The sequence below is a fragment of the Amblyraja radiata genome, chromosome 7 (genome assembly GCF_010909765.2).
Source record: "Amblyraja radiata isolate CabotCenter1 chromosome 7, sAmbRad1.1.pri, whole genome shotgun sequence".
Taxonomy (NCBI): Eukaryota; Metazoa; Chordata; class Chondrichthyes; order Rajiformes; family Rajidae; genus Amblyraja; species Amblyraja radiata.
The window spans coordinates 53,244,432-53,366,327 of NC_045962.1; the positions used below are offsets into that span (position 1 = coordinate 53,244,432).

Sequence of the window (121,896 nt, forward strand, 5' to 3'; positions counted from 1 at the left end):
TAAGCGAATGGATGGGCTTGTGATTTGTGACGAATGAAGACAAAAGTGTGGCAAAACTTTAAAAAAAAACATCATAACACATCCTGCCCGCAAACAAAGAGAGATATTCAGCATCATAAAAATTGAGGGAGTAGAGGATCCTTTTAAAAAAAGCCACAACAATAGCATCAGGATACCATCATTAATTGCAATAGCTAATTCTGGACTGTCACACAAAGTGAGTCAATGAGTCAGCATATGTTGGCAATTAGGAACTGAGTGAGTGCTACCAACTGCAGAACGACCTTTAAACCATTGGCCCTTCTATGAGCTGCTTTGCACCTCAGTCGCCAGTTTGTCTTGGGCCCACATTTCTTTGGAAATCAAAACCGACGAAAACAAGTGATGCAATGGGCCAGATCGTTGGCACTCATTGTGCAGCTGCAACTTCAGTATAAGACTTCAGATGGAGCTTTCTGATTCTGTTTTTCAGCAGGAGTCTGGAGTGTGGTACAGAAATGGGACCAGACTCAGCAACCTGCGATGCTGTGGTACAGTCATAGTGATGAAACTGGTGATTAGAGCTCTATTCTGACATAGCTCATAGAATAGAGCATTCTGAATCCTATCACATAAACAGCCCAGAGTTGCCAATTCTGTAGAGATTCCCGGTGGAGGGAAGACTTTCAGTGAACTAATGGTTCAAAGTTGGAGATTATATCTTCCTACCAGGTCTGTGCATTGTTCCATCAAAACCCAGGCTGCCCTGCGATAAATGAAGATAACTGAGTGAAGGGGTAACATTAGTAATAATTCAGTTCAGTCTGCTCAAGATTGGAGGGATAGTTGCTCATCACTAAGGTAGATGTTCACTTGAAACATCTCCAACCAGTGGACAGTGGATTAGCCGCTTAATCACGATCATAGCAAAGTCAATCTTCCAGAAATTTCAAAGGGTGCTTAACATGAAATGTTAACTCTATTTCTCTATGTTTCCCTGAGACACAGTGGAGGCCATTCACACAATTGTGACTATCCCAGCTCTCAGAGCTATCCCATCAATTCCACGCTTTCACTTATTTCTCAGCACATGACCATAAACTCCATCTCATTCTCTCACCACCCGACAAACATAGGAGCAATTTATCGACCAAATTAACTCACTGACTTGCAAGTCTTTGGGATGTGGGTGGAAACCCATGCGATTACATGCAAACTCCACACAAACAGCATCCAAGGACAGAATCAAACCCTGGTCTGTGAAGCAGCTGCCCAACCTAGACTACTCACACTTTCCCCAGCAATCCATGAACATCTTTTTAATTTTTTCACAAGAGCGGCATGGTGGCACAGGTGTAGAGTTGCTGCCTAATAGCGCCAGAGATCCAGGTTCGATCCTGACTTTGACCACGCTGACTACACTGTCCATATGGAGTTTGTACGTTCTCCCTGTGACCGCGTGAGTTTTCGCCGAGTGCTCCGGTTTCCTCCCACACTCCAAAGACATACAGGTTTGTAGTTTAATTGGCTTTGGTAAAATTGTAAAATTGTCCCTTGTGCGTAGGATAGTGCTAGTGTACGGGGACCCCTAACCGGTGCGGACTCGGTGGGCCGTAGGGCCTATTTCCACACTGTATCTCTAAACTACACTAAACTACACAAAAATACACAAAACTAAACTAAACTAAACTAAGCTGTGGGCAGCTTGGACAGGGGCTATTCTTATTGCTCGAATGGAGTTGGCTGCTGAGCCCCATGGAGGGCAATATTCTCTTTCCCAAGGGACATTGTGCTTTAATGACAATCATTAGCTGTGTGAACACCATTACTGATTGCATTTTACTTTCAAATTTCACATTTATTTAATTGAGTTAATGGAAACACAGCATACTGAGGGCCTTCCCTCCAGCGGGAGGGAAACAAAACCCCTGGCCCACCAAGTCTGTGCCAATGATCAACAAGCCTTAAAGTTACATTGAATTTACACTGGACACATGCTAGGATTTGAACTTGTGGCACTGTAGTTTAGGTCTCCAGATTAATAATCCAGTAGTGTATATTGCTAAACACCATGTTCAAGAAACTGGCCTTTAAAAACATTGTGTGGTTTCCCCCACAGAGCACACATGTGGGCTTTCCATAGTGTTGAATTACTGGACAGTTACTTTAGTTGTCATTGTTTAATGTCTAAGATACTCTATTGTTATTAGTCATAAAGTCACACACAGAAACAGGCCCTTAAACCAACCAAGCCCATGCCGACTATCAACCACCCATCTACATGAATCCTCTTCCATTCTCCCCGCATTCTACAACTCCCCTCATCTCCCCACTCACTTACAGTGTTCAACCCTGCACTTCTTTGGAATGCGGGAGGAAACTGAAGTACTCGGGAGGAACCCACGAGGTCACAGGAAGAAGGTGCAAACTCCACAATGACAGTGCTAGAGGTCAGGATTGAATCTGGCTCTCTGGCGCTATGAGGCAATGACTGTAACCATCTCATAGCATTAGAGACCCAGCTCTAACCAATGCATTATCATGCTGTTCTTTGTTGCATGGAGCTTTACGCTACATTGTATACCAGATGATATTCCGCGGTGATATTCAAAGTGGACCATGGAGTGGACTATGTTTTCTATGTTTCTATGTTTCTATGGAACTGCCCGATACCTTGGTCAACAACCTCTTCCTTTCCTCAGAACCACTAAATGAATGAATGAATGAATGAATGAATGAATGAATGAATGAATAAGTTTATTGGCCACGTACGTACACATACAAGGAATTTGCCTTGGTGCTCCACTCGCCAAAACCAGACTGACATCCCCACTGATGTCTCAAGATCTCGCTGCACATTGTCTAATGTGCAACAAAGACTGAAGAATGGAGTGATACCACATTTGTGCAATTTTCTTTCAGGCATTGGGTCAACTCTGTACTTTACATAGTTGGAACCAGCAGTCGCCTTTTTTAAATAAAGAAAAACATAACTACGCAGTCAAAGCATCAAATAATCAAAGCTTCTCTCTGAGCGCCCATCATTAGGAGTATGGAAACACTCAGATGTTTGTGGTAAGTTATTATAAAGGGGACTGGAAGCCTCTCCCCTCCCTCGACAGCCGGCCCCCACCCCACTCCCCACACGTTCTTTTTAATCCATCCCTGCCTTTTGATGCTAATGCACCGTGGGGAAAATCTGCCCAGCCGGCCCTCCAGGATAAATAACCCACGCAGAATTTCTTTTCATGGCCAAATGAAACTTGTGGAATTTGCAGTACATTTGATTATTGATATTTCATTCAGGCTTCCCCTGTCATTACTCTCCAGATGTGCAATTATATTACTCCCACTAACTGCCAAATTTTCATAATGCCATATTACCCCCCTGAGGGGCAATGAAGGAACATTTCTGCACTCACCCACTTAACACAGTTCCCATGGGCTTTTAAGATTGTGGCCATAGTTTTTTTTTGTTATTCCATATAAATAGAAGGTAGTAATGAATATGCAAATAAATGCGCATGGGTTCAGAAGCTAATTCAATTTCAGAAGTTGACATAATCTTACCTGGTTCAGTACAGATGGTAAATTGTTTAGTTTCCTGTGCAGCCATGGCTGTTTCTATTGCAAATGTCACCACTGGAGCCCAGAGGTGGACCAGGTCAAAAGGAATGGTCAGGGTAGAAAACAGACTTACAGCAAAGAAACAATCCACGTGCTTGGAGATGGAGAATCAGTAGTGGAGGCAAGTCAATTGGCCATGCCAGTTCACAGAGCAATCCCCATTCCCAACTAATTTTCCCTGTAACCTATTTCCCCCATATTCCTGTCAACTCCACCGCTGACCAACACACAAGGGGCAATTCACAGCGGCCTCCTGCGCCGCATGTCTTTGGGTTGTGGGGAAAAACTGGGGCACCCGGGAGAAACAAAGCAGTCATAGGGCAAACTCTACACAGGCAGCATCAGATGTTGGGATCAAACTCATGTCACTGGCATTGTGAGGTAGTGGGTTTACCAACCGTGCCACAATGCCATAAATCATCAAATTGTTTGACAGCCAACCCGCCGTATCTTAAAATGTAATCTCTATGGTCATATAAGAAAGGCAACAGATCATTTATGCATACTTTGAACAATCCATGAGATCTTTAATGCTCCACATTATCCAACGATTCACCCGAAAGACTTTCAGAATACAGTGTTGCGATGTGAAAATCCTATGGGTCTATGTAAAGATCAAGGTATCAAAGAGAATTATGGTAATTGCACACTTATGAGTATAAAAGTGTCTGAATGGATTACTCAGAAAAGTAGATTTGGGCACCGGAGGGCTGTATACTGCAGTGGACAATTAGGATTGGCATTCTGGATAAGATGTGATCAAGTCAGTCTGACCTTCCTGCAACCAAACTGTTCATTGATCCACCACAGCATGGACCACATGCAGAGTGACACTTTCCTTGCTATAAACTCTACTTATCTGGAACTATTGCTTTAAAAGGACATCCATAACACGAGTGCCCAAAAAGAGCAAGGCCTCAATGACTATGGGAGAGTAGCACAAACATCCATGGTGATGAAATGCTTTTACAGGTTGGTTATAAACCAAGCATGAGGCCACGTGCAAAGCTGGTGTGATAGCGCTTCATATTCCGCTTGGATAGCTTACAATCCAATGGTATGAATATTGAATTATCCAATTTTAAGTAAACTCACGCCCATTTCTTCCCTCCATCTACATTCCTTCCTCTGGCGTTACAATTCGCAAACCTTCAGTCTTTTTGTCGCACACCTGATTTTTTCATCTGTCCAGCCATCGGCCTATCAACCCCCTACACCCCCTTGCCTGTGTTCACCTGTTATCTACCATGCTTTGTATTGGCCCACCTCTCTGCCAGCTTTCTTCCCCCAACCCACAAAATCAGTTTGAAGAAGGGTGCTGAGCTGACATATGACCTATCAATGCTCTCCAGAGATGCTGCCTGACACCAGCATATAGTATATGTTCTTGGTTATAAAGCATATCGACTTCTGCCTCAGAAAGGATCTAGACCCACTCCAAATCGACTACCGCTGACCTACAACAGATCAATAGGGGATGTGATCTCACTGGCTCTCCAGTCTGCACTGGGCCTACTGGAAAATAAGTACACATCTGTCAGGCTGTTTGTACGGCTGGTGTTCAGCACCATCATCTCCTCAGAACTTTTCATCAAAATCAGAAAGCTGTGTCTCTGTTTGTTGTTTTGCAATTGGATCCTCTTGGCTGACCTTAATCCGTACATACTAACAGCAACATTTCCTCCGAGATAACCCTCAATACGGGTGCAGCTCAAGCCTATGTGCTCAGTCCCCTGCTCCACTCTCTCTATACCCATGATTGTGTAGCCAGATACAGCTCCAATGCCATCTTTAAATACGATGCTATCATCATGTTGAATGAATAATGGGTAACAATGAGTCAGACTGTAGGAGGGAAGTTAATAATCTGATTGAATAGTGTCAGAACAATAATCTTGTTCTGAACATTAGGAAGACTAATGCCCCTGTCCCACTTAGGAAACCTGAACGGAAACCTCTGGAGACTTTGCGCCCCACCCAAGGTTTCCGTGCGTTTCCCGGAGGTTTTTGTCAGTCTCCCTACCTGTTTCCACTACCTGCAACCTCCGGCAACCACCTGCAACCTCCGGGAGGTCTATCCTGGACTCAACACATTGACGCAATCACAAATAAACTTCATCAACACTTTTACTTCCTGAAAAGATTGAGGAGATTTGATTCATCAAAGAATACTTTATTGAGCTTCTATAGCTGCACGGTAGAAACAAAAGGACTGGTTGCTCCACAGCCTGGTTCAATAATTCGAATACCCAGAAATGCAGGAGGCTGCAGAATGGGGTAGACATTGCCTGGTCCTTCACTGGTACCGACCTCCCCACCATGGAATGGATCTACAAAAGGTGCTGCCCCAAATGATTAGTTAATATTCTCGACCCTTGTTATGCTATTATATCGCTACTACCATCAGGAAAAAGTATCGGAGCCTGAAAATCATTACCTTCAGTTTCAAGAACCTCTTCACAATTTCTTACCAAAGGCATCAGTCCCTTGAACACGACACACTAACCACTACCTCAGCAACTATGATCTACTATAGACTTTGTTTTGGTTATGTAATATGGAATGTAATAGTTCCCTTGGCAGTACATGTGATAATTAAACACTCTCGTCTCTTGACTATTGATGAGGTTAATTACAGGTCAGATGCAGATATTGGGTAAAACTTGGCTCGGACAAAACTCTGAACATTAATAGCCCATTATCTGTTATTTGCACTTTATCAGTTTATTTATTCATGTGTGTATATATTTATATAATGATATATGGACACACTGATCTGTTTTGTAGTCAATGCCTACTATGCTCTGTTGTGCTGAAGCAAAGCAAGAATTTCATTGTCCTATCAGGGACACATGACAATAAACTCACTTGAACACTTGAACACTTGAATCATAATTTTGGGTAAATGCTTGGAAGTGATATTCTTGTGCCTCAATCCTATTTCCCTCCTTTCTATCCATTTACATCCTCTCAATCAGCTAACTGAAACACCATTGAGACCAGCAAACATGTGAATGTCAGATAGGGTTATGCACACAAGCTGATCGAGAGTGATAGCCTCATACAGCACAGAAACAGGCCCTTCAGCCCACCATGTCCATGCCCACCTCCAGTTTAAATTCCACTTGGAATATTTTGGAGGACCAAGAAACCAAGAACCAAGAACCATTGTATTTACCTACACTAATCCCATTAAAAAACCCTTGGTTTGTGGCCTTCTCTGCCCTGGAGATTCAAGTGCTTGTGTCGATGTTATCTGTATCTGCCACCACTTTAGGCAGCATATACCCAACTCAAGTCACTCTTTGTGTGAAAAAAAAATATTCCTTAGATCGCCTCTAACCCTACTGTCACTCACCTGAAACCAATGCCCTCTTGTTTATGATACCCCCATAAGGGGAAAATCTACCACCTCTCTCATAATTATATACACTTCTATCAGGTCACCCATGAGAAACAAGCCCAGTCGATCCAGTCTCTCTCCATTACTGGTCTTCAAATCCAGGTAACATCTTAGTGTATCTTCTCTGCAGCGAGTCGGTCATGTTAACATCTCCCTCTCTGGTGAGTTATCCCTGGTATTGTAGATATTGAGATCAGTTTCATATGTAAAAGAAAGCTGCGAAATTTCTCAATATCAAGCAGATGGCAGAGAGAAATGATTAAAATATTTTATTCTCATTTGCCACTGATTCTTTTTTAATAAACCTGTAATATTCCATAATGCTCCACTTTATATAAAATAGCCCACTTGCTCGGTTTACAACTTCCTTTGTTCTTTGCTTTGACTTTGAAAGCTGCAATGTCCAGCTGAGCCTTCTCGCTGTGAAAGCAATAATCATTCAGGGGACTTCCTGCCTTAAGGGAGCAAGCAATGCCAAAACAGCCATCTGCAGGTAGATCATTATTTCCCCAAATGATGCCAGCTAAAAGGCAAATAGTTTTTCGATTACACAGATCAACAAGAAATAACACTTGATGTGTTTCTTTGGATGGATACTTATAGAACATTTTAAAATCTTTACGTGTGTACAAACATCAATAAAAGGTTTGTATTAATTTAGTCATGGCTGACAGTGGTGCAGTTACTGTTTCACAGAGCCAGAGAGCTGGGTTCAATCTTCAGTTTACACATTATCCCTGTGACTGAGTGGGTTTCCTTCAGGTGCTCCAGTTTACTCCCACAGCCCAAAGTCCTGCGGATGGGCAGGTTGCTCTCTACTGTCAGCATGCTCTCTACTGTGCACCTGTAGAAGTTCGAGAGAGTCCTTCTTGACAAACCAACTCTCCTTAATCTCCTCAAGAAGTAGAGGCGCTGATGTGCTTTCTTTATAATTGCATCAGTGTTCTGGGACCAGGAGAGATCTTCGGAAATATGCATGCCCAGGAATTTGAAGTTCTTGTCCCTTTCCACCATCGACCCATTGATATAAACGGGACTGTGGGCCCCCATCCTACCCCTTCCAAAGTCCACAATCAGTTCCTTGATTTTGCTGGTGTTGAGAGCCAGGTTATTGTGCTGGCACCATTTGGTCAATCGGTCGTTCTCACTTCTATACTTTGACTCGTCCCCATCAGTGATACGTCGCACAACAGTGGTGTCATCGGCGAACTTGATGATGGAGTTCACACTATGTCCGGCTACGCAGTCATGAGTATAGAGTGAGTACAGCAGGGCGCTGAGCATGCAGCCTTGAGGTGCTCCTGTGCTGATTGTTATCGAGGATTACACATTTCCACCAATACGGACAGACTGTGGTCTGTGTATGAGGAAGTCCAGGATCCAATTGCAGAGGGATGCACAGAGACCCAGATCTGAGAGCTTGGTAACCAGCTTGGAGGGGATGATGGATATGTCCTATGATTGTTGAGTGTGGTTCAGAGGGAGCATGAAGGTGGTGATGTTCCCATTTGCTGTTCCCATTCCCATTTGTTCTCCAGCTATAGAGACTGTCAGCTTGGAAGGTGTTGTTGAAGCAGTCTTGGTGAGTAAATGCAGTGCAGTTTGTAAATGGAACACCACACAGCCAATATGTATTAGTGGATCGGAAGATGAATAGCTGGTGATTAATTGGTTGCCATTCAAACAGGCTGCCTTCCCCTGCATATTACTTGAGAGTTTATGCTGTACTGCTCCAGGTAAGGGAACAGTGTTCCTTACTACTCCTGACATGTGGTCTCCATGTGCAGAAAGGTGATTCAAGGTTGGGTATATGCTGCCTGAAGAGGTGGTGGAGGCAGGTACTCTCACGGCATTTTAGCATCTATACCAGCACTTGAATCTCCTAGGCAGAGAGGGCCATGAACCAAATGCCTTTACAGTAAATGGGATTAGCGTTGGTAAACAGAACGGTTGGTTTGGACATGGTGGACTGAAGGGCCTGTTTCTATGCTGTCTAACACAATGAATCTGGATTCAAAGAATGTGAATGCCTCACTGAAGAATACCAGGCAGGATCTGCTTCTGAAGTCACGTTGTATAATGGTCCACAAATTTCTGGTCAAAGGCGATCTCCCAAATGTCAATGGTGGGTGATTTGATGAAGATAATTATGTTTAAAGTTACTGTGAAGTGCTTGCATTTTCTCTCCATTTTGTGTTACTTGCCTGCACTGAATATTGCCTAGCTATTAAAACTGGAGAGCGCTCAGGATACTGAACAGATCAGTTAGCATTTATGATGAGACACAGCTAATATTTCAGGCTGATGACCTTTTGATTGTCTATTAGTGCTGTAGGAGGAGTCCTAGATACTGGCTTAATATACTAGGTTGTGATCTGCCGTTTTGTGGGACAACTCTCCGAATTTAGATGTATTGTTGGATGTTAGTGCAGAGGATGTTGGGATCAGATGGCCAGGCATGCCACAGGAATGGCCAACTCCATGGTTAAAGTGATCCCTCTACTTCTAGTTTTCTCTCCCAACCTGGCACACTGCGTGGGTTACTGAGCCATTTCAGATGCTGGTTAAGTGGCAATCAAGGGACTGGAGTCAAATGAAGGGTAGACAAGGGTGCAAGATAATTTTTCTTAGTGGAATAGTGGCTTTATTGATGGCTAGTTCACTAGGTTTTATATTTCACTATGTAATGGTTTGAATGTTAAAATTTCCATCAACGGTGGCAGGGTTTCAGCTCATGCCTCTGTATTCTTTCTGTGTGCCTTTATATTTAATAATCTATTACCACGGCCAGACCTCTGTCCCATCTCCCTCATCCCATCAATGCCAGCAGATCTCTGGGACTCAGCTGATAGTGGGGAGAGGAGCACACCAAACGAGACAGCCATCAGACAGGAGGTTGTAGCGGTGCAGGGAGGGTGAAATATTAATTGCCAATGAATTACCAATGAATTTTTGGGCGCCTGTTTGTATGGGCAGGAGACAGGCCATTCCAAGAGTCGCCGTGAGTGGCATCCATCAGAATTGAGAATGGTGCTTTTTCACGATCCTTCTCAGTCAGCCACCTTGGGGTACAAACATTCACAATCACAAATATTCTTTAGCATTCAGCGATGGTTTATTTGGGGTTTTATTGATCAGCTGAATCTATGCAACATCCTACAGATCCTGCTTCACCAGCACCACCTGCTGGGAATCCAAGAGCAGTTATTTAATATAAAATAAAACAATAATTTTGCTCTGTGTAGCCTCTACAATCTTATCCACTCATACCTTACACTGGTGTAAGTTGCTCAAGATCTACCCACTCAAATAAAGCTCCAAGAACCATTATTAAGAATATTAATTATTATTATAATAAAATGACTTCATTATTGTCCCCTTTAGCAAACAAAATGTCAACGTTTAATATCGTGATAACTTCAGGAACAGGATGAGCCATTTAATGCCTCCGACCAATCATGTCATGCCATTAACTCATGTGTTTCAACCCCATTCAATTGTGTTGGTCTGTGGTCTTTGGTCACTTTTCAAAGCAAAATTTAATGCCTGAGTCTTGCTTGGTTTAGCTGAGCCAGATTCCACAACCTTTGGTGTTCCTGACTGCTCTTACAAGATACATGTAGGGGGCGCTGCACTGGCAGCAGCCTGTCGGCAGCGTGTCCGTCTTTTTTCAACTTTTTTTATTTTTTTAGTATGTTTAAAAGTGTGTTTTTAATGTTTCTTTGTGTGTTATGTGTGGGGGGTGGTGTGGGGGGGTAAGGGGGAAACCGTTTCGGCCGCCTCTTCCATGGAGAGGCGACTTTTTCAGGTCGCCTCCCCCGTGGCCTAACAGCATGGATCGGCGCCGACTTTCCCGGAGACGCGCCCGGAGCTTCAGCGGCGGGCGCAGCGTGGACTCTCGGCGCGGAGCGGGTGAGACCTCGCTGGGGCTCGCTGGAGGGGAGCGCTCCGTTACGCTGGCCCGCGGCAGCCGGCAGCCTGAAGCCGTGGTATGCAGAACTCCAGCTGGTGCGGCGTCTACAGCCCGGGATCTCACGTTGGGGACCCGGGGGGAAGAAGAAGCTTTCACTGCCGGCCCGCGGCCGTCTTCTACCGCGGGTGCGGCATGGACTTATCATCTCCCCTGGAGGGGAGCTTCGACCGCCGGCCCTGCAGACTGCGGTGCTTCCGGCTGCGGCACGGCAGGTACTTTAAAACTTTGACCGCCGGCCTGCGGCCTACACCAGCCTGAAGCCGCGGTCTCTGGTTGGGAAGAGCCGATCCTGGACTCACCTTGACTTTGACTTTGTCCCTTACCATCTGGACGCCCTCAGCAACGGCTGTGGAGGGTGGTGGTCCCGACCACGGGGGAAAATGGAGGAGGACTGGCCAAGCTCTGTGCCTTCCACCACAGTGATGAATGCTGTGGTGGGTGTTTGTGTAAAATTTTTATTGTGGTTGTGTTCTTTATTATTGTACCGCTGCTGGCAACCCAAATACCACCGACCTTGGTTGTGTGGCAATTAAATTATTTCTATTCTATTCTATTCTACATTTATTTGTCACATGTACAGTGAAATGTGTGGTCACCATACAGCCATACAAATAAAAAAGTACACAACACACTATAGACTCCAACAAAAAACATCCCCACACAGCAGAATCAAAGTTTCCCATTGTGAGGGAAGGCACCAAAGTCAGTTCTCTTCCTCTGATGTTCTTGATGTTCACCAGTGGTCGGGGCCTCCCGAGCCCTCCGCAGTTGCCGTTACGGGCGACCCGCTGCTCAGGCCCGCTCGCCGGGATGATGGAACTCCGACGTCAGAACGGGAGGACAACCTCAGCGGCTTGGACCTCCGAATCGGCCACTTCCTACCGGAGTCCGCGGCTCCCGAAGTCCACAGGCCGCGCCGGGCGGAGATTCACGCTGCCCTCGGCAAAGGGATCCCAGGACTCCGCGATGTTGATGTCAGCGCCGCCCGCGCTGGGAGCTCTATGAACCACAGCTCCGCGATGTTGATGCTGCAGGCTCAACGCTCCGGAGCTTCAAACGGTGTTCCAGGTAGGCATCGCCCCGCTCGGCGGTGAATCCAGCGCTGCGCCGCCACTGCTGAAACTCTGGTCCGGTCCCCGGACCCCGGCATGAAAGGCCGCGCCAATCCAGTTAGTGGGCCACGAGGATGGGGGGCGAGGACGCGACTCGGAGAATAGTCGCATCCTCGCCAGGAAGTGACTGGGAAACGGTTTCCCCCTTACCCTACCCCCCTCCCCCACATAGAAAAACTAAAGACACCTCCTATAGTAAAATTTAAAAAAGATAGAACAATCGGACAGACTGTAGGCAGAGGCTGCCAACAATATAATACAGTACAATACAATACAATTTATTTGTCACTTGAACCTCATAGAGGCTCAAATGAAATGTTGTTTCTACAGTCATACACACAAGAAAAAAAGACCCAAGAAACAACACAATTTACACAGACATCCATCACAGCGCATCTCCTCCTCGCTGTGATGGAAGGCAAAAAAACTTATCTCTCCCCTGCATTTCCCATTCCCCTCCCGATGTCAGAGTCAAAGTCAAAGCCCCCGGCGGGCGATGGCAATTGTCTCGCGGCCATTAACGCCGCGCCGGGTGATGCAAGGCCGCGCTACAGGTCTTGTTGTTGGAGCCCCCGGCGGGCGCTAGCAAAGTCCCGCAGCCATTCCAAGCCGCGCCGGGCAGCGATGTCAGGCCCCGCTCCAGGTACTCCTCGACCCCACGACTCGGGCGGGAGAAGTCGCCGTTGCGGAAGCCCCGAAAAGCGGTCTCCCAGCAGGGACCCGCGGGCTCCCGATATCACAGTCCACCGGATCCGCGGCCGGAGCCTCCGAATCCCTGGGGGCCGGGCCACAGCAGCTCGCCACCACAGCTCCTCCCGCTCCGAACTCGGCCAGCTCCATGATGGTAAGTAGTCCGCAGCTCTGTGACTGGAGCCCCAGGTCGCTCCTGCCGGAGGCCGCTCCACATTGTAGCCCCAACGACAACGGAGACCCGACAGGGAAAAGGTCGCGTTCTCCGTGCAGGGGAAACATTTTAAAAGCACACACACACACACACACACACACACACACACACACACACACACACACACACACACACACACACACACACACCCACCCCCACCCCCACCCCCACCCCCACACCCACACCCACACCCACCCACACCCACACACACACACACACACACACACACCCACACCCACACCCACACCCACACACACACACACACACACACACACACACACACACACACACACACACACACACACACACACACACACACACACCCCCCCTGGGGTATTGCTGGGTAATAAAATGGGGCACAGTGAGCGTGAATGCGACTGTCTTTTTCCCAGTGTTGGGGAATGGAGAACTGGAGGCCATAGATTTAAGATGAGAGGGAAAAGGTTTAATAAGAACCCGAGAGGCAACATTTTAACGCAGAGGGTGTAACAAGCTGCCAGAGGATGCACAAGCAACAGGAAATGCTGGAATCTTGAGAAAATCATGAAGTGCTGGAGGAACTCGCTGGGTCAGGCAGTATCTGTGGAGGGAATGGAAAGATGGTGCTTTGGGTTGGGACCTTTCTTCAGACTCAAGGTCCATTCTCTACATAGATGCTGCCTGACTCTGTATTCATCCAAAACTTTGTGTTTTGCTCAAGCTGGCAGAAGGGGCATCTGGAGAAGGGTCCTGACCTGGAATGTGACTATCCATTACCATAAGACATAAGGAGCAGAATTAGGCCATTTGGCCCATTGCATCTACTTTAGTTTATTTTAGAGATACAGCACGGAATCAGGCCCTTCAGCCCACCGATTCCGCACCGACCAGCGATTTCCGCACATTAACACTATCTACACACACTAGGGACAATTTTACACACAGCAAGCCAATTAACCTACATACCTGTACGTCTTTGGAGCGTGGGAGGAAACCGAAGGTCTCAGAGAAATCCCATGAGGTCATGCGGAGAATGTACAAATACCGTACAAACTCCGTACAGACAGCACCCGTAGCCGGGATTGAACCCAGGTCTCCGGCGTTGCAAGCGCTGTAAGGCAGCAACTCTACCACTGGCTGATCTATTTTTTCCTCTCCCCATAATCTTTGACATCCCTCCTCAGACACTGTCTGAGTTTCTCCAACATGGCGTTTAGCTCAAGATTCCAGTTTCTCGTGACCGTGAGAGAAAGTGGTTGAGGCAGGTACAATAACAACATTTTAAAATCGTTTCGACAGGTACATGGATAGGAAAGGTTTAAGGGAAAATGGGTTAAATGTGAGCAAATGTGACTAGTTTAGATGAGTATCTTGGCTGGCATGGATGAGTTTCTATGCCTTATGACTCTATTGCCAGATTCTCAAGAAGGAATAGAGAACACAAACATACCAATAATACATCCCATCATTTTACCTTCTTGAGTTTAAGAAGGGAAGTAGAGATAATCCAGGGAATATGCCAATGAGCCTCATGTTAGTGGTGGTAAACTATTGCAGAGAATTCTTTGGGTTAGGATTTACTCCCATTTGAAAAAAGGATGGGCTAATTAGGAACAGTCAGCATTGCTGTGTATGTAGCAGGTCCAATCTTACTAACGATTGAGTTTTTTGAGGCGGCGATCAATGAGGGTAGGATGGTAGATATTGTCTATGTGGAATTTTAGTAAGTCTCCCATGGAAGGTTGATCCAGAAATTAAGATGCACATGGTTCATGGTAACTTAGTCCAATGGATTCCGAACTGGCTTACTCATAGGTTGTGTTGGAAGAGCATTATTCTGGCCAAAGGTCTGTGAACAAAAGAGTTTTTTAGGGATCTATGCTGCGACCTCTGTTGCATGTAATTTATATAGAAGGTAGACACAAAATGCTGGAGTAACAGCGATACAGGCAGCATCTCTGGAGAGAAGGAATGGTGACGTTTTGGGTCGAGACCCTTCTTCACAGCATGTGATTTATATAAATGACTTGGACGTTAAAGTAGATAGGCTACAAGGTAAGTTTGCAAATGACACTAAGATTGTTGGAGTTATTGACAGTGAGGAAGTCTGTAAAGGTATACAGCGGGATATAGATCAGCCACAGAAATGGGGAGAGAAATAGCTTTTGGAGTTTAATCTGAGCTAAATAAAACTAAAAGAAAAGATGTATAACACAGCAAAGAGTAGCTGGAAGCCAGAGGATTGGGAAACTTTCATAGGACAACAGAAGGAAACAAAACAGGCAATACGGGCTGAAAAGATGAAGTACGAAGGGAACCTGGCCAGGAATATAAAGAAGTACAGTAAAAGCTTCTTTAGATATGTTAAGGGAAAAAGAGTAGCAAAGTCAAATGTGGGTCCCTTGAAGGCAGACACGTATGAAATTATTATGGGCAACAAGGAAATGGCAGAAGAGTTGAATAGGTACTTCAGATCTGTCTTCACTCAGGAAGACACAAACAATCTCCCAGATATACTGGAGGACAGAGGATCTAAGGGGGTAGAGGAACTGAAATATCTTTTCATTATGCGAGAAGTAGTATTGGGTAGGCTAATGGGACTGAAGAATTATAAATCCCCTGGGCCTGATGGTCTGCATCCCAGGGTACTTAGGGAGGTGGCTCTAGAAATAGATGACGCATTGGTGATCATTTTCCAATGTTGGGGCAGATTATTATCTCAATGGGGTTAGGTTAGGTAAGGGGGAGGGGCTGCGAGACCTGGGCATCCTTGTACACCGGTCACTGAAAGTTGGCTTACAGGTACAGCAGGCAGTGAAGAAAGCTAATGGAATGTTGACCTTCATAACAAGAGGATTTCAGTATAGGAGTAAAGAGGTTCTTCTGCAGTTGTACAGGGCTCTGCTGAGACCACATCTGGAGTATTGTGTACAGTTTTGGTCTCCTAATTTGAGGAAGGACATCCTTGTGATTGAGGCAGTGCAGCGTAGGTTCACGAGATTGATCCCTGGGATGGCGGGACTGTCATATGAGGAAAGATTGAAAAGACTAGGCTTGTATTCACTGGAGTTTAGAAGGATGAGGGGGTATATTATAGAAACATATACAATTATAAAAGGACTGAACAAGCTAGATGCAGGAAAAATGTTCCCAATGTTGGTTGAGTCCAGAACCAGGGGCCACAGTCTTAGAATAAAGGGGAGGTCATTTAACACTGAGGTGAGAAAAATAAATTTCACCCAGAGAGTCGTGAATTTATGGAATTCCCTGCCACATAGGGCAGTGGAGGCCAAGTCACTGGATGGATTTAAGAGAGTTAGATAGAGCTCTATGGGCTAGTGGAGTCAAGGGATATGGGGAGAAGGCAGGCATGGGTTATTGATAGGGGACGATCAGTCATGATCACAATGAATGGCGGTGCTGGCTCGAAGGGCCGAATGGCCTCCTGCTGCACCTATTTTCTATGATTCTATGATACGTTGGTGAAACTGTTCATTCTCACCATCGCCATCCTGTCGCTGAAAACAGATTCATGCATTTCACGTTTCAACTTCTTAAGTCAACACTTAACTTCTAGGACTTGCTGACATTGAGAGTAATTGTTTTTCTGGCACCATTCATGCACATCTTCAACATCCCTCATGTACTCTAACTCATTGTTATTCGTCCAATAAAGGTGGGTTTGTCATCACATTTAAAGATGGCCCTATAGTTGTGTCTGGCTACAAAGTCAGTGTTATATAAGGCAGGGGACAGAGCACATAGCCTTGAGGTGCTCCTCTGTTGATGGTTATTGAGAAGGAAGTGTTATTGCCAATTCATACTGATTGTGGTCTTTTGATTAGGAAGTCAGGGATCCAATTACACAGCATCAACCCAGTTTTATAAGTTTGATCTTATGTTTGGAGGGGACGATGGTGCTGAATCTCAAGCTGTAGTCAATGAAGAACAGCCGCACATACGTGTTCTTATTATCCAATTGGTTCAGTGACGAATGGAGTGCCAGCAAGATCGCATTCTCTGTTGATCTGTTGTGGTAGTAGGTGAATTGTAGCGTGTCCAGATCATTCCTAAGGCAGCAGTTAATATGAGTCATAACTAACCTCTTAAAACATTTCATCACCACAGATGTTAGTGCCAGTCGGTAGTCATTGAAGCATGTCACCCTACTTCTCTGCGGCACCAATATACCAATGTCTTCATAAAGCAGGTGAGTACTTCAGACCTTGGTAATTAAAGATTGAACATGTGTGCAAAAACAAGGTTTTCAAGGTTTTAAGAACATGGGCAGGTACTTTGTGAGTGCGGATGCTTCCTGAGGGTTCACCGATATGAAGGATCATCTGATATTGGCCTCGATGGCTGAGATTAGTGTTGCCAGGGGCTTTGGGGCTCAAGAGGATAAATCAATGTTCACGGTAAAAAGTTGGATTTTAAAGGTATAGGGTCATTGAGAAATACAGAATGGAAACAGGTCCTTTGGACTACTTTGACCGTGGCAACCATCAGCCACCCATTTACAAACATCCCAAACTAATATTATTTTTTATTCTCCACACATTTCCATCAACAATCCCACCAATTCCACCACACCTAGATGGTGGCCAATTAACCTACCACCTTGGTTGGGAAATGGGAGGAAACCAGAGATCATGGGGCAAACCCACATGGTTGGAGATAGAATATGCAAACTCCACATAGATAGTACGACAGGTCGGGATTGAATCCGGGTCTCCGGAACTACGAGGTAGTGGCTGTAGTAGCTGCACCACTGTGCCGGCCAACCTAACCTGAAGGAAGGGAGCATTCAGCCAAGTCACTTGATAAAGTCACAGCAGTCAGCGAGTTCACTCATATATTTCCGAGCTGGAGTTATTTGCAGCAGTGAAGAAAACATTGCACCTAAACTAGAATTCAATGCTGATCCAAGTGCAGACATTTGTATTTGGTGCAGGTACTGAGAAAATCAAATAAGCAGGGGCTGCATTAAGGATGTATTCTCTCATCAGCATGAAATGGCACTGACCTTGCCAGCTATAAATAAATCTAGAATTATGTCGGGGAAGATGACTTGTCTTCCAATAAATAATAATTACTTCCTGCAACACAACACAGCAGTAGATGCTCAGGGTTTGCCACCTTGCTTACTATAGCTGTTCAAAGCTATGTTAAGCAACTTCTCACCATCGGCAGGTCCAATTGTTTTATGATTATGTTGGCTGCAATTAATGTGTGTTCTCTTTGCAATGCTGAAAAAATTAACTTAAATTCTTATCGTGCTTTTCATGACCAAGGGACATCCAAAAGTATGAAATTAAAAAGATTGAATAAACATTTAAAGCAGACGTGACTACATTCACTGTGGCATTAAGATTTTTGATCCTCTTCTCTTCAGTGGTAACACTTAAATAAATATGGAGGCATGTGAGACCTCATATGGCAGAATCTGGAACAAAAAGCAAACTGCAGATCTGTGAAGGGAAGGAACTGCCCTGATGCATGGTCTCAACCCAAAAGTTGATACTTCTTCCATCCCAGATACTGCTTGATCCATTTAGTTCCTCCTGATTTTTCAGTGTCCAATTCTTTTTTTTTGAGGCAATATGCAGATAGTCATATGAATCAGCTGTTCACAAAGACCCTACCCTCACAGATAAATACCTTTCCACCTGTCTCTGATGTATAAAGAGTGGCCAGTTGGTAGAGTTTGTGGTATCACTGGAACTGTACTAGAGGATGATCTAATGTTCTGAGAGCAGAGGTTAAAAGTGGGAACTTTACTGAGACATCCCAATCCCACCTGTTACAGTGCCTCATTTTGTTAAGCGGAATGCAACTTGGCAGTTGAACCCAGTGGCCTGCTTAGTGCTGCCAAGTTTCACACAAGTATGTAATTATCGTGCCATCTTCCAGTGACTCTTTGGGTGTGGTACAGCAGTTACTCACCAAACACTGAAACACAACAGGGCTTTGTTCCAGAATATTTTCACAGCTCTTCCCAATCACAAAGGCAGCCGTCGCATTCAAGGTCAATTTAGTTATTAATAATTCCTGCCCTCTTTCCTATCAAATCATTCTTGAATTCCTCTGCTCTAAGAATAACATTTTCTTCTCTAGTCTCTCCACATGACTTGAGTAATCCGTCCCCAATCATGTTTCCCGTTGGAGACTCGAGAGATTGCAGATGCTAGAATCTTGAGCAGAACAAACTGTTGGAGGAACTCACTGGGTCAGGCAGCACCTGTGGAGGGAATGGATGGGCGACAATTCTGTTTGGGTAAAAAAAAGGCAAAGTGTTGGAGTACAGTGGGTCAGACAGAATCTCTAGAGAAATGGATAGGTCACCTTTTGGTTCAGACTCGTAACTCCCAGCACTTTGATTTTTACTTCATACTGAGATCACTACTGCTGTCAACTCATTCTGTGTTTACTGATTTTAGATACGATGCTGCACTGAGGTGCAGCCACATGAACTCCCCATTATTGGATGTCACCCAAATGACTGCAAATTTATCTTCCAACTTCAGATTTTCAATAGTCAAGTCAAGTTTATTCGTCACAATCACATACACATACGAGATGTGCAGTGAAATGAAAAATGGCAATGCTCGCGGACTTTGTGCAAAAAGACAAACAAACAACCAAACAAACTACAAACAGAATGGGACAAACAGCAATTTTTTAAAAAGCAGTAGAGTGGTACAGTAAAAGTTAGTCCCTGGTGAGATAGGAGTTTACAGTCCTAATGGCCTCTGGGAAGAAACTCCTTCTCAACCTCTCCGTTCTCACAGCATGGCAACGGATGCGTTTGCCTGACCGTAGCAGCTGGAACAGTCCGTTGCAGGGGTGGAAGAGGTCTCCCATGATTTTATTGGCTCTGGAGTTGTACCTCCTGATGTATAGTTCCTGCAGGGGGGCGAGTGAAGCTCCCATGGTGCGTTCGGCCGAACGCACTAATCTCTGCAGAGCCTCTGCAGAGAACAATATCTACTGTTGCTGTTAACTCCTGGACCTGCCTTGAAGGACTTCCATTCTTCATTCTGACAGCATTTCCATGTCTCCCACTTACCTTCCCTGCTACGATAAAACTGATAATCTGACACTCTCAAGGATAGTTCCTGCAGGGGGGCGAGTGAAGTTCCCATAGTGCGTTCGGCCGAACGCACTAATCTCTGCAGAGCCTCTGCAGAGAACAATATCTACTGTTGCTGTTAACTCCTGGACTTCTGCCTTGAAGGACTTCCATTCTTCATTCTGACAGCATTTCCATGACTCCCACTTACCTTCCCTGCTACGATAAAACTGATAATCTGACACTCTCAAGGCTCAGTGATGCTGGGTTAGTGGATTTCCCAGAATATTGGTTGTTACCCCTATTAGTACCCCAACATATTTTAATTCACTTTTCAGATTATATTTCTCAGTGAAACCAATATGTTTTAAGGGAACACAGGAACTGGGGGTGTCAGTCATCAGAAGGGAGTACAACGAACATCACCTGGTGAGCCAGATGCTGAACCATCTGGATTTCCAAATAGTCAGTGAATTATCACAGTTCCACTGTATTTGCTTTCCTTTTTATGCTTGAGCATCTACAATGCCTCACTTCCATAGCTGCAGCCTGAGTAATTGGCTCCAATTCCCACCCAACATTCACCTTTCCAATCTTCTTATCATCTGACATTCATCCTGATAGTTATCAGAAGGCCCCAGACACAGCATGGAAACAACCACTTCAGCACACTTCGACACTGGTTTTATATTAAATGAATGTTTATTCTTGCCACATTCTCATCAACCCTTAGAAGGCATGGATGAATGGAGCCAAAGGGCTTGTTTTCCTGCTGTATAATTATATGATTCTATGACTCTCCCCAGATTCTACCATTCACTTACACTCACTGAGGAATTTAGCAGCCAATTAACCTACCAACATGTGTGTCTTTAGAATGTGGATAGAACCGGAGCATCCGAAGGAAACCCATATGGTCACTGGGAGAACGTGCAAACTCCACATAGACAGCACCCGAGGTCAGGAATGAACCCAGGTCCCAGGAGCTGTGAGGCAATGAAGCCTATCCGTTGCACCACTAAACATCCCCAATTCTGCTCCGAAAGTCTCTAGTGTGTCTCCTCATAACTGATCTGTCAACCCCTCCCCCATTCTACCTCTGTTCTGTTTCCTTTCACTGTATTCATCTGTTGACTCTCTCGCCTTTACATCAGGAGCTATGGGTTTGAGGTCAGTCCAGAGATCTGGCGTCCAAAATTCAAAGCTGGCACTCCAATACCGGGACGGGGGTGAAATGCTGTTCCAGCAGAGGTGCTGAGTTTATGATCAAACCACGTTGACTCCTCTACCAATTAGATGCAAAAATATGTCTCAGGGGTGCAAGGGAGTTGTCTACTGGCTGATCTTTATCCTTTAAACAGCGCCACCAAAACAGATCGCTTGATTGTATCGCAATGCTATTTGTAGTTAGGCATGGATTATAGCACTTCATTGGTTTGGTTTGAGAATACTTTAAAAAACAAAGTCTGCTTTTCTTTCAGCATTCCCAACACTATTCCTTACCCCACAGATTGTGCCTGCTGATCTGCTGAGACATCTCACCATTTTATGTTTGTATTTTATATATTTCCACAGCAAACAGTTGCCGTTTGAATGCCTGAACTTTGATTGAGCATGACGGAAAAGCTCATGAAGATCTGTGGAGCAATCTGAATTCAGCTTACAGTTACAGCAATACCATTTCAAATATCTGGCACCAAACCAGTCACTTGGCAATAATAATTGCTCACATTCCCTCTGCACATTAACATGCAGCAGCACATTTCAGAGGACCAGACTCCCCACCCATCCATTTATTTTCACAAGGGTTTTGTTTTAAACAATAGGGAATATTTCAACATGTATCGTGCAGAGAATTGTTTTACTTGCAGTGAGATAAAACTCCTTTATTCACATCTGATATCTTTGGGACTAATACTATTTACACTTGCCAACCAATGAATCCATTCTGGCCTTCCATTCTGGTGATTTACATGACTTCACGCTGTAAAAGGAGAAATTAAAACAGACACCAAAGGGCTGTTCCAATAAAATGCTGTTTTCAGAAATGCAACATGATCATAACTAATAAGAATGCTTGTACAATGCTCAGAGATGCTCAGTCACTTGTTTCTCAAAATAAATAAATCAAAAGCAGCAATCCCTTAATCATCGCAGCACAATTTTAAAACCGTACAAACTTCAGATGATTGTAGGTTATAAACTAAATAATATAAATTAAACTAAAATAAGTAGCACATTGTGTGTTGAAAGTAATGCAATGTTAGTTTTTTTCTTTAACAGCTCAGTGGTCGACACTGTAGATAATTATATATTTTATGTCACATGCTATATTGACTGAAGTCCACTTCAAAACTTCTCGCAAACGTGAGGGTGGATTTTCACAGCAGTCTATTCAGAATCTCGCAATCATCGGGTGGAATTAGGTTTTCGCCTGATGGCATGGCTTCTACTTCAGTGTCGCACCTTCAGGCTACACACAGCATGGGTAAAAGTGGAAGTTTTAATGATAAAGTTGAAGCAAAAAGCTGTGACATTAACAAGCTGTGTGGGAAGCTTTCCTGAACAAGAACCCAAGGTGTTTAGTGGAAAAATATTACACATCTGAAGGACGCGGGAAACTCCTTTCATTCCTCCTTAAAGAATTAATTCCCTCTGGCTGATATTCAAACCAAAGCACTTAATTTGCATCCAGTAGCGAGCTATGGGTCAGGTTTAGCCAACAATTTTAATTGGCAGGCAAAGGGAGGGCTTATGGATAAGCTATAGCAAAACTGCTTCCCTGATTATAAGGTATCCTATAACTAGATTTAGCCCCAATATTGGAACAATGGTAATAGAATTAGAATAAAGCCTACATCATTTACAGCATTCTGTTTGCTTCAACCATGGAAGAACAGAATGGGAGGCAATCTTACTAGGTGCACCATTCCCTCACCTGATTTCAATGAACATGCGACAATTTGCAAGATGTTCCTGGTCCGAGTTGATTTTTCTTTCCAGTGTAGAAACAACATCACTGTGATATCTTCAAACATTCAATGATCTGGTCTGGCAGCATCTCACTAAAGCAAGCGAGCACTTCACCTGAGTGTTTATTGCCTATTAATGCTTGGTGCATTCCCAAGTTGTGCTTCATATGATATGGACTTGTGCGTTTGTCCTCAGGAAGTAGTTTTTTTTAAGTGCAAAGTGCTGACACACTCAGAGGGTCAGGCAGCATCTGCGGAGAGGATGGACAGACAGATTTTTCACATCAGGATTATTCTTCAGACTGATGGAGTATGGACAAGAAAACTGGAAAAGTGGTTAGGCATGAGGAAAAACCTTGCAAGTGATTGGTAGCTACAGACGAGGAAGGGTGAGAGGCAGAGGGGTGGAGTAAGTGACAAAGGCTAGATGCGAAAAGGACAATAGGGTGTAAGATAAGCAAAGAGGAGGAAAAGTGAAATGTAGAACGAGCGAAGATTTAGGCGCTAGGTACAGGGGATGGGGAAAAAAGGGATACAAGGCAAAGGGGGACTATGGAAGGGTAGAAGATGAGTGCAAGGAGGAGGGATAAGTAGCAAGGTGACAAGAGATGGCGAAATGTGTGAGCACCAGGGAGAGAAGGAAAGCGAGGGGTGTGTAGTGAAATTGGAGAATTCAACTTTAATACTGCTGGGTTGTAGGCTACCTAAGTGGAAAATTAGGTGCTGCTCTTCAGTTTTCATGTGGTCTCATTCTGGCAGTAAAAGAGGGCAAAGACAGAAAGTTCAGTCAGGGAATGGGAAGGTAAGTTATAATGGTTAGCAACCGGGAGCTCCAGTGGGCTTTGGCAGACAGAGAACAATTGTTCGGAAAAACTGTCGCCTAGTGTTTGCTTGGCCTCTCCAGTATAGAGGAGGCCTAATAAAAAAACAAGACAAATTGGTGGTGCAATATGTAATGAGTTTCTTAACAGGAATAATGGAACTCTGACTCATCAGAAAGTCGAAGGAGTGCCTGGGGACAGCCCTGACATCAAGTCTTCTACACTACTACGTGAGTGGATGCAGGTTTCTGCACCAAAGGAGCACTATGAAGCAGTCTGAAGAAGGGTTTCGGCCCGAAACGTCGCCTATTTCCTTCGCTCCATAGATGCTGCTGCACCCGCTGAGTTTCCCCAGCAATTTTGTGCACTATGAAGCATCTTGTTTGTACAGCTGATGTTAAGAGATGAGAAACTAGTCCTTTGCCTTATATTATTCATACTGCACAGATAACAATGGGTTAGTTCTGGAACAGACTCCCACTTATGTAAGTGGAGGAAAATATATTGTTACTAAATCTGATTTTATATTAAGGAAACACTGGGGCCTCAGCTTTAGATGAATTGTTGGTGATGCTGGAACAGCAAGTTTGCATTCTGGCTCTGCTGCCTTGTAGGTGACACCGTGACAGCAAAATGTTTGCACGCTTTATTTTTCCCCATCCCAGTGCCACTGATGGGACAGTTCAACAGGAAGTTTGTGCTCTCAGACTGCTCACAATCTTTCGATTATAAACACAATAGAAGTGTACATATGCCTCAAAAATTAGTCATAAACCTAGTGTACAACTTACTGTCACCCAGAGACATACTTTCAAAACTTTGGATATAACTTGAGTAAAAATCAGGGATTGTGACCCACAAATGAAACTACCTAAACAGATACTCACTGAGAATCTTGCCAATCCAAGCCTTGAGAATGAACTTTTCATCTCTACTCTCCTGCCTCCTTCCTGTGACTTAGTTTAACCCAACATTCATTTATTTCGTAGACACAAAAAGCTGGAGAAACTCAGCGGGACAGACAGCGTCCTTGGAGAGAAAGGATGGGTGATGTTTGGGTTTCCTCTGGAATACTGTCCTCCTCTCTTCTATTCCCAAACCATTAATTTCCCGCAGCACCCCTTCTCTCTTGACGTCATGCCAGCTATTAGTTCTCCTTGGATACTAACATAGATACCAAATTTTCCTGGTATGAGAACTATTTTTTAATTGTAAGGCACATGAATCCGAAAAAGACAGCCAGATAGTGATTGAAATACAAGAACCCAAATAGGAGGAGTGCAAAGGGATTTTGAAGGTATACATACATGAAGGTTGTGGCGCAGGTTAATTTTAGCATCAAAGCAAACAATGCTAGTTTCTATTTCTGGAAGGTTTACAGAAAAGGTTATTTTAAACCTGCCTACAACTGACATCTGGTCCAATGTGCAAAGTTCTCCACATCAGATCATAAGGAAGATACAGAAGTGTTTGAAAACATGCAAAAATAATTTAACGGAATGATACCAGACCCGCGGATAACTACTTGGTGAAAAAGTTAAACAGGCTTCTTCCCCATAAAGACCAAGAGGTGGCTTAATTGATGTTGTCAAGGTTATGGAAGGTTTAACAGGGTATATGTAGAGAATATGCTGATCCTTTCAGAAGTGGCCAACAATATAACGGGTCACTGATAATTTTAAGAGGAAATTTGAAGGAAAGAGATTTTCTCAGAGGGTTTGATGCTAGTGGCACAGATGCAGTTACTGCGAGGCTAAACACTGTAGCAACAAATATTGGGGTTATGTTGATAAGGCCAGGGGAAATGTGTGGAAGCAGACTGGTATGGACCACATACTGGAGCACAGGATTGCTGGGCGAATCGGCCACTGCTATTGCAGTGCAATCCATGTAATTCTAGATACTGTACCTTGGTATTTTTCAAAGAACCCACCATGATCCTTATAAACAACGGTTCCAATTGTTATATTCATCTTCTTCGACAATAACATCAGTGAAAAAATTGGAGGCTAGATTTGACAAGTTCCTTGCCATTACTTACCTCTTATCGGATCCTCCCTGGACAATACCAACAGATCACCTCCAAGCTTTCCAAGGACCTTGCAAACCAAATCCTTAGTTATCTTTAAAAACGGTGTGCTGGCTAGGAAGCTCAGCGCAGAGATGACAAAACCTTACTTTAAAACAGCTTTTTTCTCAGCCTTGTAATGCAATCCATCGGGGTTTCTAAAACCACCCTACTAGTCTCATCCCATTAATCATACTGCCATCAGTTTCTATAAGTACTAACACCCTCTCGTGTCAGTTAATTCCTCTCCCCAGGATTTCTCAACCTCTAATTACTACTTTGGCATGTCCACAAAGATTCTCCCATACATCTAGCTATGCACTTTGGAAAGAATTCTGATGGGGTGCATCTCAGTGTGGTGTGCCAACTGCTCTGGACTTAACCACTTGAACTTGCAGAGAGTGGTGAACACAGCCCATTCCATCATAGGCTTGTCACTTCCTTCCATCCAGTCTATATTGGTAACAGACATAGGTGGAAAAGGGGATGAAGTCCTGCAGAGTGAATATAGAGAGTTAGGCAGTAGAGAAAAAGCAGGACCACAACTTGGTGGCCATGGAATTAGTTGGGCCGAAGGGCCTGTTTCCATGCTGTATAGGACTACAGCTTTCAGATGAGGATTGAAACAGAAACTGTAGTGGAAGTGGGGACAGCAGCCTTTGTCCTCCCTGTCACTAACTCAAGAAAATTTCTGCTCTTACAAGACTGAATCTTGGACAATTGGACTAACAATAGAATCAGTGGAGGGACCTAAAGGCATGGGGAAGTGGAATTGGACATCATTAGGGAACGTGTTGAGTTTAGGAATAATAACCCCTACCATATACCGTGAGTGCGCATTTCTCAATAGAAATATATCTCCGATTAGGAAGTACCTTTCACAGGACTACAGAACAATGCTGTTATCAGGTTTCACTCAACTTATGCACTGGTATTACACCCGCTCGACATGTGGAACGTACACTTGAGTCTGTTACATGTCATTACACCTTGTTTCATTGATATCAACAGGACACCAGTGAGTTCAATGTTATGTTTTATTAGATATCTGTCAATTAATAAGGTGCTCAAAATTCTGCACAGACCAACTGCAGACAGGTTTGCATGCTCAACTCAGCGGGACATTGACCATTTCGCATTTGAGCAGAGAGTTCCCTCTCGATACCACTTTCTGTTCCTCTTAAATCAACTTTAATTGTTCTTTTGAAAGCTGTACAGTTACTTTAACCAGATCCACTTATCCCCAACGTCAGCATTGAAACCTTTTTCATACATTCGACCCGGGAGCTGAAACAAAAAACAAAAAGATGCCAAGGTGAGAATGTCTTGTACAGACTGCGGGAAATCCTGTCAGAAATACCTTTACAGTAAAATTCCTGTTAAAAAGAACACAGATAATTGATATTCATTAACCTCTGCACATATCATGCTGTTACAGTTTCAACAGCTTTAAAAAAAATTAAATGAGCTGTGATTTATTCACAATAGATTAAATTATAATCTTGGAAGCCAATTCCCTATTTGACATGCTTGAACCATGGAAACAGAGTAGGAACTAGGGAACAATGATCATGGAGACTTTGCAAGGCAAGAAGAGGAAATTAAATTAAGAAGCTTAATGGGAGTGGAGCAGGATGCTGAAAAGAGCTGTTGAGCTAGCAATTTACCTATGCCTCTTCCAATTTAGTGTTCTGCATGCAACCTTCAGTATGTGGTTTCCTCTAGATTGAAGAAACCAAATGCCGATTGTGTGATCATTTTGACAATCATCCATGCGCATCCGCAAACGTCTATTTTCCAATCACTTTAATTCTCTCTCTTGCCCCTGCCTGCCTTTGGCCTCCTGCACTGGTAGAACAAAATGGTTAACTGATTTTTTTCCAAAGAGGTCACATGCACCTCTGAAATATGTTCCAACATTATTTAATGCTTCACTTGAGGGGACAGGAATTTGCAAACATGCATTAATCCTCTCTGCCCCTTTCTTTTACAACCTTCCATTCATTTCCCAAAGCAAAGACCTCAGCCAAATCGCCTTAAGAGCTGGGCAAAGCAAATACATTTGAGACACTCCAGTCCCAAAAAACAACCATGGCTGAACTTGAAATAGAATTGAATCGGAGTCATCACTTGTCCTTTATAAATCCTCTCTCATCTCCCATGACCCAAAACATCTCACAGCTTTATTAAAAGCAGTTGAGATAAATTCGGTCCCAAAGGAAACAAAACTTCACTTCAAAATGCAAGTAAAAGCAAGGCTTCCGGTGAACAATATTCTGTGGGTTTATTTTTTGCTTCATCTTTATGTTTAATGTCAGTTCTGCATTGCTTTCCACAGACTCATTAACCCTGACACATCCCCTGAGATCACATTTCCTCTTTCCTCTACTGCAACAACTCAGCTTGTGGCAGGACTAAAAATAGCCAGCTTTGAACTGTGCTGCCAAAATGCCTTGAACATGAGAGCTGCGTGGAAGCATTGTGGTTTGCGGCTAGAACAAAAATTGCGCAGTCTCGGTGCTGGACACGGAGACTGGCTCAACTCATTCTTTTTCTTTCCCATGGAAGATTCTTCATTTCATCCATCATGCAATCTGAAGTTTTGACAAAATCTAAAATACACAAAATACTGAAAAGGAAGAAAGATTCTAAGGGGAGTAGGAGGCAACCGTGGCTGACAAGAGAAGTTAGGGATAGAAGAAAACTAAAAGAAAAGATGTATAACACAGCAAAGAGTAGCTGGAAGCCAGAGGATTGGGAAACTTTCATAGGACAACAGAAGGAAACAAAACGGGCATTACGGGCTGAAAAGATGAAGTACGAGGGGAAGCTGGCCAGGAATATAAAGAAGGACAGTAAAAGCTTCTTTAGATATGTTAAGGGAAAAAGAGTACCAAAGTCAAATGTGGGTCCCTTGAAGGCAGACACGGGTGAAATTATTATGGGCAACAAGGAAATGGCAGAAGAGTTGAATAGGTACTTCGGATCTGTCTTCACTAAGGAAGACACAAACAATCTTCCAGATGTACTGGAGAACAGAGGATCTGAGGGGGTAGAGGAACTGAAAGAAATGTTCATTAGGCAAGAAATAGTATTGGGTAGGCTAATGGGACTGAAGGATGATAAATCCCCTGGGCCTGATGGTCTGCATCCCAGGGTCCACAGGGAGGTGGCTCTAGAAATAGTGGACGCATTGGTGATCATTTTCCAATGTTCAATAGATTCAGGATCAGTTCCCGTGGATTGGAGGATATTTAATGTTATCCCACTTTTCAAGAAAGGAGCGAGGGAAAACTGGGAATTACAGACCAGTTAGCCTGACTTCAGTGGTGGGAAAGATGCTGGAGTCAATTATTAAAGAGGTAATAATGGGGCATTTGGATAGCAGTAAAAGGATTAGTCCAAGTCAACATGGATTTATGAAAGGGAAATCATGCTTGACTAATCTTCTGGAATTTTTTGAGAATGTGACAAGTAAAATGGATGAAGGGGTGCCAGTGGATGCAGTGTATCTAGACTTTCAGAAAGCCTTTGATAAGGTCCCGCACGGGAGACTGGTGAGTAAATGTAGAGCACATGGTATTGGGGGTAGGGTGTTAACATGGATAGAAAATTGGTTGGCAGACCGGAAGCAAAGAGCAGGAGTGAATGGGTCCTTTTCAGAATGGCAGGCAGTGGCGAGTGGAGTGCCGCAAGGCTCGGTGTTGGGGCCGCAACTGTTTACCATATATTAATGATTTGGAAGAGGGAATTAGGAGCAACACCAGCAAGTTTGCGGATGACACAAAGCTGGGTGGCAGTGTGAACTGTGAAGAGGATGTTAGGAGGTTGCAGGGTGACCTGGACAGGTTGAGTGAGTGGGCAGATGCGTGGCAGATGCAGTATAATATAGATAAATGTGAGGTTATCCATTTTGGCGGCAAAAACAAGGGGGCAGATTATTATCTCAATGGGGTTAGGTTAGGTAAGGGGGAGGTGCAGCGAGACCTGGGCGTCCTTGTATACCGGTCACTGAAAGTTGGCTTACAGGTACAGCAGGCAGTGAAGAAAGCTAATGGAATGTTGGCCTTCATAACAAGAGGATTTCAGTATAGGAGTAAAGAGGTTCTTCTGCAGTTGTATAGGGCTCTGGTGAGACCACATCTGGAGTATTGTGTACAGTTTTGGTCTCCTAATTTGAGGAAGGACATCCTTGTGATTGAGGCACGCGATTGATCCCTGGGATGGCAGGACTGTCAGATGAGGAAAGATTGAAAAGACTAGGCCTGTATTCACTGAAGTCTAGAAGGATTAGGGGGGATATTATAGAAACATATAAAATTATAAAAGGACTGGACAAGCTTGATGCAGGAAAAATGTTCCCAATGTTGGGCGAGTCCAGAACCAGGGGCCACAGTCTTAGAATAAAGGGGAGGTCATTTAAGACTGAGGTGAGAAAAAAATGTTTTCACCCAGAGAGTTGTGAATTTATGGAATTCCCTGCCACAGAGGGCAGTGGAGGCCAAGTCACTGGTTGGATTTAAGAGATAGTTAGATAGAGCTCTAGGGGCTAGTGGAGTCAAGGGATATGGGGAGAAGGCAGGCACGGGTTATTGATAGGGGCCGATCAGCCATGATCACAATGAATGGCGGTGCTGGCTCGAAGGGCCGAATGGCCGTCCTCCTGCACCTATTTTCTATGTTTCTATGTTACTGAAGTAACTCAGCAGGTCAGGCAGCATCAGGTCGAGACCCTTCTTCAAACTGAGAGTCAGGGGAGAGGGAAACTAGAGGTATGAAAAGGTTCAAAATAAGCCGGCATCGATTATTCCAACATTTTGTGTGTATCTTCAGTGTAAATCAGCATCTGCAGTTCCTTCCTGCATATTTTGACAAAATCTGTTGGGTCACCACTTATAATACTGACCCAATGTATTTATGGCAGTGGAGATTTTTAAATTAATTTTAAATCTGTAATATCCCATTTTTTGGTTTGATAGTTCTATGTGAGGTGCAAGGAACAGGGATCTGGGGTTACATTTTCTGCCTCCAAATACAACTAAGATAGAGAAGAGTCCTTCCACTATCGTTTGGGTGAAAGTCACAGGCTTCTTATCTCCTTAGGGTGGCGGTCTCAGTTTAGTTTGTCAGCAGTCACTGCTTTAAAAGATCACAACTTACTAATAAATAGGCAAACGATCAAAGCGAACTGGGTTGGGAAATGGGACTCACAATAACTGATGTGGTCTGGCTTGAAACTTATTATTTCCAGTAACTAATAATACTTGTACTCTCTTCTGAGAATGGGGACTGCAATTTGAAGAAACAAATAACCTTTCTAAGGCATAGAATTGTCCCTCGGGAGTCTTTAATGTATTCTAAAACTTTGAATTAGATTAGTTTATTAGATTAGAGATACAGTGCAGAAACAGGCCTTCGGCCCCACCAGGTCCGTGCCGACCAGTGATCCCGCATACCTACACACACTAGGGACAACTTTTACATTCACCAAGCCAATTAACCTACAAACCTGTACCTCTTTAATTCTCTGCCATTAAAATCTGCATCAAGCCACAGAGTATGAACCAGACTGCACTCTACTTTCCCAACCTCCCAGAGTTAGCGTTGGTTCATGGCCACTTCTCAGCTGAGAATAATGAAGCAGATACCTTGCACATTCCTGCCACTGTAAATTGTCCCTTATGCCTGGGTGCGTGGTGGTCAGATGGAAAATCAACGGGAATATGGGGAGAATTAGATAGGGTTGGTGCGAATGTGTGCTTGACATTGGTATGGATTCAGTGGGCCGAAGGCTCTGTTTCTGTGCTGAATGTCTATGTCTTGAAGGGTATTAATGAATAGGCTCTCAAACGAGATTATAATTATGAAACCTAAAAATAATGTTCCTAAAAATAATCCAAGTTATGTAATTGAAAAAATAATTAGTGTGGATGAAATTAGGAAAGAAAATCTGACAGAAATATAGAACTTGCACTGCTTTCCCTGGCCCCGTGCCTTTATCTGCAGGATTGACTCTTATTGCAAACAAGGAGAGGATCCTGCAGAAGGAGAATGAGCTCCACCGAGATCCAGTGAACGGATCAAGGGCCATTATGGGTAGAATCTCCATAACAGAAACATTATTAGTGTATAATGATATTCTCTCATTTGCTGAGCTTTATGTACTAGTGGAGATCCTAAATTGCTGACATCTGATGGGCTTCCTGAGTCTTACTATGAAGCCTTTCATCTCCTTAGGGGAATAATTTGGCACCGGTAATCAATTCCAAAAGGAAGGCGTGGAATGACTGAGACAAACATCAGAAAAGTTTGTTTATTTCCACAGTGAGGAAAATACAAAAGTGACACTTAATTGAATGCTTACAAGTTTCATTTACTTACTTCTGGGAAATGTCTAGCGTGGCCTCCGAACTAACAACAGTATTACTGATATGGCATTTATGATAGATGGTGGATTGATAAATGCATTATGCAGTCCTTGTTCATTAAAGCAATGGGCTTGATACAGCCAATGGGAACTGTGAAAAATGCAATTCATGGCACAGAGTTCAGATATCTATCTGATGTTACCTCAATTCCATAATAGATATAGACTCATTATGTGAGAATTGTCGAACAAGTCAAAGGCAGTTTTAATCATGAACAGAGTGAAAATTGGGCGTGTCAGCAACATTAAAGCCCAGACAACGCTCGGACATGGCTGATGCACTGTAGCCTCTGTATTTCTGTTCATGATGTTTTCTGCCGACAGTGGTCATTGACTCCTGAAGAGTGTTTCTGATCTGTGGGACAGGTGTTTGGGGGGGGGGGTCTTTATTATAGAGAGAATTCTGTAATCAGCTGTGGAGTTCTTCCTTGGCCAGCCTGTCCCTTTGTGATTAGTAAGCTCACAGGTGCTCTCTTTATATAACCATATAACAATTACAGCACGGAAACAGGCCATCTCGGCCCTTCTAGTCCGTGCCGAACACGTATTCTCCCCTAGTCCCATCTACCTGCACTCAGACCATTACCCTCCATTCCTTTCCCGTCCATATAACTATCCAACTTATTTTTAAATGATAAAATCGAACCTGCCTCCACCACCTTCACTGGAAGCTCATTCCACACAGCTACCACTCTCTGAGTAAAGAAGTTCCCCCTCATGTTACCCCTAAACTTCTGTCCCTTAATTCTCAAGTCATGTCCTCTTGTTTGAATCTTCCCTACTCTCAGTGGGAAAAGCTTATCCACGTCAACTCTGTCTATCCCTCTCATCATTTTAAAGACCTCTATCAAGTCCCCCCCTTAACCTTCTGCACTCCAAAGAATAAAGACCTAACTTGTTCAACCTTTCTCTGTAACTTAGTTGCTGAAACCCAGGCAACATTCTAGTAAATCTCCTCTGTACTCTCTCTATTTTGTTGACATCCTTCCCATAATTAGGCGACCAAAATTGTACACCATACTCCAGAATTGGCCTCACCAATGCCTTGTACAATTTTAACATTACATCCCAACTTCTATACTCAATGCTCTGATTTATAAAGGCAAGCACACCAAAAGCTTTCTTTACCACCCTATCTACATGAGATTCCACCTTCAGGAAACTGTGCAGTTATTCCTAGATCCCTCTGTTCAACTGCATTCCTCAATTCCCTACCATTTACCATGTAGCATCTCACACTTATCAGCATTAAACTCCATCTGCCATCTTTCAGCCCACTCTTCCAACTGGCATAAATCTCTCTGTAGACTTTGAAAATCTACTTCATTATCCACAACACCACCTATTTGGTAGTATCATCTGCATACTTACTAATCCAATTTACCACACCATCATCCAGATCATTGATGTACATGACAAACAACAGTGGACCCAACACAGATCCCTGTGGCACCCCACTAGTCACTGGCCTCCAACCTGACAAACAGCCATCCACCATTACTCTCTGGCATCTCCCATTCAGCCATTGTTGAATCCATCTTGCTACTCCACCATTAATACCCAACCATTGAACCTTCTTAACCAACCTTCCATGAGGAACCTTGTCAAAGGCCTTACTGAAGTCCATATATACAACATCCACTGCTTTACCCTCATCAATTTCCCGAGTAACCTCTTCATAAAATTCAAGAAGATTAGTCAAACATGACCTTCCAGGCACAAATCCATGTTGACTGTTCCTAATCAGACCCTGTTTATCCAGATGCTTATATATATTATCTCTAAGTATCCTTTCCATTAATTTGCCCACCACTGACGTCAAACTAACAGGTCTATAATTGCTAGGTTTACTCTTAGAACCCTTTTTAAATAATGGAACAACATGCGCAGTACGCCAATCCTCCGGCACTATTCCCGTTTCTAATGACATTTGAAATATTTCTGTCATAGCCCCTGCTATTTCTACACTAACTTCCCTCAATGTCCGAGGGAATATCCTGTCCGGACCTGGAGACTTATCCACTTTTATATTTCTCAAAAGTGTCAGTACTTCCTCTTCTTTGAATCTCATAGTTTCCATAGCTACTCTACTTGTTTCCCCTATCTCACATAATTCAATATCCTTCTCCTTGGTGAATACCGAAGAAAATAAATTGTTCAATATCTCCCCCATCTCTTTTGGCTCTGCAGATAGCTGTCCACTCTGACTCTCTAATGGACCAATTTTATCCCTCGTTATCCTTTTGCAATTAATATAGCTGTAGAAACCCTTTGGATTTACTTTCACCTTACTTGCCAAAGCAACCTCATATCTTCTTTTAGCTTTTCTAATTTCTTTCTTAAGATTCTTTTTACATTCTTTATACTCCCCAAACACCTCATTTACTCCATGCTGCCTATAATTATTGTAGATCTCTCTCTTTTTCCGAACCAAGTGTCCAATTTCCCTTGAAAACCATGGCTCTTTCCAATTTTTACTATTTCCTTTCAACCGAACAGGGACATAAAGATTCTGTACTCTTAAAATTTCACCTTTAAATGTCCTCAATTTATCTTCCACATCTTTCCCATAAAACAAAATGTCCCAATTCACTCCTTTTAAATCCTTTCGCATCTCCTCAAAGTTAGCCTTTCTCCAATCAAAAATCTCAACCCTCAGTCCAGTTCTGACCCTCTCCATAATTATATTGAAATTAATGGTATTGTGATCACTGGACCCGAACTTTCCCAAAGCATACCTCTGCCACCTGACCTGTCTCATTTCCTAACAGGAGGTCCAGCACCGCCCCTTCTCTAGTAGGTACCTCGATGTATTGCTGCAAAAAACTATCCTGCATACATTTTACAAACTCCAAACCATCCAGCCCATTTACAGATTGTGTTTCCCAGTCTATGTGTGGAAAATTGAAATCTCCCACAATCACTACCTCGTGCTTACTACTAATATCTGCGATCTCCTTACATATTTGCTCTTCCAATTCTCGCTCCCCATTTGACGGTCTATAATACACCCCTATAAGTGTTGCTACCCCTTTCCCATTTCTCAGTTCCACCCAAATAGCCTCCCTAGACGAGCCCTCTAATCTATCCTGCCAAAGCACTGCTGTAATATCTTCCCTGACAAGCAATGCAACACCTCCACCTCTTGCCCCTCCAATTCTATCACACCTGAAGCAACGAAATCCTGGAATATTTAGTTTCCAATCACAGCCCTCTTGCAACCATGTTTCACTGATCGCCACAACATCATACTTCCAGGTGTCAATCCAGGCTCTAAGTTCATCCACCTTTCTTACAATGCTCCTAGCATTAAAATATACACATTTAAGAAACCCACCCTCTCTTATTCTGTTTATTGTCTTTTTCTTCTTTCTCCCCTACATTTTGGGTCAGAGTGCTACCCTTCTCTGCCTCCTGCCTCACACACTGACTGCTAGCTTTCCCTATTTTAGTCCCTCCCCCCAACCGTTCTAGTTTAAAGTCTCCCCAGTAGCCTTTGCTCTTTCTTCTTAATGATGTATCAAACAGTTGATTTTGGTAAGTCTAATGTTTGGCTAATGTCTCTAACAGTTTTATTCGTGTTTCTCAGCCTCATAATGGCTTCTTTGACTTTCATTGGCACAACATTGGTCCTCATGTTGATAAACAGCAATAAAAGTTTCCAAAGGTGATGGAAAGACTGGACGAAAGACTAGGTGCTGAGAGCTCTCTTATATCTGCATTAAGAAGGCAATTAAACACACCCAAGCAATTACAAATGCCTGTGAAGCCAGGTGTCCCAAACATTATGGTGCCCTGAAATGGGGGGACTATGTGTGAATACAGCTGTAATTTCTCCATGGTGAACCCAAAATGTATAAAAATGCCCTTTTATAAAATCTGACAATGTGCACTTTAACCACATGTGATTTTTTTCTATTACGAATCTCAAATTGTGGAGTACAGAGGCAAATAAATAAACGATGGGTCTTTGTCCCAAACATTATGGAGGGCACTATACATTGACTGTTAACTTGTCCTCATTCGGTTATTCCATGATTGTGTTTTACTATTTATTTGCACTACTTTGGGTTGCACAACAATCTGGCACCATATAATTAATGTATGTGTACAGAACGTGTTTCATAGGAACACGTAATTTCATTGCACCCTGGTGTTTCTGACAAATCTGAATCACAGACAGCAAAGTTGGAGTTTTTCCATTGACCTTTGCATGTGTGTGGCCCAGAAATGACCAGCAGATTCATGCTTGTTACTGCCAATAAACACCAACTGTTTCATCATTATTACAACCACAGAACTCAGGCCCAACACATGCTGGAGTACAGTGAAAACTGTACAATATCAATGTCAAGAAACTCTGGCAATGAATTCTGTGAACAGATGAACAACTTGTACGAGTAATCTCTCAAATATTGCGAATGGGACCAGCAGCAGTGCTAGTGCTAATAGGAAGCCCAACAACCCCAAACGAACAGGTCCTGTGTCTAGATAGGGGACATGCCCTCCATATACATTTTATAACAGACTTTTTAATAACACAGCTGGTAGAACTGCTGCCTCACACGTCCTAACTATGTGTGGGTTTGTCAGTTAATTGGCCTCTGCAAATTGTCCCTCGTGTGTAGGGAGTTTTTTTGCAAAAGTGGTATAACAGAGAACTAGCATAAAGTGATTGCTGGTCAGCATGGAGCAGGTGTGCCGAAGGGCCTGTTTCCATGCTGTTCCTTTCAATCAATCAACACCATCAACTTGACAGTTAGGATGGAAGAACTTGACACATAGTGCAGCTGTTTGACTGAAAGAGACAATTATGCACTCTCTCTCTCTCTCTCTCTCTCTCTTGATGTTCAAACTTAGACTTAGATTAGACTTAGAACCTTTATTTGTCATTCAGACCTTTTGGTCTGAACGAAATGCCGTTGCCTGCAGCCATACATGTAATAATAAACAACAAAACACACAATAAACACAAATTAACATCCACCACAATGAGTTCACCAGGCACCTCCTCACTGTGATGGAGGTAAAAATCTTAGGGTTACTGTCTCTTCCCTCCTCTTCTCCCTCTGCGCTGAGGCGATACCCCACCGAGCGATGGTAATCAGTCCCGCGGCTCACCGAGCTCCGCGAACGGGCCGGTTCAAGCTCTGCGGCCCGGGGTGGTCGAAGCTTCCACCCGCCAGTCCAGCGGACGCAGCTGTTGCCGCGGGAGCTCCGGAAAACAGGCACCAGCCTGTGACCTGCGAGCTCCCGACGATGTCGTCCACTGGCCCGTGGCCGAGCCCCGGATTCAGGTCGCCGCCGCCAGAACGTCGCCTCAGCCACAAACAGATGGAGCAGCAAGTGGACCTCATGTTAGAGGGGAACAAGTGATTCTGCGGTCACACGTGGCAACCCAGAGTGCGGGGAAGATGTCCCTCTACATTTTTCTTATTTGTCATTGGTCTTGAGAGAGATCTGCATCCTACCCCCGCTGACATCTGATTCAGCAGCGTATTCCGCAGCAACCCAAAAGGTGTCAGATGCAGGGGACATGACATAGCCTGCAGGAGCAACGTCAGCCATGCCCACATTAAACAGTACATCCAGACGTATAAAAGCAGGAATGAAGAACATGGGTTTGTGCCTTGTTTCTTACCTGTTTGTAGGCATGATACAGTTCATCAAACTCATGGGCGCCCACTGTGATCTCTGGAAGGAACCTGGGGATGGCGGTCAGGTCAGCGATTCTCATTTTGTCCTGAACCCTAGTTAAGGAGAAAGACCATTGTTAATCAAGCTTTGTTATTGCTTGGGGCTTAATGGCAGTTGACATAGATGGCAAGGAGGAATCGGTGGGTCAGAAAACATCACAGGAGTTTTGCCAAGATGTCCACTAATTGCCACAACAGCACCTCTGTACAACAGTGGTCTCAGCCCAACGGTGCACGAGTGGAGATTAAGAGTTTGCACACCAGAACCTAAACAGTGCAGCAACAGCATCCCCAAGTGGTTTTCTATGGAGTAGCCAAGAACTCAACATCTTGCAACAGCAGATACCGAGCTATTAGACTTTGTCAATACATTACTTTCATGGGTGGAATCTACTCAATCAAAACCTTTGGCTGAAAACTTCCCTTTCCTCATATTTTGTTGCCAACCTATTTCATCTGTACGTATTTCAGATGAAGCTGTTCCATTGAACCCTGGCCTGAAATAAAAAGAACAATTCACCACCCAAAGGGCTCTTCTCAGCAGAGATCAAGGAAAATGGGCCTGAGCTGGATAAACAATTGTATCTTTCCTGAAATCCAAACACAGTGCAAAACATCAGGCTGTGCTTGGCATCCCCCAATTCCAGTAATTCTGTAATGGACAAGAAAACTAAAAGGGCTTGATAAGTTTTAAGTACATCCCAGATATTATGATCACAATTTTTAAGGGACAATATACTGAACCCAAATTTCTCTCAACTTTTTTAACCTCTGCATTATTTTATTTGTAAGATGATAAAACAAATATACACTCATTTATGTATTTGTAATAGGGTATTTTTTACGTGGAGATTGCTCCAGAAAAACAGTGCGTAATTCAAAAATGCATGAATTAAATATATAAATTGTAAAATTTAAACCGGCATAAATCGGAGAGCATTATTTCAAAACACTATACGGAAATTAGGTTTTGGCACTTTAATTTTGTCATTTAAGAAGCATGTGTGTCAAAAATGCATAAATGAAACATGCGTAAAATGCGAGGTGCATGTACTAGCAACACCTATTGGTAACCTTTATGCAGACTAATAATCCATCATTCACTTTTAGGTTTATTACTATTAACACATGGTGTTAGATTTATTACATTTATTTTTTTCTCCATAACCATTAAGCCAGCTGCATTGCTTTAGTTCAATTTTCGCTGGACACGGTTGGACAAATTAGCTAAACTGCTTCAGTCCTGGATTAGGACTACCAACTGTCAATTGTGACGTCTAACAGAACATGGTTAAAGATATTTATTTTGAAGTTAGTAAAAGCAGCAACTGATGGAGAAAATTACAGTATACCCTCATTATAGCTGACTTGGGAGGAGGCAATGATGTCCGTTATTGCCGATTGTCCAGTGTAACCGAGTCAGGTTTTATCATTGTATGTAGTTGAAACAAAGAACTGCGGATGATGGTTGATACACAAAAGGACAAAAACTGCTGGAGTAACTCAGCGAGTCAGGTAGCATCGCTGGAGAACAAAGGTAGGTGACGTCGGATCCATTCTTCAGACGGATTCAGTCTGCTGAGTTACTCCAGCACTTTGTGGTACTTACTTACTTACTGCCTATTATGCCTCCTGGCATGTAGGGCAGCAACGAAGGTCCTCCACTCAGTAGTGTTGATTCCTTCAGTTGCTTTTTCCATAACATATTTGTTTTACGAGACAGGATTGTTCGCCCCGTGTTCAACCTCCAACCTGGAGGACCAGCGGATCGCTCTTCGTCTCGCCTCTACCCTTCGACCTGTCCAGCATGGGAGACCCTAACAAAGACAAATCTCCCACTGGCATAGCTCCAGAGGTCACTGAGACACACAAGCTCCCCGACCACGACAAGGTTGCAATCCAACGGGGAGGCACTTTGTGGTGTTTCACCTTAAAACTCGGGACCGATGCCGCTAGCCTACACTAGCGAGTTCTTCTCGCCCACCACACGGTCCGCTGGCGTGGCTGTTGGTGCAGCTCACGTTGCAGCCTCTGGCTGGGGGCGTTTTCTTCAGACTGCTGCCAACAACAAGCCGCGCTCGGTCACCGTGGGGCTCCCTCCCCTCTCAGCTGTTGCCGCATCCAAGGTGTAATATGCCGGTGACTCCGGGAAGAAGGCCTAGTTGACAGAGCCACATGAGGAGGAGGAGGAGGCAGCAGTGGTCGAGTGGGGAGCGGACAAAGCGACGGGCCAACAGGACGAAGCAGCGGCAGGTAGTAGGGGGAGTGAGCACCTCGGTGACCTCGTGCGTTCTGTCGGTGTCCTGAAGAAAAAGCTGTCCCCAGGGGCTACACCCCGAGCTGCAACAACAGCCACTTCAACCGGACCTTGCTGTGGGTGAAGAAGGACTCGCTGGTGCACCTTGTGAGTCAGAGGTGGGATTGGAATCCAGGCCGGTAAACTATGATAATTTTGTATTTTAATACAAATGTTCCATTGCATTTCAGGGTGCAAAGTCCTTCGGACTTTTGAGTATTATAACTACATCCAGGCATTACATTCAGGAAAACCCAAACATTTAGCACAGAAAAGAGCATGCCCCAAGTCATGGAATATTGATGTCAATTAGATTGAGCTCACATGACTTTGTGAGGCCAGGTAATTTCAGTATAAGGAAACTATTTCAAATGAACCCCATCAGAGTTATTCTTTCATAATCTAATCGAATAGGTTAGGATTATAACGCATTCTATTACTGTTCTTAATGGAAAAAAAATGCAAGACCATGCAAATATGATCTTGACATTTATTTCATTGTTTCTGCCCCATTAATGCAATTTAGCTAGCTGTAGCTCTCTCATAATTAAATCTATTTCACTACCTTTATTCTTGCTAGCCCTTCTGAGCCTATTTTCTTCCTCCTAATTTGCAACTTCTTTCTCCACCCTTACATCTCATTAAGATGGCCAGGCTGGTCACTCAGTGAGGTCCAAGATCTTCATTACCCTTGTTTCATCAGTTCCACTTCACCATTCCAGTTACCCAAACCTCTCAAAATTTAGAGCTCATTGATTCAGAAAATAAACCAGCTGCTGGGTCTTACGAAACAGCAATCGTCTTCTGAATATGGAGTGCTGTGGTCACCATTTCACAAACGTTCAATGCACCATTTATCTGACCGTTCACCTGCAATTAACAAGCCTTCACTGCCCTCCCTCAGCCAGTGTCATTCAATTTCTCTTGGTCATCACCCTGTTTTTTTCCTCTGTTCCTTCATAGAAACATAGAAAATAGGTGCAGGAGTAGACCATTCAACCCTTCGAGCCTGCACCACCATTCAATATGATCATGGCTGATCATCCAACTCAGTATCCTGTACCTGCCTTCTCTCCATACCCCCTGATCCCTTTAGCCACAAGGGCCACATCTAACTCCCTCTTAAATATAGCCAATGAACTGGCCTCAACTACCTTCTGTGGCAGAGAATTCCACAGATTCACCACTCTCTGTGTGAAAAATGTTCTTCTCATCTCGGTCCTAAAAGATTTCCCCTTTATCCTTAAACTGTGACCCCTTGTTCTGGACTTCCCCAACATCGGGAACAATCTTCCTGCATCTAGCCTGTCCAACCCCTTAAGAATTTTGTACGTTTCTATAAGATCCCCCCTCAATCTTCTAAATTCTAGCGAGTACAAGCCAAGTTCACCTCAATTGCAATTTAAAACACGATTTTTAAATTTCTTAGTTCAGATGAAAGGATATCAACCTGAAAAGGCAATTAGTTTTTTCACCACAGATGCTGCTTTGGAGTAATTCCAGCATTTTCTGAATTTATTTCAGAAACCCAGTATCTTCAAAATCTGTGTAATCTGGTCTCATTATTTGGGTGCAAGTGTTCTCCTGCTCACCTGCCAGAGACAGTATATGGTGTGGAGCCTAAAACAGTTCGCAGTACACCATGTGTGGTCTATCCAGAGCTTTGTCTAAATCGCTAAAACAAACTCTGAATCCTATTGGTTTCTACCCCATCCAAGTTATCTTGGAAATATTAGAAACAGTGCAGGCATTTCTATGGAGTGCAGCTTTGAAACAAAGGAGAATTTAGCACACACTGTTGTTATCCTCCTTAGGTAAAGAGTATATTACATACAGACTGTGGCAGGTACCGTTCAAATGCTGATTTAGTTTATTCGTAGATTTTGGAACATCTCCTGGATCAGTGCCAAATTGTGAATCAATCTAACATAGACCAGCTGGGATGTAACAACCAGCATCAAGCATAACATTCATAAATCGTTTTAAGTCTAACAAGCCTTTGCCTGCCTCTTGGTTTCTGCAGATTCAGCAGAACACAGGATTGGTCATTGGTGTTATTTTAAAACACAATGCATTTTCTTTCATCTTTTGAACCGTTGTTCTGAAAAGAATGAGCAGATATCACAATGTTCAGAAAGTCTGTCTCCCAGTGTTGGTACCTTAACCTAAAACATGAGAAAGAACCAGCCTGAGCAGGACAATCTGCAAGATGTCCCGTTTCACCCACTGGTGCACAAAGGTGATGCTTAATGGCAAGAGTCCAATGCAAGCAGCATTAACCTAGGTAGTCAATGGGAAAGAAATGAGAAGCTTGAAAATTGCAGACGTTTCCAGAACAAGTGACCAGATAGCCCATTGTGTGCACTCCAGACCAATTAAAACCTGTGGAACCAATTTCACCACACAGCTCTGTAGGCTACAACACTTCTGAGCCTTCATTCAGGGAATTCCCAAATTTCTTAAAAGCTTCTGGTTTTGCCAATCCTTCAGGCAATGAGTTCCAAAAGCCTACAAACTATGGGTGAAAATGTTTTCTACTCCAGTCTCGTCTTCCTGAACAGTTTTGTTTATTGTCAGTTTATTGTCATCCAGTCACCAGAAAGACAATATATGATTACAATCGAGCCATTTACAGTGTATCGATATATGATAAGGGAATAACGTTTAGTGCAAGAGAAAGCCAGCAAAGTCCAATCAAGGCTAGTCCGAGAGTCATCAAAGAGGTAGATAGTAGTTCAGCGCTATTCTCTGGTTGTGGTAGGATGATTCATTTGCTTGATAACAGCTGGGAAGAAACTGTCCCTGAATATATAGGTGTGCGTTTTCATACTTCTATACCTTTGCCTGATGGGAGAGGGAAGAAGATGGAGTGGCATGGGTGCGATGTCCTTGATTATGCTGCTGGCCTTGCCGAGGCAGCTTGAGGTATAAATGGAGTCAATAGAAGGGAGGTTGGTTTGTGTGATGATCTGGGCTGCATCCACAATTCGCTGCAATTTCTCACGGTCTTGGATGGAGCTGTTCCCAAACCAAGCAGTGATGCACCCTGACAAAATGCTTTCTATGATGCAGCTATAGAAATTGGTGAGAGTTGTAACTGATCCTCACAACTCTACACCTCGATTTACTGCCTGCACCAGAGGGGGAAGGCTTATCGTATTTATCCTTCAGAACCCTCATCGTTTTATGTGTTTCAATTACATCTTCACTTGGCTTGCTTTGTGCCACCTGAGTCTTGTCATTCTAATCCTGTTCACTAAGTTTTTCCAGCCCTGACAAAGTCCTTGATGAACCCCTTTGTTCTCTCCCTAATGCTTTTACATACTTCGTATCAGGGCACAACCTGAACTTTGGACACTGCTCAGCCTTAGTTTAATTTAGTTTAGAGATATAGTGTGGTAACAGGCCCTTCGGCCCATCGTGCTGACCAACAAACACCTGTACACTAGTCCTACCCTACACACTAGCGACAATTTACAGAATCCAATTAAAGTACAAACCTGCATATCTTTGGATGTGGGAGGAAATCAGAGCACATGGAGAAAACCCATGGGGTCACAGGGAGAATGTACAAACTGCGTACAGATAGCACCCATAGTCAGGATTGAGCCCGAGTCCCTGGCATGTATGGTAGCAACTCTACTGCTGCGCCACTGTGCCTCCCTAAAGTTACATACACCCTGGTTACTCAGGGCCGACATTTGCTCCCATAGTCAGCAGGATGCAAACCTGCGCGGGGAAAACTCAGATTTCTAATTCATCGCCTTAACCATTCGGCCATGACTGCTGTCTTGCTCTCACTCACGTTTTATGCAGATCCAATATAACCTCCCTGCTCTTTCTTACTATATATTGTCCAATAAAGACAAGTATCCGATATGCCAACGTAACTGCCTTATGATCTGCGTACTACTCTGCAACTACCACTGTGGAAGCATATCCTTGCATTGCATTTGAGGTGGGATAATTTTTACCCCCTTACAATCTGATAAATTATCCTTTGCAATATGTGGACAGTTTGGGCTGGAGAGAGCTTCATGTATTTCAACTGTATGAATATTAATTGTGATGAGGCAGGGTGTTCCTTGTCAATGACTCCACAGATGGGATAGTCATTGCTCAGTAGGAAGAATTCACATGGTGATGCCTCACTTGAACTGCAAAGCACATTTGCCCTTTAGAGGGCCTCGTTACACTGCAAAATGCAGCACCGAATCCTTGACAAACATTTGTTATTGTGGATTTCCTGTCTTCTAAGTTGCACATTATGAATTTTATTAGCGTCTGTAGTGTCGTGAAGCATTTGCAAGCCCGAGGGTTTGCAAAGCATCTTGTTGCTGGGCCTTTGACAATAACTTCACTCTGACAGAAAGAGTAACGGCACGCCCCGTAAGTACAGTGAAAAATGGAGCGGAACGGAGAGGACATTGGTTACTGGAATGTGCAAATTCGTGAGACCGGCTGTTGCTGCAGGCCTGCCTTAAACAGGCACAATACAACTAACCATAACTTTCAACGTGCCCAGATGCCTCAGAGAGAGAATTAATAGCAATAAACTATGAGAGCTTGTACACAATAACTGAGGCATGGGTGAGGAGAAGGAGTTTAATACACGGTTTAAAGGTGCAAAGAGAAACAATAGACACTGGAAGGATTTAAGGATTGAACTCTGGTAGCCAGCATTGCAACAGAGAAGGCAAAGTAGAGAAGCCTGGAGTTTCCGACATAACACCATAGTTTCTGACTTGTAACTCCAGGTTTCTCTACTTTGCCATTTCTGCAGTTTCACTGGCTACCAGAGCTGCATCCTTAAACCCTTCGAGTGTCCATATTTTTCCCTTGCACCTGTTAAACCGCATATTAAATCCCTTCTCTTCACCCACGCCTCAGTTATTGTGTACAAGCTCTCATAATTCATTGCTATTAATGCTCTCTGAGGCATCTGGGCAAGTTTGAAGATTATGGTTAGTTGCATTGTGTCTATTTAAAGCAGGCCTGCAGCAACAGCCGGTCTCATGTGTTTGCACATTCCAGTAACTAATGTCCTCTCCGTTCCACTCCAAGGAAATCAATTTTCACTGTGCTTAAGGTGGTGGGGGGGGGGGGGGGTCTCTTTCTATCAGTGAAGTTCCCAGAATCACTGGGAATCTTGTGCATTCTCCTGGTGACGAGGTTATAATGAATGACTATGGATCCATGTGGAGTACAGTGGAACATCAAATCTCAGTAAATAGAATTGGACCAATGTGGAAAAGGTTAAAACCCAGAAAATAACACCAAGGTCCTCCCCAAGATTGACAAATGGGCCAGGGGCAGCAGTCAACTGTTGACAACCTTATTTCCTCTTTCTCACAACTCAGAACAATCTCTTGCTCTACTGGCCATCTCTTATCAGGTACCTCCTTCCCTCAGGGTACCCTGTGGCCCTGTCACTTCCTCAGACAGCAGACATATGTCGTCGCCCACGCCCTCTGTCTCGCTCAACTCGTTCAACAGCTTCTCCTTCAACGCCACTCGCTTATTCCAGAGAAAAGATGTCACAATGGAAACAAGCATGTGCCCAGGCAAATCCCTCACAGCTCACTGGATATGTTGAAAGCTTGAAGCTGTCGTTTTAAGCACCCCTGAAGGCCTACTTGGAAAGACTGTTTATTTTTTCTCCCATGCCCAGAATAAACAGCAATTATATAGAATTTATATTTTGGTTTCAGAATTTTGGGAACGTAACTTCCCGAACTATGCATGCAGACTACTGACAATCCAGTTGGTCTGTGGGTTGTGGTGGCCAATAACTTGACAAGAATGAAAAAGGAGCAGGCAATAATAAACAGCACAATTATAGGTATTACTGGCAACCAGACCATAATAGTGCAAAGTACACAGAGCACTCTAAATCAAGTCCATTGTAGATCGTTGTTGAGGTAGGGTTGTGCAGCGTGGCTCAAGAGCCTGATGGGTGATGGGAAGAAATGACTCGAACCTGGAGGTCATGATTCTCAGGCTTCTGTACCTTCTTCCCAATAGTAGCAAGAAGATGAAAGCATGATCATGGTGATATGCATCCTTTATGATACTGGCTGCCTTTTTTGAGGAGGAGTATTCTATAGATCCCTTCGTTTGAGGGGAGGGGGGGTCCATGATGGACTGGGCAATGTCCACCACTTTCCATAGAATCCATAATTCCTGGGCATTCGAGTAACTGAACTAGGCCGTGATGCAACCAGTCACTATGCTCTCTACTGTACACTCGTAGAGGTATGATGGAGTATTCAGCGACATCCTCAATCTTCTGAGGAAGTAGAGGCATTGATGAGCTTTTTTTGTGATTGCGATAATAAGTTGGAGATGCCCAGAGATAATGTATGCGCAGCTGTTGACTCTCTGCACTGCCGTCCAGTCGATGAAGACAGGTTCATGGATTCTTGGCTTTCTCTTCCTGATGTCAACAATCAGTTCTTTGAGCTTTGTTAACTAAAGAGCAAGATTGTTGTTCTGACACGAGTCAATCAGATTATCAATCGCCCTTGTGCACTTTGACCCGTTACTCACCCAACAATGGTATCATAGCAGTCAGGGTATAGAGAGTAGCGGACTGAGAACACAGCTGTGGGGTGCCCCTGTGCTGATACTCAGAGGAGGAAGTGTCAAAGCTGTCAGAGACAACAATTGTGAACAGTCACTATTACACTTCTCTTCCTCATTTAGAAATCCGATAATGCATCAGGGCCATTGGTAAACATTAAAGTAAGGCACATTAGCACCAGACATCCAGGTTCTATCCTGACTTTGGATGTGATTTGTATGGAGTTGCAGGTTCTCCTCGTGCCCAGGTGGATTTCCTCCAGTGCTATTGTTTCCTCCCAAATCCCAAAGGACACGGAGACATTGGTCTCTGTAAAACTGTTCCTAATGTGTAGGGAGTGGATGAGAAAGCAGGATAACAGCAGAAAGCAGAACTAGTGTGATGGGATGATCACTGATCAGCGTGGACCTGGTGGGTCAATGGACCTGTTTCTATGCTGTATCTCTACATTAAGCTAAACCTGCCCAAATGTCTCTATGCATTCACCCTATCTAATCTCTTCATGATTTTATAAGATCGCTCCATAGCTTCCTGCGCTCCAAGGAATAAAGTCCTAGCATGCCCACATCTCACAGGCTTTCGGATCCAAGTACAGTCTCGTAAATCTTCTCTGTGATCTTTCCAGCTAAATGTCACTACTCCTACAGCAGGATGAGTAAAACGGAACAAAATATTCCAAGATAGATAAAAATGCTGGCGAAACTCAGCGGGTGAGGCAGCATCTATGGAGCGAATTAATAGGTGACGTTTCTGGTCGAGATCCTTCTTCAGACTGATGTAGGGGTGGTGGGGGCAGGAAGAAGAAAGGAAGAGGCGGAGACAGTGGGCGAGCTGGGAAGGGGAGGGGAAAGAGGGAGAAAGCAAGGACTACCTGAAATTGGAGAAGTCAATGTTCATACCGCTGGGGTGTAAACTACCTAAGCGAAATATGAGGTGCTGCTCCTCCAATTTACGGTGGGACTCACTCTGGCCATGGAGGAGGCCCATGACAGAAAGGTCAGATTCGGAATGGGAGGGGGAGTTGAAGTGCTGAGCCACCAGGAGATCAGGTTGGTTATTGCGAACTGAGTGAAGGTGTTGGGCGAAGCGATCGCCAAGCCTCCGCTTGGTCTCACCGATGTAGAGCAGCTGACACCTAGAGCAGCGGATGCAATAGATGAGGTTGGAGGAGGTGCAGGTGAACCTCTGGGAAGACTGCTTAGGTCCTTGGATGGTGTCAAGGGGGGGGGGGATTAAGTGACAAGTGTAGCATTTCCTGCAGTTGCAAGGGAAAGTACCAGGGGAGGGGGTGGTTTGGGTGGGAAGGGACGAATTTACCAGGGAGTTACGGAGGGAGCTGGCTCTGCGGAAAGGTCTCCAACGTCACATATTCCTTTTCTTCATAGATGCCGCCTCACCCGCTGAGTATCTCCAGCATTTTTATTTACCTTCGATTTTTCCAGATCTGCAGTTCCTTCTTAAACAAATATACCAACTGTGACCTTGTACAATTGCAACAATGTCCCAACTGCAACAATGTCCCAACTGCTATACTCAATTCCATGACCGATGAAGACCAGCATGGCAAAACGGCAGCCCACATACCTGTGGCATCACTTGCAGTGAACTATGTACTAGTACTCTAAGATATATAGGATATATAGGTTCTTTATTGTCATTATAACATGTAAATATGTACAACAAAATTAAAAATGCCAACCTGTCAGTGCACCATTCATACATTATCTAAAAGCTAACGATACGTAAAAGAGAAATATCTGAAATTAAAATAAATAACATGAAAAAACCAAGCATAAACACACAACCATACATTCTTCTGTCGATTGCACAATCCCTTTGGTATGTAGCGCACCTGCGCTCATTTGGTGGCTATATTAAGTGTAGTTATTGCTGTGGGATAAAAACTGTTTTTGAGTCTGTTTGTCCTTGTCCTCATTGATCTGTACCGTCTGCCTGACGGCAACAGTTCAAACAGGGAGTGTCCGGGGTGGGAAATGTCCTTTATAATGTTCTGGGATTTCTTGAGACAGTGGGAACTGTGTAGGTCCTCCAAGGTGAGGAGAGGGCAGCCGACAATCTTCTGGGCGTTGTCAATAGCCCTCTGGAGCGCTTTCCTCTTAGCCGCTGTGCAGCTGGTGTACCACATGCATACACAGTATGTTAGGATGCTCTCTATGGAGCACCGATAAAAGGACAGCAGCAGTCTCTGGGTAATGTTGTTCTTCCTGAGCACCCTCAGGAAGTGCAGTCTCTGCTGGACCTTTTTCAGCAGCGCAGAGGTGTTCACGCTCCATGTCAGGTCCTCCTCAATGTGGATTCCCAGGAAGCGGAAATCCGCCACCCTCTCCACACAGTCCCCTCTGATGATTAATGGTGTAATGTCCGTTTTCTTCTTCCTGTAGTCTATTATGAGCTCCTTGGTCTTTGAGGTGTTGAGGAGCAGGTTATTCTCTCCACACCACTGTCAGCTGTTCCACCTCATCCCTGTAGGCGTACTCATCCCCCCAGAGATGAGCCCCACCACCGTGGTGTCATCCGCGAATTTGACAATGGTGTTACTGTGGTGGGCGGGGGTGCAGTCATATGTGTAGATGGTGTAAAGCAGGGGGCTCAGCACGCAGTCTCTGTTCCTCTGTTCTGCAACACTTGCCAGGACCATACCATTCACTGTGAAGGTCTGCCCAGGTTTGATTTCACAAAATGCAACACATGACACTTATCTGGATTAAGCTTCATTTGCCATTCCTCAGCCGATTTGTGGTAGTGACCACAATACGATAAGATTTAACGTAAAATTTGAAAGGGAGAAGGTATTACAGTTGAGCAAAGGGGACTACAGAGGCATGAGGGAGGAGCTGGCAAAGATTAACTGGAAAGGGGCTTTAGTAGGAATGATGGTAGAGCAGCAATGGCAGGAATGTCTGCAGATGATTCAGAAGATGCAGGATCATTTCATTCCATAGAGGAGGAAAGATTCCAGGGGGAGAATAAGACGGCCATGGCTGACAAAGGAGTACAAGGACAACATAAAACCAAAATAGAAGGCATATAACATTGCCAAGATTAGTGGGAAGCCAGAGGATTGGGATGTTTTTAAAGAACTAAAATGTAACTAAAAGGACAATACGGAGAGAAATGACGAAGTACGAATGTAAGCTAGCCAATAATATAAAAGAGGTAAAGGGAAATCAAGAAATGTCAGAGGAATTGAATAACTTTTTTGCATCAGTCTTCACAGTGGAAGACACCGGTAGTGTGCCTTCAATCCTGGAGAGTCAGGGGGTGGAAGTTAGTGGAGTGGCGATTACTAAGGTGAAGGTGCTGGGAAAACTGAAAGGTCTGAGGTTGGATAAGTCATCTGGACTACATTCCAGGGCTCCGAAGGAGGTGGCCTCCAGGGAGAGAATAAGACGACCATGGCTGACAATGGTCTGAAATTGTGGAGGCATCAGTTGTGATAATTATAGAATCACTAGTTAGGAATGGCTCCTGAAGATTGGAAAATTGCGAATATCACCCGCTGCACAAGAAGGGAGCAAAGCAGAAGAGCAGAAACTGTAGGCCGGTTAGCCTGACTTTGGTGGCTGGTAAGATTTTAGAGTCAATTAAAGGATGAGGTTACGCAGTACTTAGAAGTTCACATAAAATAGGCCAAAAGTCAGCATGGTTTTGAGAAGGGAAGATCTTGCCTGACGAATCTGCTGGAGTTCTTTGAGGAAGTTAATAGCAGGACAAACAGAGGGGAGGCTGTAGATATTGTTTACCTAGATTTTCAGGCCTTCGATAAGGTGCCGCACGTCAGGCTGCTAGGGAAGATGAGACCCCATGGTATTAAAGAGAAGATACTAGCATGGATAGCAGGATGTGAGAAGGCAAAGAGGTGCATAAAAGTCACTTTTTCAGGTTGGCTGCCAGTGACTAATGGAGTTTCGCAAGGGTCGTTGCTGGGGCTGCTTCTCTTCACGTTGTATATTAACGATTTGATAAGCGGATTGAAGGCTTTGTGGCCAAGTTTGCAGATGATGCAAACATAGGTGGAGGGGCAGGTAATGTAGAGGAAGCAAGGACTCTGCAGAAGGACTTGGACAGGTTAGGAGAGTGGGCAGAGAAGTGGCAGATGAAATTCAGTATAGCAAAGTGGGGAGTCACGCAGTTTGGTACAGTTTGGCGTAGGTTATTTTCGAAGTGAAGATAGAAACCAGAAATCGGAGGTGCAAAGGGACTTGGAAAGTGCAGGACTCCCAAAAAGTGAATTTGCAAGTCGAATCGGTAGTAAGGAAGGCAAATTCAAGAGGACTGGAATACAAAAAAGGAGAAGCAATGCTGAGGCTCTACAAGGTGCTGGTCAGGCCGCTTTTGGAGTACTGTGCGCAATTGGGACCCCATATCTGAGGAAGGATGCTCTGGCTCTGGAGAGGGTTCAGAGGAGGTTTACAAGAATGGTTCCAGGAATGAGTGGGTTAGCATATGAGCGTTGGCCCCATAGCAGAAGTGTCCATGTCGCGGGGCTGGAAACTGGAAGTAACCTGAGCTAATTCTGCTACCACCCATCATCTATTGCGACAAGTGATGGCTTCCACTGACTGTCGTCGGAAGCTTGCATCCTTTTCAGGACGGACGATAACAGCGAGGTCACCATTTGTAACAAGATGGATACGAAAAGAAGAAGACATGAGCGTTTAACCTCAGAAGGGTTTCGGCCCGAAACGTCGCCTATTTCCTTCGCTCCATAGATGCTGCTGCACCCGCTGAGTTTCCCCAGCAATTTTGTGTACCTTCGATATTCCAGCATCTGCAGTTCCCTTTTGAACACTTTGTCTACTCCACTGCGATATCTCTTCAAGGTATGCCTACTTTGAAGAAGTTCTCCTCCTCTCTCCGGAGACAGTTTCACAACCTCCTCTCTAACTGCACACCTTCTGTGATCCCCCCTGCCCTCGAGAAGGGTTTCGGCCCGAAACGTCGCCTATTTCCTTCGCTCCATAGATGCTGCTGCACCCGCTGAGTTTCCCCAGCAATTTTGTGTACCTTTGAGCGTTTAACAACACTGGGCCTCTACTCGTTGGAGTTTAGAAGTTTGAGGGGGACCTCATTGAAACTTACAAAATAATGAAAGGCATAGAATGGATGTGGAAAGGATGTTTCCACTGGTGTGAGAGTCTAGCACCAGAGGTCATAGCCTCAAAATTAAAGGACGCTCTTTTAGAAAGGAGGTGAGGATGAATTTCTTTAGTCAGAGGGTAGTTAATCGATGGAATTCTTTGCCACAGAGGGCTGTGGAGTCCAAGTCAGTGGATATATTTAAGGCAGTGAAAGACAAATTCTTGATTAGAACGGGTGTCAAGTATTATGGGGAGAAGGCAGGCAATGCAATTAGAAACATAGAAAATAGGTGCAGGAGTAGGCCATTCGGCCCTTCGAGTCTGCACCACTATTCAATATGATCATGGCTGATCATCCAACTCAGTATCCTGTACCTGCCTTCTCTCCATACCCCCTGATCCCTTTAGCCACAAGGGCCACATCTAACTCCCTCTTAAATATAGCCAATGAACTGGCCTCAACTACCTTCTGTGGCAGAGAATTCCAGAGATTCTGTGCCACAGAAGGTGTGAAAAATGTTTTTCTCATCTCGGTCCTAAAAGATGTCCCCCTTATCCTTAAACTGTGACCCCTTGTTCTGGACTTCCCCAACATCGGGAACAATCTTCCTGCATCTAGCCTGTCCAACCCCTTAAGAATTTTGTAAGTTTCTATAAGATCCCCCCTCAATCTTCTAAATTCTAGCGAGTACAAGCCAAGTCTATCCAGTCTTTCTTCATATGAAAGTCCTGACATCCCAGGAATCAGTCTGGTGAACCTTCTCTGTACTCCCTCTATGGCAAGAATGTCTTTTCTCAGATTAGGAGACCAAAACTGTACGCAATACTCCAGGTGCTTGACCCACTGAGTTACTCGAGCATTTTGTGTCTATCATCAATCTATGCTCCAATGTGGCAAGAAAAGTAAAGCAAAGGTTTAATTGCTAAAGCTGACGCTATCCCAGTCCCCACCCCTCACCCCACATCTAGGACATTATATGAGCTAAGCAGCAGGGCCAATGCAACACTGAATACCAAAAGGTTTCTGTGTAAGCACTTGACACAGTTGGCTGCAGGCTTATTAAAAACAGAACTTATTACAAATCAACAGCAGGTGCATCAATATCTGTAATAAGCAAAAGCTGGATTCATGTCTCAGGTGTAAAACCTAGGAGAATCCAGAAAGTATAGTAGAGCTCTCAGATTATCAGATCTTCATCAACATCTTTACACACAGCAGAGTGAACTTTTCAGAGACAATGTTAGAAATATCATTAATAGCAGGTTTTCTGCCCCGATTAAGTGTTACTTCTGTACTCACCGCTGTCTGAGTAAATGGAAGGAAACGTTACTTTGCTCCAGCCACGGACCCTTCTTCCATCTCAATAGCCCGATATCTTCCACAATCTGCAAGTACAGAAGTCGTACTTTGGTTAGATACAGCATATTTTAACCTCATAGAGGTAAAAAGTGAGGTTTGGTTAGAGGAGGGAGCTTCAATTAAAAAGCAATGCCTTAAGGGCCTGTCCCACTTACGTGTCCTTGGCATGCAAAATACGCAACCTCGTGGTCGCGTTGAGCCGCGACGGTCCCGCGAAGGCCGCGCGCAATTTCATGCGTACACACAGCCGTCTGGAGCGCGTGACGTCATTTGAAGATGGACACAAAGCTGGAGTAACTCAGCGAGACCGGCAGCATCTCTGGAGAAGCAATGGGTGACGTTTCGGGTTGAGACTTCCGCCTGAAAAGGGTCTTGACTCAGATTAGGAGACCAAAACTGTACGCAATACTCCAGGTGCTTGACCCACTGAGTTACTCGAGCATTTTGTGTCTATCATCAATCTATGCTCCAATGTGGCAAGAAAAGTAAAGCAAAGGTTTAATTGCTAAAGCTGACGGTCTTGACCCGGAACGTCACCCATTGCTTTTCTCCAGAGATGCTGCCGGTCCCGCTGAGTTACTCCTGCATTTTGTATCCATCTTCAATTTTCTTGGCCCCACTCTGGGAGTAGAAGTGGAGGCGGATCCGGACCGCAATGGCCGTGAGCCCCAGGCCGAGCTCGGCGATCGTTTGCCTACTTCTGCTGCTATTGGAGGTGAGACACTGCGTCGCGCCAGGGTCTTGGGCCTGTCCCACTTTGGCCGTCAGTTACGCACCAGGCCGTTGGCACGCAAAGATTTCGTTTGCTACAAAAATTTCGGAACCCCGCGCGATGTCGCGCACAACTACATACCCCTCCGTGCTTCTCAGTGGGACCGGCCCCGCGCGGCCATACAATGCCCGTGCGCCTCAACACGACCACGAGGTCGCGTAATTTGCGTGCCAAGGACACGTAAGTGGGACAGGCCCTTAAGGCAAAAACACAAAACCCTGCTTCAATACTTCAGCTTGATGCAACAGTAACTTGCAATTATAAAGCAACTTTTAACATTGAACGGCATGCTAGGAAGCTTCACATGAGTATTATCTGGTAAAACCTGACACCAAGCCATATTAAGGAGGTTGGAGACGCAAGCAACTGCAGATTCTGGAATCTTCAGCAAAACGCCAATTGCCAGAGGAACTCAGCAGGTCAAGCAACATCTGTTGAGAGAACGGACTGTGTTTCAGGTCTGAAGAAGGGCCCCAACCCGATACGCTATCTGTCCATTTCCTCCACAGATGCTGGCTGACCTGCTGAGTTCATTCAAGATTTGTACAGCGCAGCTGAGTACGTCGTCCCAGCACGGTGCATCAGCGCTCATACTAGCAAGCTAAACGCCATCCTCAACGACACCATGCGGATCATCACCGGCTGCCTACGTCCTACTCCGACGGATCTTCTGCCGGTGCTCGCAGGTATCGCACCCGCCAAGCTTATCGGAGAATACTTCACCCACAGGCTGGTGTGCAAGGCCCCATCGGACGCCAAACATTCTTTGCACCACCTCGTCCAGGACTCACAGCAACTGGGACCTCAACACCTACCATCTAGTCGTCCCTTCTCCCGTCACACAATGACCCTCTGTGGCTCCGGTTTCAACACACTAGGAGCATGGAGAACCTGCTGGGAACAGACTTCGCGACCTCCTCAATTCACTGTGGCACCGAACACCACAGCCCCACCCGGCTCGGACTTGCCCCGCAAAGAGTGGGTCGCCCTGAACCGGCTCCGTACAGGGGTCGGCCGGTTCATCGCCAACATGCAACGCTGGGGGCTGCGTTCATCAGCAGCCTGCATGTGTGGAGCAGACCAGCAAACAGCGCAGCACGTCATTTTTGACTGCACTGTCCTCCGCCCCCCCTGGTGGAGGGGTAGACCTCACGGCCCTCGACCACAGCACATTGAACTGGCTACAGCGCCTGGAGGGCGTTATATAACCTCTGCTGCCTCAAACACATGAAGATGATTGAGTTTTGTTCATGCTAAGAAGGTAGTTGGCCAAAGATATTTTTAGAAAAGAGAGACAAAGAGATTTAGGCAGGGATTATCAAAGCCCAAGAGTCCAAACAACAAGGCACAACCATGAAATGGTGAAGCGATTTAAAAAAAAGTTCAGTGGTAGTGGTTCACAGGTTCAAAGAGGTTCATGCAGTTAGTAACTTAATTTATCCCTCAATTGACAACACCCAACTGATTTGTTGGCCATTCATCAATACTTTTGTTGTGGTATTTGATGGTGCATAAATTGCATTGTATGCCAGCACTATAAAAATAACCAGTTTGTCATGGAGAACCTTTGAGTGGCTGGATGTTGTAAAATGCATTATAAAAACACAATGCTTTTCAGTCTTGTATCATATTTTCTCAGCTTGTATGCATGCTTCTTTGTGATAATTGCACAAAATAATGGAAAAATAACATAGCAGATAAGTCATATCATTTTCAATGCTGCCGGAGTGTGAGAGAAATGGATCAAGAACAGCTCAGCTTGACTCATTCATGCTCTGCTGCAACTCAGATGGAAACATATGTACATCTAGTAATGCAAAGAATAAGGAGTTCGTAAGTTCATAAGTAATAGGGGCAGAACTAGGCCGTTCGACCCATCGAGTACAATCATGGCTGATCTATCTTTGCCTCTCAACCCCATTCTCCTGCTTTCTCCCCATAACCTTTTGACACCCTTACTAATCAAGAATCTGTTCATCTCTGCCTTAAAAATACCCAATGGCTTGGCCTCCACGGTTGTCTGTGGCAATGAATTCCACAGATTCACTCTGACTAAATAAATTCCTCCTCATCTTTTTAACGGGATGTCCTTTTATTCTCTTTAGTCCTATACTTTCCCACTAGTGGAATGCTCGAAATCTTACCGAGCTAGCCACTTCTTAAAAAAGTCAATTCCTTGATCTGACCTATATTAGAAATGGCACATTCATGGTGGGTGTGCAACTTGCCATTATAAGACTTCTGCAATTGTCCATCAAATAAAAGCAACACACTAAGCAACTAATCCAAAGAGTGCGTTTGGAACCTCGAAGTATACTTGCAAGTTCATTTAACAGCTTTGGTATTAACCCATTCGCCAAAGGAACTCGAGAGCATCCAGCAGCATCTAGGTGCAACAGTGGTTGCCTGATCCACTGACATCCGACATCAGATTGTTTGTTGCTCCAAATTTCAGCCTCTGCAGTCTTGACCATGTTAATTGGGCATTACAAGCGCTGATTCAAACAAACTGTTTATTTTCCACTGAATTAAATTGCTTAGGCTGGCCACACACTGAACAAGTGATGTTCTTCACACTAGCCCTAGTTACAGGTTCATAAAAAAAGGTTTAATATCCAAGTCTAATCACAAGTTATAATGTTCTTAGAGATTGAATGGATTCATCAGTCTTGGGGATATTTTAAAGTCAAACTGGCTTGCTAAACATTTAGACAGGATGCAAGATCACTCTTCTACTGCAGAATTTGGGCAATTCTTACATTGTGTGGTCCAAAGACGGGGTTGAATGGAGGAGAACTAAAGTGCTCACTAACAGCTTGCAGATGATATCGGAGCTGGCTACTACTCCAAACAATGAAGTACAGCATTTGAGATCATGCACTTCATGGCCTGGCTCTGCTTAAAAGTGGATCTGTCAACACTCTGGATTCAGAATGGAAACTATGATATCTGCTCTACGCTTAACACGCAAACCTTCACAGAAAGGTTTCCCAAACGAGCAGTTGACAGCACGAGCATTCAATGGGATGGAAAGAAATTCTATCTTTAAAATGCTGGTGCAGTTTAAACTGAAGCATATTATAGAAAAAGAGTACGATAGACAGTAGAAAACAAGAAATAAAAATACTGTTCTACTTGTATTTCAAACATTTTAATAGGTCACTGGTGTTAGAGTTCTATCAATAGCATGGCACTTTAGGTGTAAACGCAGTGGCGAGCAATAGTGCATATTTCGAGAAATCTACACATGTACTTTATTTTCTGATCTCGATCCTTGTGCAAATCTCTTGAATGATGAAATTAAATTTCCAATTTCAACAATTGTAAAGGTTGAACACAAATGAGCTTGGCCAATGCTGGCAGAGTTTTTAAGATGGGCCTCCAATTCCAAACTGAAACAAAACTGACTGCTTCATTTGCAGGGCTTATTCTTGGCTGACGAGAAACATGACAGCATCACAATGACATAACGGAAGGGCTCGCTGCTGAGGCTGGTATCAAGCTCTGAGCATGAGGGACCTTTACACTGCACCTGGTCTATGCTGAAACAAATAAGCGACTGGATGTCAGTCAGTGCTGACATTTCAACTATGCAATATTAACAACAAAATTTAAATCTAAAATGAAATCCATTTTACAAAACTCACTAGGAAGGATACCATAAATTATTATAGGATTTTTCTCCCTCCAGTTTCAAAATACAAATCCTTACACAACCATACTTGCACAATCCATTTACTACTGCTGAAGTAATGTATCCTTAATTGTTTGCGAAAGAGGTCAAAAAGTGCACAGGGTGGACCATTTCCCTTGTATTGTGATAATAAATTTAATATTCAAACTTTTTTGGTCAGGGCTTTAGCAATGTCAAATTCACTTAAAATTAAAAAACAGGGTTGGAGCGGTTTTTGCTGCTATTTATTCTGGCAGGGGGTGGTTTTAGCATTGTAAAGTATACCACTGAAGTTGTTCCTTGGGTAAATGCCACATCCAGATCAAACAAGCAGAAACGCTATGCTAAGAGCATTTTGTTTTTATGCTAACTAACATAAACCATGACAAAAAGTACAGCTTAATAACTTTGATACAGGAATTTAAAAAATGTCAACATTGAATTTGTTGAAGATTAATAACAAACTTATGAAACTGTCATATTACAGTATACTGAGTCATATTACAGTATACATATTATAGATCCGTATGTGAAGAAGGGTTCCAACCTGAAATGCCGTCTGTCTATTTCCTTATGCAGATGCTGCCTGACCCACTGAGTTCCTCCAACACTTCGTCTTTTGTTCTATTATCATAAGATCATGTGAGAGGAACAGAATTAGGCCATTCGGCCCATCAAGTATACTCCGCCATTCAATCATGGCTGATCTATCTCTCCCTCCGAACCCCATTCTCCTGCCTTCTCCCCATAACCTCTGACACCCATACTAATCAAGAATCTATCTATCTATGCCTTAAAAATATCTACTGATGGCCTCCATAGCTTTCTGTGGGAAAGAATTCCACAGATTCACCACCCTCTGACTAAAGAGATTCCTCCTCATTTCCTTCCTGAAAGAACGTCCTTTAATTCTGAGGCTATGGCCTCTAGTCCTAGACTCTACACTTGTGGAAACCTCCTCTGGACCCTCTCCAGCGCCAGCACATCCTTCCTCAGATATGGTGCCCAAAATTGCTCACAATATTGTAAATGCGGCCTGACCAGCACCTTATAGAGCCTCACCATTACATCCCTGATAAAATCAGCACCATCTATCAATCTTTATCCCCTGTACCCGACTCCCCAGCATCTACTCCACCACCTACCAAGGCCCCTCCTTGCAACATCTCCACTGACCTCCTTACCCCTCCTCCACACTGCTTCCTCTCCCAGTTTGACCTGGTCACCCCTATTGAAATCTCCAAACTCATCAGCTCTTCCAAACCCACTACCTGCTCCCTCGACCCTCTCCCCACTCCCCTGTTGAAGTCCTGCCTCCCCGTTCTCTGCCCCTACCTCACTAATCTCTTCAACTCCTCATTGTCCCAAAGAATTGTCCCCTCCGCTTTCAAAACTGCTGCCGTTACACCAATCTTAAAGAAACCTGGTCTTGATCCCTCCTCTCTCATTAACTACCGCCCAATCTCAAACCTCCCCTTTCTTTCAAAAACCCTGGAGCGTATCGTTGCGTCGCAACTTCATTCCCACCTCCTTGCGTATAACCTACTTGAACCCCTCCAATCTGGCTTTCGCCCCCTCCATAGCACAGAAACTGCTCTCCTCAAAGTCCTCAACGACCTCCTCACCTCTGCTGACACTGGTTCCCTCAACATCCTCATCCTCCTCGACCTGAGCGCAGCCTTCGATACAGTGAACCATAACATCCTGCTCACCAGACTCAAAGACCTCGGCATTGAAGGCTCTGCACTCAGCTGGCTCCGTTCCTACCTTTCCAACAGATCCCACTTCATCTCTCTCCACAACCACACCTCTGCTACAGCCGCAGTCACTCAAGGCGTTCCCCAAGGCTCCGTACTCGGCCCCCTCCTCTTCATCATCTACATCCTCCCCCTTTGTCAGATACTCCGTCACTTCAATCTGGACTTCCACTGTTACGCTGATGACACCCAGACTTACCTTGGCACCAAATCCCCCCACAACCTCCCCCTCTCCCATATCAACTCCTGTTTGTCAGCTATAAAAACCTGGATGCAACATAATTTCCTCAAACTCAACAGCGATAAGACAGAATTCCTCCTCATAGGCTCCAAAGCCACACTCAGCAAAATCAATAACCCCACTCTCACCATCGACGGCACCACTGTCTCCCCATCTCCCCAGGCCCGCAACCTTGGCGTGATCTTTGATTCCACCCTCTCCCTTGAGCCTCACATCCGCCATGTCATTAAAACCTCCTTCTTTCATCTCCGCAACATCGCCAAACTCAGACCCTCTCTCACTCCGCCTGCTGCTGAAAGACTCATCCATGCCTTCATCTCCTCCCGACTGGACTATTGCAACTCACTTCTCCTTGGCATCAGCTCCACCTACATCAACCGACTCCAACTGGTCCAGAACGCAGCCGCCCGACTCATCACCCACACCAAATCCTGGCATCACATCACTCCAGTCCTCAAAAAACTTCACTGGCTTCCCATCTCCCACCGGATCACCTACAAAATCCTGGTCCTCACCTACAAAGCCCTCCACCATCTGGCCCCCCCATATCTCACTGACCTCCTCTCCCCCTACCAACCCTCACGGTCCCTCAGATCCACATCAGCCGGTCTCCTCTCCATCCACAAGTCCAACCTCCGCAGTTTTGGGGACAGAGCCTTCTCCAGGGCAGCTCCCAGGCTCTGGAACTCCCTCCCCCAACTGATCCGCAATTCCGTGTCCCTCACCATCTTCCAGTCCCGCCTCAAGACCCATCTCTTCACCTCTGCCTATCCTTAGCCCCACGTCCCCGTCCCTTTTCATCTGTGCATTAATTGCCTCATACTGTGTTTTGATTTGAATTCTGTCTTTACTTTGTGTACTAGTCATGTCTCTACTATTTATTTCATTCCCCTTACATGTTTTTCCTCTACATGCTCAATTTTGGTAAGGTGTCCTTGAGACTCTTGAAAGGACACTTGAAAATAATAAAATTTATTATTATTATTATTATCCCTGTTTTTGCATACAAGCCCTCTTGAAATAAATGCTAGCATTGCATTTGCTTTCTTTACTACCGATTCGACTTGCAGATTAACGTTTTGGGAATCCTGTACCAGCACTCCCATGTTCTTTTGCTCCTCCGTTTTCTAGATTTTCTCCCTATTTAGAAAATAGTCTATGCCTTTATTCGTACTACCAAAATGTATGACTCCACACATTGCTACACTATATTCCATCTGCCACTTCTCTGCCCACTCTCCCAACCTGTCCAAGTCCTTCTGCAGAGTCGCTGCTTTCTCTACGCAACCTGTCCCTCCATCTATTTTAATATAATCCGCAAACTTAGCCACAAAGCCTTCAATCCCCTCATCCAAATCATTAATATACAACGTGAAGAGTAACAGCCCCAGCACAGAGCCTGCGGAACTCCAGTCACTGGCAGGAACCAGAAAAGGCCTCCTTTATTGCCACTCTTTGCCTTTTGCCAGCAGCCAACCTGCTATCCATTCTTGTATCTGCCCTTTGATACCATGGGCTTTATTTCTTCCTTAGCAGCCTTATCAAAGGCTTTCTGAAAGTCTAGATAAACAACATCTACTGATTCTCCTTTGTCTGTCCTGCTATTTACTTCTTCAAAGAATTCCAGTAAATTTGTCAGGCAAGACCTCCCCTTCACAAAGCCTGACTTTGGCCTATTTTATCATGAACTTCTAAGTACTCCGTAACCTCATCCTTTCTAATGGACTCTGAAGTCAGACTAACCGGTCTATAGATCCCACTATTCTGATTTGCTCCCTTCTTGTGCAGCGGGCTAATATTGGCAATTTTTTAATCACCTGGAACCACTCCTGACTCTAGTGATTCTTGAAACATCACTATCAATGCCTCCACAATCTCTAAAGCACCTCTTTCAGAACAGTGTAATCCATCCGGTCCAAGTGACTTATCCAGCTTCAGCCCTCTCAGCTTCCCAAGCACCTTCTCCCTAGTAATAGCCTCTCCACTAACTTCCACCTGGCTTGGATTTCAGGCACATTGCTGGTGTCTTCCACAGTGAAGACATGCAAAAAAGCTATTCAACTACTCTGCCATTTTTTTCCCCATTTATCACTTTGCCTGGATCATTTTCCAGCAGTTCAACGCACTTTGTGTTTTGCTCAAGATTACAGCATCTGCAATCTCTCATCGCCAAGAGAGATGGAATAAAGCTTTAAAAGGGAAGTATAACAATTCAAATTATTCTTACCTGTTCTTCATGGGGAACCTGGATTGCCTCATACTGCAAAACATTAGACGTCTCACTGCAAAAAAAAGTTCCGACTGTTAGCCTTGGAATATTATGGTGCACGCCATCCAGTGTTTTAAAAATAAGTAATTCATTAATAAAAGATTAGTGGTTTCTGCAGATGAAGCACATCAGACAATAACAGCCATACCCTTAATAACATTTATTACAGTGAGGTGCCACTCCCATGCCCTCCCCTTCAGAAAAATTGATGGATTTTCCAAACTTTTGGATATTACTCTTGTTAAAATACTAACACACTGTTAATTCACTTCTTTTTGGCTATTTCGTGAATTGTACAGTGAACCAGGTGTGCCCAGTAACAGGAGGCACCCTGAGGCGCACACGAACGAGAAAGGGGTCCCCTGCACACCAAGAGATGAGGGCAGGGGGATCCTCCTAACACTCAGGATCAGTTCTCCAGCAACCCACGTGCCAAACCATTAGGAATTCTGAACATGGCATAGTGGATTATTGGTGCCTTGCTGTAGCTGCCAGCTTGTGAAACGCTTTAGCGGCATTCTTTCACACTGGACCCGCCTTTTATTTGCAATTTATTAATGCGAAGTTCCATGAAAACATCTTGATGGCAAACATCCACGAAGAATCAAGTATTAATTATTTGATTGCTGCAGGATAGAAGTGCACCAGAAGAATACCATATGGCAACAAACTCATAACAAGAGGCTAACACAGGATAAAAAGAATATTTGGAAAACTAGTTAAACAAAATACGTATTTCATAAGGAAGCTGCTTTGGCAAGATGTGCAAATAAACATTGCTTAAAAGGCAACTTGTATGCGCAATCATTCAATATGTTAAGAATTACGTATAGGCGGGCCAATTTTTTGACTAAAGGTCAATAGTGGGATTTTATTTAAAACAGGCCTTCAAACAGAAATACAGACTCTCAGCAATGCGTATAGCGAACAGAATGATCACTGTTGCCATTTTTAAAACCCTCGTCATTTTTTCCAGAACAAAAGCCATAGTGTCTGGCCTATTGGGTTTTGTTACAGCAGTAGGTTTCTGTGAAGTATTCCGCTCGTCATTTGGCTTTAATGTCATGAAAACAAACAATCAAATGTTATCTTAATGAGCTTTATGTCTGGAAAGCTCAGCTAGCATATTCATTACACAAAATTTGTAACAATTTAAAATCACCACCCTTCAACACTGGCAAATTAGGAAAATTTTGAAAAAGATTAGAATTCTAAATTAATTCAAGACAAGTTTTGGGTGCAGCTACATTCAGTTGAAAAGACCTGAAACTTAACTGTAGACACAAGGGATTTACAAAAAAGGAATAAAGTGCTTGAGTAACCCAGTGGGTCAGATGGCATTTCAGGTCGGGACCCTTCTTCAGACTGATTGCAGTGGAGGGGGAGGAGAAAGCTAGAAGAGAGGTGGGGGCAGGTAAAAGCCTGGCAAGTGAGGTGAGGGGGTGGAGGGGCTTGATTGTCAGATGGTTTAACAAGGGCAAAAGATGAAATGACAAGGGGCTGTGAGAAAAGGAGATGAGAGAAGAGGCATGAAATGTGATTCCAGACGAAGAGAGATACAGGCTGGGGAGAAGGAAAAGGGGACAAGATTGTGGATTAACTGCTGTGTATCTGTATTGAAAGCTGAGAGTTAAACAACGGTGGGAGAGGGTGCATGGTGGGGGTGGCGTGGAATATAGTTTCCTCTCTTTGTGCAGAAATACCAATCTCTAAACTCAAACTTGCTTACTACAGAATGGGAATACAGCAAATGTGTTTGGTTGGAATACTCAGAAAGACATTAATAAGATATTGTCTAGTGGATCCATGTCTCGTGGATTAAATACAATAGCCAAATGTTGGGTATACAGTAAATAAAACAGGAGGTCGTTACTCAACTTCAAAACAGTGAGAACTGGTGTTCCACAAGAACTATTCAGCACAATTCACATAAATCGTGTGGATTCAAATTTACTTCCAATTCTAGAAGCTTGCGGGGACACCAAATTTTTAGTATTGCAGGGATAGATAGTTAATCCAGAGGTGTGCAACATTAATATATATATTCAAAATAGATTTTAATTCAAAAAGAACTTCAGTGGATCTCTAAGATGGCGCGTGCCTGCGGTGACATTTTGCCAGCTGCAGAACAGAAAATCTTCAAATATAGTATTTCTGAGCTCACCTGTATAAAAGAATCAGCAGAACCCAGTGATGTAAGTAGTGAGTTACTAACGCATTTAAAGGCATTAACGCTACTGTGATCTCCCGGAGGTAGCGACTGTAAGGGAATTCCCGATCGGAGGGGAATCCCCCACCTTGCGGAGGTTCGCAGGTACAGTAAGTACTGTACCTGTAAACACCGGGGTGGCCTTCATGGATTCCGGAATCGAGGCCGTCGGGCAGGATCTCCCAGCAGCAACGGAGCTGGAGGTGCCGACTGTAAGGGAATTCCCGATCGCAGGGGAATCCCCAACCTCGCGGGCAGGACTACAAGTAAGACTGAAGCGCAGGAGACTTAGAAACATAGAAAATAGGTGCAGGAGTAGGCCATGCGGCCCTTCGAGCCTGCACCACCATTCAATATGATCATGGCTGATCATCCAACTCAGTATCCTGTACCTGCCTTCTCTCCATACCCCCTGATCCCTTTAGCCACAAGGGCCGCATCTAACTCCCACTTAAATATAGCCAATGAACTGGCCTCAACTACCTTCTGTGGCAGAGAATTCCACAGATTCACCACTCTCTGTGTGAAAAATGTTTTTCTCATCTAAGTCCTAAAAGACTTCACCCTTATCCTTAAACTGTGACCCCTTGTTCTGGACTTCCCCAACATCTGGAACAATCTTCCTGCATCTAGCCTGTCCAACCCCTTAAGAATTTTGTAAGTTTCTATAAGATCCCCCCTCAATCTTCTAAATTCTAGCGAGTACAAGCCGAGTCTATCCAGTGTTTCTTCATATGAAAGTCCTGACATCCCAGGAATCAGTCTGGTGAACCTTCTCTGTACTCCCTCTATGGCAAGATTGTCTTTCCTCAGATTAGGAGACCAAAACTGTACGCAATACTCTAGGTGTGGTCTCACCAAGACCCTGTACAACTGCAGTAGAACCTCCCTGCTCTTATACTCAAATCCTTTTGTTATGAATGCTAACATACCATTCGCTTTCTTCACTGCCTGCTGCACCTGCATGCCTGCTTTCAATGACTGGTGTACCATGACACCCAGGTCTCGTTGCATCTCCTCTTTTCCTAATCGGCCACCATTCAGATAATAGTCTACTTTCCTGTTTTTGCCACCAAAGTGGATAACCTCACATTTATCCACATTATACTGCATCTGCCATGCATTTGCCCACTCACCCAGCCTATCCAAGTCACCTTGCAGCCTCCTAGCATCCTCCTCACAGCTAATACTGCCCCCCAGCTTCATGTCATCCTCAAACTTGGAGATGTTGCATTCAATTCCCTCGTCCAAATCATTAATATATATTGTAAATAGCTGGGGTCTCAGCACTGAGCCTTGCGGTACCCCACTAGTCACTGCCTGCCATTCTGAAAAGGACCCGTTTACTCCTACTCTTTGCTTCCTGTCTGCCAGCCAGTTCTCTATCCACATCAATACTGAACCCCCAATACCGTGTGCTTTAAGTTTGTATACTAATCTCAGGAACAGGAAGGTTGGCGCTGTAAAATAATGGCTAAAGGCAGTGTACAGTAAGTCCTTTAAAAGAGGGGGGGTGGGGGGGAGATAGGGGGGGAAGAAGGAGTGGAGACAACTTTTACGAAGCCAGAAATACATGGCTGTGATGCTCGAGGGACATTTAACATTACCGGTCGGTTATCCTTAATTCTGAAAACTACTGCTTACCTTTTTTTTCCCCAATGAGCCAATGAAATTCACCGGTCAGCACCGGCTCCAACCTCCGAGAACCTTCGACCTCCTGGCAACCCACTAAGACCTCTTGCCTACCCACCTACGGCTCGAGAATTCTCGCTACTCTCCATGGCGGCTCCATTCTAGTCGCCGATAATTGTCCAACATGTTGAAAAATTCACGGCGACCATAATGAGGCCGCGACTAGTTCCCAGAATGCGGGAATTCCTCACGACCATGAAGGCGATTCCCCGGCAACCACCCGTGAACATGTGGCGACTGCATAGTCTCCTGCAGTCGCGTAAAAAGTCGCCTAAGTGAGACAGGCCCATTAAGCTATGCCATCCAAATCTTGATTCCCCCATTCTGAGAAAAAAGATTTGGTACATTCACCCTATCTACTCCCCTCAGGATTTTACACGCCATTATAAGATCACCCCTCAGCATATGGCCCCAAGAAATAAAGTCTCAGCCTGCCCAAAGTCTCCCTTTAGCTCAGGCCTTTGAGTCCTGGCAATATTCTTGTAAATCTTCTCTGCATTCTTTCCAGTTTAATGTAATCTATCATAGCATATTGACTAATCTGAACACAAAACACAACATTTTGTAAACCTGCAACATAGCATTCCAGCTCTAGGCCTAGTTCCCTGACTGATGGCCACCATGCAAAAAGCCTTCTTCACATACTCCATCTACCCATGATGTCCCTTTAAGGGAACTAAGCATTTTTATCCTTAGATCCCTCTGGGTCTACAACTCTCTCTAGCTTCCTGCCATTCACTCTGAAGATCCTACCCTGTTTTGACTTCCCGAAATGCAACACTTTATACATCCCAATTAAACTTCATTAGTCGATGAAGTTAGCCAGCTGATCAAGATACTGCTGCAATTCCTGATAACCATCTTCAAATAAATTTACAATGGTGATTTACTTGAATAATTTCTAACTGAGTTTACAACTATTAGAGGGGATTAAGTAGGTCAACATAAGTTTCACTGGAAATTATATTATTTAAAAACATTGTTCACAATCTGCAAGAAAATGAAAGATTCGAAAAGGATAAATGAACAAAAAGGTCAGTGCAGGAGTACTGCAAATCCAATGGGCAAGTAAGGAGAAGCAATTCAGGAACTTATTTCCACATGGTGTAGTTGAAGAAGAAGCAATGAATATTAAGGCTGATTCACAAAAACTAATATCATACTTTTATAATAATATATTAAATAGAGAATTACCCTCAACAGAGGCACTAAGAGAAGATTGGGAACAAGAACTAATGAGAAAGATCCCGAAGGATAGATGGGAAAAGTATCTGATGAACACACATAATTGTTCCATTAATGAAAGACATAATTTAATTCAATTTAAATTATTACATAGACTATATTATTCAAAAACGAGGTTGAATAAATTATACCCAAATGTCTCTCCCAGATGCGATAAATGTTTGTTTCAAAATGCTAATATAACACATTCTTTTGTAGGATGTATAAAGTTGAATAAATTTTGGAGCGATATATTTGATATATTTACAAAGCTTTTCAAGTCAAGAATAGAACCTAATATGGAATGGATTATATTTGGAATAATAGTAGAAGATATCAATTTAAATAAGGACCAATAAGTTTTTTTAAATTATAGGTTAATAATTGGAAAGAAATTGATACTTAAATTTTGGAAAAATACAGCTATTCCAACTGTTAAAATGTGGATTAGGAATATGACGGACGTAGCACGCCTTGAAGAAATGAGACTCCGCCTAATAGATAAATATGACCAATTCTTAAGGGGTTGGTCCCCTTTTATCGACTTTTTGGAATCATGTGATGGAGCAGTACCGTAAAGTTTGCTGATTTCAGGTCAGGTCGTGGATAGATCTACACACACTTCACGTTTTTCTATTTTCTACTATCTATTTTTCCTCTTTTTCTCTTCTCCAATTTTTTTTTCTTTTTTCCCCTTCTTCTTGTCTTTCTTATTTTCTTTTCAAAAACATAAAACTAGAGGTTGTACATAGAATGTATAATTACGTTATGACATAGTTGGCACCTAAAATTAGGTCCCACTGTATTGTTTTGTATTGTACTAACTTCTAATAAAATAAACAAAACAAAAAAAAAAACTTCATTAGTCGATGAAGTTATTAGCCAGCTGATCAAGATACTGCTGCAATTCTTGATAACCATCTTCAAATAAATTTACAATGGTGATTTACTTGAATAATTTCTAACTGAGTTTACAACTATTAGAGGGGATTAAGTAGGTCAACATAAGTTTCACTGGAAATTATATTATTTAAAAAAATTGTTCACAATCTGCAAGAAAATGAAAGATTCGAAAAGGATAAATGAACAAAAAGGTCAGTGCAGGAGTACTGCAAATCCAATGGGCAAGTAAGGAGAAACAATTCAGGAACTTATTTCCACATGTTGTAGTTGAAGCTAAAAAGAGTATTTAGCCCAAAGATAAACCGGATCAGAAAAAAACCCAAAGAGGGATGTAATGATGGGATTAGAGAGAGAGAAATGGAGATATTTGGAGCATAAACGTCAGCATGGGCCATTCACTCAGTACATTTGTTTATGCTCTAAATATTTTATGAAGTATTTATAGCATAAACAAATTTACTGAGTGAATGGCCCATGCATGGTTATGTTATAATACCAGAATTAGGAAAACTCACCAAGTCTTTGCAATGAACATCAAAAATCAATACTGAGTTTCAGTACACTTACCGGATCTCTGGAAGGAATGACTTTTTGTACGCATCCTCAATGCTTTGCAGATAAGCTGTGGAAACATTCTGTTCATAGGTCTGGAAAGAAAAAGACAGTTCACTGAGGTATAAATCGAGATTACTCCTACAAGAATAATTTTTTTTGGAGGGGTCATTGAAAAATAAAATCTGTAAGAAATAAATTCCATAACCACAAGTGAATTAAATTTCAGTCTGAAGAAGTGTCTTGACTCGAAACTTCACCCAGCCAGTTTCTCCATACTGCCCAGGGCTGCCAACTCTCACGCTTTGAGCGTGAGACTCACGCATTTCAGCCAATTCTCATGCCCTCACGCTGGACAGAATTCTCACACGGAGCTATAGGATCTTTGCTGCACAGTTTGTCTCTTTGCGCCACATGACAGCGATCTGCACAGATTGGGGAAGCGGCGTCGGTCCCGGGCAGCGGGTGTCAACACTTTTGTGCGCCGTCTGCGAGCGCTGCGTTTCCGGCAGCCGTGGCAACCTCGCTCCCTCGCTCCTGCCCTTCAACTCACACGGCAGCGCCAACGCCGCCAATCTACGCTACACCGTGCCCGCCAGACTCCCCATTGGGCGGCCGGGGAAAGAGAGGGAGGGGAGAAAGAGAGAGAGAAAGAAAAAAAGGGAGGGATGGAGGCAAAGAGAGACAGGGGGAGGGAATGTAGAAAGGGGATGAAGGAAGGGAAGGAGAAAGAGGAAGCGTGAGGAAAAAGAGGGAGGGTGAGGAAAGAGAGAGAGGGGAGGAAAGAGGGAGGGATGGGGGGGAGGAAAGAGGGAGGAGGGAGGAAGGGGAAGAAAAAGGGAGGGAGGGGGAGGATGGAGGGGGGGAAGGAAAGGTGTGTCTGTTTCCCTGTGTGTCTCCTTGTATGTGTGTGTGTGCCTCCCTGTGTGTGTGTGTGTGCGTGTCTCTGTGTGTCTCCCTGTGTGTGTGTGTGTGTCTCCCCATGTGTGTGTGTGTCTCCCCATGTGTGTGTATGTCTCCCTGTGTGTGTGTGTGTGTGTGTGTGTGTGTCCCTGTGTGTGTGTGTGTGTCTCCCGTGTGTGTCTCCCTGTGTGTCTCCCTGTGTGTGTGTGTGTGTGTGTGTGTGTGTGTGTCTGTCTGTCTCTGTGTGTGTCTGTCTGTCTCCCTGTGTATGTGTGTGTCTGTCTCCCTGTGTGTGTGTGTCTGTCTCCCTGTGTGTGTGTGCCTGTGTGCCTGTGTGTGTGTGCGCGCGTGCGTGCGTGCGTGTGTGTCTTCCTTTGTGTATGCGTCTCCCTGTGCGTCTGTTGTCACATCCTGGCCTCAGACAGGGCTGCCAACTCTCACGCTTTGAGCGTGAGAGTCATGCATTTCAGCCAATTCTCACGCTGATTACACAATTCTCACGCTGTCTTCAGTCCCTGCACAGTTGGTCTTTTTGCGCCATATCACAACGATCTGTGCAGTCTGAGGAAGCACGTCAGTTGGCGGCTGTGAGTGACATTGCATCTCTTCTCTTCTCTTCTTTCTTGGTTGGATGTGCTGCCGCCGACAACATGAAGCAGCCGGAGATAAAACTAACCAGGTGAATCGGTTGTAAAACATGGGGAGGGCCACAATGAGGCCAAACATCTAGGACAGGGTTCGGCAACCTACGGCACACGGGCTGAATCCGGCCCGTAACCCGAAAAACCACGTTTTTTTTCAATTTGTTTTCGCAGGGTCGGGGCAGGCGAGCCGACCTGAGAACTGCAGCCAGTCCCTGGGACGCGAGCTGATCTGGGAATGGCAGCCAGTCCCTAGGCACGCAGAATGCCAACTTGATCATTATGGACAAATTGGGCCAGCCATGTACATGTTGAATATCTCTATGAAGATCTGAATGGGCTTAGAATGACCATTTAAGCAAAATTGCCCCCACTTTCCCCATTTTGATTCTTGAGATTAAAATCCCTTTAATTTAACAGCGTTAAAGTACTTATGAGGTCGAGTCAGGAAAGGGAACATGTTATTTCTTTTTAGTTTGCTTTAATTTGTTAGTTGATTGTTTGTTGAGTGCCATCATTTCTGAAATGGTCTTAAAGTAACTTAACTGTTATAAAGCAGTAATAAGTGATTTTTGTCCAAACAATTGGAACTTGCATAACATTTTTGCATTATTAGCAGGACTGCCAACTCTCACGCATTGAGCGTGAGACTCACGCATTTTCACAAAATTCTCATGCTCTCACGCTGATCACAAAATTTCTCACGCTCAAATATCTGCGGGTGCTGAAAGTTCAAAATAAAGCAAAAATTGTTTTAGAGGTGAGTAAAAACCATGAGGGGAATATCAGGTGAATGCATAGTCTTTTTCCCAGGATATGTGATTCAAGTACTAGAGGGGATTGGTTTAAAGCAGGGCTATCAAACTACCGGCCTGTAGGATGATTTTTGGGGGGAAAAAAGTAGTTTCGTTTCTCCTATGCAGATGGTGTGATAGGTGAGACATGACGGCAGTGGTCCCAGCACCAACCCCCCTCCCTCTCCCCCCCTGAGGCACGGCACACACCTCCCACCCTCACCTCCGGCGGCTCTATGTCCGTCGACTGCTCTGTCCACACCCCATGGAGTTTTAACCCCGGCCCGGAGCCAGGAGCGGACCGGGTGATTGGGGGCGTTGGTGCTGCCTCCAGAGCCTACTATGGGAGGGGGAACACCTCCTCCCACACCCACCCCCCCTCGGTCGCTACGCTCCCTCGCAATTTCTCACTCTCAACTCTCACCCAATGTTGGCAGCCCTGCTGCCTGACCCACTGAGTTACTCCCGCACTTTGGATCTATCTTTGAAAAAAATAACTAGTGAGTGGTAAATATTGATCAAGACATCAAAATGCTCCTTTTCAAATGATTTCACAGTATACAGAGCATCTACTATAATTACAAGAACAGGTAACAAACTTTTTCGTAAAATTTACGTCATCTCAAGACTATAGCATCTCAAAACTGGAGTTTTACTAAACTGGAATGTGGACTAAAATTCACATTTCCGTATGTGAATTCGGAAGTCCAAAAGTTAGGAATCAATGTACCACAAGTCTTGTTCACTCATCATTCCCATTTCCACTTTGTCCAGCCAAGACTCAGTTTTTAAATTCCCATTTGTCTATTCAGATGTGTGCAAAGCTTCACCCTAACTTCTGTAAAGTCTGAGAATTTTTTGACAAGACCAGTTTTTAAAGTATTAGACAGGCAGAGGTTGATTGGGAGATGGTGTTCACATGCAAAGGGGCATTTAGCACATTTGTTACATTGGCCTTCATTAATCAGGGTATCGAGTATGTTATATTACAATTGTATCACTTATTGGTGAGGCCACATTTGGAGTGTTATGTTCAGCCTTGGTCACCCTGATACAGGAAGAATGTTATTTTGTTGGAAAAGGTGCAGGGAAGATTTACAAGGATGTTGCCTGAACACAGTAGCGATGTTACAATACACACCTTCAGCGGCGCTGCGGTTCTGCCACTGGCCGTTTGCACGACTTTGGCGCCTTTGAAGGGGGTGGGGGAGGGAATTAAAATGCCATTTTCTCCTGCCTGCGGAGTCGAACTTTCTCAGGCTGTTCAGCTGCTGCAGAAAAATCGTCCGACTTCCGTTCTCGGAAGTTTAAAAAAAAAATTGCGGGACAATTTAATCCCTGGAGTAAAATAAAAAACTACTTCTAACGTCGTCAACGCCTACAACGGGACGGATCTCAAGTAGGGGACAAAACATAAGGTAAGTTGTTTATTTTACATATAAACTTGCTTCTTAGGATGACTTTAATCAAAATTTCATTGGCGAAAATGTAATTTCGGCCCCCTATACGAACCGGCAGTGTTTTTCCTGCCGATATGGGGTCCAAATTCACTGCAACTGCAACGTTCCAATCGATCGCGTTCCACAAAAACCCACTCGCTAGATGATTAAAATGCCCATTAATTTCTGGGAATTAAACATTAAATTCATTCCATTTGGCCTATAAATTCATGACAATGAGATTTAAAAATCATGTTATATTGTGAATTCTTGTGTGAATGTTATTTGGACACCCCGACAAAACCTCTCCACCTCTATTCCATTTCCCGTCATAAATCCAATCTTTGTCAGCAAACATTATTTTATCCTTTAACTCTTTAAAGAGTTTCAAAATTTGTTTGATCGCAATATGAATCTCTCTCAGGAGAGTTTGTGTCAAGGATTACATGTTTTTAAACCACTTGCATATACTCCTGATACCATACAATCTAGCCAAGAACTGACAGCATTATTAATCAATTCGGCACTTTTAAATTTGGATAGCAGTTCCTGCATTGAGGCCAGGATCACATCCAATGGTCTTTGTGAAATATTCAAGTTGCTACCAACAGAACTAAGTCAATGGCACTGAAAGGAATCTTGTTTCCAATGAAGATCAAGCAGCAATCCTGTGTTCTGTTTTACAGCGTGACTATGTGCTTTTGATTGTCTTGCACTTTAATTCTCAATCCCACTCTCACTCCACAGTCAAAGGAGTTTAACCCTCCCCCCCATTACATTCTTTCATTTTATGACAGATATTTGCTTTCTTCCACCCCTTGCCCTTTCCTGCTACCTGCTCTGACTTATTTCACTTTCTTTATTCTGGTGAAGGGTCCTGGACCTGAAACATTAACTGTTTGTCTTTCCACAGATGCTGCCTGAACTGCTGGGTTTTTCCAGAACATTGTTTTCCCTTAAACAAGTAACCTTCTTTCAACACTACTGCCTCCATCAGTTGAATCAACCCTTTCTCCAAGATGTGCTCACTACGAGGACTCAACATTAATTTATGAAACAAAAAAGTTTCAATTTATACATTTTTGGTCAGTTAACTCTGATAATCCCAGCAGAACTATTGCCTTAGTAACTGCATTCCAAACAGCAAACAGAGTCTTAGCCATTTCGCTAAAATAAATACTTTTCATCCTGTAGTAGAAAAACATCATTTTTTCTTCAGGATACTAGGCAGCAAAACCCACACTCAGAGCCTAGTGATTTTAATAATTAAATTAGGCAACTCTTCTGCATGCAACCAGTTTTGGAAGTCTGAAACTCCCCTCCAAATGACAACTGGTGTGAAGTTAGGATATTTTATATCCTAGCCAGGTGGGTTAAGGTACGTAGAGCAACGCAGATGAATCGCTTTGAGAGTCATAGAGATACTACATTGAAAAGGTCCTTCAGCCTACCAGGTTCATGCCAACCCATTTACATGGATCCAATTTTTTAATTCTCCTCACATCCTCATCTACTTCCCCCCTTCCCCACCGCCCAGATTCTATAATTCATCTACTTTGATGATCATAGATCAACAACAGGGCTAATAGCGGAGAGATTCAACTGCTGCCTCACAGCGTCTGAAACCTTGGTTCATTCTTCAGGTTCTGACTGTGTGGAGTTTACACATTCGCCCTGTGATTGCATTGATTTCCGCTATGTGCTCCAGTTTCCTCCAACATCTCAAGGACAGGTGGATTGTTAGTTTCAGTTTAGTTTCTTGTCACGTGTGCCGAGGTAGTGAAAAGCTTTTGTTGCATGCTAACCAGCCAGCAGAAAGACAATACGTGATTACAAGTGATCCATTTAATGTATAGATACATGATAAGAGAATAATGTTTAGTGCAAAGTAAAGCCAACAAAGTCCGACCAAGGATAGTCCGAGGGTCATCAAAGAGGCACTGCTCTCCGGTTGTGGTAGGATGATTCAGTTGCCCGATAAAACAGCTGGGAAGAAACTGTACCTGAATCTAGTGGTGTGCGTTTTCACACTTCAGATTAATTGGCCACTGTAAATTGCCCCTTGTGTGCGGTTGAGAGGGACAATCTGGGCAGAGTTGATGAGAATATGAAGAGATTTAAAAAGGGATTGATGTAGGATTAGGGTGAATTTGCTGACTGATGGTCAGTGCACACTTGATTGGCTAAAGGGCCTACTTTCTATGTGTAGGAAGGAACTGCAGACGCTGGTTTAAACCGAAGATAGACACAAAACCTACCCCTGACTCTCAGTCTGAAGAAGGGTCTCGACCCGAAAGGTCACCCATTCCTTCTCTCCAGATAGCCACAAATAATGCACCATAAGGCGGTGCCTACATTGGTGAAAAAGATTAATGGTGGATGGGAAGGGAGAAGCAAAAACTAATCCATCAGGTGATTCATTTTCTCATTGTTCAATCAGTGGCTAGTGCAAAATGAAAACAAGCTAATTGCAGATTTTTATTTTAAGCTCCCAAGCCTTGTGACAAAACTGTCTTGAAATAAGTAATTAAATGAGGTGGATGTGTCTACTGTACTTCCTCTGTGATACCCTTCCTGAGGAAATTGAACTATTTTGCTCTGTAATACCAATATCCTGCACCTTTCTTAACTGGGAACATTTATAATGTTGGTATCCTGCCCTATTCCTTACTTAGCTCTGCTGATGAAAGAAGGAAGGATAAATAGGAAGCTGCATCCTAATCAAGGTGAAAGCAAGTTCCATTATTGTAAAGGATTCATAATAAATAACTGCTTTACCTAGCAATGTTACAAAATTTTGAGATTTTAAAAATCAAGTCTGTAATTTATCCCATCAGATAAAGCATAAAAATAAGTTTAATTTGACACCTAATTCACTTTCATATCTCAAGTATTTAAAAAGTTATGGCCATTTTCATACTGGGAAATGAGCATCTTGTTCCCTATTGATTTTCTATGGACATAACAAAAAAGCTGTGATCGTGAACAGTCAAAAGCCCATAACTTTCTTAAAAATTAAGAGAACTGAATGAAATTTTCAGTTATCATAGATTGAAGCATTCTGAAACAAATATAAAATAATCTTACTTGGATGACCTGAAATTAAAGCATATAATTAGTTAGTTACCCAATTGTAGCTAATTTCAGACTTCAATTACTAGATCTAAACATCTATCCATTTCTTAATAAATGATTAACATTTTTAAATAGCCTAAATGTCCAAATAATATTCACAAATAATTCACAATAAAACATGATTTTTAAATCTCATTTACATTAATTTATAGGCCAAATGGAAGGAATTTAGTGTTTAATTGCTGTAAATAAATGCCCATTTAAATCAGCTTTCCAGTGGGATCCTGTGGAACGCGCTGGTTTAGAACGTTCACATTGCGGTAGATTTGTGCCTCAAATGCCGAGAAAAATACTGCGCGATATAATGGGCCCAAATTGAGCTACTCGCAATAGTAAACTTTGTATAACGGGATCTTTAGAAGCCCTTTTTAATGTAAAAATATACAACCTAACTTCTGCTATTTGCTTTATGAGACCCAGCGGTTGGTGACGGTCGCGGGTTTAAAGATTGATTTTTAAACTACTATAACTATTATTCAAGGCCTTTAAACCTAATAATAGCTTTTGCGACGGGGTCTTCCAGCGATTTTTCGTTAATAATTAACTAGGCTGAACATTTTCGATTGGAACAGCTTAGAGAAAATCGCGTTTTAAACCCGCCCCCTCTAAACGGCGCCAAAATCGCGCACACCCACAACGGAAGATTTTCAAGGACGCTTCAGGTAGGCTTTGCAACATACCTACCCGTCTGCAAACAGTAGGTATTTTTAAGACACATTAAAAAGAATCATATATCACAAAAACAGGCAGTTCAGTTCACCAACTTCATGCTGACCAAATACCCATTTACCAGCATCTGGTCCATCGCTTGCTCTGTCTCGGTGATTCAGTGCTCGCCCAGAAGCTTCTTAAATGTTGTGGTGCAGCATGGTGCAGCTTACCTGGCTACACCACCCCTCAGTCAGTGCATTCCAGGCGGCAACTGCCCAGAGTTAAAAAAATCCTTCTCAGATTCCCTCTAAACATCTTACTCCTCACCTTAAACCTAGGCCTCAAAAGTAATGTTTTGACTGTGCAGCCAAATTCTGCTCCAAATCCATTTTCAAATTTTTCCCAATTACACCGCTGTGGTGGGCCAGAATTTGAATAATGATGAGACGGAGCACAGGAAGGAGATCGAGTGTTTTCTAACATGGTGGCAAGCCAACAGCTTCTCCTTCAACGTAAGCAAGAGGAGTTAGATATTAACTTTAGGAAACTAGGTCAGTCTGCATCAATGGTGCAAATGTGGAGATGGTTGAGAGCTTCAAGATTCTAAGAGTAAATGCCACCAACATTTACTCCTGGACTAAATACCCTGAGGTTATGCCAAAAAGCACACCAATGCCCTTGACTTCCTCAGAACACTAAGGAAGTTCTCTTTGTATCCAAACATTCTTACCAATTTCTGCAGATGCACATAGAAAGCCTTCTGTTCAGATGCATTGCAACTTGATTTGGTAACAGCTCTGCTCAGAACACACACAAATAGCAGAGAGTTGCGATGTAGCCGGGGCCGCTCACAAACTGGCCTTCCGCCTTCACCCTACACCCCCCCCCCCCCAGCCCCTCTCCCATTGACTGCATCTACATTTCCTAACACCCCAGGAAAGCAGCCAACATAATCTAGGACCATTTACACTACGGTTAATCTCTCTTCTCTCCTCTCACCGAGCAGAAGATATAAAATCTTGAAAGTATTACCAGATTCAGAAACAGCAACTTCCTTGCTGTCGTGTAGGAAAGAACTGCAGATGCTGGTTTAAATCGAAGGTAGACATAAAATGCTGGAGTAACTCAGTGGGACAAGCAGCATCTCTGGAGAAAAGGAATGGGTGACGTTTCAGGTTGAGACCCTTCTTCAGACTCCTTCATTCTGAAGATTCTGAAGAATCAGTCTGAAGAAGGGTCTCAACCCAAAACGTCACCCATTCCTTCTCTCCAGAGATGCTGCTTGTCCCGCTGAGTTACTCCAGCATTTTGCGTCTATCTTCCTTGTTGTTATCAGACACTGAAAGGTCTCCTATTAGGCTAATGGACGAGGTGAAAAAAGAAATCTCTTCCCTCCTGTCCTTTATGGATGACCACTTAATTTGAGGCTATGATTTCTGGTTTAAAACACCCCAGTCAGGGAGGACATTGTTTCTGTATCCACCCTCTCAAATTCCCATCTAAGTCTCTCTGTCTCACTCTTCGCCTTGGGCTTTTATTTGAATGGTTTTTATTGATATTGTTCTTATTACCCTACTTGGTGCATTTTGCTATATTAAAGGCAGATGCTAATTTTATTGAAATTCTTTGAGTGATGTTAACTGTTATTATTTCTGAAGTTTCCCAAGCATACTTCTACCAGCTACAAATGAAGAAAAGCTACAGATTCTGATGCAACAAACAAAACTTTCTGCAAGGCATCACTCCTTTGTCCACAAAGTCTAGCTAAACAAAAATGTATGCTATGCAAGGAAAACCACATTCAAAATCCTATATTCTCCTTGCCAATAATCAGCGACAGACAAAACTGGTTGAAGTATGTGTCACATTTGGATTCACTCTGTTGTGGCTTTGCCGTTTACAGTATATTTCAGCAATAATTTAGATTGCACAAATCAAACTTGCGGTCTATAATTAGCAAAGCATAACACAGCATGGATTTAATTTTACATCCCTGAAAATGAAACAAAAATTCTAAAAGACTCCTGTGATCAAAATAGGGAACTGGGAATGTGAAAGTGCATCAAGTATAATCAAGAAGGCGGACATTGAAGAGGGTGACGGGAAGCAAGGAGGAGAGCATTCCAAAAGGTTAGTGTCAAGACATAGAAGACTTCTTCACTCAACACGGATACCTTCAGAAAAATAAGGCAACAGAAAGAACCATTGGACTGAGTTGATTTTGAATCTAATGCTTTGAAAATGGTAAATAATCAAGAGCATAAAGTGCTGAAAATGCACGATAGGCCTTATAAGCGTTTGAAATACTCCACTTCTTCTATGGTGCCATTGGCAAGCTGTGGGACGTGCAGAAAGAAAAGAAAGTAGGCAGTGCAAGGAGAGCTGGAGTTTACATACGATGGACGTGGAAAGGTGTGAACCAGGGCTTTAGCGGTGATGCAGATGACTCAATGTTAGAGACAAGTGGTAATGTTTCAGAGATCGAAACAAGTGATAAACACGACTTTAAAGATTAACCAGGGCATATGGACGATCCAGAGTGCAGGTTGGTTAGATAACCAAGGAGGCCAAGGATTGTTTTTCCCTACAATCTCCCTACATAGCTGCTCATTACGCTGGCTATATATTTATTATGCAGTCCCAGCATAGTGATCATTTCCTTCTTATTTCTAAGTTCAACCTATATAACCTCACTGGATGATCCCCCAAAAATATTCTCTCTGAACATTGTTACATGCACCATGATCAAAATGGCAACTCATTTCCTCTCTTACCTGCATCTCTATCACACGTAGCATCTATACCCTGGAATATTGAACTGCAGGTCCTACCCTGCTCCCAGCCATGTTTCTACACCTATAATATCCCACCCTCCACACGCTGCACTTTAAAGGTTAAGGGAAAAAAATACAAGTAAAACTGGTTTTCTCCACACCCACACTACCCAACAGCTCGGCTATTTTTACCTCAGACCTTCCACAAGGTTGGATGTTACATTATTGCTGCATATCATTTGTTCATTAAACTGCAAACCAGTTCCAATAAAGGTGGAGTGATGGTGCAATCACTCATCTTTTTAATTCCAATGTTGGGAACATACAGTGCCCTCCATAATGTTTAGGACAAAGACTCATCATCTATTTATTTGCCTCTGTATTTCACAATTTGAGATTTGTAATAGAAAAAAAATCACATGTGGTTAAAGTGCACATTGTCAGATTTTATTAAAGGGTATTTTGGTTTCACCATGTAGAAATTACAGCTGTGTTTATACAGTCTCCCCATTTCAGGGCACCATAATGTTTGGGAACATGACTTCATAGGTGTTTGTAATTGCTCAGGTGTGTTTAATTGCTTCTTAATGCAGGTATAAGAGAGCTCTCAGCACATAGTCTTTCCCCCAGTCTTTCCATCACCTTTGGAAAATTTTATTGCTGTTTATCAACATGAAGACCAAAGTTATGCCAATGAAAGTCAAAGAAGCAATTATGAGATTGAGAAACAAGAATAGAACTGTTAGAGACATCAGCGAAACCTTAGGCTCACCAAAATCAACTGTTTGGAACATGATTAATAAGAAAGAGAGCACTGGTGAGCTTACTAATCGCAAAGGGACTGGCAGGCGAAGGAAGACCTCCCCAGCTGATGACAAAATAATTCTCTCTATAATAAAGAAAAATCACCAAACACCTGTTCGACAGATCAGAAACACTCTTCAGGAGTCACAATGATCACAGAACACTTCATGAACAGAAATGGAGGCTACACTGCAAGTTGCAAACAGTTTGCCAAGAAGTACTTAAAAGAGCAACCACAGTTATGGAAAAAGGTCTTGTGGACAGATGAGATGAAGATTAACATATCAGCATGATGGCAAGAGCAAAGTATGAAGGAGAGAATGAACTGCCCAAGATCCAAAGCAAACCACCTCATCTGTGAAACACAGTGGTGGGGGTGTTATGGCCTGGGCATGTATGGCTGCAAAAGGTACTGGCTCACTTATCTTCAATGATGATACAACTGCTGATGGTAGTAGCATAATGAATTCTGAAGTGTATAGTTCTGGTATAGTTCCACCAAGTTCCGGTGACGCTGCGAGTCGGCTGCCTCTCCTGCAGCGGGTTCGTTGCTTCGAATTTTTTTTATTTTTTTTTAAGTTTGTCCAAAGTATGTTTTAGTGTTTCTCTGTATGTCTTGTGTGGGGGGGGGGAGGTGGTGGGGGGGGGGGGGGGGTGGGAGGGGAGTAGGGGGAAACCGTTTTCAGACAACTACCTCGACGGAGAGGTGACTTCCTTCCTTGTCGCTTCTTCGCCCCCTCCTTGCAGCTGGTTTGGTGCAGCCTTTCCCGGAGTCGGGCCCAGAGCTTCAGCAGCGGCGCAGCTGGACCTTAGCATCGTGACCCCAGAGCTTCAGCGGCGGCACAGCGGGGACTATAACATTGCAGACCCCCTTGCCGGGGGTCGCCAGAGAAGCGCTCCGACCGCTGGCCTGCGGCCTACAACATCTTTGTCCCAAACATTATGGACAAAATGAATAAACATGTAACCAATAATCATATCTGTCGGGCGGACATCTGCCTAGTACAATCTCTACAGTGTTGGTATTGCCTGCTTTCATTTGTTCATTGGATTAGGAATTGTCTCATATATTTCAAATGCTGATCCATACAAACTTTGTACTCAGTTATGTTTCAAAGAAAGATTATTATTTCCAGTTAAACATCTGTAACAACGTTAAGAACAATGTTTTTTGAAAAGTGACCAATAGGCTTGATGAGGACAGGGTGATAAAGGTTATATACATAGATTCTAGCAAATCCTTTGACAAGTTTCCACATGGTGGGCTGGTCCGGGAGGTTAGAGCATGTGGGATCCAAGGTAAGCAAGGCAACTGGATGATAAATTGGCTTGCTGGTAGGATGCAAAGGAGAATAGTGGATGGTTGTTTTTCAGATTAGAGGACTGTGATTCATGATATGCAACAAAATACTAAACATAACTACTTTCAATTACATGACACTGTTGTGTCCCAAACGTTTTGGTGCCTGATGGGGGGGGGGGGGGGGGGGGGGTTATGTATAAACACTGTAATTTCTGTAAAATCAAAATGTATAAAAATGGCCTTTATGAAAATCTAACAATGTGTACTTTGACCACATGTGGTTTTTCTATATAACAAATCACAAATTGTGCAGTACAGCGGCAAATAAATAAATGATGGGTCTTTGTCCCAAACATTATGGAGGACACTGTATATATTGTTGTTCTAATGCTCACATTCCATTTAAGTTACTCTTTGATTTACAACTTCTGATTAAAGCAAACCTGCACTGTATGATGTTTAAGAAGGAACTGCAGATGCTGGAAAATCGACGGTAGACAAAAATGCTGGAGAAACTCAGCGGGTGAGGCAACATCTACGGAGCCAAGGAAATAGGCAAAGTTTGGAGCCAAAATCCTTCTTCAGACTGATGTGAGGGTGGGGTGGGGGGGGGGGGGGGGGTGGAAGAAGAAAGGAAGAGGTGGAACCAGTGGGCTGATGGAGAGCTGAGAAGGGGAGGAGAAAGTAAGGACTACCTGAAATTAGAGAAGTCAATGTTCATACCGCTGGGGCAGTTTGCACCCCACAAGTATCATAAAATGTGTACAGAAAAATGTACCCACATGCTCTAACCTCCCGGACCAGCCCACCTTGTGGAACCTTGTCAATGGATCTGCTAGAATCTATGTATATAACATTTACCACCCTTTCTTCATCAAGCCTTTTGGTCACTCTTCAAAAAACATTGTTCTTAACGTTGTTACAGATGTTTAACTGGAAATAATCATCTTTCTTTGAAACATAACTGAGTACAAAGCTTGTATGGATCAGCATTTCAAATATATGAGAATCCCTAATCCAATTAACACATGAAAGCAGGCAATGCCAACACTACAGGGAATGTACAAGACAGATGTCCACCCTACAGATATGATTATTGCTTACACATTTATTCATTTTTCACGATCTGGGTGTTACTGACAAGGGCCAGCTTTTACTGCCCATCCCTAATCTCTATACCCTCTCACTCTCCCCCATTGAGCAAGTGGGGCTGAACTACATAATTCAACTGCTGCAGTCATTCTGGCTGAAGGACACCTCCATTACCGATGGTGAAGATTTTACAGCATTTGGACCCAGTAATGCGAAGGAAAGTGGATATTTCTAAGTCAGTGAAAACTGCAGAAGTTGGAAAAATGACATAAAAACTGAAAAAGTTGGAAACAGCAAGTTAGGCAGCATCTCATATACCGTGCCCTCCATAATGTTTGGGACAAAGACCCATCATTTATTTATTTACCTCTATACTCCACAATTTGAGATTTGTAATATAAAAAATCACATGTCGTTGAAGTACACATTGTCAGGCTTTCATAAAGGGTATTTTTATACATTTTGGTTTCACCATGTAGAAATTACAGCAGTGTTTATACATTGCCCTCCATTTCAGCACAATGCCTCGACTGGTGAAGGCAAGAATTTCATATACGTTCTTTACCAGCCTATCCACTTTAGTTGCCAATTTCAGGGAGCTGCGGATTTGCAAGATCCATCTGTAGCCAATTCTCCTAAAGGTTTTGCATTCACTATAACATTTCCTCTTGCATTTGACCATGCAAAGTACAACACATCACACCTGTGCACATTGATGTCCATCCATCATATTCAATTTTTTTCCCTGCTTCCATTGTATTTCTCAAGGCCCTTGTCTGATTTCAGCTTCCGATACCTAACATATACTTCAAAAAACGTTTTTCACTGTACCTAACAATGACAATATACAAAACTATGACCATTTTTCTTCATCAATATCGCCTACAATATCTCTTCTCATCCAAAGCTCCTGAAAGCCTAACAACGTTAAGTTTAATCTTCACAACATGCTGGTCCTGAACTCAAATCAACTGGCCTTGACAGAACTGCTACATATTAGTGGCGGATTTTCCCTTAAATAGCTGCTTCCAGTCAGATGGAATATCCTTTCGGAATATTTAACCCTAGTGCCAGAGAGGCAAGACCCCATCCTGCAGTCTATGGTCTGGACGAAAGAGTCATCTATTGACAGCTCCAGAGACCCAGATTAAAACAGTAGCTATAGATAATAGATAATAGACAATAGACAATAGGTGCAGGAGGAGGCCATTCGGCCCTTCGAGCCAGCACCGCCATTCAATGTGATCATGGCTGATCATCCCCAATCAATGATCAATCCTGCCTTCTCCCCATATCCCCTGACTCCGCTATCTTTAAGGGCCCTATCTAGCTCTCTCTTGAAAGTAACCAGAGAACTGGCCTCCACCGCCCTCTGAGGCGGAGAATTCCACAGACTCACAACTCTGTGTGAACAAGTGTTTCCTCATCTCCGTTCTAAATGGCTTTATGGTCTTGTATAATCCTGATGACCCAAGGTGTTTCCTTCTGCACTGTACCCAATCGGTGTGCACCAAATGGCTGACCCCTCATTCATCCTGTGACTCAGACTGCAAAATGATATAAGGATATGTACAAAAGCACCCATGGCTCATTTAAATAAAAAGGCAACAGCAACATGGCTAGGGAAATATAATCAGTAACTAGGAAACAGAGTCATTGTGAATGTTTGTTGGGTGTTAATTCTAACCCTCGAGGGAAATTGTGATGTACAGTACCCATTTTAAATGTGTTCATCTGATTGTAATGCACTAACTAGAAGAGAAAATGGAAGTACATAAAAACATTGGGAATTGTGTGTTGTTAAAATAATGAATGAAAGCCCACCAAGTCTTACCTCCCCATGCTGCCTCAGTCGATTCTTTACTTCCACAACAGGTACATCCAGGTAGATAACCAGGTGAGGAGGCAGGAACTCACAAATGCTGTTCCCTTTTATTTCATTGTAATGGTCAACACCTAAAAAATACCAAACACTGCATAAACATAGTGACTGAGGGCACATACGTTGACAGAGACTGTAGTTGAAGGAAAATGGCAGTTAGTGAACAGCAAACTTCAAATTAAAACCAAAAATACAGCACCAATTATGCCCCCCCCCCCCCCCCCCGGCATCAGTCTGAAGAACGGTCTCATCCCGAAACGTCGCCTATTCCTTCGCTCCATAGATGCTGCTTCACCCGCTGAGTTTCTCCAGCTATTGTGTCTAGCACCAATTATGATGGTCAATTTTTTTTTAAATGTAACAAACTACAAATGCATATGCGAACACTGACAGAAATGTGTCTGATTTATCTATTATCCAAATGCAAATGATTGTCATCTTAATGATGAAAACTAATTTTGTCACAGATATTGGTAAAAATATTAACGTTATCATTGTGGACTTCATATTATTAAAACCATGGTTAAGAGAAAAGCCCGTCCCACTTTCACGACCTAATTGGCGATCTCCGCCGAGTTTGCCCTCGACTCATACTCGCAGCATGGTCGCTACGAGGTCGTAGGTCACTTTTCCTCATGCTCGTGAGTGGTCTCCGCGTACTCCTGGCCTCAAGTAGGTTGCGGCGTTTTTTCCAGCCTGATAAAAAATGTCCACGAGTAAAAAAAAGGTTGGCATGGAAAAAATTGATACTTTTTACTCGTAGGTAGGTCGTGATGGTAGTCGTAGGTAGTCGTAGATAGTCATAGGTCGTTAACTGGCCCGAGAAAAAAAATGCAAACATGACATCATTTAATCATGTGATCATTTCCACTCGTAGCTAGTCGTAGTTGGTCTTAGGTGTGGAAGACCGAGGTCGAGGGGGGGTCGTAGGAGGTTGTAGACATAGTCGTAGGATGTCATAGACACAGTCGTAGAAGGTCTTTTACTTCGGCGAGTCAACACGACCATGAGATTTTTTTCAACTCGTCTCGGGTCTTCTAAACTCGTGGATTAGGTCGTCCAAGTGGGACAACCCCTAAAGGCAACTACTGAAGATAAATGACCTAAAATGGGAAGTGTGCGATCACGAAGCACCAGCTTGGTCCTGACAAACCATTAAGGGAAACTATCCAAGAACTGACAGATGATCTAATCATGCAGGATTTTTTCCTTAGTTTTTTCCTCTCTTTCGTGTCCCGAGCATGTTACTTGTCTTTCTGTCTTTTGATGATTTCTGCTCTTAATTCCTTCTGTTTTTTCTTCTGTCTATTCCTCTGCACTCTCTCCCATTTCACTGCCTTATGGAGCACCTCCTCCCTACGTTGCTCCTCGATATTATCAAGGAAGTTGACTGTTCTATTCTTGCAGGCCCGCATCCTACATGACAAATAACACATGGTGCCATTGGGAGATTTCTGTTTCGATGAGCTAAACATCCCCATTATGCTTTCTTCTTTTTGAGGGCTGAGCGAACTGACGTTGCGATGGACGTCAAGAGGATGCAATGGCAGTAGAGCTCATTCATAGATTTACCCCACTCACTGTTCACAATCCTAATAGCAGCATGATTAGCTGCACACCTGTCACTCAGTGTACTTGTAATGTTGTCTATCATCTTTTGCCTGGTGTCTTGGAAATCCACTTGCTCATTGAAATAGGTGTAAGTTTCACACAAATTGTCAACAGTATCGCAAATATGCTGCGCATAGTCCTCAGCAGTCCCACCAGCCAATTCATCGACTGCTGCAGAAAGGCATTCATTTGTGGTGGTGAAGTGTACACTGTTAATATGAGTCTCTTCTTGGGTGGTTGCATCAAAACCAATAGTCAAATCCGTTGTTGCTGCTGTCTGTAACTCAGCAACAGCTCCCAATTCTCAGGCCATAAGTTCAACTGCACTGCGTTGAGGAACACTATCCAGATCAAGTTCACTCCGCTTGTGCAACTGGCTTATCAGGATTGGAATGTTTGCTATGGGAGTTTTGTTTATAATACAGTCAAACACATGCATCCTTGTTGTTGAGGAGTAAGTCTTCTGGTCCACCTTTGACTTGACAACACTGGCAGCCTGCAGAGTTTCGATTGTTTCTTTGAGGACAAGATTGTCAAATTCGGGGTGTCTCACAATCTCTACCCTGTCCTTTCATTTTCTCTGAACTTTTCTGCACTGGTGAATTGAAACAATTTTCCTTTTTCTTACTGTCACAAAACTTGAGCAATTGTCAGTGTGCTTTTTAAAGTTTCAAAAACGCTGCCTTGGTTTCAGCAAGCTCTTGTGCCAAAGTATTCCCACGTAATTTGGTTTAGAGTTCCTGAATTTTTCTGTCCTTCAAATCTATTCGGGTTTGCTTTCTCTTTAAGGTTTGATTAACTACACGATTAACTCCACGTTTGGGAGTTTTCAACTGTGCCCAAGAAACGGTCTTTGTGCGATACTTTAGTGCAATAGCGACCTCGGATGTAGACAGAAGGTTTAGTCTTTTCTTCATTTTCTGTTTCCTTGGTGACTTGGTGAAGTTCTCTGCTATATCTTGTTGAAACACTAGATGTCGATGGCATTGGTTCAGGAGAGGCAGCAGCTGTCATTGGTGTTGCTAGATTCAGTGGAGGATGCAGACTATGACTGTCATCACACATGTCCTCAGTGTCTTGAAATATGGACACTTGACTTTCGGCAGATGTCAAGGATTCAAGATCATGAGCACCAAGTGGTGGAATGTCATCTAAGGAAATGTGTTGACTGCCTTCTAGAAGTTTAAAAGTTTCATCACAAATTTCCGTAAATGTTTCAAGTTCCTTGCGATTGCTGAGTTTTTTTAAACTTAAGCAAAGTCCGGTTAATGAGAATGAAGGGTTAATCTTCACCCTTCAGTTAACAACAGCAAATGAATAGCCTTCTGCATCCGACAAAGAAAAATGTGAACTCAGCCGTCTCTCAGTTTCAGACCGACTTTTCCCAAACTAGGTATACAAGTACAAGATGCGTCCATTTTTAATCGGGCATGACAGAGAAACTCACTTCAAGGTGAGCTCTAGCTATGTCAGGCTGGGCATTTGGATTAACAATTTTGCATTTCTTCTTCGGAAGCATCTGAAAAATGTAAAGAAAAAAACCACTGAATAGCATTAAGTAGAAACAAGTTTTTATTTAACAAAATGCCCAACACAAGTTAAATGGTAAAACAAATAGTAAATACCCAACAAAAAAGTCATATTCATCAGTGTCATCAAATCAATTAAATTCATCTAAATTGAATTACTAGATCTAAACATCTATCCCATTCTTAGGAAAAGGCTAAAAATAAAATTTTAAATAGCCAAAGTATACAAATAACAAACTGATCCAATTCACACAAGAATTCACAATATAACATGATTTTTTAAATCTCACTTTGTCATGAATTTCTATGCCAAATCGAAGTGTTACTCTGTTGGTTTATAACATTGCAGCAGGCAAGCGCCGTTGTACACAGGCATGTGTCCAAATTCCAAACATCCACTCTCAAGATAATCAAAATCATGATTTTTTTGCACAATCATGTCATAAGAACATCTAAATTATCTATATTTTGTGTAATTGTCTATCCATGATGTACTGTGGACGTTTTTAGATATTTAGTATGAAAATATTGATTATGGATAGACAATAACACAAAATATAGATAATTTAGATGTTCTTATGACATGATTGTGCATAAAATAATGAATTTGATTATCTTGGGAGTAGATGTTTGTGGATTATGATACAGAGATCGGATTGTGGCCGCCGCCACGATTTTGCTCACAATCACAGCCGACAGGCAGTACACGGCCGACATCAGGGCCAAAATAACATATTTCGCATCATCAGATTAAAATGAAATTACACCAAAAACTAGATAAGATGTTAAATAAACGTCCGACAGTACATACCTTTTGTTTTGTCCTGAACTTGCTATCCGTAACTTTGAAGGCGTTGAAGTTGGGCCCAACTTTCATCCAGCGATTCAATAGTCAAGCAACGTTTTGAAAAAAATTGCGAATGGGATGACAGAACAAAATTTCCTCATGTTTGTCGTACGAAGAAATCCCTCCTGACAACCAATAAAAACCTGCATATTACTCACCCCCCACAGCCTCTCGAGTCGCACGCACAGGCAGTGGGCAGACCTAGAGTGCCACTGATGGCAGGAATTTGTAACAACGCTAAACAATGTATACGTAGTTCAGATTGATTCATTCTGATGCAATGTGCAAGATCTAGACCAGGGCAAACTGCGGCCCCCGGGCCGAATATGGCCCGTAACCCAAAATCATCCGGCCCGCAGGAGTAATTTTTTTCCCCGTAATCATCTGGCCCACAGACATACATCATCTCCGGTGCCTCCCGGGCCCGAGGCCGCATGGCCCAGGTGTGGTGACGCAAGGACGCAAGACGGCCTGCACTGGCAGCCACAATGGCGGGGCCACAGAGCAGCGCCGAGCTCTGGCTGCAACACATCCTGTGTAAAGCCGCCGGCACAGCCACGCACCATCTTTGTCTGGGCTTCACTGTCGGGAATGGGGTTGTCAATAGGCCGGGGACGAGTGAGTGTGAGTATTTGAGCCACCGCCTTCAGGATAGAGCTAAGACAATGGTCCGTTGGTGCCCCATGTTCGTGAGCGCTCGTAACTAGGGGACAGTGCTCCGGATGGCGTCTTCGAAGGGGCGGGATCTATGTGAATACGTGATTTGATGCCTGACATCCGGGGCGGGATCCATGTGTACACGTGATAGATGTGGCCCGGCATCCGCTCACAGACATGCGTCCTGGCCCCTATGCAGAACAAGGTTGCCGACCCCTGATCTAGACAGATCTAGATAGGCTATGATATTGTAAGCCACTTAATCTTATTTGCTTTATTCGTCCATTTTCCTCAAGGTTGGAGACCGAGTGGCACAGCTGCATTTTATACCTTTTACTTCCTGTAGTCCTAGAACATGGTTTCCCCCCAGGATTGGAGCAATCTAACGTTGGGAGTTTAGTTAAGAATACAAAAGGCAGTCTGAATGGTACCCTGCTCATGGCCACAGTTTCCTCAAAAGAGATCAAGAGATCAACTTGCATGAAAATAAAACGGGCTGACTATGCAAGTGGTCACCCGAACTGCTGAGAAGGATCATCTTTTACAGCCCTTGGTTTAACAAACATACTGTCACATACAGTAGTGAATAAAGACTTGCTACAGGACTAAGACAATAAATGTAGGCAACTTGCTGCCTAATTGTGAAAAGGAATACAAGACTGAGGAAGAAATATATCCTTCAAATCATTACAAGCACCTCAAGTTATGCAATAATCCTTTCTGAGATAATTTGGTACCTCTCCATCTTTATTATAACTTCGAGACCAGAGCTGTTCATCAAACTACATATCTCAACCAAGCAAGATAGATACAAAATGCTGGAGTAACTCAGCAGGACTGGCAGCATCTCTGGAGAGAATGAATGGGTGACGTTTTTGGTCTAAACCCTTCTTCAGACTGAGAGTCAGGGGAAAAGCAAACAAGAGATATAGATGGGAATGTAGAGAGATATAGAACAAATGAACGAAAGTTATGCAAGGAGGGGGTATAGGGACAGGTGTTGCATCTCCTGCGGTTGCAGGGGAAGATACCTGGGGAGGCAGTGGTTTGGGTGGGAAGCTATGCATTAACCAGGGAGTTGCGGAAGGCGGAAATGGTTGGAGATGAAAAGATGTGACTATTGTGTGTTGTGTGCGATGGCTAATGGGATGAAATGTAAGGACTAGAGGGACTTTGTTCCGATTGCGACGGAGGGGGAGAGTGGGAGCAAAAGCAGATCTGCAGGGTACTGAGGAGACCCGTATGAGGTCCTCATCTATGATGGAAGAGGGGAACCCCCCTTCCCTAAAGAATGAGGACATCTCCGATGTCCTGCTATGGAACATCTCATCTTGGGCGAAGATGTGGCGTAGACAGAGGAATTGGGAGATAGGGATAGTCTTTATGGGAAGCAAGGTGGGAAGAACTGCAGTCAAGTTAGTTATGGGAGTCAGTGGGTTCGTAATAAACGTCAGTTGATAGTGTATCTTCTGTGATGGAGACTTAGAAAGATCTAGAAAGCGGAGGGCGGTGTTGGAGATGGTCCAAGTGAATTTGAGTGCAGGATGTAAATTGGTAGTGAAGTTAATGAAGTCCAAGAGTTCTGCATGGGTGCAGGAAGTAGCACCGATGCAGTTGTCAATGTAACGGAGATAGAGTTTGGGTTAGGGCCAGTGTACGCCTGGAACAGAGATTGTTCAACATACCCTACAAAGAGGCAAGCATAACTGGGTCCATAGCTTTGATTTGGATGAAGTGGGCGGAGTCGAAGGAGAAGTTGTTACAGGCAAGGACCTGCTCTGCTAGGCGGAGGTGAGTGTTAGTAGAGGGAGCAAGACCCTGTTCAACCAAGCAAGACTCTGTTCAAGTAGTGGTAGAATGGCAATTTATGAGAGGTGGCATTCCACATGGAACAATATTGGAACTGTTTTCAGCACTACAGGTGCACAACCTTTTATCCGAAAGCCTTGGGACCAGACACTTTTCGTAATTCAGAATTTGTCGGTCTTCGGAATGGATTTTTTTAGCGTAGATTTTAATGGCTGGCTCAGTGGTAGAGTGCTCGGCTCATATCCGCAAGGTCGCGAGTTTGCGCCTTGATCCCGGCAGTAAACTCGGTCGCGAGTTTGAGTCTTCAATGTCGGTTTTTCTTGCAGAATAAATGTCTGTATGAAATGCTGTGTAGGAGAGGTGTACTGACTGTGTGGGCAGAACTTTGGAAGTGATTGCCCACCAGTCTAAAAAGCCGCTGTGTCTCCCTGTCCCTGGGATAGCAGGGGGGCGATCAAACAGCACAATACCCCCTCCCCCTCCAACTCCAGAGGAATCCGCTCCCCGATGGGTCGCTACGGCGACAAGTGGCAGTTTGCCCACAGCCCGAGCTGCGCCCCCTCATCCGCCACCCCAAGAACAAGACGTACCTTGCACACCATCAGCTTCTGCCCCTACGTGTTCCTCTGGAGTTGGAGCGGGGCTGGGCTGGAGTTGCTGCTGGCTGTGGGTCTCTGGGATCTCCGTGCTTGCAGTGGGCCTGGGGGTCGGTGTCCCGTTGGTCCTGACGTCTCCGGCCACCCCCCTGGACAGGAGCTGAGACTGGGAACTGTACCGCCCTTGCCCCCTCCCTCTGCAACTGCAAACAACCCCACTCTCCTGCAAGGGCGGTACAGTTCCCGGAGGATGGCAGGTGGCTGGAGACGTCAGGACCAACAGGAACCCGCTCCCCGATGGGCCCCTACGACGCCCCGAGCTGCGCCCCGTCATCCGCAACCCAGGTCCCTCTGTAGTTGGAGCGGGGCTGCTGTTGGCTGTGGGTCTATGGGATCTCCGTGCTTGCAGTGGGCCTGGGGGTCGGTGTCCCGATGAGGGGGCGCAGCTCGGGGAACGGCTTCTGGTGGTCCTGACGTCTCCGGCCAGTTTGCAGTTTTCCTCTGGAGTTGGAACGGGGCTGGGCTGCTGTTGGCTGTGGGTTTCTGGGATCTCCTTGCTTGCAGTGGGCCTGGGGATCGGTGTCCCGTTGGTCCTGACGTCTCCGGTGACTCACTGACCTGCTGCAATCGCCGACTTGAAGACAGTGCAAAGCCCCCGCGCCGGTGCAATGGGCGGGGAGCTGGAGAGGGGAGGGAAGGGGTCACACACATGGCCGGGAAGCAGAGGGGTGTAGGTGGGGTGAAACTGAAGCGAGCGACAATCTGCTGCTGCCTGCCCGCTGAGTTAAAAAGTTCCCACGCAAGACTCACGAAACATTGTGTATCGTGAGTCTACCGTGGGAACTTTTTAACTCAGCGGGCAGGCAGCAGCATATTGTCAATTATTAACCCTCCCGCGCAATATACCCTCACCTTCTCTTTTATGAATGGGGATTTAGTTCCCCTTTCTTCGAGGACCGACCGGAGGTTCCGCTGTCACCTCTGCGGGCCGCCCTCGGTGAACGTTTTCAAGGACCTTTCTTCAAGGACCGAAAAAATGGCCGCTATTCGGAGGTTTTCGTTATTTGGATCTTCGGATAAAAGGTTGTGCACCTGTATTTGCTTGGACTGGGAATTAAAAAAAAAAAAATTCAGAGTTGTAGATGTTGCCTTATTGAGAAGGGGTTAATACAGAGGACTACAGAGGAATAAATGGACTGATTAACGCATGTGCGGGAAAGATAGATCGTTTCAACATTGTGGCATGGAACTGTAACTTCTGATGCTTGCACACAGGGCAACGTTTTAGGCGCTTACAGCATCACAGACCTGCAGTAATATCTATAGAGCGAGATAGACAAAAATGCTGGAGAAACTCAGCGGGTAAGGCAGCATCTATGGAGCTGAAATTCAGTGGGCGAGGCAGCATCTATGGTGCTGAAATTCAGCGAGTGAGGCAGCATCTATGGTGCTGAAATTCAGCGAGTGAGGCAGCATCTATGGTGCTGAAATTCAGCGAGTGAGGCAGCATCTCCATAGATGCTGCTTCCAGCATTTTTATCTACCTTTGATTTTTCCAGCATCTGCAGTTCTTTCTTAAACACGATCTGTAATAATAAATAGCTTGAGGCAAATAGGGCAATAAACAAAATGGTGTTGCTGTTTCTCCTCGGTAATAATTTAATGTAATGAATGAAGAGACTTTCTTGCAAAAGGTGCAACTTACATTCCTTCCGGATATATCCTTGTTTGTACATCGCTTCCAGAAAAACATAATCACTGTACGGAGAACGTTCCAACACTACACCTTGACCTGTTGATATAGAAAGAAACAAAAGATCAAAATGTGTTTATCATTTTAATTGACAAGTGTGCATGTCAGTAAGTGTGTGGGTTTTAGGGGGTGGATCTGTATCTGTGCAAATCCACATGGTATGTCATCAATGTGTCTATGGCGTTGAAAGCCGATAGATGACCTTGCATAATGAGTGTTAAAATTTATTATCATGTGGTATCTGATGCTGCCCATGGGCCTTCCATCAACTAGGTCTAGGTTTTTCACATCAGAGGCCTGTGGCATGCCAGAAATAAATTATTTCAAGTCAAGTCAAGTCAAGTCAAGTTTATTTGTCACATACACATACGAGATGTGCAGTGAAATGAAAGTGGCAATGCTCGCGGACTTTTGTGCAAAAAGACAAACAACCAAACAAACTATAAACACAATCATAACACACATATTCTTTTTCATAATAAATAATGGAAGGAAAAACATTCAGTAGTGTTAGTCCCTGGTGAGAAAGGCGTTTACAGTCCGAATGGCCTCTGGGAAGAAACTCCTTCTCAACCTCTCCGTTCTCACCGCATGGCAACGGAGGCGTTTGCCTGACCGTAGCAGCTGGAACAGTCCGTTGCAGGGGTGGAAGGGGTCTCTCATGATATTGTTGGCTCTGGAGTTGCACCTCCTGATGTATAGTTCCTGCAGGGGGGTGAGTGAAGTTCCCATAGTGCGTTCGGCCGAACGCACTACTCTCTGCAGAGCCTTCTTGTCCTTGGCAGAGCAATTCCCAAACCAGATGATAATGTTCCCGGACAAGATGCTTTCCACCGCCGCTGCGTAGAAGCACTGGAGGATCCTCGGAGACACTCTAAATTTCCTCAATTGCCTGAGGTGGTAAAGGCGCTGCCTTGCCTTACTCACGAGTGCTGAGGCGTGTGATGCCCATATCCTCGGAGATGTGGACTCCCAGATATTTAAAACAGTTCACCCTATCCACAGGATCCCCATTTATCCTCAATGGAGTGTACATCCTCGGATGATGTGCCCTCCTAAAGTCCATGATCAGCTCCTTCGTTTTTTTGATGTTCAAGAGGAGGCTGTTATCCTGGCACCAGAGTGTTAGATCAGCCACCTCCTCCCGGTAGGCCTCGTCGTTGTCTGAGATCAGGCCCACCACCACAGTGTCATCAACAAACTTAATTATTGAGTTGGAGCTGAACCTAGCCACACAGTCATGTGTGTACAGGGAGTACAATAGGGGGCTGAGGACGCAACCCTGGGGCGATCCTGTGCTCAGGGTGAGGGACTTCGATGTATTTCCTCCCATCTTGACTACCTGGGGCCTGGCGGTGAGAAAGTCCAGGACCCAGGCACACAGGGAGGTGTTGAGCCCCAATTCCATTAGCTTCCCGGCCAGTCTGGTGGGGACTATCGTGTTGAAGGCTGAACTGTAGTCTATGAACAGCATCCTCACGTAGCCCCCCTTCTGGCTGTCCAGATGGGAGAGAGCGGTGTGCAAGACCTGGGAGACCGCATCGTCCGTGGATCTGTTCGGACGGTATGCGAACTGCAACGGGTCCATGTTCCGAGGGAGGAAGGCGCAGATGTGTTTCTTCACCAGCCTCTCAAAGCATTTCATATTTGTAGTTTTGCTGGTTACAGTTCTTCAGGTGCAGGCCCGCCCCTGGTTACGAATGATTAACCAATGACACCTCGTACATACAAATAAGTTCCAATAAAACCAGTCTTGGGGGGAAAAAAAACCTGTTTCCATGTAACCTCCCTGCAGTGATAAGACACCATTGTTTGAGAACACAGGCTGCTAGTTTTACCACAGGTTCTCAATTGTGAGAGTTGCTTTTCAAATTGACAAGCAATTGCTTCTACTGTCAGTCTGATGACGAGTCCTAACCAAATGCGACCCGACCTGAAGCACTCACTTTCCATGTCCTCAAAAGATGCTGCCTGACCCAGCACTTTGTGTCTTTTTTGCGCTTCCATCGATATTTGTGCCACAAAATTCTATTAAACAATGTAACGGTTATTGATACTTCAAACGATGGAAACTAGTCAATGAGTGTGATGGGAAATCCTGATCCAGTATTACTCTACCAGGCAGGTGAAGACAAACAAATGTTAATTGGCCCTGATTAATACCACTCATTACCATACTGTGGATGAATGGTTACTGAATCAAGTAATTTTGCATATTTTCTGCCATATAAAATTGACGTATACATGTCTGCAAGAACAGCACCCTTTTATCGCCTGGATTTTTTTTAAATGTCAAGGGTTTCTGACATTGTCACCATTTCAGCCAATGAACTCCAGGACTCTCTCTGCCATTCTAAATTGAACTACACTGCTCCGGCTAATCTTTATAAAATTTACATTGAAACATCCCTGCATTTGTTGCAAGCACCTCCAATTTATAAATGAAGGAGCTGGGGGCTTGCTTACCAATGCCCATTTTTTCCTGGTGCCACTGTAGGTGGCCAATATTGTTGGTTCTCTGCACAATCAAGTTGGGCAAGTGACTATGCCTTCTAGAGATTGATGCAGAAAGCCACCCATGCATGCTTTGACAGGGGGCAAAACTGGGGCAGAGATTTATCAGAAATCCTGATTAAAAATAGTACAAAATATGTTAATGGTGGTGTACAAAATATTGAGGGGTATTAATAGGGTGAATGCACAGTCTTTTACCCAGGGTGGGGGAATCATGAACAAGAGGACATAGGTTTAAGGTAAGACGGGAACGATTTAATTAGAACACAATGGGCATCATTTTCCACTCAGTTGGTGGCGAGTATATGGAGTGAGCTGCCAGAGGAGGTAATTGAGACAGGTACAATAACAAAATTTAAAATACACTTGGGCAACTACATAGATGGGAAAGATTTAGAGGAATATGTACCAAATGGGGGTCAAAGGGACTCGCTTAGGTGAGGTATCGTGGTCAGCATGGGCGAGTTGGGCCAAAGGGCCCGTTTCCATGCAGTATGACTCTATGATCAGATAAAAGGCAAACCAAATAGAAAAAACTGTCATGAGGCTAGCTGACCCATTTTACCTATGCAAATCTCTGTAGATTAATCCAATTTGTTCCACACTCCTGTAGCCTCCTGTTTTCCTTCACATATTCACCCAATTTCTTTTAGAAAGCTCAACTAAATGTGCATCTACCCCAGTTTTAGGCAAATAATTTTACTGTTTGCTGCATAAAAAGGTTACTGCTCAATTCTACATCATCTGTCAAGCACCTAAAGCCTCTCATATTGTAAATTATATTCACATTTAATAAAATCTAAACTTTATTTACATTTGATGGACACAAAGTGCTGGAGAATCTCAGCAGATCAGGCAGCATCTCTGGAGAAAAAGCTGGGTGACGTTTTGGGTCGGGACCTTCCTTCAGTCTGAAGAAAATACTTTCAAGAGGGAGCTAGATAGGGCTCTTAAAGATAGTGGAATCAGGGGATATGGGGAGAAGGCAGGAACGAGATACTGATTGGGGATGATCAGCCATGATCACATTAAATGGCTCGTAGGGCCGAATGGCCTACTCCTGAACCTATTGTCTATTGAAGAAGATTCCCGACCTGAAATGTCACCCAGCTTTTCCCTCCAGAGATACTGCCTGATCCACTGAGTTACTCCAGCACTTTGTGTCCATCTCTGGTATAAATCTGCATCTACATTTACTCGGTTAGTTTTTTTCTGCAAGAAATCCGCACCTGTCGAGAGGAGATGCTCCAGTGCATCCGAGTACTGCAGCGTGCGAACGTGGTACATCCAGGCTTGCAGCCGATAGGAATTGCCATCCGGAGATTTGGGATCGGTGTAGAACTTTTCCACACTGCAGTTACCATGAAATTCAGCGCTTAGCTGCTCGCCGTCATTAGTCTTCAAGTCCCAGTAATTGATAGTAACCTCTGGGATGTACAACATGTCTGTAAAAAAGCAAATTTGTGATAAATTGGAGGTAGAACATTGTAATAAAATGCAAGATAACGCCTTGTACAAGAATCACATATTTAGGGTTAAAGAATAGGAAAAAATATTGGTTCACAATGAAATATCAGATTGTAATTACATGATTTAGACACGTTTCACATGGAAGGAGATGGGTAACAGGCAGCAGGGCAGGTGAATCTCAGCAGTTCCTAGCCCCTGCTGCATCTTGGTTGTTCACTTGACCTGGTAGTTAAAATGAGGAAGGCAAAGCTCTACAGAAAATGCTGTTTCACCTCTTCTTTTCACTATGAGATTGTGCACCTGCTTTTAAGGTCAATTTCAGGGACGAGGGAAGACCCTGACTCAATTACTGATTCAGACCACCCATAAACATCTGTAGGAAGGTACTGCAGGTGCTAGTTTACACTAAAGATAGACACAAAATGCTGGAGTGACTCAGCCGGACAGGCAGCATCTCTGGATAAAAGGAATGGATGACAGTTCGGGTCGAGACCCTTCTTCAGACTGACGTTTTGGGTCAAGACCCTTCTTCTGAAGTCTGAAGAAGGGTCTCAACCCAAAATGTTACTCATGAACTCATCAACCCAACAGTATGAAATCATGCAGCACGATAGGTTGTTTTACAGTATAAACTTTATACTTTAGAAATACAGCACAGAAACAGGCTCTTCAGCCGACCAAGACCGCGCCAAACAGCGATCAGCCCATACACTATCCGAATATCCGAATCTGAATGCACCAAGTAGTGAAAGGCTTAGATAGAGTGGATGTGGAGAGGATGTTTCCACTTGTTGGAGAATCTAGAACTAGAGGTCATAGCCTCTGAATTAAAGGACGTTCCTTTAGGAAGGAGATGGAAAGGATTTTTTTTTAGTCAGAGGGTGGTGAATATGTGGAATTCTTTGCCACAAAAGGCTGTGGAGGCCAAGTCAATGGATATTTTTAAGGCAGAGATAGATTCTTAATTAGTCTGTGTATCAAGGGTTATGGGGAGGCAGGAGAATGGGGTTAGGTGGGAGAGATAGGTCAGCCATGATTGAATGGCAGAGTAGACTTGATGGGCCGAATAACGTAATTTTGCTCCTATCACTTGTGACCTTATCCTACACACAAGGGACAACTTTACAATTTACAGAAGCCAACTAACCGACAAACCTGTACGTCTTTGGAATGTGGGAGGAAACCGGAACACCCAGAGAAAACCCACGTGGTCACAGCAAGAACATACAAGCTCTGCAGACAGCACCCGCATTCAGGATCAAACCCGGGTCTCTGGAGCTGTAAGGCAACAACTCTACTGATGCGCCACTGTGCCGCCCCCACTTCCGCCCAACTTCTGAAGGGCGGATGGTAAAACAAAATAATTTTTCTCATCACGAGTCCCAATTTTTGAAAATCAAATCACTCTTTTCTAATTCTAACAAGACATTTACACTCTCTCCACAAATGCTGTGTGACCTGCTAAGTGTGATAGGTATTTTCTGTTTTTAACCACAACCCTATGTGCCACACCAATGCCTAATCTATTGACTGATTGAAAGATACAGCATGGAAACAGGTTCCTCAGCGCACCAAATCACACCGACCATCGATCATCCATTCACACTAGTTTTATGTTATCTCTTTTTTGGAAATAAGCTTCACGGCTCTCCACTTAACATTTTATTATCTCTGCAAAATTCAATCAAATTGCACAGACAAGATATTCCTTTAACAAACCATGCTGATTATCTTTAAATAATTTGTGCCTTTTTTCAAGTGTAGATTAATCCTGTCTCTGAGAGATTTTTCCAATAACTTCCTTCCCTCTGATGTCAGACTCACAAGCCTGGGAGTATCTGGCTCATCACTGCTTCTCTACCAGAATAAAGGTGCAATATTAACTGCACTTGCGTCATCTGGAGCCTCAGCAATTGCTAATAATGATTTGAGAATCACACAATTGCAGCTTCATAACTCCAGAGACGTAGGTTCATTCCTGACAGGTGTGTGGAGCTTGCACATTCTCCATGTGACTGTGTGGGTCACCTCCATGTGGGTTAGTAGGTTAATTGGCTGCTCTCAGTGTATTGGTGAGTGGTAGAATCTGGGGAGAGAAGATGGGAAAGTGGGAATAATAATAAAATGGGATTAATGAAATATGAATATAAATGGGTGGCTAATCGTGAGTGCAGACGGATGGCTGAAGAAGCTATTTCAGTGCTGTATTTCTGTACATTTCTATTTTTAAAATCCTCTGGGCCTCAATCTCTTCCCTTGCCTCCCACAACAGCCAGGGATATATTTAAATGTTTACATATATACTTTTAAGCCAAATAAAACCTCTAATACCTCCTCCTTTTCAATGTTAAAATGTTTTAGAATTTCATCAATTCCTTGAATTCTCCAACTATACTTTTCTTTTGTTTAGTGAATAAAGATGATAAATATTCTTCTTTGACTTCACCTGCATTTTCACGCTGCACACACAGATTGGAGGGCGCCAGGGATAGAACTAGTGTACGGGTGGTCACTGGTCAGTACACACTCGATGGGCTGAAGGGCATGTTTTCACGCTGTATCTCCAAAGTATAAAGATTGCTGCTTTGACTCTGTTGTTCTTATCATAATTATAAAACAGCAATAGGATTTCCCTTCATTTTATCTGCCAGTGATACTTTGTGCCCCTTCCTTGATATCTATGTAAGTTTAAGAGGACTAGGAGCAGGCACAAGATATCATTGAAGGACTTCTTTTTCAGTTCCCTACACCTGCCGTGCACCTCCTTTTTTATCTTTAACCAACCTTCAAAATACTTGACATCCAGGGTTCCTTGTTGAAATCCTCTGTCTCAATTTAAAATTGCTGTAATACTGTTGCCCTCTCAATTGCTTCTTATGACTCTTATGGTCAAAGTACACAATTTGCCAACTGTGGCCGAATAAATGTTTTTTCCAAACACACGTCTATTAATTTCTTACTTTTGTATTCAATAGTGATATGCAAAATATTAAAACTATGATATTCATGCTGGTTTTTGATGCTTAAGGATATATTGTTAGCATTCTTGCCAGCAAGTTTATTTGGCTACACAAGTGTCTTATTAGTTAGGGTACAATTTCTTCCATTGACATCTTTAGAAAGAGTACTCACCCTTTGTTTTTGCCACTTCACTAACTCCGTCAATCTATACCCCGCCACTTTTCAGGACCTTCAATTCTCTAATACCTGCTATGCTCCTTTCATTTAACTCGTGTCCAAACATGGATTCCTTGACAAAATAAATGAATAACATTTTCGTTTCATGCCTGTTGCACCTCCAGAAAACTGTATAATAGTCATCTTCGGAATGTGCTTAAAACTTCAGAAAATGTCAGTGATACATTCAAAATCCTTGGCTGCCTGGCTACTGGTAACCAAAGGTTGTGATGCTTTATAATACATGCTCAACAAAAGTAAAATTGAACACGTTTTGCTTGCCAGGCTCCTGTGATGTCCCTTAAGGCACAACACAATTCAAGTTGCCTTTGACAATGTGTTTAAAAAAATTTTTTTTTTAAATCAGGCACATCCATGCCCAAACACATTCAAACCTCACACTGAATTAGCACTGAATAAACAACATTCTTTGCAGCTATAGCACATTAGATATCACAATTGTTGCCATTGGTGATTTTTACTATCTCATGTTCGCTCAACATTTTAAAACACTTTGCTTCCGATTCTCCAAATAGTGACAGATTTTTTTGTTTTAATATACTTTCAGACATGACTTTGGTTTTATAGTTCATCCAAAGAAAAACTGCACTCTTGACAACACAACATGTTGTGTTACCATGATGGATTACATACTCAGATCCAAAGAATGTGTATGATCGTCTGACACAGAGCCTGGAGCATTAGCACTTGAGCCAAGCTCCAAGCGTAACAAAGGATATATTTACAAACAGCGGGAAGAAGCGTGGGAACCCATACAGAGGCAGATGAGGCTTACAAAACCAAACTTTCCGTAGGATGCAGAAGATTATTGAGTAGTAAAATCAAAATTTGAATTTAGCATTCAGACTTTTTGTGAAAAGCATGAGAATTAAACAAAAGAATAAAAGAACTATCAGAAAGGTAGTAACATGTGACACAAATGTAGAAAGTACTGCAAATGGCAAAAATTGGATCCAAGATCAGGGAAGACGTTTTATTTGTGAAATTCACCATTCCTGGTAGATAAAGGAATAAATAGTAAGATACTTGTGCAGCCAAATAAACTTGGTGGCAAGAATGCTAACGATATATGTCTACGTCATGTAATTGAATTCTGATATATTCTGGCATTCGGCTTTTCTTTGTGAACCAATAATTTGCTGTTTACAATTCCTAATTCCTTTGTATTCCAGTCCAATATATGAATAAAAGTGATAATGATGGAAGATTAGTAGATAAGCTTGCAGATGACCCAAAAATTGGTCATGTTGTGGATAGTTAGGAAGGCTGTTAAAGACTACTTTTTCAAACCTCTTCTCTCTTTATCAACACAATTTTGGCTCAAACATAGACACAAAAAGCTGGAGTAACTCAGCAGGACAGGCAGCATCTCTGGGGAGAAGGAACGCATGATGTTTCGGATCAAGACCCTCCCGAAACATCACCCATTCCTTCTCTCCAGCTTTTTGTGTCTTTCTTTGGTTTAAACCAGCATCTCGATGCATCCCAGATCGCCGTGTAGAGGCCCGGGTCGGGGCCCGGCCAGGACCTCAGGGGTAGAAGCCTGGGTCGGCGAAGTGGCCAACGGAGCCCGCGGCTGAGGCCCGGGTCAGCACCATGGAGGTGTGAAGTGGGGCGTCGACAGCGTTGAGACCTCGGTGGCGGTGAGGCGGTATCAGCAGTGAAGCCTCGGGACGATGGGGCCTCGGCGGTGGTGAAGCCTTGTGGCGGCAGTGATGCCTCGCAGGTTGACCTGCGGTCGACGAAAGCCGTGGAAGACCACCATGCGGTGCGGGAAGGGGGACCACCGTGAGGGATGTGGGGGGGATGATAATGGACAATGGGGGGGGGGGGGGGGGGGAGGAGACAGGACAATGGGGAACCGGCATGGGGGAACTGTTGGGCATGGGGGGGGGGGGGAGACAAAAGGGAGAGCCGGCGTGCTTTGTAACTTTGTCAGCGCCGTAGGTGGCTGCTATTTGTATACATTGTGTATGCAAGCAAATAATTTAATTGTGCTTAGCTCCAGCATTTTGTGTCCTATACATATAAAAGGTGTTGTTATACTGGAGAATGTGCAGAGGAGATTCACCAGGATGTGGTCTGGAATAAATGACTATAATTGCAGGGAGAGAATGGATAAGCTGTGTGTGTTTATCCCGGAGCAAAGATAGTTGAGGAATGGGTGACCTGATACAGGAATGTTAATTTATACACGGCATAGATAAGGTAAATGGTCAGAATCGTTTTCCCCATGGTGGAAATTTCAAAAAACAAGAGGGTATTTGCTTAAGGTGAGAGGAAGAAGCTTTAACTAGGATTTGAAATGGTTTTTTTCCCCACAGTGGTTGATTTCTGGAAATGACTGACAAGAGGTGGCGGAGTCGGATACAATTGTTTAAGAGGCATTTAGCAGACAGTTGAATAGGTAAAGAAAATGGGATTGGTGTAGATGAGCAACAGTCATGTGGACATGGTGAGCCAAAGGGCGGTACAACTCCGTGACACTATGAACAGGTCTTACCTTTCAACTACTGCACAGTGATGGCTGCAATCCATAATGCTACATCAATGACTTAAACCATTCAAAAGGGTCAATATATTAGGCAGAAGCACGTCAATAAGAAGCATTCAATGTCAACTGCACAATGGAACATTAAACAAAAGCAGCACTTTACCTAGTTTGTCAGCTAATTTTTTGGCGATGTCACCTTTTCCAGAGGACAAGTTTCCTTCGACAGTGATGATTTTACTGTTCTCCTTAAACTTGCTCATTGTTCTTTCTCCTAGAACATAGGACAACCATCCATACATGATGTTCCTCTGGGAGCTTACATGGATCCGAACCTGCACCATGGAAGAAACAAAGACAAATTGTTAGATGTACAGCAAAGGATCTGCTCTTTTAACATTTTTTCAGTAGTTCACTATTTAAATAAAGTTACTTGTACGTGCCAAATTAATAAATGTTCCTGACTGCTTCATTGCTTTTACATAAAAGGTTGTGCAGGTAATGTCACACTTTCCCATACCAAACCTGGACAAAAGGATGGGTGGCTCAGTACACAGATAGTCTACCAGCTGTCATTCTGAACTAATGCAGAGTTTATGTTAAAACATAGCCCAGTGATTTCTCACCTTCGGTATAAGCTTTAGCTGAGAGATGGCAATGCAATAAAAAACCAGGAACCTGAATGCTTAAGTTTCACACCAAAGCCTGAAATACATAATATAGGCCAACAAACTACAGCAAGAGCTGAAGGTGTGCTGTGATATCTTTGCAATGAACTCAGGGTCAGGACTGTTCAGACAAATCCCAAATAAACTAGAAGAGACTAGCAAAACTTCATCTTCCACTAACATCAGGACACAACAGATTTGGTTGGGGGAGGGTCTCATATCTTACTGCTGCAGAATGATAAACCACACTTCTGGTCTTGGATCACATTATAAAGGAAATCAAAACTGTTTTTAAGATCAAATAATAAGCAAACCTAAACAGTAATTACTACTATCCCAAGAATGGCTCCTTGGTTTAATGTCCTAGGACCAGCAGCCCAGGGACCAAATCAGTGATTATAAAATAATGAGGCTCCATTTTTCCAATACACATTTTTGACTTTCAGTTCAACAGATTTACAAATGTTAATAATTTCATTTAGAAACATAGAAACAGAAAATAGGTGCAAGAGTAGGCCATTCGGCCCTTCGAGCCTGCACCGCCATTCAATAAGATCATGGCTGATCATCCAACTCAGTATCCTGTACCTGCCTTCTCTCCATACCCCCTGATCCCTTTAGCCACAAGGGCCACATCTAACTCCCTCTTAAATATAGCCAATGAATTGGCCTCAACTACCTTCTGTGGCAGAGAATTCCACAGATTCACCACTCTCTGTGTGAAAAATGTTTTTCTCATTTCGGTCCTAAAAGACTTCCCCCTTATCCTTAAACTGTGACCCCTTGTTCTGGACTTCCCCAACATCGGGAACAATCTTCCTGCATCTAGCCTGTCCAACCCCTTAAGAATTTTGTAAATTTCTATAAAATCCCCCCTCAATCTTCTAAATTCTAGCGAGTACAAGCCGAGTCTATTCAGTCTTTCTTCATATGAAAGTCCTGACATCCCAGGAACCAGTCTGGTGAACCTTCTCTGTACTCCCTCTATGGCAAGACCCTTGCAATTTGACCCTTGCAATCTCCTGAGATCTGCCCAAAGACAATGGTTCTTTTGTCTTTTCACAAGAACAATAAAAAAACACTTTTTGAAAAGTACAGTTAAAAAAAAAATCTCATCCCAAAGCCTGGAAGGGACTGCATCGGAAATAATTCCCAAGGACTCTCAAAACCAAAGATAAAGAGCGGAGCAAGATGGTCCACTCCAGCAAAATCCAGGACTAACGTGTAGTACGGAACGGAGCGAGACATCTGCCATTTTAGCAAACCCGACCCGACTTCCGTGGAATGTGTCATCAGCAAAGATCATAGAGCGGTCGGGTCGGGTTGGTTTCTTTATTTGAAAATAGAAATGAGGAAAAATATCAAGGGAATGATTTTGTATGGTAATTGAAAAGTTTCTGAAATACTACCTTAGAATGGAATCGGAGCATGCAACAATTGTCTTTTTTGAGGAGGGCGGATGAGAACTTTGGCTTACAGCCCAGGATGGAATTAATTTTAGCAAATGTTTGCTTGCTGTCAGAGCAATATTTTCATGGCCTGCATTATCTGCAATTTGAACATTAAAAATGGCATGAAGGAGAGGGCAATGCTTAGGAAGGAACTGCAGATGCTGGTTTAAACTGAAGATAGACACAGAATGCTGGAGTAACTCTGCGGGCCAGGCGGGATCTCTGGAGAGAAGGAATGGGTGACGTTTCGGGTCGAGACCCTTCTTCACACTGAAAGTCTCTTTCCCGTTACATGGAATTCGAAATATTTTTTTAATTATGGGTAGCATTTCGGAGATTTGTAGAGAAATGGAACACTTAATATTGAGGCACCGTTACTGTAAGCCGACGCTTAAAATGCCTGTGTTTTAAAATTAAATATTTCTTTGCTGTAAAATAAATAGTTACACATGGTCACAGTTAGTTACCCTATATTCTGCTAATTGGTATTCATATATATATTTTTTAAACCGCGTAAATGATAAATTGCAGGAACGTGTTTTTAAAAGAGTTTACATCATTTATGATAGTTAACAGTGTAAACCGTTTGAAATAGAAACCAATTATATTTTCCCAAAACAGAAATCGAGGAAAAATGTCCTGAGTGCATTCCCTCCATAGATAGACACAAAATGCTGGAGTAACTCAGCGGGTCAGGCAGCATCTTTGGAGAGAAGGAATAGGTGACTTTTGGGTCGAGACCCTTCTTCGGACCCTCCATAGGTCCAGCCTGACCTGCTGAGTTCTCCAGCACTTTATGTATAGAATAGAATAGCCTTTTATTGTCATCCAGACCGAAGTCTGAACGAAATTTAAGCAGTCATACATATAATATAAATAAAATATTATAAAATAATATTCTCATAAAATAAATCCGTGGTCTGCTGAAGAAACAACACGATAGACCACTCTGGAAGTGCAAGTTTTGCTGTACACTTCATACTATAGAACACATCATAAATACACCTTGAGTGAATTAATGGGGTTAGATTATTTTTTTAAATCTGTTGTCTAGAATTAATCGATACCCACCCGGTGTATCCGGTAGGCGGCGCGACTCTCGTCAGCAGCAGCCTCTGCAGTCCGTCTGCGTTTTTATTATTTTATGTCTATGTTTTTATGTAGTTTTTGTTATTTTTGTTGGGGTATGTGTGTGGGGGGGGGGGGGGGTGGGGGTGGTGTGGGGGGGTTGGGGGTAACTTTTAAATCTCTCCCTGCACGGGAGACCCGACCTTTTCTTTGTCGGGTCTCCGTTGTCGTTGGGGCTGCAACGAGGAGCGGCCTCCAACAGGAAGACCGGGGGCTGTGGTGCCGACTACTCATCTCACCGTCGCGGAGCTGGCCGAGTCCAGAGCGGGTGAAGCGGTGGTGGACGCTGCTGCGACCCGACCCCCGGAGATTCGGTGGCTGCAACTGCGGGTTTGGCGGACAGTGACACCGGGAGCCCGCGGGTCCCTGGAGGGAGACCGCTTTTCGGGGCTTCCGCAGCGGCGACTTCTCCCGCCCGAGTTGCGGGGTTGAAGAGCACCTGGAGCGGGGCCTTACAGCACCGCCCCGCGCGGCTTGGAATGGCTGCGGGTCTCTGCGAGCGCGCGCCGGGGGCTCTAACACCAAGACCCGGTGTGCGACCTTGCATCACCCGGCGTGGCTTCAATGGCCACGGGACAATCGCCATCGCCCGCCGGGGGGCTTTGACTTTGACTTTGACTCTGACATCGGGGGGGAGAGTGCAGTGGAGAGATAAGTTTTTTTGGCCTTCCATCACAGCAATGTGATGGATGTTTATGTAAATTATGTTGTGTCTTGGGTCTATTTGTTTGTAATGTATGGCTGCAGAAACGGCATTTCGTTTGGACCTCAAGGGGTCCAAATGACAATAAATTGAATTGTATTGTATTGTATTATATCAGATTTCAATCATAATTCCGATTTTTTTTTGTTTTCCTATTTGTCAATTTTTTTGTGCCCGATTATTTGGCGGCCAATCAACCGCTGTCTCTAAGGGGGTTGCATCCAATCACCGACCATCTTCCCTTAAAATTCCCGTTCAACCAACAAATCGGTCTCCTCCGGTCCAATCAGCCGCTGTCTCAAAGGGCATTGTGTCCAATCACATATTGCGCTGGTCACTCGGCGGCCAATCAAACAGTCTCCGAGGGACGTTGTGACCAATCACTGACCTGCTTCCCTCACCAGGAGTGAGGGAGGGAGAAGGAGAGAGGGAGGGAGGGAGGGAGTGCAAATAAAATAAATCTCCCCCCCCCCTCAGCCTCACAGACCTTAGCGTACCCCTCATTCCTAAAACCCATTTCCATCACTGGGATTACCCATGACCTACTACGGCTTTTTCGACGAGTGGACTATCTTGCTCTGCTCTATGATCTTTGCTCACAACAAATAACACTGAATATCTCACACATTGCAAGGTTATTGTTCCCGAGTGCTGCGGACAGGAACCCAATAATCATGTGATATACAGCAGTAAACAGTTTACAGGATTTTGGCTGCATTGTGATAGAAATTATCCAGAGAGGACTGTGGAATACTGTGATTAACTGGATCACAGAGAACCAGCAACAAATGTAAATATCAGAATCCATCTATAGAAAATAGACACACAGACAGACAAAACAAGATGACTAATAACAATGGCTAAATCCCTTTCAATTAGCAAACCAAGTTCACTTAACCAAAGATAAATACAGAGGGGCCCTGGAGAAGGAAATCATAGGTGGAGAATAGCAAAATTAAGACACTAGTCGCCTTACATTGAATCCCCTCAGATGGTCTTTTGTTAAGTGTTTCAAAGTGTTGAAATAAGAGCGAGTAGATAGATAAGAGTTTGGTGCCAGGAAATATATTTTCCAAAATATCTGGTTACACAGCCAGATCCTCAGTTTGGGGAAGTGTATGAGGGTACCCCAGATTGATGCATGTGCCATTTCTCCATTTTACTTTGATTTCTTGCTTTCTCCTTAAAAAAAGATTAAACTATTGTGTTATATAAATCGTTCTCCACTTGCATACACATTGTACATCCATGAGAAGACACGGAGAGCTAGTGTAACTCAGCAGGACAGGCAGTATCTCAGGAGAACATGGATAGGTGACTTTTCCAGTAGGGGCCCTTCTTCATGGCTTATCCATTTTCTCCTGAGATGCTGCCTGACCCGTTGAGCTACTCTAGCACTCTGTGTCTTCTTTTGTAAACCAACATCTTCTTTCGGTCCTGCAGCTTAGATCACTGGAAAACAGTTTAGGTATTTCAGTCCCTGAATGTATAATATTTCAAATTTCTTGAATATGCAAATACTAATTTTAAAAGAGCAACATTTTTTATTTTGAAAATGCACGCAATAATGAAACCCCATGGTCCTCTCCATAGAAAACATATATATATTAAGGCAGGGTAATTATGTATCACTTTTGGTATGAAAATTTAAAAAACATTTAATGTTTTATACAATTAAATTCAAGCAGAATGAAATTTGTAGGAGCTGTCAGTTGTTGCACAAAACTGATGCTTCCCAGCCTAATTTAGTTTTTCGTGGATACGGAGGGTGATTTTACCACTTAATTAGATCTTGGCTAATCTTCACTTCCCAGTCTTCCATTCCAGTGTCATCCTGCTGTAAATATACCTGGGCATTCATTGCAAACACCATCAAGCTTGGCTATGATTGGGAGTATTCTCAGTCCTTTCCTCGGCTCCCTATCCACTCACAACTGTGCAGACAGATTCTACACTAACTCCTTTACAAGATTGTAGATTATAAGATCATAAGCGATAGGAGTAGAATTAGGCCATTCGGCACATCAAATCGACTCCATTCAATCATGGCTGATCTATCTCTCCCTCATAACCCCAGTCTCCTGCCTTCTCCCCATAACCTCTGACACCCATACTAATCAAGGATCTATCTATCTCTGCCTTAAATATATCTACTGACTTTGCCTCCAAAGCTTTCTGTGGCATAGAATTCCACAGATTCATCATCACAGATGATGCCATGGTAGTGGCCCGGAACGCAGACATTGATGAGACAGAGTGCAGGAAGGAGATAGAGAGCTTAGTCACACGGTGTCTAGAAAACAACATATCCTTCAATGTCAACAAAGTAAAGGAGATGGTCATCACATTTAAGAAGTGAGGTGGAGTACAGGCCCCTGTTCGCGTCATTGGTGCTGAAGTGGAGATGGTCAAGGGCTTCGAGTTACGCGTAAATATCATCAACAAGTTGTCCAACCAGTGACACTATGGGCAAAGAAACACATCCACTTCTACTTTCTCAGAAAACTGAGGACATTCAGCATGTCTCCAACGACACTTGCCAATTTTAACAGATACATTATAGAAAACAACCTATGGAAATGCATCACAACTTGGTTTGGAAACGACTCTACCCAAGGCCGCAATAATTTGTAGAGATGTGGACGCAGCCCAGTCCATCTGACACACCAGCCTTTTCCCATGACTTCTACCACTCTGCCCCTCTACCCAGTCCCTCAACTCATGGTCTTCATCCTGGCCCTCACACAGTGACCTCCACCGCTTTCTCCCTCTCCCTGTGACCTCCACCCCATCCTTCACTGTGTGACCTCAATTCCCTCCCCGTGACCTCCAACCCGTTGTCTCTCCTCCTTCTCGCTCCCCCGCAGACCCCTCTTCGGCCGTCACCGGGCCGCGTTGTCGCCCGCGTTTCTCACCGCCTGTGGGTCGAGGAGCGCCGGGCTCCGGCATCTCCCGGCCGCCGCCGCCGCCAGCAGCCTCCGCGCCGCCATCTTGCTACGCCCGTCACCCCTGACCCCGCGGGGGTCCTCCCGGGTAGCGGCGCGTCGTCAGGGCGACACCTGACAACACCCGGCATCGGCGCCGCAGCTACATGGGTAACACATTATATCATGCTTTAGGTTTAAAATAGCGCTCGTGGGGCCGCCCCAGGGGAGTCTAGAGGGTCGGTGGGGTAGTTGGGAGGGTGGGATTTGAGTGATCGATGAGGAATTGATGTTTGGAGGGGTAGATGGGGAGAGGGTGCGTGGGGGCTGGCAGTGCTCGACAATAGGCAATAGGTGCAGGAGTAGGCCATTCGGCCCTTCGAGCCAGCACCGCCATTCAATGTGATCATGGCTGATCATCCCCAATCAGTACCCCGTTCCTGCCTTCTCCCCATACCCCCTGACCCCAATATTTTTAAGAGCCCTATCTAGCTCTCGCTTGAAAGTATCCAGAGAACCGGCCTCCACCGCCCTCTGAGGTGGTAGATTGGCTGTTTAAGGGGTGGGAAGTTTGGGTGTGTTACACTCCTCCCCTTCCACCCCTTTGCACTAACTGCAAAAATCATGATGGTTTGGGACTTGGTTCATTGGGCACTGTTTGCCACATGCCACAATTTAAAAAAAAATTGGGTTCATTGGAAAATATATTTTAATACTGTAACACCTTTAAAAAAAAAAAAAAGAAGTAAACAGTGCATTGGGTTAGGAATTGCATCCAAAAATCTGGAAAATTAGCCAATTTGGCACTGCAAAAGTCCCGAGTGCCGGGTTATCCGTTATTTATGAAGGTGATCAGTGCAGCAATGACTGGATTTCCCCCAAGTGTGGTTGGGCATTCAGCATAACACGTTTATTCTATAAATGGGAATCAAATATATATTGACTCCACCTGAGTTACTGCTAGTTCAGTAGATATGATTTGCTTCCTTTTCTCTCCAACCTCACCCTACCAACCACACCACACCTGTCAGAAGTCAATGAGTGAACCCTGGCTGGCAACATCCAGGCCTGTGTTCAAATCTCTGCTCAGGGTTGACACAGGAAGCCTGGACCGCATGCATACATTGACGTTGCATGCCTCCTGCCTACGCTGCACTTGGGGATCTTCCATGGCCCCTCTAGTCTGTTGCATTTGTGCCATTTGGAGCCTGCAGTCCAAAGGAGAACCAAAAGGTGTGTACCCACATGCCTGAGATTAGTACATTCACAAATCTTTATGTGGCTGGGCATTTAATAAAGCAAATATGGTCCTTGTTTCATAATTAGACACAGACTATGATAGTAAGGAGTTTATACTAAACTAACAGAAAAATATACTGATTGTCCTGTAAAAAGTAGATGCTTAATCACAACCAATTCTGTGCTGTTATAATTTTACAAATTAATGAAAACTTGCAGTCAACCCAGGCAGTGACCCTGATACGCAGCACACCTTTGAAAAGCAACATCTTTCCTTATTAGATTTCCAAATGTGCTTGCAGAGAATACACTGCAGGTGTTGGTGATCTGTTACAAAATCAGAACACACTGCATATGCAGGGAATTAATTGATGAAAGAGCATTAACCTGAAATATTAACTAGTTCTCTCTCCATGGATATTTCTTGACCTGCTGCATATTTTAGCATGTTTTGCCTTTGTTACAGGTAAGCACACATCCGTCACGCAGCCGTATCTTGAATACTAGTGACTCATTAGATTACAAATATCATTGACAAAACAGCATGAACTAGGAATGACTCAGCTCCTGACACCCCAAAAATTGTGATCTACGATTGAGATAGAGCAAATGCTACTTATCATTTATCAAGCTAAACCTCAACGTGGCCAAACATGGGCACAAACTGATTTATAATCTAAAGGGATACAAATGGAGTGAATATTGTGCAGTTCATTAGCAAAGCTCTGTGCTTCTGATCTTTATGAATCAGCTGAATCTGGTTGGAGTGCATCCCTGAAGAACCCCTACAGTAATGTCCTGTGACCTGAATTAATCGACTTCCTATGACATGAGATGTCAACCTAATGACTCAAGTGCCTTCTTTTAAACCTGAGGTGTGCGGTGACTTTTTCTCACAGCGGGCGGAAATCCCTGGAATTCTTTGCGCCTGAGAGTTATAGAGGCAAGATCATTGGGAGTATTGAGGTGCCAAGTGGCTTATTTTTTGTGTTCTTGCCTGTGAACTACTGCTGTTACTGTAAGGTTTATTATTAGCTCAAGATACATTGCCACATGGCTTACCATTGCGCCATGGTATAGTTCAATTGATAAGCTGCTTCCAGAATAAGAAAACAACAGGAAATGCTGGATGCATGCAGCGAGTTAAATAGCATCATGGGGAAAGGGAAAGAGTCGACATTTAAGGCCTGAGACACTTCATCGGAACTGGAACCATGATGAAACACACCCAGTGATGGGCCCAGTGCTTCTGTCATTTTCTGCTTTGTTTCAAATTTCAGGCATCAATGTTTCTATTTGATCCGATCACTCCAAGCAAGTGTATGTTACACTCAGCAGTACAGATCAAGAAGAATCCAATGGGCAAATGTGAAAGGTTACACAGCTATGCTTGGAGACTTCTGTGCAAAATATTTGATCAGAAGCATTAAAAAATACCAATCATTGCCGTTGGTAGACCACAAATCCTCTGTTCTGCTTCTCCATTACAACTACGTTTAAAATTCAATGGCTGTCAAAACTGAATAAACATGATTCAACTGTGTTTTATGGGAACCATCGATAATTATGACCTGGTTTAAAGGTATGAGATAATGTTTTTCTGCGCACTTGCACATTGGCAACATTACAGAGTGAGTAGAGGTAGACACAAATTGCTCGAGTAACTCAGTGGGTCAAGGAGCATCTCTTGAGAAAAAATATGGGTGATGTTTCGGGTCGGGACTCCTCTTCAGACGGTTGCATTGTGAAGAAGGGTCCTGAACTGAAACATCACCCATCCTTTTTCTCCAGGGATGCTGCCTGACTCTGAGTTACTCTAGCACTTTTTGTCTATCTTTGGTATAAACCAGCATCTGCAGCTCTTTGTTTCTAGTAATAGAGTGAGTAACCATACAATTAAATAAACATCAGGAGCAAAAATACAGATGTTTGAATAATGGCAGCATTTTTAGGATTTCTCAATGAAAGGACAAAGACTAATAGGTACTGTAAAGCCTGCATCCTCCTGCAGCTCACTTACCAAACAAAGGTGGGGTTGAAGATGCCATCATCCACCTGCTCCATCGTTCCTATGCTCACCTGGATAAGCCGGGAAGCATTGTGAGAGTCATGTTTTTTTACTTCTCCAGTGCTTTTAACACCATCCGGCCTGCACTGCTCGGGAGCAAACTGAAAAAGTTGTGGATCGATGCTTCATTGGTGTCCTGGATCACCAACTACCTGACTGGACGACCACAATATGTCAGGCTACAGAACTGTGTCTCGGACATGGTGGTGAGCAACACAGGAGCCCCACGGGACGGTCCTCTCTCCTTCCTGTTTACCATCTACACCTCGGACTTCAGATATAACTCCGTCTCCTGCCACCTGCAGAAGTTTTCAAATGACTGCAATTGTGGGCTGCATCAATGAGGGAGGGAATCTGAATACAGAGGTGTAGTCAACAAACTCAACACTGACAAGACTAAGGAGTTGGTGGACTTTAGGAGGAGAGGAACATCCCTGTCCCCTGTCTCCATCAATGATGTGGATGTGCAGTTTCCAAGGGGGTACAAATACCTTGGACTGGTTTAGGAACGCTGAGGCCCTGTACAAGAAGGGACAGGGCTGGCTGTACTTTTTGAGAAGACTCCGCTCCTTCAACGTCTGCAGTAAGATGCTGCAGATGTTCTACCAATCGGTGGTAGCCAGTGCCCTGTTCGTTGCTGTGTGCAGGGGCAGCAGGGTGAAGGCTGTGGACACCAATAGGATCAACAAACTCATCAGGAAGGCTGACTCTGTCCTGGGAGCAGAGTTGGATTCATGGGAGGTGGTCTTGGCGGGGAAGATGCTCCTCAAACTGCAGAGTATGCTAGACAATACAGCTCACCCCCTCCGTGACACACTGGTCAATCTGAGGAGTACCTTCAGCAACAGACTGGTCAAGAACAAGTCAAGAGTGTTTTATTGTCATATGTCCCAGATATAACAATTAAATTCTTACTTGCTGCAGCACAACAGAAAATGTAAACATAGTACACTGTAAACAATATAATAAACGAGAGAGAGAAAAAAGGTCAGTGTGTGTATATATACACATTCTCACAAGTACACACATAAAAAACACAATAGTAGTGCAATAATAACAATAATAGTCTATTGTAGTTCAGAGCTGATTTGAGATTGTAGTGTTTAATAGCCCTGAAGGCTATAGGGAAGGAGCTGTTCCTGAACCTGGACGTTACAGTTTTCAGGCTCCTGCACCTTCTTCCCGATGGCAGGGGTGAAATGAGTGTGTGGCCAGGGTGGTGTGGTTCTCTGATGATGCTGGCTGCCATTTTGAGGCAGCGACTCCGATAAATCCCTTCGATGATGGAGTTGTCAGAGCCAGTGATAGACTGGGCAGTGTTCTCAACTTTTTGCAGTCTTTTTCGCTCCTGGGCGTTCACGTTGCCAAACCAGGCCGTGATGCAACCAGTGATCCACCAAGATGCAGGACAGAACGCCACAGGAGATACTACTTCCCTTCGCTATCAAATATTTCAACTCCTCTCCCTTCGGTCGTGGGATAGACTGACTAACCTCCCCCCCCCATCCCAATCTTTGCACATCCCCCAAGCCTTCCCACTCGTCACTTTAATTTCATGTTTCATGTATTTTGTGTTTTTATGACTGTTGGCAGATCAATTTCCTTCCTGGGATAAATAAAGTTCTATCGTATCGTAAGAGTGGTTTACAGTGTACCGGCGACAAGTGACTAGTTCTCATATTGGAATCACTCAACATCAAATATCTTGGTATTGGTTTATTATTGTCGTGTGTACCAAAATGCAGCTACAGAGGAAGTGCAGATAAAACAAGGACAAATATAAAGTCGTCCTTTGATTTTCCATCTCCAAATATTATTATGTTGAAGGGCAGACTTATGAACCCTGTTGCCCCATCACTGTGTTCATTTCATTCTAATGGCAGAGTGAAATTCCCTTGCCCCTCTTCCATTAACTGTTCTGTATCTTTCAACAATTTGGCTAAATCCTCCCCTCTGCACATTCCCAACTTTATGTGCTTTGAGTACTCTTGAGCAGACATTGATTACCATTTCCAGCAACTTCTAGCTTTGGAAACATAGCAGGAGCAGGGCCAGCAAGCTCCTGCAGGAATGGAGAGAGATGCCAAACCTCTCGAACACTTTCACAACCAATGGTTCAATAGTTCTTTATTATCACGTGTACAAATGTACAGTAAAATGTACAGTGCACAAAATCTTTTTTTGCATACAGTTCAGTGAAGTATTGCCATACCTAAGCACAATCCCTGTTAGTACAAAGCATCGAAATAGTCCACTGAGACCGCATGCAAGAGTTGCCTGGTTTTGGTGCCAGCTTTAAAGTCCGGTCCATGCGCTTGGTCTTCTAGAGCAGCGCCCGATCCAGGTGAGCCCCAGGCTGTTGCAAGGCCTCCTGCTATCGCCTCCATCCGGATCATACAGCGAACCATTATCCCTCTCCTCACTTGGCCACCGTCAGCCCGAGGGTTCCTCCCACAACCGACCTTGAGGGCCTGGAAGGTAAGACCCCGATTCACTCACCACCTCTTTCTCTTGCATCTGCCTGCTCCCTCTGTCCTCCTCTCCAGTTCTCATGACCTTGGGGGACAAGCAGGGCTGGGCTCAACAACTTCCCTCCGCAAGCTATGGCTAGCACCTCCAGCCTTCCAATCAAAACCATTTTTAATGCATCACTTTAATATAAGTTCTGTGGTACTTTGGAGAGAAATCAAGAAATGCTGCACAAAGCTTTCATTGCAGAAGTTCATTGAAGTGAAGTAGAATGGTTAGAGAGGTTGGTCCAATGAGGAAGTTGGAATCTTCCCCTTTCTGCGAGGGAGCAGAGATGGGATGAGACCTGACATGGATGAGTATATTAGTAATGAAATGACATTAAGTTCATCTGGTATGCAACATCTGAAAGCAATGGAAACAAATGTAATTGTAACTTTCAAACAATCTGCCAAACCCGAACCCCGATACTGGAAATGTTACACATAAGAAGTCAATTAAGCACCATTTCTAATGAACATTGTGAACTGTTTAACTCTGCCTTGTGAGTTCAAATTTTTTTTTAAATGGCTGATTTGAGGTAAGGTCAAATTTTCCATAAGTTACAATCATAGGTCCATGCCTCGTTAAAGGACAATTACCTCAGTGCTGAGATTCTAAATGTAAATGGGTAACTGCATCTGGATACAATTAACAGCCAGGAGGGAAAATGAATGACTTGCACGGAAGGACATTCAGACCTCAGGACATTTGAAAGTGCTTCACAGCCAATGTTTGGACTGCAGCCACTAATGTAACGTGGGAAGCTGGGCAGTTATCTCACACAAATCAGGCTCTCACGAACTGCAAAGTGATTATGGCTAAGACTCCATTTTAGTACTGTTGGCTGCGGGGTAAATATTAGGCAGGACTATACCTAGAATTCCCCTGGTTCCAATATCAAGCAATCTGTTACCTCCACGGATAACTGCTCACCCAAAGCTCAGCAGCTCTGACAACTCTGCTTTCTCTTGGTGGCATCTGTGCTCAACTCTGAAGTGGGACTTGAACGTGCAGAATACCGCCTCAGCGATGAGAATGCTACTCGTTGAGCCATGAACAACACTATGACTTCCCAAATTCCATCTTCTGTAAACCACAAAACTCCCCTTCGTACATCATGTCCTTCAGCAAGCCCAACTTGTCAATCAGCTCCTTTCAGTACGAGCATAAATTGTTTTCCCTAACAACCATAAAGAAGAGAAGTCAGCCGTCCAGCTCGTTGTGCCTGTGCTAGCTGTTTGAAAGAGCCATTCAATAAGTTGCTTTTCGATATTCCTTCCAAGTAGCCCTGAAAAGCTATATTTTTTCAATGAGTTACACCCAGTTAAAGCAATTTCCCCACATAGGATTAGTCACTGAAAAAAAAGCCAATCATACGAACATTTAATGCAAAGTGAAATCTCGATTTAATGTCCACCTCTTTGGGAGCAAGAGTAAAATAATTTCAACGACAGCTGATGTTACTGGCCTGTAGTACTGAGTGCAATCTTCTTTCCGGGTAGGAAAAAAATATTTTGAGCTTAGGTCCAGATTGTGTACTGTGAAATTGCTCGTTATCAAATTTACATCCCTTAATATGTCAGTTAAGGGATATCAATTTACATGAGAGACTTTGACTGGGGTGTTTTGTATGCAGTGCAGAAAGCTACAATGAAAGTTGATCGGTCTTGAAGGCATGGGATCTATACTCTTGACCTGACTCACTGCCTCGTCCACAGGATGGCACCACTAACAGTGTAGCATCACTCAGAACCTCACTGAAGTAGAAAATGGAAACTCGTTAAATCAATCTTGAGATAAATTGGGCCTTCTGGTTTGGGTTAACTCGTGTGGGACAGACTTCCACTCACTGGAACTCCCATGAATGGGTGGTCTCATTGAAATATGTAAGATTCTGAGCTGAACAGGATAGATGCTGAGGTGGTGGATCCCCTGGCTCGAGAATCTGCAACTAAAAGGCAAGATTTCAGGATAAGACTGAGATAGAACAGTGCAGCATAGGAACAGGTCAATATGCAGGTAGACTGGGAAAATCAGGTTGGTACTGGTCCCCAAGAAAGGGAGTTTATAGAGTGCCTCCAATATGGATTCTTAGAGCAGCTTGTACTAGTACCTACTAGGGAGAAGGCAATTCTGGATTTAGTGTTGTGTAATGAACCGGATTTGATTAGGGAACTTAAGGTAAAGGAACTATTAGGAGGTAGTGACAATAATATGATAAGTTTTAATCTGCAATTTGAGAGGGAGAAGGTAAAATCAGAAGTGTTAGTATTGCACTTGATCAAAGGGGACTATGGAGGCATGAGGGAGGAGCTGGCCAAAGTTGACTGGAAAGGGACCCTAGCAAGGATGACGGTGGAATAGCAATGGCAGGAATTTCTGGGAATAATCCAGAAGATGTAGGATCATTTCATTCCAAAGAGGAGGCAAGATTCTCAGGGGAGTAAGAGGCAACCGTGTCTGAAAAGGGAAGACATGGATAGTATAAAACTAAAAGAGAAGACGTATAACATAGCAAAGATGAGTGGGAAGCCAGAGGATTAGGAATCTTTTAAAGAACAACAGAAGGTAACTGAAAAGGCAATACGGGGAGAAAACGAGAAGTATGAAGGTAAACTAGCCAAGAATAGGTATGTGAAAAGGAAAAGATTAGTTAAGACAATATGGGTCCCTTGAAGACAGAAACAGGTGAATTTATTATGGGGAACAAGGCAATGGCAGACGAGTTCAACAGGTACTTTGGGTCTGTCTTCACTAAGGAAGACACAAACAATCTCCCAGATGCACTTGAGGACAGAAGATTTAGGATGATGGAGGAACTGAAAGAAATTCACATTAGGCAGGAAATGGTGTTGGGTAGACTGATGGGATTGAAGGCTGATAAATCCCCAGGGCCTGATGGTCTACATCCCAGGGTGCTCAAGGTGGCTCGAGAAATTGTGGACGCATTGGTGATCATTCTCCAATGTTCTATAGATACTGGATCAGTTCCTGTGGATTGAAGGGCAGCTCATGTTATCCCACTTTTTAAGAAAGGCGGGAGAGAGAAAGCAGGGAATTATAGACCAGTTAGCCTGACATCAGTGGTGGGGAAGATGCTGGAGTCAATTATTAAAGATATAATAGCAGTAACAGGATCAGACCGCATGGATGTAAGAAGGGGAATTGCTTGACTAATCTTGAATTTTTTGAGGATGTAACAAGTAAAATGGATAAGGGAGAGCCAGTGGATGTAGTGTATCTGGACTTTCAGTAAGTCTTTGATAAGGTCCCACACAGGAGAATAGTGGGCAAAATTAGAACACATTGTATTGGGGTAGGGTATTGACATGGATAGAAAATTGGTTGGCAGAGTAGGAATTAACGGGTCCCTTTCAGAATGGCAGGTAGTGACTAGTGGGGTGCCGCAAGGCTCGGTGCTGGGACCGCAGCTATTGACAATATATATTAATGATTTAGATGAAGGAATTAAAAGTAAAGATGGCACAAAGCTGGGAGGCAGTATGAACTGTGAAGAGAATGTTATGAGGATGCAGGTTGACTTGTTAGGTTGGGTGAATGGGCAGATGCAGTATAATGTGGATAAATGTGAGGTTATCCACTGGTGGCAAGAACAAGAAGCTAGATTATTAGCTGAATGGTGTCACATTAGGAAAAGGGGAAGTGCAACAAGACCTGGGTGTCCTTGTACATCGGGGTCACTGAAAGTAAGCCTGCAGGTGCAGCAGGCAGTTACGAAAGCTAATGGCATTTTGGCCTTCATAATGAGAGGATTTGAGTAAAGGAGCAAGATCCTTCTGCAGTTGTACAGGGCCCTGGTGAGACCACACCTGGTGTATTGTGTGCAGTTTTGGTCTCCTAATTTGAAGAAGGACATTCTTGCTATTGAGGGAGTGCAGCGTAGGTTCACAAGGTTAATTCCCAGGATGGCAGGACTGTCATATGATGAAAGAATGGAATGACTGGACCTGTATGCACTGGAATTTAGAAGGATGAGAGGGAATCTTATAGAAACATATAAAATAATGAAGGGATTGGACACGCTAGATGCAGTAAACATGTTCCCGATGTTGGGGGAGTCCAGAACCAGGGGCCTCAGTTTAAGAATAAGGGGTGGGCCATTTAGAACGGAGATGAGGGAAAACCTTTTCACCCAGAGAGTTGTGAATTTGTGGAATTCTCTGCCTCAGAAGGCAGCGGAGGCCGATTCACTGGATGCATTCAAAAGAGAGTTAGATAGACCTCTTAAGGCTAGCGGAATCAAGGGATATGGGGACAAGGCAGGAACGGGGTACTGATTGTGGATGATCAGCCATGATCACATTGAATGGCAGTGCTGGCTCGAAGGGCCGAATGGCCTACTCCTGCACCTATTTTTAATGTTTCTATGTAGGCCCTCAGCTCACCATGTCTGCTGAACGTGCTAACAATTTGAACTAATACCATCTGGGTGCATATGATCCAGGAGCCCAATCATGCACAATGTTTGAAGCAGTTGATACAAAGGCCAGTGGTACCCTGGATCTCTCACCCCTGTAAAGTAATGAGACTCTGGGTCAAAAGGACATGTCAAATCTGACAGGTACAAATGTTGGCTACCCAATAGTACTAGTGATTACAGAACAATGTTAGATTAAATAAACTCATGACCCATGTCATCATTACTTTCCTTCTTCATGGACTTTCTATTGGCCCTACCTCTCAGTATGATTTCCAAATTGCCATTTGGCTTTTTAGTCATGACTAGATGTGATGCCTGCTCTGTTTCCTCTGCTCTTTCCCTGAAAGCCTCTCTCACGTCCTCAAACCATTGAGCATGCTCCAGAATGTTTACATCATTAAAGGAAATTTACAAATAATATATACAAGCAATCCCCATGAATAGGTATCCAAATTTAAATTAGAATCATCTCTATAGCAATGAAAATGCAATCAGCAATATCCATTATTTTACCAGCAATATTCACTAATATAGAAACATAGAAACATAGAAAGTAGGTGCGAGAGTAGACCACCAGGTCCGTCGAGCCTGCACCGCCATTCGCTCATGGCTGAACACTAAACAGACACACTTACCCACAAACAGTAGACACAAGACACAGAACACAAGACACTACCCTCCCCTTTATACCGCTATCACCCCTCTCCACCCCAAGAACCTCGTGATCTCCTGGGGGAGGCAAAAAAACGGATAAAAACCCAGGTCCAATTCGGGAAAAAAATCCGGGAAATTCCTCTCCGACCCCAATCCAGGCGATCGACACTTGTCCAGGAGATCACTCAGGTCTTACTATACTAACCATACCTAGGTCCATATCCCTGCCCTCTCCCCGTAGCCCCTTATCCCCTTGGCAGCTAAAAAACCATCTATTTTAGTCTTAAATATATTTAAAGTTTCTGCTTCCACTGCTCCCTGGGGCAGTGAATTCCATAAATTAACCACCCTCTGGGTGAAGAAGTTCTTCCTCATCTCAGTTTTAAAAGAGCCCCCCCTTATTCTGCAACTATGTCCCCTAGTTCTAGTTTCCCCGATCATTGGGAACATCCTCGGTGCATCCACCCGATCAAGGCCCCTCACGATCTTATATGTTTCAATGAGATCGCCTCTCATTCTTCTAAACTCCAAAGAGTAGAGTTCCAGCCTACTTAACCTTTCCTCATATGTCAATCCCCTCATTGCAGGAATTAATCTTGTAAACCTTCGCTGCACTGCCTCCAGGGCTAGTACATCCTTTCTTAAGTATGGACCCCAGAACTGTACACAGTATTCCAAATGTGGTCTCACTAATACTGTGTACAGCTGCAGCAAGACCTCCGTGTTTTTATACTCAATCCCCCTAGCAATAAAGGCCAAAACTCCATTGGCCTTCCTGATTGCTTGCTGCACCTGCATACTAACTTTTAGTGATTCATGTACTAATACCCCTAGATCCCTTTGCGTTGCATTACAACGCAGCTCCTCCTCATTTGGAAAATAACTTGCCCTATCATTTTTTTTCCCAAAGTGAATGACTTCACATTTATTAGTATTAAATTTCATCTGCCAAGTTGTTGCCCACTCACCTAGCTTATCTATATCCTTTTGCAGACTCTTCCTATCCTCCTCATCCCCTACTTTTCCTCCCATTTTTGTATCGTCCGCAAATTTTGATATATTACACTTGGTTCCCTCCTCCAAATCATTTATATAAATTGTGAACAACTGGGGTCCCAGCACCGACCCTTGCGGAACCCCGCTAGTTACCGGTTGCCATCCCGAGTATGAACCATTTATCCCCACTCTCTGCTTCCTATTTGTTAGCCAATCCTCTACCCATGCTAATACATTACCCCCAATCCCATAATTTTTTATTTTTAGCAATAGTCTCTTATGTGGCACCTTGTCAAAAGCCTTTTGGAAGTCCAAGTATACCACATCCACCGGTTCCCCTTTATCCACCCGGGTTGTTACTTCCTCAAAGAATTCGAGCAGATTCGTTAAACAGGACTTCCCCTTCACAAAACCATGCTGGTTCTGTCCAATGAAGTCATGTTTATCCAAGTGCCCCGTTAGTGTTTCTTTAATAATTGTCTCTAACATTTTACCCACCACCGATGTTAGACTAACCGGTCTATAGTTACCCGCCTTCTGTTTACTTCCTTTTT

The 121,896-nt window shown here is 43.8% G+C and overlaps 1 protein-coding gene and 1 long non-coding RNA gene across 2 annotated transcripts; one reads left to right on the forward strand and one right to left on the reverse strand.

Moving 5' to 3' along the window:
• Positions 1 to 26,929: 26,929 nt before the first annotated feature.
• On the reverse strand, positions 26,930 to 109,558 carry ndufa10 (NADH:ubiquinone oxidoreductase subunit A10). The gene is made up of 10 exons (XM_033024533.1): positions 109,425 to 109,558; positions 102,726 to 102,894; positions 96,630 to 96,845; positions 92,839 to 92,925; positions 84,037 to 84,158; positions 68,682 to 68,761; positions 62,045 to 62,099; positions 53,315 to 53,400; positions 37,979 to 38,087; positions 26,930 to 27,197 (listed from the first exon to the last, which is right to left on the reverse strand). The coding sequence occupies exons 1-10, from the start codon at positions 109,497 to 109,499 to the stop codon at positions 27,129 to 27,131; spliced, it is 1,068 nt and encodes a 355-aa protein (XP_032880424.1). The 5' UTR covers positions 109,500 to 109,558; the 3' UTR covers positions 26,930 to 27,128.
• A 390-nt stretch (positions 109,559 to 109,948) lies between these two features.
• LOC116974850 lies at positions 109,949 to 112,215 on the forward strand. The gene is made up of 2 exons (XR_004412461.1): positions 109,949 to 110,666; positions 111,953 to 112,215. It is a non-coding gene; the product is annotated as an uncharacterized LOC116974850 (long non-coding RNA).
• The last annotated feature ends 9,681 nt before the right edge of the window (positions 112,216 to 121,896 follow it).

What these genes read in the sequence shown, in the direction of transcription:
- ndufa10 (XM_033024533.1), bottom strand. Translation starts at nt 109,499, where the DNA reads ATGGCGGCGCGGAGGCTGCTGGCGGCGGCGGCGGCCGGGAGATGCCGG. An exon ending in GACTGAGGCAGCATGGGGAG is followed by an intron (nt 68,762 to 84,036) that starts GTAAGACTTGGT and finishes TTTTCTTTCCAG; the next exon opens with ACCTATGAACAGAATGTTTC. An exon ending in TGTATCATGCCTACAAACAG is followed by an intron (nt 27,198 to 37,978) that starts GTAAGAAACAAG and finishes TTTTTGTTTCAG; the next exon opens with CTCCCGGGTCGAATGTATGA.